The following is a 144,179-nucleotide window of genomic DNA, read 5'->3' as shown; positions in this document are numbered from 1 at the left end:
TTTTTTTTTTGGGTGGGTTGGGAATAAATTGATAAATGAGTGTTCTTTATTATGTTTCTCATTCAAGAATCAGGATTGTGTTTATGGGCTTTTGATCAAAATTTAATTTTTAACATTCTTTAGTGATAAAAATCTTAATGGGTATTGTAAATGCACTTCCAGTATAGTGTGTGTATCCTCTCTATGCAAGGTTCCCCTCAGTTTGACAGATTTTGGTATCTATTTATGTGTGCTGCTGGGGAGTTGAGGGTTAGATATGTCTATCTCTGTGTGCTTGTAGTGGGCATAGTTCTGATAACAAAATGGAAAGGAGCAAAAATACTATTTATTGAAACAAACAATTTGCTGTAATGGAGAAAATTTGGAATGATAAAGAATTTTACTTGTGGTCTTTACCAAGAAGTCTGCTATCGTGTCTGTCAGCTTTTATATGACCAGATATTGCATACATCTTTTACATGAACCACATATTTCAATACACGTATATGAACCATGTATTTTAGCTGAGTCAGTAGGGTTGCACTTGCCCTTGGAACCAATACATCTTTTCCAATATTTCAACTTTCATGGCTTTTAGGCAGAGGGATTATATTTGTTATATAGTGGTAGTATAATTATAGTTCTTGAAGCAAACAAACAGCTTTTTAAGCTATGCAACAGCTGCTGAATAACCAGGAAGCAATTTAGCATGCAACTGACTTGTAAAATTGGTCTCTAATAAACGCTTACTGGAGTACCAGTCACATTTTAGATCAATGTACTGAATGATCTCCATACCTAGTTTGGCAACCTCAGAAAAATAGCACACCAATTTCTTTGCCACTGCTACTACTTTATGTTTATACAAATGTCATGTTTTGTGTCTGTATGCCTACTGATACACACCAGTTAATGCATATGCTATAAAAGTTTAAAAGAAAGCTTAATCCTGGTCTAGAAGAGAGAAAAGAAGAAGAAAGAAAACAAGTCAAGCTAGTTTGAATTTCTTGTAAAACAACAGTAGTTTACTAGTATAAATCAAAGCTAAAGGTCGTTTAGTATTAGAGAGTTAGTTGAATTATATATACTTGCCATGTACACATTGTTCAATATGGCAATATATATTCAGTTTTCATACCCCTAGGAGTATAATAGTTATTGGGCCTCTGCTGAGACGTTGTCCAGGAGTAGGATGGGCAATAGAATCTTAGCTACTGCTCCTTTTGATTTTTTCCAGAAATTTATTTTCAAAGATGAAGTAATCTCGATTCCCCTCTCTACCACCTTTATTGATACACTGCGCTGTGCTGAGCATCATCCTCATCTGAGCGTGTAAATTCAGATATGCAGAGAGAGTTTGGGCAGGAGGTCTTTATTATGAGGTGTGTTGAACTCAAATCAAAACAAAATAGTTAAGTCATTTTTCGGAATTTACAATCAAAACAACCATTTTTAAAACAGCTTATTCAAATGCTTAATAATGTATCTTTAAAAATAAAAAACGCATATTTTCACATTTTTTTCAAACGTTTATTTGTGGTTTTTAAAATGATGTTTTCAAAACGCATGTTTTAAAAACACTCATTTTTAAAATGGACCTTACTCACTTTCAATTCCACAAATTGCTTTACTGCTTTACCTGTAGCAAATCAAAATCAGATCTTAAAAAAGGAAAGAAGAGGGGAAGGTATACAGGAAACTATTGCTGAGAAAAAAAACTGTTAGAAAAACCGTATTGAGAACAAGTAACAATGTAGAATATTGCTTAGCAAATCTATGTATAATATTAAAAACAAATATCCAAACAAATTAGGTCGGCATCTCATACCGGCACAATGGACACAGGTTACACTTTCTAAGCCACTCCACAATACAACCTTCATGGTAGACATGCAAGCATGGCATGCGCATTGCCTCCAACCCCATTGAAAGCCCTTCCAAACACACTGGACACGCCTCCTTCAAATACAACCCTTCAACTCTCACCTCCTCCAATCCTTGAATTGATTCTTCACTCATATGCCTCGCCCTCAAAGCTTCATAATCATCATCTTCTTCCCTTACAATATCATCATAATAATCGTGCAATGTTGGTTCCATGACAGGCTGCACCATTAGTGATGAAACCACTTCTTGTCCCTGTGAGTTTAGAGCGTAAAGTGGAATATTGTAGAACTCTCCTGAGGGCGGTAAGTCATGGCTGAGTATTGGGCTAACTTGATCCCATGTGTGGCCTTTTTGATTGAAGGGTAATTCAGTAGACATCTTTTTGAAAATTTGCTAATAGCGGTAGTGTTAAGGAATTGAAATATGGGTGTTAGTTTTGTTGGGATAAAAACTAGAAAGTGTGCTATAAGAGAAGAAATATGAAAGGAATAGAAAGTTGCTAATAAGGCTGAAGGCGTATGCAAACTCAAGCAGGAATGACAAAACGAGCTTTCCTTAAATACAGACTTTTTTTCATCTTTTCTAGATTGCTTGGGCTCCAAGAAATTTTTTTTGGAATTGGGAAGAATCAGAATTTGAATTGATATCTCTTTTTCTTTTTCTGTTTTCTTTCTCCTTTTTTACCTTGACCAAAGGGCCACAACATATTCTAGTTTTAAACCCTCATTTAATTTGTATAATAAATCTGTAACAAGAAATAATTAATCGTAAGCCACTTTGGTAGCTAGCAACAATGCAATAGCCTGTTCCAGTACTACTAGTCTACTTCTGCAATGGCTTTTTAACTATAATCCATACCAATAGCATAACATGCCCCGATTTTATTAGTGACTGTTAATATGATGGATTCCATTTTTTCCACAAATTATGATGTCTCATTTATAATTCTTCTAAATAAAAAAAAAAAAGTTATAATGTTGGTAGCAGATTTTGCATTGTGCTGTTGAAATTTGAAAAGCATAGTAGGGCTCAATACTAGATACTGAAGATTTTCATTTGCACTTAATAGTCTTATAGGGAAATTAATTGGGTCTTCTAGCAAAATAAAGTCATCATAAATTGGTTATTATTTGACACCTCTACGGGAATATGGTATGTCATACAAAGAATAAATACAATGCAAATTCCGTTTAATGTTTTAGATATGTAATAAAATTGTTTTGCTTCTATTCGAATTCGAAAAAGTGTTGATCATGAATTCCAATTCCAACTGAAATCTCCACCAATAAAGAGAAGAAATTCTCATAAAAAAAAGAAAAAAAAGAAGAGAAGAAATAATTTTAAAAGAAGGTTCAAAATGAATAGAAATCCTTTAACCTATGTTGAATATTCCACTTTATACTTCATCAATTATGGTATGATATGAGGAATTTTTATTGGCTCATTACTATATTAAGAAAACCATTTTCCTCAAAAAAAAAAAAAAAAAAAAAAAAAAAAAAAAAAAAAAAAAAAGAAAACCATGGTTCAAATCTCTCTCTCTTTTCTATTGTTGTACTATCAAATTATTAAAAGAAGATCATATGAATAATGTTATATATATATATATATATATATATTTTTTTTTTTCTTTTTTTTTTCTTTTGCTAATTGGGTATTTAGAATAGACATGATAATATCTTACCTAAATAGTCTATGTCCACTAAGAAATAAGCCCGTGGGATCCAATTAGGAGTTGGCACAACGATAAGTATGCATGAGTCACACAATGTGATATGACTCACGTTTCAGTTTATTTGGTTATGTAAAATATGTTTAAAAAAAAAAAAAAAAAAAAAAAAAAAAAAAAAAAAAAAAAAAAAAAAAAAAAAAAACAAAACGGTTATATTTAACTTTTAAAGTATTTTTATTGCACATAATTTCACTAAGCCAAATAAGTTAAAAATTATCAAACACAAGTATGTATTTTAATTAATTGATAATTAGATATTATTTGAATTTTGAATGTTTTCATTAAAAACACATTAGGCAATAATTGAATTACAAAATTTTTGATAACATGGTTTGTTTAATAATCACGTGATTATTAAAAATCTTATAACTCAATTAATTGATTCAAATTCCTATCCCAATTATCTGATTATCAAAAAAAGTGAAAAAAAAAAAAAGTGACTATTTTAAATGAATATTTAGATCTCAACACATGACACGGGCTTTAGCCCAAAGTGTGACTATAAAGTTAAGGCCCAAAGTAATGGATAGTTCCCTTTCAATCCGTTGGGAAAACAAAAATGGAGCTCGAACCACCACCACCACCACCACCGATCGAACCACCGTCCACGTGTCCTGATCAAAGCACGGCGTCGGATCCTACTGAGGATGACCGCACCGAATCAAAACCCTCTCTGAGCCAGACCGATATCTTGAGAGCCCTAGAGGTGGTGGAGAGAGACTCTTCGGCCATCGCAGAGAGCTACGGTTCTCTCTTCGCTTCTCTTCGTTTAGCTCTATCTGAGGTACCTCCACTTTTTTCCTTTTCTGTTTGGATGCCGAGAAAGTGTGGGAAAAATAGTGTAAAATCAACTTTCTGTTTAGTTGCCGAGAAAACGTGAGAAAAGAGAGGAAAATGAATTAAATTTTAGATTCTGGCTCTGTTTTGGAAGCGACAATTGGCCAATTTTAGTAGTTTTCCATTGGAGTTCTGTTTGAATTTGGATTAAAAGTTTTGTTCTTTAGTTTACTGTTTGTTTGTTGAGAAAATCGAAGGTTTGGGAAGAAAATTGGAGTTAATAAACCAAATAGGTAACTTTAGGCTCAGCTGAGTAAAAGGTCTTTTTTTTTTTTTTTTTCTTCTACATTTCTGGTGCCCAATAGATTACTAAATAATTTCATGTTATTAGTGTTTCTCAGCAATCCAAATGCATGAACCAATACATTTTTTTTTTTGTTAAAAGTGCCCATGGTTACTTTTCTCTTAGGTTCTTTATCTGATCGAACAATGTGGATGTTGTAGGTTACTAGTAGCTCAGTTGATCATATGCAATGTTTCAGTGATGCGGCGGGTCGCCTTCAAGAATCTGGTAAGAGATTATGTAATGCATGCAATGCTATCTTTCCTGATATGGTTTGATTTTGTCCCTGATATGTTACATGAAAAATCATTTACTTATTGTGTAGACCTCCTGATTTGATAATCTGTATTTTTTTGACTCTATCCTTTTACTGTGCAGTTCTTGATGCATCAACAAAGGGGAATCGGTATATAAATTCGTGTCTCAGGTATTATTTAATGCCCAACTAATCTACTTTTGGTTTAAAAAGTATTGGAAATGGCTTCGATATAACCATTCAGCAGGCTTATGCATATAATGTAAAGAAGTATTTTATGGTTTATGCCCATCCATGAACCTGATGTGGGGATGTCTCTTAGGTTGTTCCTTCTTATTGTCTATGTTTTCGCAGAATGATGACTTAGTTATTGTTTTAATGAGCTGGGAAAGTTCTTGATATGGGAAGTGGAACTAAAAGTGCTCTAAAAGTTAATTGCAGCTACTTTTTCAGTTTAACAAGATGTATCTTGGATACCATTAAGCAACAGTTTTTATTTTTATTCCTATTTACTATTATTTATTATAAATACATCTAAAAAAAGTATAAGAGTTGTCAATACTGCTAAGTTTGTAAAATTATTGGCTGTAGCTGGTGGTAGGATATACTTGGAGGATATGGACGTTTCATGTCGGCCTTAGAACTTGAAATTTGGCCTTTGTGGTAGCAACTGTTTTAAAGTAAGAAACTTTAATTTTCATTTTTACTTAAATCGTAACTTCACATAATTTCACTACCCTCAATATTCCCTGAATTGGTCAATCTTAGCCCTCATTGCCCCTCAAATTTTCAATGTATGGCTGTTATCAGGATCTTGCTCTCATGAAGATTTTAACAATTTCGGAATACACTATCTAATGCACTATAATTTTTGGAAAATTTCACTTATCAGAAAAAAGTTTTGGAAAATTTTGTTTGTATTAATGGTGTGGCAACACTCCCTTTTGATAATTAGCCAGGCTTTGTGGCAGCAACTGTTTTAAAGTAAGAAACTTTAATTTTCATTTTTACTTAAATCATAACTTCACATAATTCCACTACCCTCAATATTCCCTGGATCGGTCAATCTTAGCCTTCATTGCTCCTCAAATTTTCAATGTATGGCTGTTAGGATCTTGCTCTCATGAAGATTTTAACAATTTCGGAATACACTATAATGCGCTATAATTTTTGGAAAATTTCACTTATCAGAATAAAGTTTTGGAAAATTTTGTTTGTATTAATGGCGTGGCAACACTCCCTTTTGATAACTAGCCAGGCACAACTGTCTCGAAGAAGTTTTTACCTTTTGGAGTACATGTACTGACTTGCATGCTGATAATGGGATTGCCTCCTCTTGTATCTCAATACCAATGTGCAACAGGAACGAAATATTTTAGATCAATGCTTTTAATCTTTCATGGTAAATATGGCCTTTCTAAGCTGATTTGGATTTTTTTTTTCTTTTCCTTTTGTAACAGATTAAATGAGGAGATGAAGGGCGTAGACAGTCTAGCTACACAGCTGTATCCTTTACATTCATTTAATTACCGTTTATATTACACACATTAGGCTCCTACCCTACCCCTTGGTGGTGCTTATGAAGCATCCCCCCAACTCCCCCACTTTTTCCTTCCTAACAGGGAAGAAATCAAATAGTGATTTATCTAAGCTTCATGGCAATTCTTTTACTTAGACAGCAAATATTTTGAATTGATCACATTTAGGACCCTTTTGTGCTGTATTTAAATTTTTCACATGTTTGTATTCTCTTTGAGACCTTAATGCCTGTGAAGAAAACTCCTGAGGAGAAATGTAGATGCTTTAGACTCTGCTGTGAACAAGCTCCTCCGTCTTCCATGAAGTTTTAGCTGCTTGGATCAGTCTTTACATCAATTTCATAATCATGATCCTTTACCTCCTCTCTATAAATGTATGGTTATTTTGTTTGGGAATTAGAAATTGATTTTATGATAATACAGAAACAATTTTCTTTGAACATTTTGAGTTCTGATATGCTTAACAAGCTGCCCAGTCATTGCAAAACCAACCAGGAGATTTTCACCTTTTGGCTGATTAGTTTAGGATTTTGAACGCTTTGTTAACTTCTGCCTATTTTGGTCAATATTTGAATCGGCTCATTCCAAATTTTCATTTACCTTAGGAGGGCGTATTTTTCTAATTACACCTGACACCCATAAACTCATATTGATGTTTCCTAAATCATGTTGTGTAGTATCTAATTATTAGCTTGTGATTAATTTTGTCTATGAATTTAATGTGAAGTGGATGGAGGTAGTTGATCAAAACAATTAGATACCTCAGAAAGTGATTTGAATAATCAAAACTCAGAGAGTGTGAATAGGACTCCTTGAACCATAAGGGGTGTTGGTAACTTGATCTAATAAACCGCCAGAATTCCATCCTAAAAAAAAAAAAAAAAAAAAAAAAAAAAGCGGTCAGAAATGACCCGTATAGACAAATGTGGAGGCATAACTCAACTTTCATATGTAAGAAGCAAGGGTGTTAGATTAGGGTGTAATATTTACCCCAAAAAAAAATTAGGGTGTAATTGTCACTTTGGAATAATATAAGTTTCCGGACTCCCAAATCACCTTTTTAATTGGAAATCCACATTTCCATAAAAATGAAATTTGAGGAAAATTCAGATGTTGTGGTCCTCAGTTTAGGCACACTGTTAACCTATATATATATATATCGAATCTAATTATATTTTAGGGTAAATCCACATTACAAATTGAATCTAATTGTTCTATATTTTACAAGAATAAATATCTCAAAACTACACACTTAATAAATTTTTATATATAGGTCATTATATATCATTTATATACACTATATTTTGATTTTTTTTTAGATGTAAACAAATATTATAAAATGGATATATATATATTTTTTCAAATAACATTTCATATATTCAATAATTTATAAGCTACATGAATATTATATGAAATACTTTCTTTTCAAGTTTACTAATAGTATATTGGAACAAAATTAAGATAAAATTAAATTGATCATAAACATATTATCAAACTAAACAATTGAAAACTACATGACATAATAAGAATGAAATCAAGGTTAGAGAGTCATTTATTATAGAGATAAAACCCTTTTTCGTCTCTACATTTTCACACGATTCTCACTTTGGTCCCTAATTTTTTTTTTCACCGCTTTTAGTCTATATCCTGAAAAACACGTCTCGTTTTAGTCCCTGATGTTACATTAGAGACGGAAATTGCACAGCTGGCAAACGGAAAAAATAAAAAATATTAAAATAATGCACCCTGTGTCCACGTGGCTTTCCACGTCAGCCTCTAAATTAAAAAAATTAATTTATTAATTTTAACTAAATAAAAAAAATTAAAAATAGAAATAAAAACCAAACCGCAAGAACAACAAATTTCAAACCCAGCAAATTTAAAACCCAGCAAGAACAAGATCAACAAAACACAAATCCAGCAAATTTAAAACCCTAAAAATTAAATTCAAACCCACATTCCGAAAATCATACCGCACTTTAATTCTTTCTCTTCCTCGTTGGCTCAGCCAAGTTCGAGCCTCTTAAGAGTGAAAGAAAAGCTTTTATTACCACCACGTAAAAGTAGTTATTACTTAATTTCCTCTATTATCAATGGCCTCTCTAGCCGTACTTCCAATCTCAAATCCACAATCAACCGGCGAATCGCAACCGTCCACTACGACAACATCATCATCATCATCGCCATCGCCGTACCTCAAAGTCAGAACCTTCCTCACGCGCCTCCTTGGCTACACGCGCCAGGCGCTCTCGAACCACCAGCCTTGGATCGAGCTCGTGGACCGCACCGCCTTTTCAAGTCCGAAGTCACTTACCAAAGCCACATCGTGAGTACACAAGAACTTCTCCTACTTCCGTGTGAACTACCTGACTCCACTCGCGCTCGTAGTCGTGGTCTCACTCCTCTCCCACCCTTTCACCCTCATAATCCTCCTCTCCCTCCTCGCCGCTTGGCTCTTCCTTTACTCTTTCCGGTCGTTCGATCTGACAGTGGTATGAATTTTTTGGGTTTGTTCTTGTTCTCCTTCTCCTTCTGGGTTTTGAATTTTCTAGGGTTTTGAATTTTCTTACTTTTCTGGGTTTTTATTTTTGTTTTAGTTTTTTCCTTTTTTTTTCATTTAGTTAAAATTTACACAAAACATCAAACACAAAAATCAAATCCAGATTTTTGGAATATGGGTTTGAATTTAATTTTTTGGGTTTTAAGGGTGTGTTTGGATAGAACTTATTTTGCTGAAACTGAAAACTAAAAACACTGTAGCAAAATAATTTTTAAATGTGTGAATAGTGATATGGGACCCATTTTTAATGAAAAAATTGATAAAAAATGAAATTTGTGGGTCCATGAACAGTGCACGGACCCACTGATTGACAGAAAAGTAAAAAAAAAAGGGCCAAACAGTACTGAACAGTACTCTACTGTTGCGCTTGTCCCCTGAAACGCGTGTAGAAAAGAAAAAAAAAAAAAAGCAAAATGCAAAACGCAAAAGTAAAACTCAGACGTGGATCCAAACTTACACTAAATTTGCTGGGTTTGTGTTTTGTTGATCTTGTTCTTGTTGGGTTTGAAATTTGTTGTTCTTACTGGTTTTGGTTTTTATTTTTGTTTTTAATTTTTTTATTTAGTTAAAATTAATAAATTAATTTTTTTTTTTTAAATTTAGAGGTTGATGTGGAAAGCCACGTGGACACAGGGTGCATTATTTTAATATTTTTAATTTTTTCCGTTTGTCAGCTATGTAATTTTTGTCTTTGATGTAATGTCAGAGACTAAAACGAAACGCATTTTTCAAGATAGGGACTAAAAGCGGTGAAAAAAAAAGGTAGAGACCAAAATGAGAATCGTGTAAAAATGTAGGGACGAAAAATGGTTTTATCCCTTTATTATATTTTACGCAAAAAGCATTTATGCTACTTTTATAACTTATTATATACATATGTGTATCATTCGTTGACTTTTATTTTTTGGAAGAATTATAACTAAATTTGTCTAGGTATTATCTATATACAAATATATGCTTTTTTTTTACAAGATTATAACATTAATACTTTTTTAAGGGGAACCTAGCGATATTTTTCCTAGTAATATAAATAAAAATAGAAGAAAGAAGCCCAAATTATTTTGAGTCTTTTCAATATCAACGATATGTAACTTTTAGCCCAATACAAAAGAACAAAGAAGCCCAAAAAACAGAAAGAGAAAGGAATTCAGCTTTGGTTAGGTTCATTAACAACCATTCTCGTGCCACGTGGAGTTCGCAAAATCCATGCAACCGAAGCTTTAATAGAGAGCTCTGTACATGTGGTACATGAATAAAAGTAAAAATTAGTTAAAATAGTATAATGTGGTCCATAAATAGTATAAAAAAGTACAATAAAATCATGAATAAAAACAAAAAAAATTAAATAATAAAATAATTTTAATTTTTAAGTGCAACCCAAACGCATAGCATAGAAAACCTGTACTCGACGTGTTTGTACTAGTTTTTTTTGGCCGTTTAATTCAAACACATGCTTAGTGAGTAGTTGAAGTCAAGTCACATTCAAAGCCTGCTAGTTTTCATTACAGTCCCACGTACAATAATCACAAAATACGACTAGGGAAAAACAAAGAAATTAAGGATATTATAAGAGGATCTAAATTGATTGAAAGCTCATGGTTGGATAATAACAAGTGTCTATAAATTTCCAGAATAATCTTTAGTTGAAATTAAATGAGAAAAATAGTGATACATGCATGCATTGTTGATTATTCTTATATTTCACAATGTCCCATTCAAATGGTCATTTCAATTTACTATATTTTTTTCAAAGTTAGGCAGCTTCCATTGAATCTTAATTCCATATTGTATATGTCAACCTGATATTAATTAGCATAACCCAAAAACAAGGAAGAAAAACTGAAAGAGTTATAAATAAGTTTTTAGTTGGGTCAGTTGGCCTCGTTGGAATCAACACATGTGTTTTAACTCTAGTTAAATGTAATGTGATGTGCATTCTGTTCATCTCCATATATAAACTAATAGTCAAATAAATAAAGCAAACTTTTGTTAGAGAATAGTATTATTTAACAAACAAATTGCACTGCTGACTATTTTCAATTGATTAATGTGCTAGTTAAATGCCTTGTCGTGACCCTAATAAAGTGCATACCTAATCAAACCAATAATTATACCATGAACAATTCAATGACTCTAGAGTCTATAGTCTGTATATAGTTGGTGTTGGTCTCCTGCATGCTCTATTTAATCAATGCACACTCAATTATAAAATATAGCATAGGAAATGCTGCTACGAAGACAATTGAAGGTTGAAATTTAGTGTATGGTTTTATTTTTGAGAAAAAAAAAATTATATGAAGTTTTAATCTAACAAATTAAAGTGCCCCCATATGCTTACAATGAGCTCAAAGCTAAACACAGGTCAATAATTTCATTTTGGAAGTTAGTCTTGTCTAGTCTTTTCTTTGAAATTGTGAGCCAGCTAGGTGGTTAATGAGCATCTATAGCCTTCTCCATTTATGATGAACTTATAGTGTTTAGGAAATAGGAATACTATTATATATCTTTGGTATATGTGGATATTTTCTCTTACTCATTATTTTACATGGTTCTTAAAATTCAATATTCTGAACACAAAATCTGCTGAATGGGTGCAATAGTACTAAAAAAATCTAGCTTCACTCCTTTACCAAGATGCATGTAATGTAATTGAAAAAGTTCACACTTGCATAAGAGCATGTAAAAAAATGATTTTTTTTTTCTTCTTAATTTGTCTAGGATATTTTTTGATGAATCTTTGTATAGGATATATTCATGAAGATTATCTAACAAAAATAGTCATCAAACAATGGCCTAAATGAACGGCTTATTTCCTTGGCAAAATCTTTATTTATTGAGTGAGTGCAGCTTACTAAGAGGCACAAGAGGAAGGCCCCTTGGAGTCTTTTCATTCATTTTCAGCATGATGTATCATGTATACAATACACCTTACAAGTCACAACAATTACCTATCCTTTGATAAAGCCAAAGGGCATGTAATAATTATCAGTGATGCTAGGATGAGATTGATACCGAAATAAATTTACCAGATTTGATAATTAATGTCGATGTCATAGTGCTGATCATTGATTTGGCAGCAAAAAATAAGTGATTTTTTATATATTATATTTTAGTGTTATAATATTGATTAAGTGATAACATTCACTATCATCTATCAATTTACAATAAGGAAACACACACCTACCTATCAAGAAAAAAATGGAAACACACACCTATTTAAAAACCCACCAAATCCAATCCACCCATGTTAACTGGGACCTAGCGGTAAGTTAATTACAATTGAAGATTTTAAGTGTGTGTGTTTTTATTATTATTATTATTATTTATTTATTTATTTTTTAATTTTTAAAGTTTGGCTGCCCTGTGCATGCAATATGTGAAAAAAGAATCCAAGGAGAAGGATCAACTGCCCCTTCATTAGAAAGCTAAGACCCAATAGGTCTTTCTTTATTTTGCTGCAAATGCATGCAATAGGCAAGACCCAATAGGTCATTAGTATGAATGGGGCGCAGTGAGTGTTTTCACATTTGGGTGTATCTAAACAGAAATTGAAGTCATTAAAAATTAAATTTTTTGCTTGTTGCTAGCTGCTAGAGTGCTGTAATGAAAGAAAGGTTCTTTGGTGAAATGAGTTCGATCATTTCAAATCCTGAGTAGAACATGAAGGAATTTACTGCTCTATGCTGTAGTGGCAGTGAATAATCCTCCAAAATCAGTGGGTTTGGACTTTGAACCAGTAAGAAAATAATTACTTTGGAGGGAAGGAAGCATAACATGTTCATTTGAGATCCCGTGTAAGCCATGTAACACACAATCAATATTCCTGCTGCAATTAATTTATTCTCAAGCTAGCTAGGTTACTCTATAAACTATACTATAGTGATAATAATTCTATGATGGACCCCCAATTGTATACAATCTCTAGCCAGAAAGTCTGTGAAAATCAAATTGGCATTTTGCGTACGGGAAAATGACCCCATTAATTACCATTGCCGGGAGGTTTTTGTTTTTATAGGTATTGCATGTGTGGCAGTGTTGGGGTCACAAATCAGAATTCAGAATAGACAAAACTTTGATTGAATTGCATATATGTCAGACCTTCCTGTAAAAATAATGAAGTCACGTTGGTTAATTTGGTATAACCTAATGAGTTTCAAAATAAAAAAAAAAAAAAATTAAAAACTAGGGTCTGAATCAAACACCTCAATTCTTGATAAAACTACAACACATGTTTTGGGAAAAAAAAGAAACAGAATATTTCGGGCATTATATTGTTCTTGCTTGTTTGAGAGACTCTCATTTATTTCCCATGTACGTACATTTCGTTTCTTTACCTCTTATTGTTGAATGAAACTGAGAGCAAGTTATTACGTACCAGAAAGAGATGATGATAGTGACATCATTTAAAATTGGTGGACACACACAGGTGACATGGGGCATAGGGTGTTAGCCTTTATTTATTTATTTTTATTTATCCTCGGTAAAAAGTACATATTTCAATTAAGTTTGAACCATGATGAACTTTGAGGCATAGAGTCCTCCAAACTGAAAAAAAAAAAAAAAAAAAAAAAAAAAAAAAATCTTATGTCAATTTTTTTGGGACATGTGAAAATGAGAAAACTTATTTTCGTGGGTCAACCATGCAGATATGAAATACCATCTTTATAATATATTTGTTTCTCAAAAAAAAAAAAAAAACTTTATAATATATTATATATATGCCATTAACTTTTCGTAGTGTGCAAAAAATGAATAGAATTTTTATAATAAAACTTTTAATGCAACTTGCATTTTAAATAACATTGATTATAAGTACCGTTGAAAAGAACATTATTCATAAAGGAAACAACAAGAATATTATGTTAATGTCGACAACTTTCTATTTTAGTAAGTTTCAACACTAGGGAAACTCACAACTATTGTTTATGTAATTTTCAACGGCAGTGATTCAGCAATACATATTTTATTTTCAAATAAATCAGATAGGATGATGCATGCATTGGTGTGGATAATTTAAAAAAGAATACATGACCCGAATATATACACCATGAAATAGATTTATTGTTCAAAACAATACATGCATGCTTTGCTTTGTTACTGACATTATTCCCTTTTGAGTTTTTGTATTTTTAGATCTTACATTAGTGTAATTTTTTTTTACTTGGCCAGATCTGCATCTATATAATTGAGGTTTGGTCAATTTGCTTATGGGGTCTCTCCTAGGCCCTGTACGTGATATCCTGCATGTCAAGGAAAGTGGAAGAGATAGACTGAATTCAATGTTGTCTTAGTTGACAACGAGCACAGAACCCCCTCATGTTGTCATGTTGCATTGCATTTAAATAGAAGGGGACAAACTCACAAAGTCACAAGCAGGCCGTGGACAAATTTCAAAGTCTTAAGACGATATATGTAAATGAGTTTATTTTTATTATTATTTAAATAATATTTGACTAGTGTTTAATATAATAATTTTTTTAATAAAAAAATTTTATTCTTTATTTTGTAATAAGATTTTTGGGGGGGGGGGGAATGCTAAAGTTACAATAAATTCTACTAAAAAAAACTTATAAATGATATAACAATTAATGTGATTAGTGACATTTCAACGTTATCCTGTACATGATAGCCTGCATGTCAAGGAAAGTGGAAGGGATAGACTGAATTCAGTGTTGTCTTTGTTGACAACGAGCACAGAACCCCCTCATGTTGTCATGTTGCATTGCATTTAAATAGAAGGGGACAAACTCACAAAGTCACAAGCACGTGGACAAATTTGAAGTCCTAAGACGATATATTTAAATAAGTTTTATTTTTTTTATTTTTTTTATCATTTAAATAATATTTGACTAGTGTTTAATATAATAATTTTTTTATAAAAAAATTCCATTCTTTTTATTTTGTAATATATTTTTTTTTTGGGAAAAAATGCTAAAGTTACAACAAATTCTACTACAAAAAAACTTATAAACGATGTAGCAATTAATGTGATTAGTGACATTTCAAGAAGATAATAAACAAGTATTTGAATAAATGATATTACAGATATTATAAATTTTATAACATGAGACTTACAAAAATGTATCACTAATCACAAAAAGTAATTCAAAAATGCATTTAATAGATTATTGACGTCTACAAATCATATTAATTGTCACATCAATTTTTAAAAGTTTTGAAGTGAAATTTATAGTATTTTTAGCATTTTCCTATATGAATTATTTCTTGCGATTAGTGACACATATATTTGTAACACTCATGTGCTTAAAGTTGTAATATCTTTAGTATTACTCAATTCTTTGAGACTTCTTAAAAGTGAAAAAAAAAAAATGTAATTATCTTCAAAAAAAAAAATTTATCAATTTTTTCCTCATAATTTAGAGGACTTTCTCAAGTAGGGGCCCTAGGCGAAGACCGTCCTAAGCCTAGGGCCGGCCTCACAAGGTTAATGAACACAGCATTTATCTTAATTCATGACAAAAAACAATTATTTCACAATCACTCAATCAATTGTGTGTGACATTTCCATCAAGATACATATGTGTCAAATAATTTCTGTTTTTGCAATCTAATACTGTCAAGGGTAAGGGGTCTCTTCGCCTAGGGCCGGCCTCACAAGGTTAATGAACACAGCATTTATCTTAATTCATGACAAAAAACAATTATTTCACAATCACTCAATCAATTGTGTGTGACATTTCCATCAAGATACATATGTGTCAAATAATTTCTGTTTTTGCAATCTAATACTGTCAAGGGTAAGGGGTCCCATCCCTCTTTGAAGATTCACATTTCTTTATCAATTTTTTCCTCAAAATTTTGAGGACTTTCTCAAGTAGGCCAGGGCCCTAGGCGATGACCGTCCTAAGCCTAGGGCCGGCCTCACAAGGTCAATGAGCACAGCATTTATCTTAATTCATGACAAAAAAAAAAAAAAAACTATTTCATAATCACTCAATCAATTGTGTGTGACATTTCCATCAAGATATATATGTGTCAAATAATTTCTGTTTTTGCAATCTAATACTGTCAAGGGTAAGGGGTCCCATCCCTCTTTGAAGATTCACATTTCCTGTTTTCTCAGCATTTAAAATTTTAGAGGTTGATGTTGACCTAGCTAGTTATAGAATTCATTTGCAAATGCCTTGAAACAGAAATCTATAGCATGGGAACTTGTTCGAAGTCCTACAAATTATCCAACGGATGAAATGTGTGCAATTGCATGTGACTGACAATTCCTGCTAGAAACTGAGTTCATATATAAATATTATGCATTATTAAATGCCACATACTCATTATTCATGGCTAGAAATGCAAATCATTATTTCAGAATCAAATATATTAAATTATCTGCATTTGTTTACCCATGACATTGTTTTGCAATGCATTGATTTTCAGCCCACCATTGTTCAGAATCTTCCAGATCCTCTTGAATCTTGATCTTCACTTTGTTATTGTGACCATACATCTCATTCAGACCCTTTTGTTTATCTCATTGTCTATACTACGGACAGTCGGACACTCAATACCATGCTACAGAGAGCTTTTAGTCTACTACTATATATAGAATGGTCATCTTGAATAGAACACAGAAGACATCGTGGGGGACAACAATGATGAAGACATATTGTATTACATATTCCCAAGTGAGCAATGCTTTATAAGGGTAGACATTACATGATACGAACTGGCTTCTTTAAATTTAATTAATTTTTGGTGAAAGTAATCCTACCATTGTTTCTTTAAATTTTGGGTTAGGTTCTATATTTTACTCTCTTAAATTTGTACCTTTTCTTTTAATCCAAATAAACTTTTAAATGTGTAGTCTTTCTATAATCTTGTCGTTATAACGAAACACTATATGATTTTATTGAATTTCTCCACTTAAACAAGAATTATAACAATAAGACTACCTAAAGATTAATACGTACGGTATGTTTACAATTTTTTTGAAAACTAAAAGAAAATTATCCAAATTTAAAAAACTAAAGTAAAACCTTTAAAAAAAGAAGAAGAAGTTAGGAACCAAACATATATATGCAACTATATTAGCTAGATCAGCTAAGCTGCCAAAGAAATTACAAGTCATGTTGATTAGCAAAGAATGAAAGAATTGTGGACAATTTTTTTTTTTTGAACTCTTAACTAAATGTAGAAAGCTTAAAGGGGGAGGGGGGGGGGGATACCTCTTGAATATATAAATCAAAGTATGATTTGAACCATAGATATGTCTCTATTAAAAATCCTAGAAAATACTAATTAAGTTACAAGACTCTAAACAGAAAGATTATATGATTTAAGATTAATTAGACAACTAATATTGGGTAGAACTAAACTTACATCCATTTTATATGTTAGGGACAGCCAAGCACAATATGCATGCCAGATTTGAGATATCCAAATCTAATAAATGCCCATTTGGCTTGGCTTGGCTTTATTTGGGGGTTATTTTACTCATTTGTACTTATCTACAGATTTAAAAAGTATCACTTATTCATACATGTTGAGATAGAATATTGTTATTAATTGGAGAAACATTATTTTTATATTGTCACAACTTTTACTAAGTGAGTTTTAGTTAGTTCAACCATTATAAAATTTACCAGTTGAAAAAGAAATTTGAGGTTCAATCACCGCTTACACAAAAAACTGATTGATATTGTGGTCTAATGATAAAAAACATAAATCAATTAGTGTCAAAAGCATAATAATCAGAAACGGAAGCTATAGGTTGTAAACTTTATCAATTTTTTTTTTATTAATATTAATCATAAATAAAAATAAATATAATTAAGAAAACTTTTGTGCCCACTAATTGTAAAAGACAAACAATGAAAATTTGTTCAAAGAAGTTAGCTCAACAAGAACGGTCCTTTTTCATGCATGCAATGCAAGACTTAAAGACTCTCACTTTCACACAAAGTGTAGGCTCCAAAAGCAAAGAAGAAAACGAAAAGCACTACCATTATTTGTGTTGTGGAGTGTCGACACCCAAATTTATAGTGCATTGGAAATTTTTCCCAAAATGTTTATGAACTAATAGAGTATGGACCATATCTAACATTGAGACACGTGAGCAGAATCTCACAAAACTCCAATGAGACCAGATTGCCGCCGTCGCTGAGTCGGTTGACTGGTTGGTACCTATAAATAATAACAAACAGCACCAAAAAAAAAAAAAAACTCATCAGTGAGCTGAGCCCTAATTAATTTTGTGTGTCCCCACATACTTTAGTCTTTTATTTATTCTAGCTATCAAGTTTTTTAATTTAAATAAATAAAAGAAGAAAGGAATGGTTGAAAATGAAATGATGAAATCGGCTTCATTATTTTAGGATGGCTTCTGAGCTTTGAGCTTACAGCTTTTGCAAAATTGGAATTTCAAATCAGATAATAATTAATACATTTTTCTTTTTCTTTTGAGAATAAATGAGATATAAATACTTATAAAATATAAGCATAATATCTCATGGGGAGGCCTACTAAAATTTTGGTGTAAATAATTTATTAGAAGTCAAGTGAAAAAAATACAAAATTTGTTGGAGTTAAGATGATCCAGTAGTAAGCCTAATTAGCTAGCAAGAAAAAAAATTGTAAAAATATGCATGTGTGTTGCCATTATCTTAATTCACTTACTTAAAAAAATAATAAAAATTGTAGCTATATTATTTATAATAAAAAAAATATATATATATATATATATATATGGTAGCTTATAATTGCCTTTAATGGGCTTATACTTATGAGTTATGAGAGAATGCAGGTGATATAAAATATATATGATTTATATAAGGGGTTAAGTGTAGTGTAATCAATTCAATATATAGTGTGACTTTTTTCTTGAAATATATTTGCTGTCATTTTTGATGAAGAATAATGATTGTAATTGCTGGTGTGACTTTAAGAATATGACTAAAGTAGGTTGATTGGTCTTTGTCTTCCCGAGTTGGGCTGTCCAGTGGTCAGACCGATGGTAAGTATTAGGGTGCCATGGTCTAGTTGAGCGGGGCGGATGACGTGGACCTGATGCTAATAAGTAATAACTACACCTATATCATGATTAATTCAAATTAGTTATTTGGATAGGATAATAAATTATGATTAATTTTAAGGAAATGTTAATGGATACCCTAAGACATTGGTTTATGAATTGTTTTAAGAAATTTTTTAAGGGAAAAGAAAAAAAAAATTGTTTTGATAGTTTTTTTTAGGGTAAATTGCAAATTATCTCTAAGGTTTGGAGGTGTTTGGATTTTATATCTTGAAGTTTCAAATTTTGGATTTTACCTCCTGAAGTTTGGAGTGTTTGGATTGTAAACCTTGACGTTTCAGAATTTGGATTTTACCTTTTAAAGTTAGGGAGTGATTGGATTTTACACCAAAATTCTGAAATTTTAAGGTGTAAAATCTAAATACTCCTAAACTTTAGGGGGTAAAATTCTATCATCCCAAAAATATAGAGAGTAAAATCCAAATTTTGAAACGTCATGGTGTAAAATTCAAGCACCCCTAAAGGTCAGGGGGTAAAATGCAAATTCTAAAACTTCAAGATGTAAAATCTAATTATCCCAAAACTTTAGGAATATAATTTGCAATTTACCATTTTTTTTTTTTATATTTCTTATAAAATTAGTGTCAAATTTTTCCTTAAATTATTTATTAACAATTACTGACCCCTGTTAGCAGTTATTTTATTGATAGATTGTAGAGAATTGATGTTTATCCCTATCTAGTTGAAAGTAAGTTTTGTATAGTTTCATATGGACAATAAATAATGATTTGTCGTGATTTTAAATTACAAATTGTTAGCTAGTTCGAGGGGGTATGCATTCAAATTTCAAACTACCAACTGGACGAACCCAACTCAATTAAATGTATGGATTGATTTTTTGTGGGTTGATATGTCGGTTGAGTTTTATATATAATATTTTTTGAAGCTTGGGACTTGGGTTGGGTTGACAAAATTTTTAACCCTTGTAACTTGACCCAACCTATGGTATTAATTATTGACAGTTTAACAAGTTTATGTATTTCAAATTTGTTAGTTTGTTTTATATGTGTTGGAGATCTCCACCAAATCTAATTGGAGATTTGAGAGATCTCCACTAATATGGGTGGGGATTCTATAGGTATGGGACTTTCATAAGATAAATTGGTATTGTCAGGTTATTCCCAAGTAAAAAAACCTGACACTTGACCCATTTGAGGAGGGCTTTAGACCAATCCAGATAGGTTGATACAGGTCAATCGAGTGGGTTGGTTAGGACACCTATTTGGACAACCTTAGTAATGAAATTGAAATATCACATTCAGTTGTGCATATTATAATCGTTGGGACAAAATGGGTTTTTGTCATTTTCGGGCAAATTAATTAGCTTTATACCCCATTTTCTAAACTAAGTAAGGAAATACCCCTCTTTTAAAATTCAATTTATGATAAATTGAGTTAGAAAAAAAAAAAAATTCTAAAACCCTATAATGGCGTTTTAAAGAGCCTATAGTAATGTTTTTAAGATATATAGTGACGTTTTTTAACTCGACTTCAATGAAATCGAGTTATAGGCAATTTTTTTTACCTATAACTCGATTTCATTGAAGTCGAGTTAAAAAACGTCACTATAGGCTCCTTAAAACACCACTATAGGACCTAACTCGATTTCTCATAAATCGAGTTTTAAAAGAGGGGCATTTCCCTACTTAGTTTGGGAAAGGGGATATAAAGCTAATTAATTTGCCCGAAAAGGGCAAAAGCCCATTTTGTCCTCGTTTATTTAACAATGAGCTTAAATAGTTAAATGAAAACCCAATTGTTCATTAGACTTGAAAATACCTTAAACTTGACCCAGACTTATACCCCCATACAACTTGAAGATCCAAGTCTCCCTCAACAAAGACTTACTCTTCTTATTTCTTTTAACTAATAAAGAAAAAATTAAGATGAGAATTGTCTAGATTATTTAAAAAAAAGAAGAAGATGAGAATTGTCTAGAAAATTAACTCATCACTAACATACCAACCAAATCCATCATTTAATTTAATTCGTTATGTAAGCAAGTAAGAAACTTGATCTAGAAATTATTTAATTTTTTAAAATAGTTTGAATAGAGCAGCTTTGACCTTTCGACAGGCAAAAGGAAAAAAACAAAGGGTCTGACGCAATTAATAAAAAAGAAAATCTCGACTGCTACATTCTAATGTTTGATTATCTTAATTACCCATATGTTCAAAACCCATGAAGTTAGAATATCACATGCCCAAGAACTATTATCCCCATTTGAAAACTCCACGAAATGTTTGGCAAATGTAGAGTTGTAGACACATTGATTGGGCTGTAGTAGAGGTAAATGCCAAATGATGTTTGAGAAGGGCTGAATTCGTATTGGTTCCTTTCAGTGGCAGAGCCAAGATTTTAGATTAGGGGGGTCAAGATCAAAAGAGAGTAAAATTAATTTGAAAAAATATTAATTGATATAAATAAATAAACAATTATATGCAAATGTAATTGTCATATACAATTAAAATTTGGGTTTGTAAAAAATATTTGGGTCTAAGACTGAAAAATGCTAGTGAGGAAAGAAAAAATTGCTATATGTAACAAAGGTGTTATGAGTAGTTCTAGACCATAAATTATTTCACAATATTTTTGTCAAAACTTTGATATGACAAACTGTGAGTGATTAACAAATACTAACACATAAACTCACAATTTTTTTTTTAACAATCATACTCTGCCATGCAACAATTATGATAAAAAGTTGTGAAAAATTTTGTGGTCCTCAATTTTTTTGAGGTGCTATAATGACCGGTGAGTGAGAGTAGTTTTTTTTTTTCATAATTCTGTTCAACAAAATGGTGGTGGAGAAGTAGGAAATTGTTTTCCTACAGTGAACTAATACATAGTACAAGTACAATATGTACTTAAAAAAGTTGATTGTTCTTGTGTATGCAAATAAGACCTTATACAATATATTACTTGAGAATTTTTGGGGCATCGGGGGGGGGGGGATTTGACCCCCCTCGCCCCCTTCATTTCCTCTCATTGTACGTATATAAGTTTTTGTCTTTTCTGCTGAAATTTTTAGGTCTAAGATTATGAGCCATGTGTTTACGAAGATTATTTTAGAATATTAGTTGTTCTTTATTTCAAGGAAATGTTTCACGGAAAAGTTGTTCGATTCACAAAGGAAAGGTCAAAGAAACAATAATATAATTCTCCAAGATCATATACTTGGTGTAGGAGTGTCTTGTTGTGATTTGAATTCGTAGCCAAAGTCTTATTAGGGTCCACATATTCGAATGATTTATGGTGAATATCTCTCGTATCACTATGATCAATCATACACTGATACACTATAATATTTTCTGACTGTGATTTGAGTTCGTAGCAAAAAATCATATGTTCCACATTTTGAAGGATTTATGGTGGATTTCATAGTTAAAATATGCCACTGACATTCATGTTCGGAATAATTATATGTTGTTCAAGTTTTTGGAACTTTTCTTTTTTAATCTGTTTTGGTGAGAAAGTTTTTGCTACACGATATCTACATAAGGGGTATTAGAAACCTCTCCATAGCTAACTTTAAGCTTAAGATTACGCAGAAAAATGTAAGGAAAGAAAAAAAAAAAAAGAATATTTCAAACCTTATATTGTAATTAAGGGCTATTTCAAGTTACATACTATTTTGGTTTTAAAGTTTTGAATTAAAACCCTAAATTTTAGAAAGTTATAAATTAAATCTTATAATTTTATTAGTTTCAAATTAAACTCTATAATATTAAAATCATATCAATTTAAACCTTGGACATTTCATGTCTGACTGGGTTATACGATTTTTAAAAAGTTAATTGTTCAATTTAAAACTAACGAAATTATACAGAATATATTTAATTTAAAATGATCTTAAACTTAGGGTTTAATTTAGTAACCACTCCTAAAGTAAAGGGATTAAAACGTAATTTACCCACATATATATTAGAGTATTAAGAAATAAACAGGTAGGAAACATACTTACATACATAGTTTTGTGGTTACTAACAACACCAAGTCACCAAGTATTGTAGTCTTCTTACTTGCTAACACACTAATCCAAGAGTCAAGCTACATGCCCCATGACATTGTCTAAATTGTTCTATATAAGTAATAGAAAAATGGGGCTACCTAATCCTAGAGTGCCAAATAGTTTTCCTATTCATCAGAAAGTAGACTTCGATCTCGAGAAATACATGCCATTGATTCTAAAAAAAAATGGAGTATTAGTTCATTTGTAATTTACTTCTAGACACATTAATTACCCTGCATTTTATATTAGGAAATGTGCTTTGGAACACTAAAGGCATTTACTATCACAATGAAGGACAAAAGTAATAGTTATAAAGTTATAAGGTTTCATACTGTTAAAAGTTCAATTTGTAAAAGAGATTTCAAATCAATTTCGTTTTTCACAGAGCTTGAAAAGTTTTATGAGTGGAAACTAGAAAGAGATTTACCTCCATTATATCACCAAAAAGAACCATAAAAAAAAAAAAAAAAAAAAAAGGGATCCCATAAAAGAGAGGCATACTTATTTGTGATGTGAAATAAAAATTGCAGAATATACTTTCAAACCTGTCACTATATTTGCTCATGTTAAATTTCATTAATCTAGAAGTGGGAGTTAGATTTCGTGTATGATTTATGGTCCACTAGCCTACCTAAGCATTTGTTTGCGAGTCCATTAACCTGAAAGTGACTCTTTTAGTCTTTTTGTGTGCAGTAGTCCTTCAAATTTCAAACCCCAATAAGACCAGTAAACTTGACTTTAATAGTATCTTATGAATACGAAGGTTCACACGTTTGAAATTGAAAAACTTAGGCATTGGATTTGGATGCAGGTGGCTAGAAAAGAAAGGTGTCTGCTGGCTTCATTTACACGTGATATATCATACAATCATAGGAGCACAGCCATTAATGTGTAAAGTCAGAGAACTCATTCAGCAAAAAAAGAAGAAGTCAGAGAATGCAGATCTACGGAAGTTTTAAAGGACTCATTCACGAGCTGCATAGTTATACTTGTTTCACATTCACATTATTATGCTGTTGAAAATTCTTTCTAATTTATAGAGTGGCGTCCAACTGCCTAAAACCTTTATTATTGAATAAATCATCTGAATGCTAGGACTACAACCCACTAATTTTAATTTATACTATATAAAAAAAAATCAAAACTTTTCAAAATTGATGTGCTATATAAAGCTAACATTCTTTCTTTTTTTTTCTTTTTTTATATTATTTTTTTAATTTATATATATATATATATATAATGCAAAAGTTAGAAATTTGAACTCTGAATATCTTTGTTGGAAATATTTAAAAAAAAAAAAAAAACTACCAACTAATTGAGCTACATGAATCCTAACTTTAGAGCTAACAATTTAATTTCTCATATTTTGCATCTTATTCAATATGCTGAACTATATTATTAGTGTACATATAGGCACTAGATTTTTTTTTGGGGAGAGAGTTTCAACTTATGACGTCCGTTTCTAATGATAGTTTTTTATCATCAGATCAAGACACTAATCAGTTTTTTGGTGTAAATAGAGATTGAACCCTAGATCTCTTATACAACTATCATAGACTTTACTAGTTGAGCTAACTAGAACCCACACACTAGATTTAATTTTAGAATAACGTTAAAACATGACATCCTCTTTATAATTAATAGTCATTTTGAAATATACTTTGTAATTGATTAATTTATAAGTTTTTTTTTTTTTTTTTGGTAACTTCATATTTGGGATAGGGGTATTTAAAAAATATCAAGAGGTTTCATTTGAATTATAAGATTTTAACAATTCTTAATTAAGTGTTATTAAGGCAACAAATATCTAAAATTCTTAGTCAATTTATAAAACTTTCTTAAAATTATATTAAACATATTTTTTATTTAAAAAAAAATAGTGGATTAGACCTTTTCATATCAACACTTAAACAATGACAATTACCATTTTAATATATATATATATATATATATATAGAGAGAGAGAGAGAGAGAGGTGGATTCAAGTTACACATTTTTTAAACCATTGAATTTAAGTAGATCCAACGGTTAAAAAAAGACCCTCATTAATGCTAATATTCTGATTAGGATCTCATTAATTATCCCTCATTTATTATATTTTATATCTATCTCTAAACCCAAAAAAAGTGTTATATTTGACTCTCTCTCTCTCTCTCTCTCTCTCCTCCACCGTTGTTCCACTTCCATGGATAGATTGCCGGCAGAAGAAGAAAAAAAATAAAAATAACTGTAGAACACTGACATTAGAGATTTGTGAGAAGGAAAACAAAAATGAAAACAAAGAGAAAGAGATAGAGAAGGAAAACAAGTAAATGCAAACAGAACGCAAGAACTTGCATTAATCAATAGAAAAGTTTCAACATTTGATGAGGCTGTAACTACTAGGCTTGTTCTTTCTTTTGTTGATTCCAAATGTGTCACCTGGTTTGTTGAGTCGTAATTATGAATAATCTTTCTTGCATTGTATAGATTTGCATTGGATTTAAGACTGTACAGTATACTAGCATACATACTCTCTTTTGCACAATGAAAATTTGTTTATTTTGATCGTGTAATATAACTTAATTACAAGTTACAACCCACCTCTCACTTGGGTGTTTGATTCAAATATAAGTTACAACAGCCTTTACTAAGATTAAGTAAATAGTGTTACAAATGATTGGTACATAAAAATGAGGACAGATGCTTTTTGTATCGGTGTCAAGTTGCTACCAACCCTTGGTCTTGGAAGTACGTCTTGATTATTGATTAATGCAAGTTCTTGCTTTTTGTTTGCATTTACTTGTTTTCCTTCTCTATCTCTTTCTCTTTGTTTTCATTTTTGTTTTGCTTCTCACAAACCTCTATAATGTCAGTGTTCCGCAGTTGTTTTTATTTTTTTCCTTCTTTTGCTTGCAATCTATCCATGGAGGTGGAACAACGGTGGAGGAGAAAGAGATAGAGAGAGAAACTTAGAGAGAGAGAGAGAGAGAGAGAGAGAGAGTCAAATATAACACTTTTTGTGGGTTTAAAGATAGATATAAAATATAATAAATGAGGGATAATTAATGAGATCAGAATATTAGCATTAATGAGAGTTTTTTTTTTTTTTTTTAAATCGTTGGATCTACTTAAATCCAATGGTTTAAAAAATATGTAACTTGAACCCATTTCATATATATATATGGTTGGGTTCAAGTTACACCTGATGTAACTTTAAGTAATGTTACACCACTCAATATTTTTTAATTGGATTCGAATATTGACAAATTCATCGTTAGATTACATTATTTTCATGTATTCTCTATACTTGCAAAATTTTAAGGTGATCAAAGATTAATAGCTATGTCATCAATCAATTGTTAAAATTCAAGTTTTTGTAGTTTAAAATAATGCATAAAAGATGAGTTTATGGATCAAATGGTAAATAACATTCGATTGATATGAAAATTGACATGCATGTTAAGAACATATAATTCAACGGTTAGATTTTCAAAATATTAATTCAATAACAAATTATTGGGTGGTATAACATTTCTTAGAGTTACACTAGGTATAATTTGAACCCATCTCATATATATATATATATATATATATTTGTCTTTCTCCTTATACATTAAAAATTTAGTTGAGGATCCAGTATATGAGAAATATACATTGCTTCATATAAACTTGCCTAAAAATTAAAAATCCTCATCGATATACAGAAAAATGTTAAACTTTGGATCTCCTACTTTCTCAACATGCATGTTGGTGAAGGTCAATATTAGACCTATCGTCCAAAATTTTGTGAGGATTGCAATGCACGAGTGGCGGCGGCCGGGTGTTGGATAAAATTAGAAAATGTGTAAGCACTTCGTAAAAGTCACTTAATACTTAGTGATACACTAGTACTAATACAAAACGTGTTGTTGGACTTGGTAAAATTTAAAAGAACAAGAAAAACAGTGGTCTAAAATATGTCTCTCTCTTTTTATTGGAATTAAGAAATAACTAAGTATTGAAGAATCTTCTTGTGCCTAAGTGGGACTATCTACCCGGTCTATTCCATAGGGAATAATCCAAGTTTGAACCATTGCTACCAGTCATTCAATAAAAAAAGGCAAAGCAAAGACTTTTTATAGATGAATTAATTTGCATTAGATCAATTACAAAATATCCTTGAAATACTATGCTATTGTAAAATGATATATGATACATTTAAAAGGACTATAAGATATAACAAATGTTAATAAATAAGCTCAGAAACAAGACCTGCATTTTTATCGAGTCACGTGTAACATATATATAATTTTTTTTTTTGCATGACACATGCAGATTCCTCCTACTACGCATGTCTTGTACAGAATACAAAGTAGAAACCTAAAAGGTGAGTGCACATTTAAAATACATAAACAAAACATTATACGCAGACAAATCAAAACAAAACAATCGCCACCGTTTTACGCAATTATCTTGCAATTGTTGTTCTTGTTGTTATTGTAACTATTCCCTCTTTTATGTTGTAAAAGTTCTGTCATGATCAAATCGAAGTATATATATTCCTGTATAGATGGGGTACGTACGTGATCATCATGATTATGAGTTCGGAAATCTGAGACATGAAATATAAACGTTTCTGCACGATTTCATTAGTATACACAATTTTCTATTCATCTGAAAAGAACAAAGAATCTTGCAGAGGGTAAAGTCACAGAGACACATCATCTCAAAAATTCTGCTGGGTAGAGATGGGTGGGTGATATTATTGATTTATTTCATGTGGTTCTTCGTAGGCTCGAGTACTCATAGGCACAATAAATTAAGGCAGAAATCACATTTTCGTTCCTATATTTTCAGGTGATTCCTATTTTGGTCTTTAGATTTTATTTTTATCGATTTTAGTCTTTATTCTGAAAAACGCTTCCTATTTTGGTCCCTAATTACCATTACATCAAAGACGGAAAATACACATGTGAAGAATGGCAGAATTAAAAAATATTAAAAATGTTTTATTTTATTTTAAAATAAAATAAAATTTAGTTTGGCCGGGCATAACCCTTTACAACAAGTGCACACATATCCAGTTTGGCCAGGCATCCAACCAAACAGAAACACATGGGAGTTTACAATACAAATATTAGTCCTAAACCCATATGAAAAGAAGAAAGAGACACGGCTGAAGCAGAACCTCCTTCGACGACGGGTTTATTTGTCCTGCTGTTGATCTCTCCCCCACATTCAACCACATATTATTTGGATCTGCAATTTATACTTTATATATTGATTTTCATTTTGGATTGAGAAATAAAACACTATATTATTTTGTCTCCCTCAGCTCACCCAACAAACACAGATCTTTCAAAACCACTACAAACAAAACCAAAAAATCCAATTTAAAAAAAAAAAAAAAAAAATATATATATATATATATATATATATAAAACCAAACCCAAAAGCAAAGCAAGGTAAGCTCATGAAATTGCATAATCCTGATCGTCATCAGCTACGCAAACAAAAGGGTACAAAAATTATTCATAGTGGTTTGTTTTTGGTCATAGATGCTAGAATATGAGTCAGATCTGGATGGTGGAACAGCGTGGTGGGACCAACTTGGTAACCAAGGACGGCAAGATCGACAGTGGGACAAAGAGCTACAACGCCGAAGAGAACAATTATTAAATAAAACAAAAATTAAATAATTAAAATCTTGAATTTCTTATTTTCTGGCAACCATGTTCTTGGGGAAGAACACCAAGAACAATTATTATTTAAATAATTAAATGATAACTAAAATTTTATTTTATTTTAAAATAAAATAAAATAAAATATTTTTAATATTTTTTAATTTTGGAGTTTGTTATGCATTTTCTGTCTCTAATGTAATGGCAGAGACTAAAATGAGAAGCATTTTTCAGGATAGAGATTAAAAGCGGCAAAAATAAAATTTAAGGACTAAAGTGGGAATTACCTAAAAATGTAGGGACAAAAATGTGATTTCTGCCATAAATTAATAACTAAAAAATTATTTTATGCAGTTGATATATAGGGTCTATTTGGATACAAGGCCGGCTGAATGGTGGAGTAAGAAATGTAGTCGCCTAAGGCCCCAAGTAAAAAAAAGGCCCCCAAATTTTAACTAATAGGGTTATTTATAATCAATAAATAAAATAATTTTTTTTTCACTAGATGAAAAACAAATAAAAAAATAGAGAAAAATGTAACGTCCACAATATTTTTCACAACACTTTTACAACTAATGCTAAATAGCAGGTTGTTACAGCCTATTGTTGATGGAAAAAAAATAATTATAGTGATATTTTCAAATAGAAAACAAAAAGCAATTTAAAATTTAGGATTTGTTGTAAAAAATATTGTGAATGTTGCACTTCTAAAAAAGAAAAAGAATAATAATAAGATTTTAGTTAGCAAACTTTTACTAGTTTTCATCTAAGTCTACCACTAACACCACTGTTTTACTTACCACTATTAATCTACAACATCAACAAGTATGAAAAAATTTGTCAAATTTTTTCTGTCAATAAAATTTCTAAAAAAAGAAAAATTCTACGTAGTTCATGTTAATTAGTAGTAATTTTACATCTAAAACAAGATGATCAATTTTCGCTTTAGGCCCCCAAATGCATCAAGCCGCCTCTATTTGAATACCGTTTATTGCTGAAAACTGAAAATACTATAACAAAATAATTTTTAAATGTGTGAATAGTATTGTGGGACCCAGTTTTGAAGTTGTTTTTATGAAGAAAAAAAGTATTTGTAGGTCTCGTGAATAGTGCACGGGACCCACCATTGTTTTAGCTAAACGCTGGAACGCACCATACGCACACATAATATTAGGACAATCTATTCCTTACAATTTGTGGGTCTCATAGGGGTGTTATAACTTATAATTATTGTATGAGATAATGAGAGCTTTCCCTCTTTTATCCTTTTTTTTTTTTTTTTGAACCATCCACTCTTATCATGTCACTCCGAATGTTGAATTAAAAGAGTGAACAGAGGAATAACACTAATTTTGAAAAAAATATGTGTGTCAAGATGTTAATAGAAGCTGAAAATATATAGGAACCAAAGTTGACTTATGAATCTATACTTTAAAAAAATAAAAAATAAAAATAAATAAATAAAAATGATAAGATGATTAGCATTCTCATCAGGTGTGCCAAATGCCAAATATTTGGCATTTGGCACACCAGACACTACTGTTCAAGTTTCATAAGGTGTTCTAAATGTTCTAAAATTTTGCAACATACTACAGTATCGTCTCAAATATGAGATGAGACGGTACGAACACAAATGCCAAATCAAAATACTAATTTTTTATTCAACCTTTTCTCTCTCCTCTCAATATTTAATTCAACATTTTCTCTCCATTCTCACTGATTTGTCTCTCTCCAACCCATGTTCTCTCTCTCTCTTTCTTCTTCAGATCACCCTCCCTCATCCTTAAATCAAAGGTATAGCGGCTTCACCGATCAAGCCGCCGATCACCGATCAAGTCACCGCCCTCATCGATCAAGCCGCCGCCATTGCTTCTCATTTGAAGACTCCATCATTGCCGATCTGAAGACGCCATCGTTCTACGTCTCTGTTTGGCATTCTCATCGCCCTCTCGCCACACCGATCTCGGGTTTGTGGGTTTGTGCCGGTGGTGGATGTGGATGTGGGTTGGTGCCAGTGGTGGATATGTGGGTTTGTGCCGGTGGTGGGTTTATTTGGTTTGGTGGATGTGGGTTTATGCCGATCTCTCTGGTTGTGTAATTTTTTTTTTTTTTTTTGAGGTGGTGTTAGTGGATGTGGGTTTGGTTGTGTTATTTTTTTTTTTTTTTTTGAGGTGGTGTTAGTGGATGTGGGTTTGTGCCAGTGGTGGCTGTCGGTGTTGTTGCGGCAGTGGTTGTTGGTGGCCGTTGTTGCGGTAGTAGTGGTTGTGCCGTTGTTGTTGTTGATGATGATGAGGATGATAGGGAGTAATTAATATATTATTTTAATGTATAGTAAATATTATTTTAATGTATAAAATTGAAGGATAAAATATCTGATAAATGAGATATTGTAAAATGATGTGCTAAAATGATAAAGTATGTTTTTGGTATGTCAAAATGACATTTTTTATGAGAGAGCTGATAAGAATGCTCTTAATGTTCTTTGATTTTAGACATCAAGGATACGGTAAGGTGGGCCCTTGGCCCCACCCAAAACTCCCTCCCCCTTCTTGTAATCTTTAAATAAATAAAAAAAAAAGAAGATTTTGAAATTTATTTATATAAAAATATTTTCTAATTCTCCCATATAGACATATGGTCAATTTTTTTTTCTCCCTAACTATGTGGAGCTCAGAATTATTAAATGATATACAACATCCCATTACATATCAATCTACAAATTTTATTTGTTTCTGTTTTTTTTCTTTCGAAATAACCCACCTTCTAAGTTAATTTAAAAATTAAAATCATCATTCAATCTCTTTAAAAAATCAATGCATATATATATAGAGCATTTTAAAATTTTCAAGGGTATTATCATATTTCTAATTTAATTTATTTTTCATTTTACTGTAATCAAATGACTTGTTTGATTGTCTTATAATTAGGTCAACTTTTTTTAAATTCATCTAATAATTAATATATTGATTATTTTTATTTATGCACTTTACTTATTTAAAATATATACTTATAGTGACCTTAGAACTTGAAGTATATTAAAGACAACAATAATTATACTAAGCTTCAACTCTAATAACACTAAGTACACAAAAATAAATTGAAACTAGACAAAAAAAAATATAATTTACATATATATTATATGTTAATTAACTTTTTCGGTTTGAGTAATTAATTTTTTACTAATTTTAATGAAGTATTTTAGAATTACTTTGTCCTCAACCTTTTTATTTTAATTTTGTCTCACCAAAAAAAAAATCTTGGCTCCACCAATGTTAGTAATAAACAAAAGCCAATCAAGATATGTAACATATGTACGTGTTGTATGTGCGTAGTATACAAAATGTAATAAATATAAATTAAAATCTCGACTCAGTCAATGTTAGTAATAATCAAGGGCCAACCAGGACATGTAATGTATGTGTTAAATGTGTGTAGTATAAAAAATGTGCTAAATATGAGAGAGAGAGAGAGAGAGAGAGAGAGAGAGAGAGAGAGAGAGAGAGAGAGAGAGAGAGAGAGAGAGAGAGTGGAGAAAGTCCATACCATCATGGGCCACAAATTAAAGATGTTATCCCTTTTTTTTTTTTTAATATATACTGTAAGGACACGATTCCTTTGCGGCCCACTAACATTTTTGGGCTCACGCAATAAAGGTCCCTCACAATATGATTTGTAGAGAGTGGGCTTGAAAAGCTAGCCGCTGGCCAAGTGGCGATGCCCGGTCATGGCTTTAGAGGAAGCTCTAAGGCGTCGTACCCCGTGGGATGGAGCTCCTCGGAGCTGATCCGAGGACCTTTTGAGATCTTATCCCGGTTACCCAACGGCGGGATTTTTTCCGTGAAGTCCAGTTTGGTTGAGATGTTTCCCAATGTAGTCTTTCTTTTTTCTTTGGGGCTGGGCTCCCCCCTCGTGATTTACTTACTTCCTTATTTTATACTAGCTTGCATTCGCTCTCCTTCGTCCACGTGTAGGGTCAGTCTTTACAAACACTGACATTTGTCCCATCAGTCCAATCCCGAAATTGTTGGGGATGGTTCGATAAAGCTGCAGAGTACGGCTCTGTCAGGCGCTGGGTCTTATCTGGAAGGGTAGTAAGGATAACCTCCCCAAGGTATCTTCGATCTCCTTACGAATTCGTCCCTATACCAGTTTCACCCCTTTGTTCTGGTGGGACTATGGATCTGCCGAGGACTACACTGTCCTCGGCTGCCTCCCAAAATTCTTTTGTGCTCTGCGTTGTAGAGTTTGGGCCACAGCTCTCCTCGGATTGGGCCTTCGGACTCTCCAAGGGCAAATGGGTCTGGTCCACGAATTGTTGGGCCCCACAATAGCCCCTCAAAACCCTTCTGTCCGACTTCCGGGTTGGAAAGGAGGGTTTTGGCAAACCCGGGCCCTTAATATGACCCATTTAGTTTGACCCCGCATTCATGTGAGCGGTTTCCTAGGAAGTCAGCCGGTTTTCAAGGGATTCCGTTTAATTCGCTCGTGATCTACTCCTGCCGCTTGGATGTCCCAGACGCGCCCTTAAATGAATTCCCTTTACGAGGCACATTTATGTCCGGCGGCTCATCTGATAAGGTGGGGAAACGAAACGGGCGCCTCTTTCCTCTTCAGATTCTTTTGGAAACTTTGAACGCATTTAATTCCATCCGTTTTGCCCTTCCTATAAGAAGGCAAGCAGGTGGCAGTGACTTTCGTACAGACTCCTCTCCTTCCTTCTGAAATCTGAAATCCGCATCCCCCTTTAGCGTCCACTTAGCCCGTTTGTTATACATCATATCCGCATACGCCCTCCATAACGAATGATGAAGGAAACACGCTCCTCCTCAAAACACCATATTCTGACAAAACTTGAAATGGCTTGGTCAGGGCAAGGGTGGCGCAGACTTAAGATCTGTCTCGCCTCTCTTTTAGCCAAAATCCAAAGCAGGGGCTCGTCATGTCGATTTCTCGGCGTGACTGAGTCGAGAACAACCAAGACCAGCACCACCCGGCTCCTCACGAGCGTACCTAATATGGCACCAGCGTGTTAGGAGTCAGGGCTGAGGCAGGGGTTAAGTGCTTTTGCTTCTCCCTCTTTTGCTCCCTGGTGCCCTCCCCCGCCTTCTTCTTATAGTCTTCCCAGCACCAATTCCGTTCTGGTGCTTTCTCTTTTCCCTCTTTTACTCCTTTTCTTTCTTTTTATCTCTTCTCTCTTCTTCTCCTCCTTCCTTACTCATGTCCTCCATCTTCTTCATTCATCTCCTCCATCTTCTTCATTGATTTCTTCCTTACTATTTCCTTCTTCTTCGTTTTTTTTTAAAGTGAGTTCTTCTCTTAGCATGAGCAACAATGTGGCAGAGATTGGAGAGACTTCGAAAACAAGTTTAAAAGGCGCTTGACCGTTTGCTTATCTGTACTGTGGATGTTAGTGCTGCTTCGGCAGCCCCTCTTTTGTATAGGCTTATTGAAGCCCCTTTTTGTACGTTGTAATAATTTTTCATATTAATAAAAGTTGTTTCTATTTCACTCTGCATGTTCTGTCTCTTTACTTTTATAAATTTGCAAATGCTGTTCGGCTCAATAATATCGCATTTAAATCAATGACGACTAAGACCAAAATACTTAATAATAAAAAGGTGTTGTCATAATTTCAATAGAAGTGCTCGGCATAATAAAGCAGACCAGTAAAAAGTAATACTTACCCCCTGCTAGCCGAGGAGAGAAACGAAGGCTTGATGCCGTGTGAGGAATAACCGTTTCAAAACATACCACCCACTAAATGAACAGACCTCTTAGGTCATTGTATACTGGGGCGTTCCACCATCTTCCTTGCTCCTTCGTTGGGCCTAACCCTTTAGGGTGTTTAAGCCGTGAATGAAATGACCTGACCTTTTTATCCAGTAGCCCATATTGCGAAGTCCAAACCTTTTTTCTTTTTTTTTATCCGAGCAGTCGGTTTCCCCGTAGGCTTGGGTCCGAGGAAAGTACAACGCCCTGGTTCTGTCTAGAACTTGTAATAATTAAAAATTTTGTACTTGGTTTCCCCATAGGCTTGAGTCCGAGGACCATACAAGGCCTTGGTTCTGTCCAGAACTTGTAATAATTAAAATTTTCGTACTTGGTTTCCCCATAGGCTTGAGTCCGAGGACCATACAAGGCCTTGGTTCTGTCCAGAACATGTAATAATTAAAATTTTCGTACTTGGTTTCCCCATAGGCTTGAGTCCGAGGACCATACAAGGCCTTGGTTCTGTCCAGAACATGTAATAATTAAAATTTTCGTACTTGGTTTCCCCATAGGCTTGAGTCCGAGGACCATACAAGGCCTTGGTTCTGTCCAGAACTTGTAATAATTAAAATTTTTGTACATGGTTTCCCCATAGGCTTGAGTCCGAGAACCATACAAGGCCTTGGTTCTGTCCAAAACTTTATGCTCTTTCCTCAGGTGTCTCATAAGCTGCCGAGCAGGAAGTTGTCCTCGGCAAAGGTTATTCCTTGGTGTGGGCCATAGTCCGTGGGCTTCCATACAGAACGGGCCTGGGCCGCGAATTTATTAGGCCCACGGATTTTAGAGGCATTTCCGTAGTCTTTGGTCACGCGGTACTTTTTGGCGTCCCAGTGTTCGAGGTGCGCCTTCACGAGGCTCCTTTAATCTCAGGGTTGCAAACGGCATTGGAAATCGAGCCGGAGACATTTTGTCTGTAGCGTTCCTTGGGACGCTGCGTGAATTAAATGCCATCACCTCATCTTTTAAATAAATAGGAGAGAAAGTTGCTTTGCCTTCGCACAAATTCTTCAGTCTCCTCTCCTAGTACATCATGTTTGAGGCGAGGATTGGGGCAAAGGAGCTCTCTCCACCACAAAAGCGCCGTGTCTTCCTGAGACTCCAGATAGTGAGGTACGGGCCAAGGAGGCGTAGACTCAAGAGAATATTTCAGTTCGAGAGAGGGGAAAGGATGTTTCTCCCTCTTTTAGTCAAAATCCAAAGCAGGTTCTGGTCATGCCAGATTTTTGGTATGTCCGAAGAAGGAATTTCCGCCATCAGCACCGTCTGCCTTGTAGCAGGCAAATTTCTGCGGGGGCTTCCCAACTTCTGGCTCCCTGCATCTTTTCTGTAGATGGTGTTAGCCTGAGGTCAGGTTCTTTGGCTGCCTGAGTTATGGGCATGTAGAAGTGTCGAGGAATAGTTTCCTTAGACGACATCTCGGAACAGTAGCCAACCTCTCCTCTGAGATATCTCCTCGGCATCATCCTCACTCTTTTGTACTTTTCTTTTGCTTACGCAGTTAACTCTAATGTAAGCTTGTTTCAGCTTTTATTGTACACTGTACTGTTCTTTTGTCTTAATAAAAGATGTGTTTATTTCTTTATTCATACTTTTTTGCAACAACCACTTTGGGCCTGAATATTACGTCTAAGCCTGCCTTTAACAATATTCTGGGCAGAGGAATACCTTAACACAAATCCTTATTAGTTTAAACTCGCAAATATTATCAAGTATAACAATGGTAATCCTCAATAGATTAAATTCATGGAACTAACCGAGATAGCTGTTGAGTGCTGTGCGACGCACGCTAGACCCATTCCCGAGAACGATAAACTCTAAACAATTCGTCCGAGATGATAGTTGAGTAGCGAAGGACTTTGTGCTTTTTGGGTAATATGCTGTACCGTATCGCATCATTCCCTTTGGCACGGGGGATCCAAGGGTAGACCGGGGAACCCGTGCGACTAAGGGATTGACCCAACCGTTAACGAGAAGTTCTCTTCGGATGGATCTTGAGGTTTATGATCTTTTTATGTACTTGGTTTCCCCATAGGCTTGAGTCCGTGGACCATGCAAGGCCTTGGTTCTGTCCAAAACTTGGAAGATTTTTTTTATGTACTTGGTTTCCCCATAGGCTTGAGTCCATGGACCATGCAAGGCCTTGGTTCTGTCCAAGACTTAGGATCTTTTCATGTACTTGGTTTCCCCATAGACTTGAGTCCGAGGACCATGCAAGGCCTTGGTTCTGTCCAAAACTTATGATCTTTATAATGTACTTGGTTTCCCCATAGGCTTGAGTCCGTGGACCATGCAAGGCCTTGGTTCTGTCCAAAACTTGGAAGATTTTTTTTTATGTACTTGGTTTCCCCATAGGCTTGAGTCCGAGGACCATGCAAGGCCTTGGTTCTGTCCAAAACTTGGAAGATTTTTTTTATGTACTTGGTTTCCCCATAGGCTTGAGTCCGTGGACCATGCAAGGCCTTGGTTCTGTCCAAGACTTAGGATCTTTTCATGTACTTGGTTTCCCCATAGGCTTGAGTCCGAGGACCATGCAAGGCCTTGGTTCTGTCCAAAACTTACGATCTTTTTATGTACTTGGTTTCCCCATAGGCTTGAGTCCGTGGACCATGCAAGGCCTTGGTTCTGTCCAAAACTTATGATCTTTTTAATGTACTTGGTTTCCCCATAGGCTTGAGTCCGTGGACCATGCAAGGCCTTGGTTCTGTCCAAAACTTACGATCTTTTTAATGTACTTGGTTTCCCCATAGGCTTGAGTCCGAGGATCATGCAAGGCCTTGGTTCTGTCCAAGACTTAGGATCTTTTCATGTACTTGGTTTCCCCATAGGCTTGAGTCCGAGGACCATGCAAGGCCTTGATTCTATCCAAAACTTATGATCTTTTTAATGTACTTGGTTTCCCCATAGGCTTGAGTCCGAGGACCATGCAAGGCCTTGGTTCTGTCCAAAACTTACGATCTTTTTAATGTACTTGGTTTCCCCATAGGCTTGAGTCCGAGGACCATGCAAGGCCTTGGTTCTGTCCAAAACTTACGATCTTTTTAATGTACTTGGTTTCCCCATAGGCTTGAGTCCGAGGACCATGCAAGGCCTTGGTTCTGTCCAAAACTTATGATCTTTTTAATGTACTTGGTTTCCCCATAGGCTTGAGTCCGAGGACCATGCAAGGCCTTGGTTCTGTCCAAAACTTATGATCTTTTTAATGTACTTGGTTTCCCCATAGGCTTGAGTCCGAGGACCATGCAAGGCCTTGGTTCTGTCCAAAACTTATGATCTTTTTAATGTACTTGGTTTCCCCATAGGCTTGAGTCCGAGGACCATGCAAGGCCTTGGTTCTGTCCAAAACTTACGATCTTTTTAATGTACTTGGTTTCCCCATAGGCTTGAGTCCGAGGACCATGCAAGGCCTTGGTTCTGTCCAAAACTTACGATCTTTTTAATGTACTTGGTTTCCCCATAGGCTTGAGTCCGAGGACCATGCAAGGCCTTGGTTCTGTCCAAACTTACTTATGTACTTGGTTTCCCCATAGGCTTGAGTCCGAGGACCATGCAAGGCCTTGGTTACTTGGTACTTGGTTTCCCCATAGGCTTGAGTCCGTGGACCATGCAAGGCCTTGGTTCTGTCCAAAACTTATGATCTTTTTATGTACTTGGTTTCCCCATAGGCTTGAGTCCGAGGACCATGCAAGGCCTTGGTTCTGTCCAAAACTTATGATCTTTTTATGTACTTGGTTTCCCCATAGGCTTGAGTCCGAGGACCATGCAAGGCCTTGGTTCTGTCCAAAACTTATGATCTTTTTAATGTACTTGGTTTCCCCATAGGCTTGAGTCCGAGGACCATGCAAGGCCTTGGTTCTGTCCAAAACTTGGAAGATTTTTTTTTTTATGTACTTGGTTTCCCCATAGGCTTGAGTCCGTGGACCATGCAAGGCCTTGGTTCTGTCCAAGACTTAGGATCTTTTCATGTACTTGGTTTCCCCATAGGCTTGAGTCCGAGGACCATGCAAGGCCTTGGTTCTGTCCAAAACTTACGATCTTTTTAATGTACTTGGTTTCCCCATAGGCTTGAGTCCGAGGACCATGCAAGGCCTTGGTTCTGTCCAAAACTTGGAAGATTTTTTTTTTATGTACTTGGTTTCCCCATAGGCTTGAGTCCGTGGACCATGCAAGGCCTTGGTTCTGTCCAAGACTTAGGATCTTTTCATGTACTTGGTTTCCCCATCGGCTTGAGTCCGAGGACCATGCAAGGCCTTGGTTCTGTCCAAAACTTGGAAGATTTTTTTTTATGTTTCGACCACAAGCTCCTACACCAGGACGGGGAAAGTTGGTCTGAGGCTGGAAGCCCCTAGAGACGTCCGCGCCCTCAGCACTGCGAGACGTAGCCCCTAGCAGAAGCTTACGTCGGAGCAACAACTAGATGTCGTCGGAGACGGAGGAGGTCCCAGAAACTTCTGCTTGCCCATGAGTCGATTCCACCGCCACCTGTGCCAGCGCGCAAGCTTCCCACAGACGGCGCCAATTGTAAGGACACGATTCCTTTGCGGCCCACTAATATTTTTGGGCTTACGCAATAAAGGTCCCTCACAATATGATTTGTAGAGAGTGGGCTTGAAAAGCTAGGCGCTGGCCAAGTGGCGATGCCCAGTCATGGCTTTAGAGGAAGCTCTAAGGCGTCGTACCCCGTGGGATGGAGCTCCTCGGAGCTGATCCGAGGACCTTTTGAGATCTTATCCCGGTTACCCAACGGCGGGATTTCTTCCGTGAAGTCCAGTCTGGTTGAGATGTTTCCCCACGTAGTCTTTCTTTTTTCTTTGGGGCTGGGCTCCCCCCTCGTGATTTACTTACTTCCTTATTTTATACTAGCTTGCATTCGCTCTCCTTCGTCTACGTGTAGGGTCAGTCTTTACAAACACTGACATTTGTCCCATCAGTCCAATCCAGGAATTGTTGGGGATGGTTCGATAAAGTTGCAGAGTACGGCTCTGTCAGGCGCTGGGTCTTATCTGGAAGGGTAGTAAGGATAACCTCCCCAAGGTATCTTGGATCTCCTTACGAATTCGTCCCTATACCAGTTTCACCCCTTTGTTCTGGTGGGACTATGGATCTGCCGAGGACTACACTATCATCGGCTGCCTCCCAAAATTCTTTTGTGCTCTGCGTTGTAGAGCTTGGGCCACAGCTCTCCTCAGATTGGGCCTTCGAACTCTCCAAGGACAAATGGGCCTGGTCTACGAATTGTTGGGCCCCACATATACCATAAAATAAGAAAATCACAACCGTTTATTTATTTTATATATATATTTTTAGATACATTTCAGAAGAAGGAGGGGGATTGAACCTTACACGCACGCTTCCGTTAGAAATATCAAGTAATGTCAGTATATTAGATATTATTAGCATTTAGTCTTTTTATTTTAAACAAAGTTCTTCTCATCCTTAAAAAAAAAAAAGGTTCTTCTCATCCTCTTCTTCTTCTTAAAAAAAGGAAAAAAAAAGTGTTATCTAGGTATTTGGGTCTTAAATTTCACAACTGTATTGAACACGTTGCTGCATATATGTGATATCATTCATAATATAGCCAGACCCATTAGTTTGACAACGCATGATTTCGTCCAAAAAAAAAATACAACGCATTTAATGAAACGTGTCTGGAAATTTTTGGATTCTAGGAAAAAGCCCAGAAATTGTTCAACGCGTTCAGTTGGAGATTATCGTTGTTTAGTTTTTAGTATTGTGAAAATACGTCTTTAATTATTATAAAAATACGTGTCAGAAGTGTTATTGTTGTTTAAACGTTGAAAACTATTATTTAAACACTAGTACTAAACAGCCTCTCAATTTCTTAAAAATAAAATTTTTGGACAATTGTTGCCATTGATAAGTCGTTGTTGACGATCATGCTCAGTGAATCCCCCATCCATATATATTATTGTACATGTGCAGAGCTTCTCTGTTATATGAACATCTATGAATGGATCCAGAGTTCAAATGTAGCCAACTCCATTGACATTGTTAATTTAACACTAAAGATATATTGCCATAAATGTCTGAAAACAACCACACAACCTCACGGACCTTGCCAATCCGAACTAACCCTAATTCCTTGGATTGCCTTTTCTTTTCTTTTTTTTAAACTGACGAGTTGCATGGTTTCGTTTCAAAACTACTCCATTGGGATGGTTCGTTTTTGTTATATTTTATTATTTAAATAGCTTAATATAATTGGGAAGTTGAACACTGAATTTTTTGAATTGATAATATATAAAATTTATTTTGAAAATGATTGAAATATTAGTAAGGCTTTTAAATATATATTGGGGGTCTCAAATAGTACAAAACTACAAATTATCTAAATCATTTATTCAATCATGATAGGGTTAAATATATATTCTCAAAAAAGAAAAAGAAAGACAGGGTTAAATATATAATTAATTTGGATGGAATTCTAAATGATTAATATATCCAAACATTATTTAAATTTTACTAAAGATAAATCATCCAAATGGGCTTGGCAATGCAAACCCAAACTGATCTTTAATTTTCTTCCATTATTTTTTTAAAAAGTAAAATGATTTCCAGTTTAATAATGTGTCATTGCATCATTGTCCACTGGCTTCATTCTAGGACCACTCCCATTTAAAGCACTAGGATCGTTCTTTCGCTTTTTTTCTGGCCTATCCCTACGTTGTTCCTAATTCTTAATATCCCTATATGGGTCTCAAAAGTCTCAATGTTAAAATATTATGACAACATTAGTCATATTATCGTTGAGAGAGAGAGAGAGAGAGAGAGAGAGAGAATTATCTTACAAGGCGAAGATTGGAAGAGGATGCATATTATTGATGTAGAACACTAGAACTTGCATTGTATGAGGTTTAATTTATTTTTTTATCATTTATCATTTACTATTTTTTATATTTTATATTTTTATGTAATATTAATAATTTTATGATTTAGGATTTCATTTCCTTAATTTTAGGTGTTTTAAGGGTTTTCTAATCAAATTAGAGTCCTATTGTGTTACTGTGTCCATTAGGATTATCATTACTTGTAAATTAAGTTTTTTTTTTTAGAGTTGTATAGAAAATATAAAAAAAAAAAAAAAAAAAACTCAATATTATTCATTTGTCTTATATATAAGTTTTTTTGTCCATTTATGTATTGTTGCTTATTATTATAAATTAAAATGATTTATTTTTTATTTAAAATCTGATACACCATGCATACATATAAACATGTTGTATGAGAATAAGATCTAATTATTCAAATAATGAAAAAAAAATCATATGCTAAATTACAATAACTTCCCTCAACGTTCAGTGAAATTTCAGGAACTTCCTTTGGTTTTTAGAAATGATGACAATCCACCATTTTGGATTTTGATTTATATAACAAATAATCCCTATAACCATTTATATCCATTACAATTGAGTCAATATATATATATATATATATATTTATATAAATAATATTAATCTCTCATCCAAAATTATCTTAAATTAATGCTTATAAACAACAACAACCACAGGTAGCTAAGTGTTATCTCTAAAATAGGAAAGGTTTTTTGAAATTTTTAGGGATTAGTTTAATTTACATAACATCTAAAAAGATTTTAAAAAATCAAAATTATAATAAAAACATAAAAATGTTGATGTTTAATTAATATAAACAGTTAAACATGAAACGAAAAGTACTTATTTTGATCATTTCATTATTGATAATAAAAACATAAAAATGTTGATGTTTAATTAATATAAACAGTGGAACATGAAACTAAAAATACTATTTGTAAGAACAAGGTTTGGTTCCTAAGCCCAAACAGTCAAAGGATCTAGGCCCAAAGAGCCCAATACAATGAATTTGTAAAGAGTGAGTTAGAAAACTAGGTTCTAATGAGTTGAATAACAATTATAGTGGGTTCAGATGACAAGAAAACAAAGATAAACTGGGTTTAGCCAAAGAAAATTGTCCTCTGCACAATTCGAGGAGATTAGTTCTTGTTTATATTTCATTTGAATTTGATTACAAGTCCAGTTCTTGTTGCTACAGTGTTTTTCTATCAATTCCTTGATCCCCCTAACAATGGGATTTTCCTTCTTTATATTGCCCTTCTTTGCTCCATCTCAGCCATCCATGTGTTGATTAGATGGCTAACCCTTATCCTTGTCCCATCAGCACCCTCTTGAAATTTTTAAAGATAGCTGTAAAGCTGAATATCACTGTTCAGGTATCACCTCAGTACTAAGCTTACCGCATAGGAGGCCATAGCAACATAAGCAAACAGGACTTCCTCTTTCTCGGGCTGGGACATAATAGGTGGCCGAGAAAGGTACTCCTTCAACTATTGGAAGGTTAGGACACACTCCTCAGTCCACTCTAATCTCTCCCACTTATGTAACAACTGAAAGAAAGGCTGACATCTGTCTGCTGATCGGGAGATGAATCAATTTAGAGTAGTAGTCATCCCTGTTAACTTCTAGACTTCCTTGGGATTCCGAGGAGGTTGCAAATTGTTAATTGCTTTAATCTGATCAAGGTTGACTTCAATTCCACGACGAGTGACCATATAGCCCAAAAATTTACCCGAGCCAACACCAAAAGAACACTTGGAAGCATTATGGCGCAACCTGTGCCTTCTTAATATTTCAAAAATATTCCCGAGGTCGCCCACGTACTCGAACACCACCTTACTTTTCACCACCATATCATTTATATAAACCTCTATACTTTTGCCCAGTTGTGGCTCGAACATCTTGGTCATCATCCTTTGATAGGTAGACCCTGCATTCTTCAATCTAAAGGGCATCACCTTGTAGTGGTAATTTTCAGTAAGAGTAACAAAAACTGTTTTCTCCTAGTCATCTAAAGCCAATGGTATTTGATGATACCCTTGAAAAGCATCCAAAAAGCTCATCCGAGGATGGCTTACAGTTGCATCCACTAATTGATCTATCTGAAGCATAGGGAAAGGGTCCTTTGGGCAAGCTTTATTTAAATCTATGAAGTCTACGCATACTCGCCACTTTCCTTTTTCTTCTTCACCACCACTGTATTGGCTAACCACTCGAGGTAAAACACCTCTTTAATGGCTCAAGCCCGTTTAAGCTTGACCACCTCCTCCTTGGCGGAATCAGAATAATCATTAGATGAATGCCGAGGTAGTTGCTTTTTGGGGATGACAGATGGATTGACATTCAAATGATGATAGATGAAATTTGGGTCTACCCCAGGAGCTTCATAAGCATCCTACGCAAATACATCAATATTTTCCCTAAGAAAGACTATCAACTCTTCCTTCTTCCGAGAAGGCAGCTGAACTCTGACCTGAAAAAATTTCTCCTTATCATTGCCAACAATAACTATTTCTAATTCCTCACACTTTTCCCCTTCTATCACCATACCCCTAGGTAGCATTAGCATCGTTGATTGCTATAAGTCCTGTCTGGCAGGAGCCGAGGACTCACCTCCAACCTGATATCTAATTGCAGCTACCAAGCATTGCCTAGCCATAAACTAGCTTCCAACTAGCTATTCGACCCCATCCCATGATGATACTTCACTTTTAAGTGTAGGGTGGAGAAAACGGCCCCAAGGCATGAAGCCAGGGTCTTGTTACAATGGCAGTATAGGGAGAATAAGCATCCACCACAATGAAGTTCACCTCCACTACTTCTGAACCTGCTTGCACGAGTAGTCTAATTTGGCCCATTGGAATAACAATTTTCCCATCGAAATCCACCAAGGGTGATTCATAACATGACAAGTCTTCAGGTTTTAATCTTAGTCTTTCATACAAATCAGGGTACATGATCTCTGCATCGTTGGCCTGATCTACCAACAAACTCTTCACATCATACCCTTCTATCCTGAGGGTGACCACTAGGGTATCGTCATGTGGCTATAAGCTTCCAACTTTGTCTTCATTAGAAAAACTCAATGTTGGTTGAACCTCCATTCTACCCATTTTTGGCTTAGGGCTAATGTAACACCCCGACCTAACTTTATAGTTAAATTATGTGTTTGAATGGTTAACTATTATTTTAAGCCACTTTCTTTTTATAATTAATAGAAAAGTATTTAATAAATATATTATGTTATAATGCCATTAGATAAGAATTGTAAATATTATAAATAATTGAATGGCTAATGGTATTATAAATATATACTAAGTATGTACAAAATTATATTAAGTGGTTTAAGTTATTAGATACATAGTTGGTGTTTTAATTAGGTATGATGCATGAGATGTTATAGTAGAATTTCCACTTGTACATGCAACCAATTGAAATTCAATACAAGTAATGCCAATGCATCATGCATCTTGGCACATGTTATCTTCTTAAATCCCAAAGACCAACACTTGGATGGCCATGCAATGAACAAGCTCCACCAAAATTTTCAAAGTAACTAGAACATCTAAGAAGTTCTCTCCCTCTCTATTCCCACGGGTCCAAACAAATCAGAATTTCTCACCTCACTTTGCTCTCTTTTCTCTTAAGGAAAGAGCTAGAAGCTCTCTTGATTCTCTTTTCTCAAACCCACAAGTCCACACATTAAAAGAAAAATAAAGCTCCATCTCATTTCTTCTTCATACTGTCTCAAAGAAACTAGAAGACTCAAATACTCTCTCAAGCTCTCTACCTCTCATACTTTCGGGTTTAGCCACTAGGAAAGGGAAATTCTTTCATGCAAGAGTGATTCTACTTCTATTTCTTCTTCAGAACCAGAAACTTGGTAAGGGTTTTAGCTACTCTCATCTTAGAATCCATGATTTCTTCAAGGAATTTTTAGTAATGATATTTGTGGGTTGTAAAATTAGGAAATCATGAATTTGTAAGTTTATATGTATATGTTGTTTTAAGAAGCTTTGAAACTGTGATAATAGTTTGTTGAAGGTAGATTAGAGTTTTTACTAATTAATGATTGCATATGATTAAGGAAGAAAGAAAAAGTTAGGGTGAGTACATTTGATGTTACTGCTGAGATTTTTGTTGTATTTAATTTTGCTATAAATGGTTAAATGATTGTATAGAAGTGTTTTCTAACATGTCTAATGAGTGCAATCATTTTATAATTTACAAGAAAATGTTGCAAATCTGTCACTGTGACAGATTCTGTGTTTACGCATGATAAATTATGTATTAAACTGTATACAGTGAATTTAGATGCTAGGGATATTTTCTATGAAATCTAAGATAAATATGGTTGTAATGGAAGTGGTCTCACAGCATTTGGATTAATATAAAAATAATAGTTTAATTTCTAAGTTGCATGAAATTTTGTCTGGACAGATTTGAGCATGTTGTCTTGTATGATTTTTAATAAATCATGATTTTATACTTTGACTCTAAAATTGATATGGTATTTACTAGACATTCAAAGGAGTGGCTCTGTAAAATTTCATGACCATTGAATATGTTTAGATAGCCCATTTGTATTTTACAATTGAGGCATATGCAGCTGAAATGAGCAGTAAATAGTAAATGATAACTCTGAATTTGAGGATTTAATTCTGAAATTAGGGTGAATGTTTTGAGTTATAATTAAATATGATTATCAATTGTTATGTCTGGATCATAGATAAATTTTGTATAACTTGGTTTAAGATTTAGTACTCTAACCGAGGGGTTCTAAATCATTCAACTGTGTTTTTTATGAAGCTGTTTTGTTCATGCTCTATGTTGCCTTGTGTAAGTTTATGCATACACCATTGCTTCCAATCTCAAATACATTCTGAATTGATTTTAAAGCTGTTTGACATGATCTGAATATGAACATTAAAATAATGGTTTCTCTATGATTTGTTTCATCATGTTGTTTGATGAATGTATCTTGTGTTTGTGGAACCTCGTTGAGGTGGGATTAGGATTTCCTTGATTTTAAGATATAGGTTTTGAGATGAATATGAAAGTTTATGGTAATGAATAATTGATAATAATAAGTTTTAATATTTAGTTTAGGTGTTACCAGTACCCAAGTCTAAGCTTTTTCGACTATAGGATTTCGATTCCTCTGCTTTCAGGTAAGGGATAAGTTATATGAGCATTTGGTAAGTCATGAGGTTCTTTTAAATTGTATTATGCATTAAAAGGTTTTTATTAGAGATATGGCATATAATCATATTTCAAACAAAGATATGTTCATAAGTTCTCAAAACCTTATGTATATGATTTAAGCATATTGATGCTATTACTAATTCTACGAACATGATGTTTAAAAAAAACAATAAAAATGTTTTTATTATGAAATGATATGCAAACTATGAATTTCAATATGATGTATAAGTATGAAATGTTTTCGGGTTATGTCCTCTGATGATTTGAACTTAGTCAGTAGGGGTTTAATTACTAGTTTTCCATGGAAAATGTTATCTAATTGGCCATTAAAAATGAGATTAGCTCTGTTGTACCCACCTTTGTTGGCTACGGCTAACTTGTGAAGGATGCCAACTGACCCCCATGATTGAACATATGTATTATGATATGATCCTGAGAATCCCTAGTATTATGAGGAATGCTAGATGCCTAGCACAGTAGTGCTAGAAGCCTCCCAAATAAGTACAGACTTATCAAATATGGATTAACCAATATGTTATGAATAACTATATTATTTTATTGAAAATAAGAGAATGATGTTGTCTAAATGCATTATGAAAAGTTAAAAACTCTCATGAAAAGAAGTTTCTAATGAAAAGAAAAGTTGTTCTTTATAGATAAAAGTTTCTAAAGTTCTGTTATATTTTGAAAATAAAGAATTTGATAAAAAGGTTTTAGTGTTCCGTAAAGATGAAGTTTCTGATGAAAGTACAAGTTTATATTAAAAAGTTATCGGATACTTGTTCTTAATGAAAAGTTAAGTTTTATGACTATAAAAGTTATAATATTTTACGAAAAGATGTTTATGAAGAAAAGTTTTGTTATTCTTTAAGATGTTCATAGTTTAAGACAAAGTTACCAATAATCTTATTTAAGTTAAGTTGTATGTGATTTTAAATAATCAATATCATATTTGGTGATTTTGTAAGAAATGAAAGAAGTTCAATCCAAAAGGTTTTGGTAATATTATTCTGATTAAAAAAATGAGAACAATTATTTTCCTATGAAGAGCGTACAAGTTATTATTATGAATAGTATAAAATACTATGCATGAAAAGATGTTCTCCTATCTGAATATTTATAAAATGAAATGATTTGATTTACATGCATTCTTATTAAATTATTGTGTATCTTACCCTTACTGAGTTGTGTAGCTCACCCCTTCCACTCTTTTAGTTAGCAAGTTTTATTCTGGAGCAGAGGGAGCCTTAGTCGAGTTTAGGAAGGAGCTGGTTTTAGTATTAAAAGTATAAATCCAAAATTAGCATTTTGATGTTTAGCTTTATAGTTATTGTTTATTTTAGGATCTAATGAAAGTTGTGTACCTTAAAGTATTAAAAGATGTATTATGTGAAATTTAGAATTTGAATAATTGGTGGATTGTGTCATCCCTTGAAGTACAATGTAGATGCTTGGAATATCAAGTGAAAAGTTATATCAAGAAGTAAAGAAATAAGAATGAAATGAAAGAGGGAAGCTTTGCTAAAAGTTTAGTTGGTTCTTGTTAATATCAGGTTTAAGCTTGATATTAGCATACCGGTTATGGTCACAAATCCGGGTATCGGGTTTGGGACATGACAGTTAGAGTCCTAGGCAAAAGGCCAAACCATCTTGGAGGGATGAGAGCCGGTCCTTCTTGGAGCAGCGAGGATAACTTTAATTGTGCCTAATGGTGGCCTTAAAGAAGTATCTCTCCAAGATCCCGATCCTACCTGGCCCTTTTGCCCATGGGGCTGAAATAGAAATTGTTTTAATTTTCCATCTCTGACCTGCTGTTCTAGATGACTCCACAAAGTTCTGCAATCTTCTGTACTGTGTCCTTACTCCTGGTGGTATTGGCAATGAAGGTTTTGGTTGCGCTTCATAGGGTCTCCTTCCATCTTATTTGGTCATTTAAAGTATGGCTCATTCTTAATTTTTTCCAAAACTTGATGCACTAGTTCCCGGAACATTGTGCCAACCACCTGAGTAGTAGTAGACCCAGATTGTCCAGCAAAGTCTCTTCAAGGCCGATTATTGTTGTATCTGTCCGACTTGAAATCCCTCTTATCTTGAGGGATAACCTTAGCCTTCCCTTTCCCTCGTTGTTGGTCCTCTTTTACCTGTTTGTACTCATCAATACGGTCCATGAGCTAACGTATACTTCTAACAGGCTTCCTTGTTAAGGATTTTCTCAAATCATGTTCGGCAGGCAAGCTAACCTTAAAAGTCCTTATAGCTACGTCATCAAAATTCCCATCAATCCCATTGAATATCTCACAATATCTGTCAGAGTATGTTTTCAGGGTCTCCCCCTTTCGCATGGTCATTGACAACAAAAAGTCCAAAGGCCGAGGAACTCTGCTGCAAGTAACAAAACAAGATCCGAACACCCAAGTGAGTTCCTTAAAGGAACTAATAGAACCTGCTCCCAGGCCATCAAACCATTTCATTCCCACAAGCTCCAAACTGGATGGGAACACCTTGCACATCAAGGCCTCATTCTTGGAGTGAACAGTCATTCTCTAGTTGAAGTGGCTTACATGCTCCACAAGGTTTGTTCGACCATTGTACATGGTGAAAGTTGGCTGAGTAAATTGCCGAGAAAGTTTTCCTCCTTCAATTCTGCATGTGAAAGGTGATTTAGAAATTTGGTTTACCGCCCTGCTCATAGCATCATTCCCCAGGCCTTTGCAAGACGAGCTTTTATTCCTACGCTTATGATGGTAGTCCTCATCACATAAGAAAGACTCACTGGGGGGAGTCCTTGACCTAGGCCTATAACTGCCATCCCTATCATCATCAAAAGAAAAATCAGAATTGGAAGGAGTCCTTCTCTGTCGTTCACGGCGTAACCTCCTTCGCAAACGATTAATCTAAAAATTGCATGGTTCTAGTATTCTCTTCATGAGAGATGTGACTCTCATTTCGAGAATGGCTCCTACTAATGTGGGTGGTATGCACACTAACCTCTCGGTCCATTCTTTACTCAAGATTGAGAAAATGATCTTGAAGTTGGGACCCCATAGGCTCCTCTCGATTTGGCTCGGAGCCCACCATGACTGGTCGTTTATCCCACTAAAGCTCAAGTAATTTCCACAGATGTTGCCAATTGTAAGGACATGGTTTGGTTCCTAAGCCCAAACAGTCAAAGGATCTAGGCCCAAAGAGCTTAATACAATGAATTTGTAAAGAGCGGGTTAGAAAATTAGGCTCTAATGAGTTGAATAACAATATAGTGGGTCTAGATGACAAGAAAACAAAGATAAATTGGGTTTACCCAAAGAAAATTGCCCCCGCCACAATCTGAGGAGATTAGTTTTTGTTTATATTTCCTTTGAATTTGATTACAAGTTCAGTTCTTGTTGCTACAGTGTTTTTCTATCAATTCCCCGATCCCCCTAACAATGGGATTTTCCTTCTTTATATTGCCTTTCTTTGCTCCATCTCAGCCATTCACGTGTTGATCAGATGGCTAGCCCTTATCCTTGTCCCATCAGCATCCTCTTAAAGTTTTTAGAGATAGCTGTAAGGCTGAATATCACTGTTCAAATATCACCTCCATATTAATGCGATCAGAGAGTTAGTTAGAAAGCATTAAATGCGGTGGCAACAGCTTTCCCTTAGACATTTCTTACTTTCTCGTTGCCTTAACCCTTCCTGATGATTATCTTTACCAGTTGAACTGCCCAGAACGCTGCTCTTGATGGCAGGCCCGCCCTTCTAACCTCTGCTCTGACAAGTTGAGGTGTCATTTGTCCTCAGACTTCTTTCCTGAACTCTCATGACCAGACCCCTATCTTCATTCACTAATATGGACTTCCACGATGACACCTACCTGTCTTCGGACTATTAGATGTCCTTGGACAGGGCCTACAGCCCAATATATACTACTGGGCCTATCACCCCTACACTATTTTTGATCATTTCATTATCATATCCAATGGTGCTTTCATTTCTAATATTCATGGTGGACCTCATCATGAATTTAATGAGTAGATCCCATTATGAATGTGAGAGGAAGGAGCACCATTCTCCATGCTCGATGAGTAACTAAGGGTCTGTTTGAATACCGTTTATTTGCTGAAAACTGAAAATTTATTGCTGAAAACACTATAATAAAATAATTGTTAAATGTGTGAATAGTACTGTGAGACCCAAAAATGTATGGGTATGCGCATTTTGTTGAGTTTGGTGGTCCCATGAACAGTGTCGTGGGACCCCAAAAAAACGCTAAACACAATTGAGAACCACTTTCAGTGCTATCCATTCTCACACTAAGAATTACTTTCCAATGACATGCACACCTTAACAAAATAAAAATTTTATTATTGATAAATGTCTTGAAGATTTATAAAGTGGTCTCCATACACTCGTAGACTTACTTAGATACACACATGTTGTGCACGTACACAACACGCACATTATATATACACACACACACATTCAATATTCTTTAATTGAATGCGAATTTTAATAAATCAACCATTGGATTGTATTATTTTTGTACATTCTTCAAGCTTGCAAAATTTCAAGATGATTAAATATCAATAGTCATGTTATCAATTAATTGTTTAAATTCAAATTTTTGTAGTTTAAAATAATGCATAAAATATGAATATATGGTTTGAATAGTAAATAACAATTGATTGACATGAATATTAGTATGCATGCTAAGGAAATATAGAACATGTAATTCAACGGCTGAATTTTTAAAATATGAATTTAATGACAAGTTATTGGATGATGTAATATTGCCTAGAGTTATTCCAAGTGTAACTTGAACCCAACTCCATAAATAAATAAATAAATAAATAAATATGTGTATATATATATATATATATATTTAAGATGGATTTGAACGATAAAATGCTAGTCATATGACTACAACAAAAATTTTAATGTTTAACCCATAAAAAGGTAACATATCAGTTATTATTTTTAATGTGTTAAGAATTTTTTATAACATAAATAATTCATGTTATTACACTTTTGCCCCTACCCTTACAGGAAGTGTATATTTCATCTCTTTTTTTTAATTATGAAAAAGTGCAAACAAAAAAAAAAAAAAAAAACATTATTTTTCATTTTAGATTTTTAATCTTAGTCGACCACAATCAAGCTTAGCCGAGCCGGCAAATCACTTTCAATGTAATGCTAATTATTATTATTATATATTTTTTGGTTGAAAACAAATTCACTAGCTTCCAACATAATTGGTTCCCTTTCAAATTAAAAGAGGAAGCCTAGCATGGGCAACACAATTGGCTTGTTAAGAAAGTAAAAACAAGAGAAAAAGTCCAGGCAAGGAAAGAACAGACAAGAGCTCTGATGAGGGGAGCAGTCAGCAAATAAGGGGTATTAGTTGTGCTTTTGATTTGGATAGAACATAATTAATAACCCCATAAATATCAACTGCCCTGTTTTGTTGGCTGTTGCTTTAGCATTTTCCTTTATATTAACACATTCTGATTCTGAAGTACACATTTTCTTCTACTACACCGACAGTTACCAACTAAGGAGGAGTGCAAGAAGCAAAAACTGAAAGTGGAAATAAGAAAAATACTTCAAAGTTTTCATAATCAAACTAATAACTATTCTTGTTCTTTTCTTTATTATTTCTTACCACATCCCACCATTAAAGCATATAGGACGACCTTTGTCACTGTTATATATTCATGTGTATCTCACTGTTACTTTATCACTCTCTCTCTCTCTCTCTCTTATTCTCTTCCCATGTAAGTTGGATCAAAACAATATTAAGAATCTTTGTGATGCTGTTCCTTCCTGAAATTTATTTATTTATTTATATTTTCTTTTTGGGGTAGCTCTAAAACCCATGAAGGAAAATGTGATTAAAGAAGTTCCACATGTTTCTGCACGTATAATTTTCTTTTTTTTGGTTTACCCTTTTAAACCAATATTTTTGTTTTTTTTTTCTTAAAGCTACTTTACTATTTCTATCTGTTTCCCATTAAAGACTGGGTTTTTGGAGCTTGGTCTGTGATGCTTGTGGTGAAAAACAAACAACACTACTTCACATAAAGTGGTCTTAGAGGACTTGGTGTAGGACCAAGTGTTTTTATTTGATGGGGTCGGTGAAATCTAGATCTTTTTAATTGGTTCTTAACTTGGTTATTGTGTGCGTTAGCTCTAAAGCAAAGTGAAAATACAGTGTTAATGTGGAGTTGCTCCCCACCTCTTGCTACCATTAAAGGCACTGTCTTGGTTTTGGTTATCTGACTATAGCTTACAGCTTTTAGAGAAAACCCAAGTACCCTTCCCCCGTCTACAATATTGGAACTACGATACTATTTCTCCTTTATCATTGTTTTTCTCTTTTCATTAAAGTGAGTATTCTCTGATTCTGTACCAAATAAGAGAGTAATTACTACTGGTCCAGTGATAGCGGTTTGTCTCTAAGCCACTTCTTTGCACTTCTATTAATAGAAACACAATATCAGCTGTGTGTGTGTTTTCTTTTGGTGAATTTTTTAGCCTTGTCTAGCTAGACCACGATGGTTTAGAGTTATGGTTAATTGTTGGTGCAGAAACCAGGGGACACCAAGAATCTGAGCTGAACACGTGAGTTTTGTTGTTACTCAAGAGAATATTGCACAACCAAAGGAACTAGATTTGGTTCTGGTGTTGGTGGATGAAGAATCAGGAACTGTATCAAGAACCCATTTACATCTTTATCAGGTTCTTTAGAGGGGTACTTGACTTTTGAGCTTCAGAGTTATATGTTGGAACTGGTCTCCAAATGGAGGAAAGAGTGCCAGCAAACTTAAAGAGACAACTTGCTCTAGCTGTGAGAAGCATTCAGTGGAGCTACGCAATCTTCTGGTCCATTTCAGCTAGACAACCAGGGTACTATACATCTTCTTTTTTATCTGTCTGTCTTTATCTTTTCTTTTTTTTCTTTTTTTTCCCTTGCGCTTTAATAATTTTTTTAGACTTAAGGCTCATTTTCTGCTTAGAAAGAAGTCTATCTTAGCAGAGAATTCTGTTCATCTCTCTCTCTCTTTTTCTTTTTCTTTTTTTAGATCAAATATTTTTCTTGAATTCTGTATAATTTGGCATAATGTGGATACTGTGCTGATGACACGGGTGAAATTTAATTTGCTTTGTTAATTTAAGCAATTATAATTAAGATTCATTCTTTGGGTTACAATTTAGCATAAGTTAGATTATGATCTCTTTCTGTAACATTTTGTATGCAATTTCGTTGTCAAGAAGTAAATTTCATGTGATATGTCAATTGTACAAGTATTTCAATCTCTTAGATATTCTGCTTTTGTGCTTATTAAGTCCTTGGATGATTACTTTTCGCCTTGTCTGAAAGGGGAAGTGCTTGACCAAAGGCTCTAATAGTTTTCTGGAAAATGCACCCTCTCATTGTTACAGTTCTTAACATGCTGTTGTTAATATAATAGGGTCTTGAAGTGGGGTGATGGATACTACAACGGAGATATTAAGACAAGAAAAACAATTCAAGCCATGGAACTTAATGCTGACCAACTGGGTTTGCAGAGGAGTGAGCAATTGAGAGAACTTTATGAATCCCTCTCAGCTGGTGAAGCCAGTCCACAAGCTAGAAGGCCTTCAGTGGCATTATCCCCTGAAGATCTCAGTGATACAGAGTGGTATTACTTGGTTTGCATGTCATTTATGTTCGACATTGGACAAGGGTAATTCTTTTTCCCTTAGAATCACTTTGCACTGCAGATAACTATGTTGTATTCTGTCTATCTAGATCTAGTCATTAAGCCTTTACTATTATCAATTCTTGCTTCAAATGTTCTTAGGTTGCCTGGAAGAACATTAGCAAAAGGTCAATCAATATGGCTATGCAATGCCCATTTTGCAGATAGTAAGGTTTTCAGTCGCTCTCTGCTGGCAAAGGTAGAGGTTGCTGTTGCCTGTTGGGACTAATTTATTTCTAATATAGCATGCTCCAAATTGCTAAAGAAACTGAACCTATTTTTTTCTGTTTGGTTTTGATTCCATGATGGACTTGTAACAACTGTCTCCATCAGAGTGCATCTATTCAGGTACTAATGAGGTTTCCTCTGCCCTAAGTTATATGCCTTTATATTAACTTTATTACTCTAAACTCTAGAAATAAAATAATGTTCAAAAAATTCTTCCTAGTGTTAAGGAGGAAGATCATAAGAACTGTTTTGGAATTCAAAGATAAATTTTTATCAATGCTTGCTAACTGAAGAAGTATATTACTCATACTAAGTTATATGCCTTTAAATTGACTTTCTAACTGAAGAGCTATATATATTATTCATACTATCTTCTGATTTAACTTTCAGACTGTAGTATGCTTTCCATTTTTGGGAGGTGTGATCGAACTGGGCGTGACTGAGCTGGTAACATTTTGTCTCACATTCCCACTTTGACGTAATTATCTTTTAGAAATTTCTGTTTTGTACATTACATACTGATAGAAGTCCTTCTTCCTCTTTGTGATTTTTTTTGAAGGTTCTGGAGGACCCTGGTTTCATTCAGCACATTAAAACTTCTTTCTTGGAGACTCCATATCCCATAGTTTCCAAGAAATTTGTGGCTGCAGGAAACACAAGGAATCACAGGAATGTTGCTTGTGCTGTATTTGATCAGGATATTCTAGACAACAAATTAATTCATCTAGGATGTGAAGAATTAGATATTATTTCCCCCAATAACAGTTCAAACGGGTTTGAAACCAATCTACCAGCAGAGGATTCATTAATAGTTGAAGGGAAGAATGGGGGAACTTCTCAAGTACAAAGCTGGCAGTTCATGGATGATGAGTTCAGTAATTGTGTCCATCATTCCATGAATTCTAGTGACTGTATATCTCAAACTTTTGTAGATCATGAAAAGGCTGTCTCTGCTCCTAAGGGTGAACTGCTGAACAACCATAGTTTGCAAGACCTTCAAGAGTGCAATCACAAAAAAATGAATTCACTGGATCTTCTAAGTGATGATGTGCACTATCAGAGTGTTCTTTCATCCCTTTTGAAGACTTCCGACCAGTTGATACTTGGACCACAATTTCGAAATTGTCATCAGGAAACCAGTTTTGTCAGTTGGAATAAAGGAGGTTTAGCACATTGCCAGAACCCAGTAGGTGGAACCCCGCAAAAACTATTGAAGAAGGCTTTGTTTGAAGTTCCTCGGATGTATGTTGGCGACTTGCCTCAGTCTCCAGAAGATAATGGCTACAAAGATGGAGCTTGGAGACCGGAGGCAGATGAAATTGGCATGAACCATGCATTAGCTGAGAGGAGGCAAAGGGAAAAATTAAATGAAAGATTTTTAATTCTAAGATCAATGGTCCCTTCAATTCTCAAGGTAGTTGAAACTTAAAATTCCATCCCTGCTACTTAGCAGTTGACAATAATTACTAATTGGCATGTTCTTCTATCTTGTTTATGCAGGATGACAAAGTAACTATACTAGATACTGCAATAGAATATCTGAAAGAGCTTGAGAGAAGGGTTGGGGATTTGGAATCTTGCAAGGAGTTGACAGAGGTAGAAGCAAAAACAAAATTGAAACCCCAAGATACTGTAGAGAGAACATCTGATAACTATGGCAACAACAAAAGTAATAACAGCAAGAAGCCACCGATAAACAAGAGGAAGGCTTGTGACATTGATCAAATGGAGACTGAGATAAATTATGCTGTATCAAATGGTGGGTCAACTGATAATGTGATTGTCAGCATAACCAATAAGACGGTTCTAATTGAGATGAGATGTCCAGGGAGGGAGGGAGTGCTGTTAGAGATCATGGATGCAGTAAGCAAACTCCAATTAGATTGTCACTCGGTTCAATCATCCACCATTGAAGGGATTATTTCATTAACCATTAAATCAAGGGTATGAACTAAGATTCCATAAAATTTCAGTTTGTTTTGTTCTTGAAAAGAATAAACCTGTTTTACCATATAGTTTTCTTAACTATGACCATTTCTAATGAGCCTATTTTCTAGTATGACACTAAACTCTTCCGATGTTTAAATACAACTTTTATGGTTAGGTGCTATTAACAATTGACTCTTCTAACCAATGTATATTTGTTTTGTGCAGTTCAAGGGATCAGCTGTTGCATCAGCAGGGGCGATCAAACAAGCTCTTCAGAGATTCACTTTGAGGTGTTAAAGCTTGTTTTCTCCCTAGAAACTTAGGGCTGTCTTAGAATTCGCTTCAATTGTTGTATAATATGTATTGTCGAAAGGTTCTTTGCTGTCACAATCAAATCATAACTTCTAGGAATATTTCTGCAGGTAGAGAATAAACAGAAATAAACTTTCTAATATATAGTTTTTTTCATTAGTTTGTACTTAACAAAACTTGACCAACAATCTTAAATTTATGATAAGAGTAATCCATTCCCAAAGAGGTGTGTTTTTCTTTAAAGTGACATTAACCTGAGTCAAAAGCTAGAAGGAAACAAACCCAAGTAGGCAGGAAGTTAAACAAGTACCCAAACTGACAAGGGGTTAGAATCATAATGATATATATTTTGAGCATACATAGATTTTGCACATTCAACTTTAATGACCCATTTGGATTGAGGGGGAAAGAGGGGGAGTAGAGTTGGTCCAAAATTAGCTTATATTCAGCCCACCCTACTCTACTCCTCTCCACTCACCCTTCTTCCTCCTCAATCCAAACAGACCCTAATAAAGTACTTGGACAAAGCTCTCTGTTAGCCATTTCAAAATCCCCCTAGCAAGTAGCAATCAATGCCTGCATTCTTTTAGTGTATAATCTATATAAAATAATTACAAATGCATACAAATGTTTAGGACAAAAGCTCAACCATAGGAAAAGCATCACTCATAGTGAAACATATATATTATCATGAGAGATACCCCACCAAAGGATCTAATGGACAAAATGGGGTTGGCAGCGTGATTTGCACATGGTTACTATGCAAAGAGATAAGACATAAAAAACTTGGTTGGTAACAGTGTATAGCAGACACAAAAGAAAAAGAAAGAAACATATAATCTACAAAAGGTGTAAGGTTTGTTTGTTGAAGCCCTCAGCATGGAAAGTTGGGAACCAATACTTTATGACTTGTATAGAAATTTGAGATGTCCTCATTAGTCATTACCATGCCCGTTTAAAATTTCAGTATTTATGTAAAAAATTGGGAATCTGCATGTGCTTAAATAGTGAAATCGATAATGATAATCCCAAAACTAAGCAGAATATATAACTAGAAGTTGCTATGATTTGAAAAGGAAAAAAGAAAAAGAAAAAAGAACTCATTTTATAACTTCAAGGTTGCTTTAATCCCCCTACAAATATATTTAACTAGGACAAGATTAGCAACGTATAATACTGATTTCACTTTACCCGGAAAGTAAAAGTGGTCTCACTTTAAGCAAAGTAACAACTCATTTGGATAGTCAAAAAGGAATGAAATTTCAAAATAACCAATTAAATATAGTATAAATGAAGTATTTTGTGAGTTGTGTGATATTAAACCATGGTCCTCACTTCCTGTGTGTGTTAGTCTAAGTCTTTCTCAAATAAAAAGAAAAAAGTATTTTGTCTCTAACCTTTACATCTTATATTAATTTGATTTCTGACCTTTCAATTATGTTAAATTTGGTGTCTAACCTTTCGATGTTACGTCAAAATTTCAAAATAATTGATTAAATATTAGATGGAAAATGCTTACATAACTAATAGCTCAAATAAAAAATTATTTTTCTATCACGTCAATTGACATTTGTACTACCACGTCATATTACACTAAAATTAAATTTATTTAAAAAAAGAAAAAGAGCTTAGAGATCAAATTATATGCACATTGTTATAGCTTAGGGATTTGGATCAATTAATTCTATCTCTATTTTCCAATTAATTAAATATAATATTATGTGAAATTATTTTGTGCACTTGGTATCCGTTTCGAACAGTTTATTTAGCTGAAATTGAAATATTTTTACTGAAAGTGTAAAAAAAAAATGTTAAAAAAATAAGTTGAATAGTATCAAAAAATACAGTGAGACCTATGAATAGTAGCAAAAATAAACTGAAAGTGGAGAGGAGCTGAAAAATTCAGCTCATCCCAAATGCACACTTAGTGTGAGTTTGGATAGCAGTAGACCTAGCGTTTTGCGTGTCTACGTTTTTTTGGCTGGGTCCCTTACACTGTTTACGGGACCCACAAGTACAGATTTCAGCAAATATTAAGTTAAAACTAGGTCTCATGGCACTATTCATACATTTAAAAATTATTTTGCTACAATGTTTTTAGTTTTTAGTTTTCAATTTTCAGTAATAAGTACTGTAAGGACACAATTATTTAACGGCCCAAGAATGACGTTGGGCTCGTAAGTAAAGGACCCTAACAATATGATATGTAGAGAGTGGGCTTGAAAACCAGGACTTTAGTCACAGGTTAACGGTTTGACCGGGATTTCTGTGGGAGCTTCTCTATGGGTGGAGTTGGCTTGACTAGCTAAGCCTTCCATTAGTGCGAGTTGCAGGGTTTAAGTCCTCGGACAGTGTCCGAGGAACATTGTACCCCTCCCTTTTTCCCCTTTGCAGGATTTTTCCTCCTCCCGGGGGCCTCCTCCTTCTCCTTCGCTTTCTTTCCCTTTTATACTAGTGTCTGTTTCCCCTTTCAAGGTCCACGTGTAAGTTTTACTTTCTGGGGTGCAGACCTGTCCTGTCAACCCATACCTAAAGTGGTTAGGGGTCGTTGGAAAAGTTAAAGGGCATGGTTTAGAGTATGGGCTTGTCAGATACAGGGTTCTGTATCACGATGTTGGCAGCTTTCTCCCTTGTTCTGCCCCTATACTGAGTTTGCCCATTTCTTCAGGCATTTCATGAGATGTTGAGCATGAGGTCGTCCTCGGCAATATCCTCATGCTCCTTTTGGGATTTCATGATGCGTCCTCGGCAATAGCTCTCCTCGGCTTAGGCCTTGGGCCCTAATGTAGAGTGGGCCTGGGCCATGAATTCTTTGGCCCCACAAGTACTATCTAAATAGACCCTTAGTCTATTCATATTTATTCATTTCATGCAAAGGTGGATCATATTTGCGAATCTAACACATGAGATATACATTTATGTGAGAGTGAAGCATGATACATTAGATGTACAAATGATTTCTTCACACAAATGACTCAATGGGGATAGTATTTTCCTTTAGAATCCCTTACGTCCCTCATATTAAACTCATACTATTTCCTTCCTAAATAAGAATTAGTATAACTTTGCTACACGGATTGGAACTTAGGTGAGCCAATCTTAATTCTTAACTGTCCAAATTCAACAAATTCAAAATTTTGTTTTTGGTGGAGCTTGTGAGCCACATTGTATAAGTTTAATTTTAGATTAACAACAATCCATCTAAGTTTTTATTTACTTCAATGAGGATAACACAAAATGTCTCCTAAACATTTGTTTATTTATTCATTATATACTATACATAAAAGATGTTGTGCAACCACATTTTAAAAACAAAAAGATGATAATATTATGTGATAGATGCAATTAATTATGGTTTTCTGAACCCTAGATTGTTTTATTCCATAGGCTGATGCATGCGCATTTTTCTCATTCTCAAAAGCAGGACTAATCATAGGCCTGCTAAGTGCTTATTACAATTACAAGCAAAGCCATAAAGGTGAAATTATTTTTTCGGTGACATAGAGATTAGAGATAGAGCATCCTTTAACTTAATCACAAGGTCATACCCGTGTTAAAAGGGGCACTTAATTATAACCTATCAAAGTTTTTAAAAAGATGTGGAAAAGACCATTGAGAATATCAATGAATTTTTTACCTTTTCTTTTCCTATTTTTGGGGAAAAAAAATGATTTTCAAAGCAACCAAAGACGTGAAGAGGAGGGGAAAAAATTTAAAAATAATACTCCCTCCGTCCCACTTTGTTTGTCCTCTATTCTATTTTTAGATGTCCCAAAATATTGTCCTGTTTCTAAAAATAAAAGTTATTAATTTACTAATGTTCTTATTATACCCCTAAGGCTCATTAAGAATAACTATTTTTAAAAAAAGCTGATAAAATTATTTAAGGGTAGTTTTGTAAACTTATACATCTTTATAAGGCAGACAAGACAATAAATGATGTTCCCTTAAAATGTTTGACTTTTTAAACAGGACAAACAAAGTGGGACGGAGGGAGTAATAATAAGAGCAAAAGTCCAACATTAGAGTCTAGACCACCAAAGGGAGGTTTTTTGTTCTTCTTTGTGGTCTCAAAGGCAAATTCTTCTTGCCAGTCTTCTTTTTTCAAAGTTGAATCGATTGTCTTTTCACATGGATGGCCCGGAAATGAAGCCTTTTTGTTTTCTTGTAAATCATGAATTTGTCTCCATTACCTCTAATTTTCAGTCTAATCTCTATATTCATTAGAGTTAAGTGGCAATCACAGTAACAATCTTTATGCTATGTTTGGTTAGAGGAAAAAGAAGAGAGGATAAGAAAAAAGTATAAGGGAAGATAAATGAAAAATAAAGGGAAAAAATGTATTTGGATGTAAAGGAGAAGAGAAATAGAATGTATTTTACACTTTTATCCTTTTATAATTTATAAAGAAATGAGGATATAAATGTAATTTTACATAAAAAGTCAAAAAAAATTTAGGGCATAAGGGTAATTTTATAGATTCAAATGGAAAATAAAAAATAAAAAATTGGTGAAACTCAGAGAAATATTCTCTCCCCGTTTTATTTTTTCCCTCTCTTCTCTTCTAATCAAACAAATTACAATGAGTCATCTCTCTTCCCTTCTCTCCCTTTCCCTTAAACCAAATATAATCTTATGAATCATTGTGAATTTTAAGATCTTACCAAATTTTTTAATCTGTCTAACGGATACACTAATACATTTAATCTAGAAAAAGTTCATTTGCCCAATGATAAGCAAGATCCTCAAATTGGGGCCCCAATTAAGGTCCTTTCATACCATGATTTTGTGTTTTCTTCCAACAAAATGATGTAAGTTGCAATTTGTTTCTACAAAGTAGGCGTGAAAATGAGGAAAACATTTTCTCCAAATCTCCATAGTCAAAGCAATTATTCTAATGAAGTAGAGACAAGAAAACAATTGTAAAAAAGGGGATCCACTAAATAACACACAACACAAATAACACGACCGCCCACTCTTATAAACAAGAATTCATGGGTGATCCATTCACACTTTTAGCCCCACAACGTTCATGTCCTAATTGGAAATCAAAACAAGTTTAACATATATTTTATTTTTTGCTGAACATGTTGAACATAATTTCTCTCACTAAGAAATGCCATTTCTTACGACACAACCAGGTGAAATTCCAACAATTTCAATTGTTTTATATAGTTAAATCAACAAAAAGCCAAGACATTTAACATACATGCTACATAGTAAGGCTGGGTTGCACTAGAATTACAGCCTTAATCCAAGTAAAAGATTGGTAAATTTTCTGGGTTTACTACTCTCACAACTTCATCTGGGGCCAAGATCACCTTCTCATTATTAACGAACGGAACAAAGCCAGAGAGAGATGGCCTACAAAGTGCTTCAGAATAACTTAGTGCTCAGATGATCTCAATTGCCATTGCTCTGCGCATACATCGGATATCAAATGTCAATAGTCAACTATTAGATAACTCTCACATGGGTTGATCATTTGGAGACCACCCTAACTCATCCTCATGGACCATTGCTCTACTACTCAAGTCAGTGTGCTGTGCACTTTAAGCCCTTTCAGACTCCTTTTATTGCATTCTTCAGTGGCCAAAAACTTACCATCCTCAAATACAAATGATGACAATTATAGACTATTGCTATACAACTCAGAAAAGTTTAACTTAATAACCATTAACCAAGTCCATGACTCATTGATGTAACTTCCATATTTCTCTTTTATAATTCCATCACTTTGCCTCGATATTCTATACAGAAATCTGGAATCTGTACGTTATTATATGCCAAAATGCAATAGCCTGTTCGTTAGAATGTTGGCAGAGAGTGTTGAGTTTATATAAAAAGAAATAGATGGTAAATATTTGTAACAGATTATGTCGTTGCAAAATAATGCCTTAATTAGAATTGATAGAAGTAGTTTCAACTCTTACATATTAACACCAAAATATATACATTTTTTGAAAAGATGGAATCCAAAGACCAACTTGACTATATGTCAGGCAAAGAGAGAAAGTGATGGGGAAGAGACTTACGGTTGCCCAAATTTATATATATATATATATATATATATATATATATAAAAGGCATGAAAAATACCATGTTAATAATTTCTAACGGTTGTCCAAATCTAACACATTTTGTGTATGATTATAAGCTATATAATAATCAACATGCTGGTGAAACCACAGCCATAAAGGGAAGACTCAATTTATCTTACACATGTGCTTATTGGGAACTTGAGAAGCACTATTCCACATTCAGCAACAGAGAAATGAAGGTGGCAACGGGTACACAGCTCAGCCCTAGCCAACACAGTTCTTAATGTTATATATCACAACTCTAGAAAAATATCAAATAGAACCGTGCCTACGTTGTGTATAAAACCAAAATTTGCGCTCACATATGCAAATTAAGCACAAGAATGACATACTTCTAAAAGCCAACAAGATTTCAAAAACCAACACTGACTGCCAAAATGTAGAACCATAACTTATAATCATTAAGTTCCACAAAAATATTTATGTTGTCCATTACCAGGTAATATTTTCTATGAGCACAGACCTCAGACCAAATCACTTGCACCATAAATCCAGCTTGACAGATCCCTTCCAGCCAACCTTAATAATTTTGGAGGAAATAATTAAGCCTTTCTAAATGGTCAACACCTAGATCCATGTACAAACATGGGGATTATAACTCACTTCTCATTAAGCCGTAAGCATTTGACATGGCATCATTCCCACTCAATTGTTGATGGAGGCTTTGATGTAATGTCTTGAACAACTCTGTTTACCCCCCGAACACTGTTGCAGATCTTTCGCGACACATCATCAAGGAACTTGTGCTCAAAATAGTACCTGGAATTTCAAATTTTCAAAGGCGGGAGGGAAAAAATAGTGTAAAATACAACAGAGAGGAGCACTTAAAATTGCACAGATGAAAAAAAGATTACAACCTTAAATTAATTTTCTGGGAAGATTGCACAGCAACAGTGAATACAATAGTGTAAATATTTTCTTAGAAAGTAAGCATGCAAGAATATTCTTAAATTCAACATGAGGTACTTAATTGTCCACTACCATGGATGATGGTATACATTATGGCAAGAATGGAGCATAGAAGGGTAAGATAGTTGTGGGAAGAGATGGGTAGGCTACATGAGATGAGGTGACACATCTAATGTCCCGTTCATCACCTGCACCATCTCACTCTCACTTGTTGCAAATTGCAATTACCAGTCTTGAGGCAGAAGGCAAAAAAAAAAAAAATATATATATATATATATATACACACACGCCAGACCTCAGTTTCACATTTCTAGAATATATGCCAATGTGCATATATGAATACAAATCTAACAACAGTCAAGCTGCTCAATCTTGAGCTGTCTAAATGGTTGAAGACCAGACCAAAGTCTTCGTATTCTGCTAGCATTTCCAACCTATGGATTAGAAAAAAATAACAAAACCTGAGGAAAAATAGCAACCTACAATTACAATGGAGACTCCATGTATAAGCCATATATGTATATGTAAGAAATTCTCAAAAGCTTAAGTGCTTGACAGAAATGGGGCCACTCTTGGCCACTCTCAAAAGCTTAAGCTCTTTCATAATTTACAAACCTCTAGGGTACTTTCCTACACACATGCATAACTAAAGGGTGGTAGCTATGAATCCTAGAATATTCATCTATCCAACAATTGACATGAAAATATTTTCAAGCAGCCACATTCCCAACTTATACAGAAAGGGTTGCTAGAAGGTATAAAAAAAAATGCATAGCAGCAGAACATAAAAAGAACAAAAAAAGGTTTACCAATCCGCTGTCATTCCATCTTGACTGGTAACAGCTCTCAGAGCTACAACATGAGAATGTGTTCTTTGATCACCTTGAACTCCAACTGATCTTACTGGCAAAAAGACAGCAAAAGCTTGCCATATTGAATCATAAAGCCCAGCATCCTTGATTGATTGAATGAAAATCTCATCGACCTGGAGAGGAGGGACATTCGTAAGAGATGAATATCAAAAGGTAAACCAAGATAGCCAATAAGTCCATGAATGGATAAAAACCATATATACCTGGCGGAGGATATCTAAGGCATTGCCTTGAGTTACATCACCTAACACTCGTACTGCAAGGCCAGGCCCAGGGAATGGATGGCGCTTTAAAAATGGCTCAGGAACATTCAAAATCCTTCCTAGTTGGCGGACCTTTAAACATTAAAAAGTAACAGCCAAATAACATCAGATTATGACAAAAATCATGCAGATAAGTACATACAAGCAACTTGGAAGGCTGAAATGGACACCTCATCCTTAAATAGAAGTTTAAGTGGTTCAATGAGCTTCAATTTCATGTCCTTAGGAAGACCTCCAACATTATGGTGGCTCTTGATCGTATGGGAGTGGGTTCTTCCAGATCCAGGTGGTGGGCAAGATTCAATTACATCCGGATACAAAGTCCCCTGGACCAAGTAAGACGGCCTTTTTCCTAGTTTTTGCTCCAACTCTTGGGCAAAGTCATCAAATATGGAAATAAATTCCTTCCCAATAATTTTCCTTTTTGTCTCAGGATCTACCACACCTTTCAGCTTGCTAAGAAATTGATCCGTCGCATCAACACAAGTAACTGGTAAATGAAGATCACTTTCAAATGTTTCCATCACACGTTCTCTCTCCTTATACCTATAGGAAACAGAAACCATAGTCTTAAAAAAAATAAAAATAAACCTTGTGACGAAGAGACACAAGAGATATATTAAGGTCTATAACATATACATAAATGTTTGACCAGTAGTATTGTGTCCTCTATTATATAAATCTTTGAAAAGACATGGAACTATTTATCTTTTTGGTACTATAGGAAAAAGCTGCTTGCTCTGTTACCTCAATAAACCATTGTCAACAAAAATACAATGAAGCCTATCTCCAATTGCCTTATGGACAAGAGTAGCAGCAACGGTGGAATCCACACCACCTGATAAGGCACATATTACATGATCTTCAGGCCCCACTGTACCTTTGATCACTTTTATTTCTTCATCCATAACATTTTCCATCTTCCATCCAGCATTGATTCCACAAACCTCAAACAGAAAGTACCGCAGTGTCTCCATTCCTTCGGGTGAATGTGTCACCTACACAAGATTCAATAATCTCACTTTCTGATAGGAACTAGAATTATGCCAGTGCAATGCATGAGTTAGTTAAAATTTAGATGTAAAATAAAGAAAAGATCACAAATATTAGTGAAACCCATCATTTAGATAATTAGGTCAAATAAAGTAAGATCACAAATATTAGTGAAACCCATCATTTAAATAATTAGGTAGAATAAAGAAAGATCACAAACATTAGTGAAATCCATCATTTAAATAATTAATAAAAAATGAACTTAAATTATATGACAGAAGCTTATCATGTGAGAATGATTTTTTTTTTTTATCAAAACTAAAAATTATGGTAGATGAATAAAATAATAAGAATAATTTCTTTTAAAAATTTTCAAACTTCAAATGATGGAATTTTAATCAAAATATTAATTCAAACTTAATAGAGCTTCATCAAGAGTAGAATTCACTCTATACTTTTGATGTATTTATAATATCATAAGGACTCTTTTATTATGCACATAGCAAAAGAGGAGGGTAACCACTTGTCATAACCACGATTTTTAAGATCCACCTTATATATATATATATATATATAATGCCAGAAATTGTGAGGAATTCTCCACATACTAGCTCATCAGTAACAAACGTTATTTAACATATGACAGATAAAATCAATTTTCAATACATCCAGCAATTATCCTGCCAAAGTTCCTTTACTTTCATCAAGTTTTAATTGGTTGATAACAAGCAGAAAAGGCGGCAAATATTTTTTTGTCCTCACATCCATCAAGCTTTCTTGCCTAAAGCAAATCATGCCAGCTGCGTAGCTCAATTTTCAACCCAATTAAATTATATTATGGCAAGCCTTCCACTAAGAGATTTACACAAACACTATAAAATCCAAAATCCATTCTGCCACATTAAACCATGAAAGCTAGAGAAACCTACAACTCCATCCATTCCAACTAAAGTACTTACCATACATCTAAAACCCCAAAAAACCTTTTTTATTTATTTATTTATAGATATTATAAAATTTCAACCTATAGTGTCTACTCCATAATAATTGCTCTTTATCATCATTGCCAAGACAACAATTAGTTTGTGGTGTAGGCGAGGGTTCAAACCCCATATTTCTTATTCAACGACTAGAGACTTTACTAATTGAGTTAACTTGAAAAGACCCCACGACATCAAATATACTTCTTAGAAATGACAATATCCCTTTCTCAATCCATTAAAAATTAAAAATTAGTCAATACAAACAAACCAAAAATAATTTCAATAATAACTAGTAACTAATCTGAAAAAAACAAACACAACCCATGTAAGTATAAGTACTCGCAAAATTAACATGCCAAAACCCTTTTCAATCACGAAATCAAAGCAAACCCAATTACTTCCATCTTGGTATTATAGGAACTGAAAGTACTCACTACACATCTAAAACCCTCAACCCTCCACAAAACCAAACATACTTCTGTAAAAATGACAATATTCCATAGCACATTTCTTAACCCAGAAACTCAAATCTTATGAGCCACTTTTTTTCCCTAAAAAAAAAATCAAATAAGCAAATAAAACACACCGAAAACAATTTCTTCAATAACTACTTCTATGCACAGAACAAACAGAGCCCATGTATGTAAAGTAACGTGCCAAAGACTTTCAATTACCATAGCAGAGCAAACCCAACACTTAAACCTGTTCCTCCACAAACAGAAAATAACCCAAAAACACATTCAATCACAAAAGCAGAGCAAACCCAGTTACTCAAACAATGCATGCATATATCTCACAAATTCAACAAGCAAAACCCAATTACCATTTGAAATTCAATCACACAAAACCAAATTATACCTCCGGATGGTACTGAAGGCCATAAAACCTCTTAACCCGGTTCTCAACCGCAGCCACCGCACCCTGCTGGCTCCGCGCAACGACTTCGAACCCATCAGGCAACCTAGCCACCTCATCCCCATGGCTCATCCACACAAGCTGCCTATCCCCAACCCGCTTCGACCCGTAAAGCGCGGCGCTCTTCTCCACCCCAATCTCCATCCTCCCATACTCCTGCTTCTCTCCGGCCCTGACCTCGCCGCCGAGCCTCTGAACAATGAGCTGCAGCCCATAACAAATCCCCAAAACCACGACGCCGTTGGCCTCCGCCCATTCGGGGAACCCAGGCGGAAACGAAGGGGAATCGGGGGTGTGGACGGAGTGGGGTCCACCGGAGAGGATGACGACGCGTGGGTTGAGAGAGGTGATGGCTTCGAGCGGGGAAGTGCCGGAAATGCAGAGGGAGAAGATGGAGAGGGATCGGATTCTGCGCGTGATGAGGTGGGTGTATTGGGATCCGAAGTCTAGGATCAAAACGAGGTCGGATTTCACTGCATTGGCATCCATTGTTTTTTTTTGGGTGGCTAGGGTTTTAGAGGTAGGGTTATGGTTTAAGGAAGAGAGGCAAGGCAATGAGAATAATATTTAAAGGGATATTTTTATTTTAGTGATGGTGCATTGGCGGGAAGTGGGGCTAACAGATTCGATACTATCATCAGCCGATTTTGCTTTTTCTTATTTCTGCCAAATATGTCGAATAGCATAATTTAAGCAAAATTTTAAGGAAAAAAAGAAAAAAAAAATAAGCACCATGGCAAAAATTATGTAACATATTTTTAGAACTCGAGTTTTCAAGTAATATGGGCTTTTTCGCTTGCGAGTTGCTTGGAACCTGAATTCCAAAAATGTATTATATAATTAAATAACTTTGTTATGATGCATTTTTGCTAAAATTGTGTTATTTGGAAAATTTAGCTTCTTATTTGAGTTTATTATTGGCATCACATTTTTATCTATTACTACAAACTCAAATTTCAATTCAAACTCGAGTTTTCAAGCAATATGAGCTTTCCTACTTGCTAGTTGCTTGGAACTCGAATCTAAAAAATATGCTACATAACTAAATAACTTTGTCATGATGCGTTTTTGCTAAAATTATGCTATTTGGAAAATTTAGCTTTTTATTTGAGTTCATTACTAACATCACTATTTTACCTATCATTAACAATTTATCAAATCAACAAAACTCTTCTTTTTTTTTTTTTTTTTTTTGGTCAAGTTTGCTGTATAGGTAGACTTCTCGATTTATTATTGGTAAGTTTTTATTATTACTATTATTATTGTTAAGTGAAAGTTCATCTTTGTTCATTAACAAAATTGTGATTATATATCAATCACAATTTACCAACTCAACAAAGATTATAAATTGACTAATTGGGGTGAACTAGGATCGTTCTAGCCCTAATTCATATCATGAGTGAACCACATTCGTGCACTTGATGGTTTGAACTCAAAACGTTAGTTCACATTATTAAATCAAGATTTGTGTCAAGAGTTTTGTAACTCGATCGATTGGCATCTTTTAGAATTTGCAATGGAAACATTCAAAATTTAAATTCCTCGTCTTCCAACTATTGAATTAACAAATTTAAAAATATATATTTCAAACCGAGCCATATTATATGGGTTTAAGCATTCAAGAATTTGACCATTCTATTTGAATAATTTTTTTTTTATTATTGTTTGTGATATAACTTTTTAAAGTTTGTACCATTTTCGTAAATGTAATTTGTGACGTATTTTTAAGCAAAATAAATAAATAAAAATAATTTCATCCAAATACTTTTTTAACAAGTAATAGAAATTTTATTGATTAAAGAAAAAGTAATTCATATTTACAATGATGAAAATAAATTACTTGAATCAAATACAAGAAAATCAATAAAAAAAAAATTATAAGAGAATGTTGAAAGAAAAAAAAAAAAAAAAAAAAGGTAGTACACAGTAAAAAAACCCAAATCTAAGACCTCTCAAACAAAATCTTGATTACCAGTGACTTCAAATTGTCCAAAGTTTTCCCAAGAAGAATGTTTTCCCAACTAATTCCTCCAAGCAAAAATAAGAGATGCAACCATCTTTGGCATCACTCACTAAATCCCAAACAATAGGAAAACTTCACTCCACAACCCATGAGCAAATTCACAGTGGATCAAAGGATGACAGGCATATTAAAAGACATGTGGATTGAATGAGCAATTTTATTTTTTATGGATTTAATTATTATTAGGGTAAAGTACAAACTACTCCTTTAAAATTTAAGGTTATTTGAATTTTATACCCCAAAATTTCAAAATTTAGATTTTACTCCTTAAAATTCTATTCTATTTGCATTAGCAATCCCTCAATCTATATTTTTCATTAAGTGCTACATAAATTTGCTACTGAGTGTTCAATTTGTCAAATAAAATGATGCTACACATTTATGTAGCCTAAAAAAATTTAAATAATTAAAAATGAAATGGAATAATAAAAATGACATGGCTATTAGATCAAATAAATAAGTGCAACATGCTTATGTGGCATTTAACAAAAAATATGGATGAAGAAACTGCAAACATAAACATAATAAAACTTATGAAGTAAAATTCAAAATTTTAAATTTTAAATTTTAGAATGTAAAATTTAAATACCCACAATTTAAAGCTATAATTTACAATTTAGCCATATTATGATTTGTGGTTCGGTGGTGCAATTTACGCTGTCAAGTGTCAATGACTCATAAAAGACCCTTTTATACTTTTCCTTGGGAATGAGAATATGCTGGGGGATTTTTATTTGATTCGTTTTGCATACTTGCCAAATTGGAGGTAGTTTGTACCTTTTACTTTTTTCTATGGCTTTTTTTAACTTTTAAAGTTGGTTTTCAGGAATCACCAATTTATAAACACAAAAAATTTCACATTAGACTAATATGACAAATTATTATTAATAAATAAAAAAAGTAATGTAAATGTTGATAAAAACTAGTAAAAACTTATTGATTTAATTATTGTGAAAATTTTTATGGACATAGCATCGTTTGTTCTAGGAATGAAAATAGTTGAGGTGATGGAATTAGCTGCTTTTGAATTTGAAATTGATGGACTAGATCCAAATGGGTGACTCTGCCACTGATTTAAGGTGGTTGTCGTATCAAAGATTTTTCTAACAATAAGTCTTGTGACATAATAAATTTCATAATTATTCAAATGACAAGTTTGAATTGAAAATTGATATTAAAATCATAATCACACATGAAATGCACTCAGAGAATCTGTGAAATTTATTGCAACTATGGTATGGCATTGTTGTTTCTCTAATCTCAATAAACAAAATTGTTTATTTATTTATTATGTATTTCTATTATTTAGAAGAAAGATATAGCTATTTATTTCTTTAGGTTAAACAAGATAATGTCAATAAACAAGTTAATTGGTGAGATTTTTTTTAATGGTAAATTTGAATGCATTAAAACAGGATCAAACAATTATTATTATTTTTCATATTATTTATCAATCTTTGACAGGAGCTTGTGAATTATAGATCGGTTTTTGAGACGATATATGAGAAGCTAAATTTAATGTGAAAATGCACTATTTGATTTATATATATATATATATATATATTTATTTATTTATTTATGGGTAAGGAAATATGTGAATGGTGGGGGATTTGATAGATTTGCCTACTTCTGCCAAAAGGAATTAAAAGTTATACCTTTTGCTTTTTGAAAGTTTGTACAGCTGGGGTTCTGTTCTTCTGCGAGTGGAATGGGCTGAGAGGGCTGGCATTAGTTGTTTCTAGACTTGAATTACTTGGTTTTTCATAAATTGGAATTCCTATGTGTTGCTTATTTGAGAGTACCATGAAAAAATGGCAGTAGTTTTGTAGCTTAATTAGCGTCTCTCGATATACAAAATATACAAAATGCTTAGAGGTCTAGGATAAAAGGGTTCAAGCGCACCAAAATAAACTCAAAAGCCCAAAATCTGTGTTTTTTTCTTTTTCAGAGTTGTGGCAGAAAAATTCTGTCCTTATTATACCCATCAAAAAAAATAAATAAATAAATTTGTGTCCCTATATTTTCTCTAAAAAATTTTCAGAAATATAACTAGAAATCTTACATTTAGTAACATATCCTTATATTTTATTAGCAGATTTTTTCAGTACATTATTATCATGACTAAAAAGGCATGAAAGTTCCTCCTTCAAATCCGTGGTTCAAGAATCTCGGCACAGTGGGCATTGGTACAGTGATTCGGGACCATGCAGGAACGGTGATCGCAGCCCTCAGTCAGCATCTGCACTTGCCGGTTGGGTCCCTTGGTTGGAGGCTGAAGCAAAGGCGATGGACGTAGCGGTTTCGTTTGCATGGGATGGGATGTTGGTGTACAAGAAGTTATTTTTGAAACTGACTCCCACGTGATTTTCACTGCTCTGTCGGGCTCCACCATTCCACCAGCTATGGTGATTGACGTCCTTGAGGAGCATCCAGCAGAAGTTGCATGATTTTAGTCTTTAGACGCGTCAAAGTCCAACATGTGAGGTGACAGGGAAATAAATCCGCACATGCCTTGGCACAACATGCAAAGGGTATCCATGGTTTTGTAACTTGGTTGGAGGAAAGTCTACCAATAATTGAATCTCTATATGTACTTACCCTTTACGTAATAAAAGTTTCAGTCTTCCTATCAAAAAAAAAAAAAAAAGGCATGAAACCCAGCCCTCTCTAGAATTTACTCTACAATTCCCAGCCCTGCTTGATAAACATAATGTCCCCATTAATTATCACACATTATGGATCGCATCGTAACAATAAGGTTTGTCAACATACATTCTAAGAGCATAAACATAGGATTAACAAATAAATCTGTGTATTACTTACAACTTGAATCTGATTGATATAGGCAGACTTTCCCATGATCTTCTTGTGGAAAATGGCCATTCCTCATTGCAAGGCTCTCTTCTGTTATTGGGCTGTAAAACTCTCCCCCCCGCCCCCACCCATGACATGACCCTCAGAAAAATTTGTGAAAATTGACTATGGCTAGTAACCTACATGTTTATAATGAAATATGAACCACCAATTCCCCGTAGCAACATCCTAAGACAAAAATTACAATATATAATCAGAAAATATTTAAAAATAGTAATTCAAATGTTCTACAACATATATGAGTAAAAAGAACGGGCAATTTTTTTCACCTGGTGTAAATTGATTAGCATGTCATTTTGAGGACCATTGTAAGTAGATGGTTGAAGAGTGAGGCCAAGGGTAATGTCAGAGGTAAGTTGTATAAATCCTGGGCAAAGAACATTGAAGCAGCCAGTTTACAAAGATATCGAAAGGGACAACAACAATGGTAAGAACACATACTAGCAAAAAGAATTATTGTAAGACATATGGATCAACATGGAAAGTAACCCAAAAGAAGTCAGGAAATACTTGGTTAAAAACTTACATCCAGTAGGTATATCGCCTGCTGTTGTGCTTATCTTTAACCTGCATAAGTGTAAAGGCAATAAAAGATGATAAGCATTAAGATATTAATATCATGACATAAAATTTAAAGCAAAAGGAATGAAGAGTTGTGTCTTAAATCCAACTAGGTTTATACATGGATTACAAGCTAGTTTATAAAAATGGAGAGATTGTCAAGGATTCTCAGGAATATCTTAGGATTGTAACTCAAATTTTGAACTGAGCATTTACTCAGAAAGAGGGGGAAAAAGTATGCAGTGATTATTTACTCCTCACCCAGCCAGTGTACTGTTGATTTGCTTTTTAGGACCATTCATAATTTTCGTACTAACTATGCTAAATTGATCAGCTGTTTTTCGTATACGAGTGATGCAAACTAATTTAAGCAATGAAAGAAATAGAGAAATCAAGTCACCAATGACTCGGAAATTTTGGCGGGGGACAAGAAGTAGATCACAAGAAAATCTATTGGCTTTAGTGGAGTTGGCTTTGTCAACGAAAAGCTCAAGGTGGATTGGGCTTTCATGAATTGAGAAAGTTCAATAAAGAACTTCTTGGCAAGCAAGTATGACAACTTCTACATAACCACGAATCGTTGCTCTATAGAGTTTTAAAGGCAAAATTCTTTCCTAATCGGATTATCATGAATGCAAGTGATAAGCAAAGGGGATCTTTTGCATGGAAGAGCATTCTCCAAGCCCGTAGAGTTATTAATCATGGTGTGGTTTGGCGGGTGGGTAATGGTAGACTAATAAAGCCATGGAATCACAGCTGGCTGCCTGAGAAGTCCCATCGGCGTTTAATCTCATCTAGAAATCCTTCTTTGGAGGATATAACAAAACTCTCTTAAACCATCCGCACATAAGTTTCAAGGACCTAACAGCCAAGGTAATGGACTTTTAACAGGAATTTTAACAAGCTCATGGCTACTCAAGACCAATACCATCCATGCCAACACACTGTCAAATGGCAACCACCAGCTGTAGGCACCGACAAAGAAAATTTTGATGGAGCAATTTTTAAGGAGGAGCAGCGGGCTGGTTTAGGAGTGGTTATTTGAAACTGTAAGGGTGAAGTATTGGTGGCACTGAGTCAAAAAGTCCCTTTTCCACACAATGGGATGTCCCTTTTCCAGTGTCAAAGCAATAGAAATTCCAAGAGCCTTGTAGTTCAACTAGTTGGCACCTACTAATGTTTCTAACAGAGACACCCATGGTTCAAATCCTCCACCCCTAGTTATTGAATTATAAAAAAAAACTGTTGAAGCAGTTGAAACTTTAGCTGCAGGATGATCTCTGAGATTAGTGAAAGAACTGGGGTTGGGTGCTGTTACCATTGAAGGAGACTCTGAGATAGTAGTTTGTGCTATTCAATCATCTTTACTGAACTGGACTGCCTATGGACTTATCATTGCAAATCACAAGCTCTTGCGACCGCCGAGTTCATGTCTTTTTTCTCATGTAAAACGCCAGGAAAATGTTGTGGCTCATGCTTTGGCTAAGAAAGCTCTAGATGCTCATGACTTAACTGTCTGGATGGGTGAATTACCACCAGATTTGATCTCTGTTTCTCTTCAAGACTTTAATCAACAAAATCAGCTTACCTTTCATCTCAATTTAAAAAAAAAAAAAAAATCTATGTAAATTGAATTTATATGGTTATTTTTCTAAAATTTAAATTAGAATTATTAGATTTAGAATATGACATTCTTGCTTAAGTTTAGTTGTTTTAACAATAATTGAAACAAAAACAGCTAAAGCTAAGAAGAAAATATAATAACACATGCAATCAAGAATATAAAACATAATTTTATACATGATTTAATCAAAATAATTAAATATTTCTGAATTAATTCAAATACATTTATATCCTTTTCTTTTTATAAATTAAAAAAAAAAAATGTTACAACAAGAAAAGGGAGATTCAAACCAATAAGCTACACAAGGCTCTTGGCACGTACATATTCTTTTTTTTTTTTTTTGCTAAAAGGCATGTTCATAATCTTAATTATACAAATCTTAATAATTTACATTTCTTTTCTTTTTAATAATATGCAATATAATTGAAATTGGTTCCTAAATATTAGACCACATAATAAGTATTGTAGAATTTGCCACAAAGATAATTTCTTATAAAATATTTCAAAATGAACTCATAGTGTATTTGCACATTGTGTGGAACATTGGCTAGTGAATAACAATTAACAAGAAAAATTGACGCAAGTACAAAAGAAATAGCTGCTTCAAAGAATTAAAATAAGGATGGCACAAATTAAAAAATCCTATCCTTACCTGGAAAGTCTTGATTGCAGGTTTATTTATAAGTTTGAGCTGTCTATCCAGTTCCATATCTTCTTCCTTAGATAATCTTCCCCATCCTTGGACCGCATCTGAATCTAAAAGCAAAGCAAATTTAACTAGCAGTGGAAAGATTGTGTTCTTGAAATATTTAGCAGCCACTGTCCTGAATCCAGCATCCATTTTTCCTTATTTTACAAAACTCAGCTAGTATTTGATAAGTATACAACCTACCAAAATAACCTACGAAAAAGTAATATATTATGTTTTCATTTTTATTTTTCTGAAGAAGCAAATTAAATTCATAGAAAAGAAAATGGCACATAGCTAGTATATGATAAGCATACAAGAGAAAACCCTTTAAAAAAGTACACAAGAGAAACCAAAAAAAAAAAAAAAAAGTTTCAGCTTCTAAAGCTTGAACTTTCCAAAAGAGATCCCAAAAAGGAAAGAAAGAAAATAAAACAACTAGACTAGCATCCAAGTGAACAAATAAGAGCATGAGACCATGCACTAGATGTTTCACTTAAAATTTTCCACATAAAGCAGTCCACCTACTCCTTGCTATGACCTATATTGGCTTGCAGGAAAGTCTCTGAGCAGAATTTGAAATAAAAGTGCTACCAAGTAATGAAACATCATGTTTAGAAAAAAAAATCAAAATACAAATCAATTTGAATCATTACAGAGGATTAATCCTGGTACAAAAAAAATCAAATATTAAAATAATAGACGGTTGATATTTTGAATGCTTAACTTAAAGTAGCATATGCCATCAAGACTAGCTTACTTATTGTACAGCTACACAACAGCTCTATCAAGAATTACCAGGAAATGTACTATTGCTATACAACTAATACACAGCAAAAGAAGTCCCTACGCATTTCTGCATTACACCTACTGTATGTATGAATGAAAAGTAAATATGTGGCAGATTTAGCATATCTACTGCAACTTCAATGATGAATTGTGAAAGCAAAATAAAGAATTGAAAGCAGATTGTTAAGAGTCCATAAAGAAAATACCATAATCACTTATAAGCAACCTCACTCAAAAGCTTAGAACACTTTTTTAACAATTAATGCATAAGTTTCTTTCCATACAAACAACAGTAAATTAAGACTTAAAAACTGATCATATCATAGCAATGTTTAGAACAGGTCAGAAGTCAGAACTTCTATGATCAGTATTAAAAAAATGGAAAAATTTTACATACTAGTATATTGATGAAAAGTATTACATCTCGTAACAATGCTTTTAGAGTACGAAAAAGGAAACGGTTGATGAAATCCCATCAGAACCCTATAATTGATAGATTTTGGAGATTGAGTGTAAACTATACAGTATACACAAAGCTTGAGCATACTCTCACCAAGCTGTGTAATCTCACTGATGTAATATGGACAAATATATGATGCTTCAAAGAACCAATTCAAATACAATTTCCACTAGTAATTCTTCTAAAACACCTTCTGCCGTTTCAATAGCAGTATCTTCATTTTCATTTCGGATATCCAACCATGTTCTAGACCTTGTGAGGTCTTGCTCAAAAATCTGATTCAATGTCTGCAGTGGTGATTGTGAGAGAAGATACCAATCAACACGTTTTATCACTTCATGAATAATAGTTTTACCTACTGGAACTGGTCCAATTATTGGTTTGATACATGACACCCAAGGGGAGCATCCAGAATTATACTGACAAATCTCTGCTAGGACTTCATTAATAAAGTCAAATAGGAGCATCCAATCACCACAAAATTGACTATCTGGCATCTTCAATTTGTCAAATAAGGATCGATCAAGCAGTTGATCTGATGAATGGCACTTCATTGACAATTCATCCCAATTCAAGCCAGAAGTTCCAAACAGTGCACTTATGTACTCAGAGAAGGATACATGCCCATCCTTAGCAGTATTTATATTGATTTTGGGGCCCAAAAGGGGACTATCTAGTGTAGCAGAATAGTGGTCTTCAGCATTAACTAGTAGTGCTTCAATGGGCAACTGAGCTGCAGAAGTTTAACTCAGTTATCTCAGATGCAGAATTAAGGAAGTAGAGAACTAATAACAATTCTTGATATGAAAGCCTACCAGGTTGACTTATGTTGCTTTCTATGAAATTCTGCTCAAGAACAGATACTGGACTAGGCTGCTCCACTTGATCTTTCAGGTTTTCAGAATCTTCCACTCTCTGCAGGCTTGAAGGACTAGACAAAGAAAATTCTCCTGGTACAAATTTTGGTGGTTGATTCTCAGAAGGTGAATGCTGAAAAAGGCCAAAGTTAATTAAGCACATTAATGAGGACTGAGAAGTGTAAAACAAAAGGCAACAAACTATAGGTGACAGATAGAAGCACTAGTAAGAAATTTAATGAGAAGGAAAATTACTAAGAGCAAATTACCTCTCTTGGGGACTCCAAAGATCCAATTTTCTCACAATCATTGGCTCTGTCAGTGCTTTGATTTGGGCCAGCCTGGTGTGTGCTTAGTGATTCAAAGGGCATCTCCAAAGCATTAGTTTCACCTGGTTATGGAGTATCATTAGCAGGTAAGAAGAGAGAATATATGACCAAATTCAAGGTAAAAAGTTAGCAGTATCATACCTGTAGGGCTCAAATCATCTTTAATTTTCATGCCAGAAAAATTATTCTCTGAGATATTTGGCTTTGTGTCAAAAATTTGCAATGGATCATTGGGCTTCTCAGTATCAGCAAATGATAGAGGTTCTATGTTTTGCTTTAATGAACTTAAGCATCTTTTGTTCTTTTCTTTTTGAAACTTGTACTTGTTCTTGTAGACCATTTGATGATTGCTATAGGGGGAAAAGCTCATATGTCTAGTAGCAAAACTGAGTTCCCAGTCCCTTCCAGGATTGAGTGTAGGCAGAAGACCATGCTCAGGGAAAGATGACATCCTCCCACAGGCTTTTGGCACCTGCTTTCTTAAAAGATCCACATCCTCATTTCCATTGTTTAATATCCCAGAGAGATGTTCCCACTCCATGGCAGATATGTCAGATTCATGTTGCATTGGATGGCCAACAATTGAAAAGTTTGAGTTTCTACAACCACTTCCACTGGTTGCAGCGGCTTCATGTCCACTACATTCACAGTCTTTAGCCTTTCCTATCTTGTTTGTTGTCTTGACGCCCAGAGAAGATTTCACCTTATGGCCAATATCAAGGTCAGTTCTTGGTGAATTACTTCCATCTATCTCTACACTTATCCCCCTATCACCAGCATCTGAGCCCTGGCAATCATAGGGATATTTTTCTAATTTACTATTGCTTGACATCCAGTGCTGCTCTTTTCTGTTAACACCCATAGCATCTTTCAACTTCCTCTTTATATGATCAAAGGAAAAAGGTGTAGGCCTATCACTCTGTTCTTTAACCCTCAAGTAATAAGAAGATTGCAAAGAAGAGTAGGGGGGGCTGAGTCTGTCTGAAGAATTTTGCAAGCTTCTTAGGCCAGACTTTAAGACTACTATTCTGTCTGAAGATTGAGGATCACCATTGCCTTTAGAAAGGTATTGATCGGAAGATTCCAACCTTTTGGGACAGGTAGGCTGTTCATGTTGTCTTGCAACACTTGTCTGGTATTCTGACAATTTGGCTCCAGAGAAAGATTTAGTCTGCTGTCCTTTTGCCTGAGAATTCCTTAAGTCTTGGATATGTTTTACTAACAGGGAATTTGGGTCTTGCAGAAGTTCTATGAATAATTCCTTATTCGAATTTAAAATCTCCAATGCACCCAACAATTGTTTAGACTGGTGGCCCACCCCATTTCTGCTGAGACATTTTCCATCTGTGAACTTCTGATTTCCAGTTTCCTCTGCCTCATTCATCTGCACTAGCTGGAGATTAATCTCCTTTAGCTGGTCATGCTCCACACAATTGATATTTTTACAACCACAAGATCTTCTATCTCTGGGGTGCACTTCTTTGAAGAAAACCTTTTTTGATGCTGATGGGTTATGCTTGTTTAAAGATCTATCCACAACATTCTGATGTGATGGTTGATGATGCTCATTATTCTCTGTATCTTTCCAGCCATGAACAGGCATTTGACATTGCCTGTGACAACTTTTGCTTGCCTTTCCATGATTTATTGTTAATTCATCAACAAGTTTAGGATTAGATTGTGAATGGTTCACTTTATCAGTGGCAATTTTCTTATTTGAATGCTGCTCGGAGGGTATCTCTTCTTCCATAAGTCTCTTTAAACTTGCCTTATCAGTATTAATAGTCTGAGTTTCGCTGTCTTTACTATCCTGGATAAATTAAAAGTTGCTAATCAGCATCTATACTTTCTTGCACTCAATCATAAGAAAATCTGATTTTACAAAATCAAAATGTAAGAAGAGGAAAAAACAGGACTAGTAAGTTTATTTTAACAGAAGCCTAATTAAATACTCACTCCAACATTCTTTAATAAATAAAAACTAACAATATCGAAATTTTCTTAACTCTTTACTTCTTGTTGCCTTGAGAAAATTGGAACAAATGGTTAAACAGAAATATTTGAAAGGTTTGATAAAAAAATAGTAGGTTGCTGGAACTTACATCAACGGCTTGGCACTTCTCATTAAATTTGGTATGCGTGTCAAGCTTGCTCCTTAAATTCACATCGCCTGCAGATAAATATTAAAATTTGATGATTTGATGATTTCAAAAGGAAATGTAACACCAAAATGATAGAGTTACTTAAAAGATGCACAGAAAATTCAACGAATACTTCTCCTATACATTTCAGCATTTTTTTTTTCTCTCACTAGCAGCATGTTGCAAAATGACCAATTAAAAAGAGAAATGTCCTCCAGTAATTATTCCATCTATTCCTCAATACTGGAAAATATTAATACAGTTCTTCCTGATTATTGAACGCAGTATGTAAGTGACTAGAAAACAATTCATATATGCTTGCTTGGGTTGTTGTGAAGAAGTTAGATATGATATGCTACTTGTAGGAAAAAATAACACATATATAATTTTCATATGATGCCCCATGGTAAAACACAAAAACTTATACATCAAATTATTCTTTGTACAATTTGATGAAAGAATTCTTACCGATTTGATGACGGCTCAAATGCCTCCTATTTGATAGCAGCTTCCTCTTGGAATGACCTTGGCGAAATTCAAAGAGTCTATATAAACCCCATTTATACATGCATCCTGAATGATTTTTTTCACATACCACTGGCACAGGGCTCTTTGGTGATTTCCTTGCCATATGATTGGGAGTGAATGACATGCTTAGCTGTGATGCGTTTTTTCGTCCAATTACATACCAAAGTGTTATGATGGCATCAAATCTCTAGAATGAAAAGCAATAATGAGAAACTAGAGGATCGCCTAAAGAGCATACCAATTGTCTCTACAAAATAGTTTATCCAAAATAGATAGGCACAAAGAGGTATGCGAGCTCTTAAACAAACACAAACACACACACACACACTCTTGTATGTATACCTAATTCTTTAACAACAAAAAAATATAAAGGAGACTTACAATGTGATAATATTAAAGAATAGGTTGGCCTCTGCAAACGACAAACATTTCTGTTGAGCAAATTTTGAAAGTGGTACCAAACACATGAAAACAAGGGAGAGTAGTGGACATGATATTCAAAATCTTAAATTGTAAGCTACTTCAATACCCAATAAGATTTCTTCAACTTATAAATTACAAGAAACCCAAAAAACAAAGACAAAGACAAAACAAAACAAAAAACAACAATAATTAATAAATGTGTTTGCCTGTCTCTTATCCGAACACATCATGATTTCTTTTTTATTGAAGTGAGCCTAAAGTTTCCAAAAAAGAAGAAAAAAGAAAAAGAAAAATTAGAATATCTTTCTATGAAATATTCCAACCTTAAAATTAAACATCTTGAACAATTTCTTTGGTTTTTAACAAAATTTTAGTGTTTTGTCATTTGTGTAAGCCATGCCAAGTATCCCAGGTACCACTATCATTATATTGTACCTAAAAGTAAAAAAGATACAAGCTTGAGTGCTGTGAAAACAAGACCACTATAGTGAGAGAGAGAGTGTGAGTGAGTTACCTCGTGTAATAAAAAACCTCTATTTTGATTTTTGAGGTTGAGCAAAGGTTAATGCTTGGGACTGAAAACACAGAAAATGAAGAAAAATAAAGTGACCCTTTTAGTCAGAGTAAAAATCCCAAGAGTTTAATCTTCTGTACGTCCATAATCTTCAGGAACCAAGTGACAAAAGCAGAGTATATAAAACGCTCAACCAAGAAAGAACAAGAATATGAAGAGGCCTAGGAGTTAAAAATGGAAGAGATATAGAGAGAGAGAGAGTGAGAAAGGAAGAAAACTTAGAAAAGTAAGGCAAGAGAAGCCCAACAAATGAAAAACAAAAAGAGAGAGAGAGAATACGAGTGTGATGTGATAAGGAGTTATTGTGACATTGACCAGTGAATTACAAAGCAATGACTACTATTGGAAAAGCTTTCAACACAAAGGAAAGTCTCTTTGATTCCCCATTTCTCTCTATCTCTCTCTCTCTCAGACACACACACAGACTCTCTCTCTCTCTTACAGCAATTCTCACCTTCCTTTCCTGCATGTCCAAGTCCAACTCTTATCATCTGTGTTCGTTTTGGTGTTTGACAGTTGGAACCGTGTCGTTTAGTTGCTTACACTTTTTTTTGATAAAAGAAACATGATAGGCCTATGTCCATTTTGTTTTCATTTCACCAATGTCGTTTTTAAGTGTGATATAAGATTTTTCCTTTTCTAGGATTTTGCAGAAACGTTGTCGTCTTAGGTAATCCAAATTCCAAAACGGGTTAGAATGAATTAACACCTTAAAGCCTGTATCGTTTTGAAAAGAACATTTGTCCTTACACTAGATTTTTGACAAACTTCAAATTTGCCTTTTTTTGAATTTTCAATTTTCAATGTGAGTTAAAAACCAAAAAAAAAAAAAATAGGTGCAGTGGTAATTTACCATATTTATGACTCTACTGGTTTCTAGTCTGTAATTTGGACCCATGTTTGAACCTAATAATTAATGCTCAATTCAAAAATGGGCCATTGACAATGCTAGTCACCGTCACAATTTTGGGTAATAAATTCATTCACAATTCTGTGTTTATGGGACAATGATGATTTCTCATCATTTTTCAGAAGATGGATGGTATTGCTTTCAGGTTAAGTTGTAATCAAAATTAATGATGAATTCCCATCAAAAAAAAAAAAAATTAATGATGAATTAATGACTTCTAGTACCATATACAAATATTGAGCTGTTTCAGTGGGGAAATCCAAGGATATATAGTTAAGGAAAATAATTGGGTTCAGCCAGAACTGATGGCTATAATGAATACAACAATGATGATGACCTCTTATAGAACGAGTGATTTGATAGGTGAGAACAATTAACACGATTAGTTTGAAAAGATTAGTTAGAAAATTTTGAAAATCATAAATCCATGCCTTTTATGTGTTATAATAGTTAAACTGTTAAAACGATCTTCTTTCAATCACAATCTTGCACTGTAGGGTCTAAAGTTTTGGAAAATGGCCGACTGCAAATATGAAAAAATATAACTAATACAATATTTTTTTTCTTAGGACCAGGGAGGTGGGGCCTTCTTGGGTCAATCCTTGTGCACGCCAAAGTGTAATGATCACTCTACAATAATCAATAACAATTTACCATTTAAAATTTGTTATAAATATATTATAAAAATATTCTAAACATAATATTTCTCGTCAAGGACGGAGGGAGACTTGGACTAGGCCATTGCCCCCCTAATTTTTTTTTTAATTAATATATACATAGTCACTAATTTTAGTAATTTTGTTCTATAAAATTACACTTTGCCCCCCTTAATATTATCATTGATTCTTTTAGGAGTACTAGAGAGCCACAAAATTTTCTATAACATTTTTACAAACTGTTTTGGTAGTAAACTTTTATTGGTTTGCATATGAGCTCATCACTTACATCGCATTTTTACTTACTAATAACCACTTACTACATTAATAATTTGTAAAAAAAAAGTTTGTAATTCTAGCATTTTTCTCCTTTTAAATGCCAAATCTAAAATCTAAAGCAAAATAAACAAGCCCAAAAAAATTATTCAACAACAAAAATTACCAATATTAAAGCTAATTTTATCTAAAACAAACAACTTGACCCTTTAAAAAATTTTAAACAAAATAATTTTGTCCATATCTGGATGCACACATAAAAAACACACAAAAAAATACTCATTAGCTGTTAAGCAATTGACCTAAAAGCTAGAGCTATCACACACAACTAACAATAAAATTGTCCCATAACTTTGAGTTCTGGCTCCATCCGTATTTCTTGTTATTAAAGTTAATGGTATCATGGTAAGCAGTTTATTGTGTCGTGTTGGGAAATGAAGCAATTTGTAAACAGTAGATCTAAAAGCTGAACTGGGCTCTTTTTTGCATCTAGACTCGACTGCTCCCTTCCCTCTACTTCGATCTTTTTGCAGGTCTCTTGGTTTTTGTAGTTCTTTCCTTCAATAAAGAGGCATTATTCAGAAATAAATCAAACAATGCATCTAAATTCTAATTGTTTTGGAAATTCCACTTGCTTTTGTGCGAGCACCGAATTAACAAAATATGCGATGATGAACTGTGATTTTAATTAGGAAATTTCTCTTAAATCTCCATCATATGAAGTCGTGAATAAATATATTTATGATTCATATAAGAACATCATTTCTGCTTGAATAAAAAAATTTCTAGCATTTTTTTTCTCTAAACTCCAAGCAATTTCTATATGAGGAGGAGCCAAAGGTACTAAGGCTCTTATCTATTCTGTCTATTAATGCACTCTAGTACTTAGTACATTACTGGTCTTTAATTTGAGGCTTAGATGAGACCATGTAAGAGAATTGAGGTTGTGAATGGTATTGTATTGTATGTCGCTATTTTTCAACAAAAATTTATCAATATGACGATTACGTTGATGATGGACATGGACAGTCGCAAAACACAGTACTCACACAGCGCATATTGTACAAATTGAAAACAATGTAACAGAGGAACAGGAATATTGACCGACATGTTCTATTAGGATGGACTTAAATGAAATATTTATTTCTCCTTTTAAGTGGAGGCTTATTTATTTGCATTAGAACATATTTAGTGCCTGTTTAGATTAGGATTAAAAATAAAAATTATTTTACTATTCAGCTTACTTTTACTTATATTTATGGTCTTACTGCACTTTTTTGCACTATTTATGGGCTCCACTGTACTATTTCAACTAACTTTTACCTTTATTTACGGTACTTTCAGCAATAATTTTTCAGTTTCAGCAAAATAAGCGGTATTCAAACATATCCTTAATAAATTCATAAGTCCTTCCGCGAAATAGACTAATGATTTGATACTTTTAGATCAAATTTGTGTGCGTGTGGATAGTTGGGGTGGAGAGTTGAATTATGGATATCTCGTTTGAAACATTATAAAGTGCCGGTTAAGTGACAAGGTTCTGTTAAATCAATTTAATTAAAAAACTAGATTGTTTAAGCATATAATCAGGTCAAATTTACTCAAATCCAGTGGGTTCTTTATGCCTTGTTCAACCCAAATTGATTCTTTAAAACAATTCAAGTTTTTTAATGTACTCCAAATCATTTACCTATATAATTTTAAGAGTGTTTATATATATATATATATATATAGTTTGTTAATTTGGTCTTTTGAAAAAACGAAAAATGTCGTGTGAAGGAAAGAACTCAATGAATACATTAAAACATCTTCCATGATTAATTTGCAAATATTTTCATAATTTTATCTCTTAGTTTGTATAGATTTTTTTTTTTGTCTTCATAATATTCTTCTTTAACTGGATTATTCTTACTTCCATTTGTATTTACTTTCTACAAAATTACCCTCCCTAAAAGTGCGGTTAGCAAACTACTCATCAAAATAATTTTTCTTACTTCCATTTGTATTTACTTTCTACAAAATTTTTTTTCTTTAGAGAGTTTCAACCTATGATGTCCACTCCTAATAATAACTCTTTATTATTAGACCAAGAAACTAATCAATTTTTAGTGTAGGCAGGGGGATTGAACCCTAGATTTCTTATATAACCATAAAAAAATTTACCAGTTGAGCTAACTGTAAATCCATTACTTTCTACAAAATTAACCTCCCTAAAAGTGTGGCTAGCAAACTACTCATCAAAATAATTCAATACTGACAAAGTTCCATCTATATTATAATATGCTGAATAGCGCAATGACGAGCGGAAGTAAATTTTTGTAGCAGAAAAATCATGTGTGAAAGATTCTCCTCCACATATCACATGGTCGAACCCCATTTCCGTTGCTTTTTTGCTTCAAGTTTGGCTTATACTTTTGGATGGTTTTGGTATTGAATCATCTTGGTACAAGCAAAGATAAGTGTTTTTTTTTTTTTTGGGGGGGGGGGGGGGGGGTTGGGGTTGTGATTTTGTCCACTGCTACTATGCAAAACTCTATCCTCACTAATGGCTGCATCAAAACTCACTTTGACAAAAGGGGGTGCGAGGGTCTTTGCTAGGAACTACTTTTTTTTGTTCCTAAGAACAATAATTAACAAATAAATAATCTTCAAAATATCAACTAAATAATCACATATCGTATAAATTATAATTTACCATAAAATTAGAGAACAATGAGAGATATTACTTTGATGATGCTTCAAAGTAGTCTCATAACATTAGAAGCAAATTACTGTAAATTCATATATATTTTTAGATGGCAAGATTGAGGAGTGGACCAAGTCACTATCTTGAGATGATACACGCATCTACGGGGTTTTCAGTGTAGTAGACTAAACATTTGCGTGCCACTACCAAGATACAATAGTCTAGCCACCTTCGTTGATTATCCTTACAAGCTTATACTGCTTGTAAGATATGAAACTCTTAATAGTACTTTCTTTACCCATAAATATAGCATAGTAGGGATATATATTTTCCATTAAAACAAGAGGAAAAACTCCATGCAAGTGTTTTAGAAATATGTTGTTGCATGTAAAAATGACAAAACAAAATTAGAGGTGTATATGAAATCAATAATTTCCCTTATTAAAAGGTCAAAACTTTTGAGAGTAAACGTTTTATTAGGAAATGTATTTGGTGAAATCATATAATATATAATAAAAGTTGGGCTTAGACGCCGTGGTTGCGCCAAGTGGCTTTACCAAATTGCAGATTTTTTTTTTTAGATTTTTAGATTTAAAAAATATATATAATTTTTCTTCTCCTATAATCCCTAAGTTGATAAAAATCTTAATTTGATTACAATCCAAATTCTTCATCTTATCCATGTAATCCTTATTTTTTTACCTGTAGAATGTATTACTAATAAAAGTCTAATCAATATTGTAGAATTTTTTTCATATTTAAATGATAAGACACGTATTAAAAATAAAATAAATAAATAAATAAATAAAATAAAAAACCTTAGAAACATGGATAAGATAACTAATTTACTTAGAATTTACTTAGATTAGGATAGTATAACCATTAGTATTTTATTTAAAATTTAAAATTATAGATAAAAAATAATTTTAGAAAAAATTACATACTTTTTTTTTTTTTTTGATAAACACATTTTTTAACAATATATAATTGAAGTTATATGAACAAAAAGCCTCCACGTTGAAGAAATTGATATGAACAAAAATTTGTGTCGTGTGATGAGAGGAAATAGCAAAATCTAAACTAACATCTGTTGAGGACCATTTTTGAGGCCCATGTGGCATTACTTCATTAGCAACCCATGTCACATCAACATATTATTGATTTTTTGGGTAAATATATTTAAAACCCAAAATAAGCTCATATCTCATTCAACTACATGGATTGGGCTCATATGGCCCACGAGATCCTTACTTCAAGAGGCAGATTCATGGTCCACATTTCCTCTTCGTCAATTGGGATCATAACCCCACGACATCATCAACATCAACATATGGATTGGGTTTAAGCAATGAATTAAAACTCATGGCCCATATTACCTCTTTTACACTCATGGCAAGCGGCTTCTTCAATAAGAGCCCATATTTACACAAAATAACAACAAAACTCGAGGTATGTCATCTCATCTTCAGCTTATGACCCAAGCTCATAAGTCTCTTTGGGGAAACTTTGGGAGTCGTGGTTTGGAGGGCCAAGAGATATGTTCAGTAAAGCTCCAACAATTTAAAGTTGATAAAAGAAACATGTTGCTTGGTGTGTCTTCTCCAACTCCCTAAACTCTGACGAGTTCGTGTATAACGAGTAACATATGGTAAACATCTCTTATCACATAGCACTTTAAATGATAAAATTCTCCATTGCACTTTTCCTAAAACTTAATATTCATCATGTGACAAATACTCAATATCTCCAGCCATCTAACTGCTGGGTAACTATTCATTCAATCCTCAGTTGTTGCTATACAAATTTAGAAATTCCATTATATTATTCTACATAAATCTCATTACTTCTTTCAGCTAAAATCCAACTTAAACACATGACCTAATCTAATTGGCTATCTTTAATCTCCAACTATATACAAAATATTCATGATATCTCTAATACCCAGCTGCTGTCTGCCACAATCAGACCATATATGTCTTTGCCAGCTGCTAAAGCAGAGCATTAAATATTCTTCTTGCTCACCAAGATTATGTCACAACACAATGAGACCTTGACTAAATCTCTAAAGCTTCCTTAGCCTTCAACCAATCCTTCTATTACTTGTTAGAAATGTGCTGTAATGGAACCTTGGACCAAAAACACAAACACCTGAAAGGAAACATTTCCAGCTGAACCCCACCAGTGCATTCAACACTTGACACCTAACTGGAAGTGATATCATCAGTCATTTAATGCTGAAATCCCAGCAACCAACTACTATACCCAAAATAGCAAGATACCCTTAAAAGAGATTGTTGAGGATCATTTGTGAGAATCCAAGTAGAAAGAAGAAAGCCCAACGACAAGGGTAGCAAAGAATTGGCAAACAAATGGCAAAATCATTAGGCCCAAGCAACAGGAATAATGGATCATAGGCCAATGAAATAAACAAATGGGCCTTGAAGAGGCAAGTAGGCTTAAAGAAGCCCCGAAAGAGAGAAATAGCATACCCATAGGCAGTATATGATGTAAAAAAGTGAGAAAGGGTCACCGCAAGCCCAAAGTGATGCAAACAAAGAAAGTAAGGGGTTAATGGCAGGCCCATGAACCCCAAGGATGAGAATAAGGTAATTAGGCCAGAGAAGTCTAATAAAGTTAGTAAAAATCCATGGGAATGTAGAGTTAGTAAAAGGACCAAGGAAGCCCAAAAAAAGCAAGTGGGCCAAGGATGCCCAAGAGGAAGACAAAAGGGACACAAGAGCCCATAAGTAAGAAAACCAATGGTCATACCAAACCAATGGCCATACCAAGCCACTAGGGGAAAAAGTAAACGGCTGGCCTAAAGAGGCCCAGCAGGATCGAGTCATTACAACATGAGTGACAGAGTAATATGGCAGGAAATGAGGGTAATCAAGAAATAGGTCGAAAGAAATGTAAGACCTAGTATCAAATAAAGCCTAGCTCCTCAGGGGAGCGGGAAATCAAAAAGTAGCTCACATAAAAGGTCAAAAGGAACAGACGACAAGCTATGCAGACAAGCCTCCAGGCCATGGCAAGCGAATGACCAGCAAGCAGATTTTGGACACACATGGAAGGGAGACACGCGCAAGGTCTAGGCACCACCAGCCTGTACTCAGCCAATACAGGGCATGGTGAGGTCGTGGGTTAGAGATTCAAAGGGCATGGTTTGGTGGTGGGGAGAGGGAAAAATCTATTTTTAAGGTTTCGGCTCAAGTTCTTTCGGGGAAGTGTCTTGTTGGGATGACTTACTACTCAAAAGAAGTAAGCTGAGTTGGAACCACTGGGTGCATGCCATGAAGGATAGGGAGAGAGAATGAACTCAGACCGTAGCAAGAAAGGGTGCTACAGTAAACAAACAAACAAAATACCCTTTTTTTTTTTTTTTGGGTGATGAGGGGTGGCACACAGACGAACCAGTGGTGGTCGGCTAGTACACCTAGACCAAACAAAGGAGGTTAAGGGCTAAAACAATAAAATTCGGTCACGGCAGGCACTATAAAGAGCAAATCTTGCCATGAACAGAAAACGGAGTAACAACGGGAACCATAACTAAGAAATAGGAATTCGAAAAGAGATCCCAGAAAATAGAAAAGAAACGAGTGGGAGGAAAAGAGAGAAAACAACTAGAAAGAAAATAGAGGGAGAATTAGAATGGTAGGCATGCACCGGTAGATTGATTCCCCCTCTCCCTCACGAAATCCTGCTCTCTGTTAAAAAACCAAAAGGAACCCTTGTGTATCAACCATTCAGGTCCGTTTCCCTCAGGGTAGTTAATCTCCACGGCAGGATTTTCTTGAGAGATTAATTGCGTTGAGAAGGAACGTTCTTTCCTCTCTGGTTTTGCTTCTGCAGACTAGATTTAAGTTGATTTCTTCATCTTCTGATTAACCCATACATATTACTATTTGCTCCCTTTTATTCTTTTCTTTTTTGTAAAAGTGATTATTATTACTGTGATTGTATTTGGGGATCATTTGGTCATTTCCTACTAAGTAGTCAGATATTTTATTTTTTGTTATTATGTCTGTCTGCCACAATTTATCTGAAACAGTTCTGCCTGCCGCAAGCATGTTCCTGACAAACCAGACATAGTTTTGCGCACAAGCCGAACCAAATTGAGTTGCAGTTGGACCGGTCCCAACTCCCTTATCCAGAAAACTTGGGCCTAAGTGCAGCAGGAAGCAGCCCAACACTACTAGCACAGCCCACCACTTTACAGAGATCTTACATTGTTTCAGCTAAATCCAGGAAATGACCTCCCCAGCGGTCAGAAATCACCCATCTGACCTCATTGGCTTCTACCCAAAGCAAACAGCTATCTTATGACAGCTGTCTCATGATAGTTGTCACAGCTTTTCCTGACAGCTGGGACAGTTTTTTCATCATAGTTATCACAGCTTTTCCTGACAGCTGGGACAGCCTTTTTCAGAACAGCTGTGACAGCTGACCCAACAGCCTGAACATTACTGATTTTTTCACATTTGGCTAAAACCAAAACCAACTATTGAAACTATCTTTCTCTTGCTAAAATACCTTCCTTTTTTGTTGCTCTTTCCCCAGCAGCTCTTACCCGAAACAACAAGAATGCCTTAAAGCTAAACATACATTTTTTGGCCAAATCTTAAGATGGATTCTCTAAAGATTTATTACTATTTGAGACAGATTTTGGCTGATATTATTTGCTAAAATACATCTTTAAACTCAGTTAAATGGAACCCTTCATCAACACCTAAAAGGGGACACCAATGGAGGAGAACTCTCGAAAAAACTTCTCTATTCTCTCTCCCTCTAAGGATCTTCTTAAGCTCTTAATGAAGTTCTAAGCTTCTGAGTTTTTTAGTTTCTAAATTAGGAAGTAAACTCTTCAGCTCTTAGCTCATAAATGCCATTCATAAGCCTTCATACAATCCCAATAGAAAATCCCAGCAACATTGCTAAACACACTACAATACTATTACTCTCTTACACTCATTATCCCACTCTCCATATTCTGAAAATATATATATCTTATTGCCCATATTTCTAAACATCTCTTTCTTCACCTCTCTTACACAATCTTATACACACTTACTACACCATTACGTATAACACACCACAACTCTTCTAAACTCCACTCTCATTCTCTCTCACTCTGAAATTTTATTGTTTTGCTACCCATAAACACATCTCAATACTCTTCTACATCTATCTTACTGCTCCTATCTCCAAATACCTAAACACATCTCCATACTCTTCTCTTACAAAATCTTTCCTCTTGGAAAGCAATCTCTACAACTTTTCCAGCGGTTATAATCTCATATTTTTACTGTCTTTAACCTCCACATCTCTCATACTTCCATATATCATACATATCACAAATACTACATCCCACAAAATATCTATATCTTTTACCATTTCTACACTTCTCAAGAGATATCAAACACTCATACTAAAAGCCCTTCTTGTGGAAGGCATGAACTTCTACTACTAAAGCCCTTCTCCTAGAAGGTATCAAGATCTCATATCAAAACCCTTCTCTTAGAAGGCATAACTGCTTCTTACAAAAGCCCTTCTCTTAGAAGGCACAAATTACATCTTACAAAAGTCCTTCTCACGAAAAGTAACACTATTCATAACTTCACAACAACTAAAAGAGCATTGTTAAAGGGGAAAACTCATTTAAGTGCATGATAAGAGGGGCAAGCTCAGCCGGCCCCTACACACAGCTGGACATACTCTCTCTCTCTCCAGTTGCACCCATTTTTCCCCCTCAATCTTGAAGTTATCATGGCAAACTGCCTCTCTACCACCGGGGTCACTCTGCTGGGATATTATCAACTCACTGATGCTATACAGCTGGACTGCAAACCATCAGAGATAAGTGACTTTGCTTCCATATCTTTAAATTTACATCATTAAGTATATAATTATTTCACATTTAAATACATATTACTTTACTCCAACTACTATTACAACTATTAACTAAGGCTTAAACTCATTTAAATGCATGATAAGAGGGGCAAACTTAACTAGCTTCTGCCGCTAGCATTCTGCTGGAATCCCATCAGCTCACTGATGCTACACAGCTAGGCTGCAAACCATCAGAGATAAGTAACTTTGCTTCCATATCTTTAAATTTACATCATTAAGTACATGATTACTTTACTTCTGAATAAATACTATATTTCAACTACTGTTACAACTACTAATCAAAGCTATTATATCAAATACATATTATATATTTATTCGACCATTATCATGATTCTTAGACTTTGGCTTTAATGGTCTTGTAGGCTTAAAAGTACGTCGGTAGCCATTGGACCATGTGGCCCAATGTTGAGTTCCGGAGGCAACTCCCCAAAATGAACCCGGGCTTAGTAAGGTCATCCCTCTAACGGACCACACGTGGCCGAGGAACCGAAAAAGGCCCCCGAACAACGTCTAACATAAAATTTATAGATAAAAAAAATATATATATATATATATATATATTTTAGACACCTAATCCGAAAAGTTTTAGTTGAAATGCCCTATATCAATTAAGGCAAACCTCATGTATATCAATTGAGAAATACTACGTCCACAACATTTTCACAACAAATCATATGTGGTTAGTTATTATTGATTCGAATTGAACCTAACATCAACAATAACAACCACTAACAACTTGCCACTTAAGATTTGTTGTGAAATTGTTGTGGACATATCATTTCTCATATCAATTAATCAGAACTCTTTTGTAGATAAAAACAAAATAATTGTATTTTAGGCACTTAATCCGAAAAATCTTAGATTAAAAAGCCTCATGTTTATCAATTAACTTATGCCTCATGTATTTAGAAATCTATATCTATATTAACATTAATCATAATTCTATATTAAATTTTGAAGTTTATCCAAAGAATAAAAAAGTAGAGAAAAAAAAAATAGTTTGATATGACCAAAAAAAAAATTGCTTTTTTTGTTAAAACACCAAGGAGAAAATGATAAGTTTGAAGGAACTTATCAACTACCAATATGTAAAATTTGAGATAGGAAAATTACCCTATAAACATGCAATGCAAAAAGCACCTTCTTTTTGGGATTAGCAGACACATCCCAAGTACAAATCTTGCAGTCATTGGAGCCATTCAAAAGGTATCCCTCCTTAGTTGGACTCCAAGACAACCCGTATCCTTCCTTTTCTAGACCCTTTTAAAAAAAAATCCATGAGACGTTAAATTAAAAAAGATATAGATAAATAGTTTTAGTTTTTGTTATTCAAACTAGTTTGGTCTCTCTTAGATATAGTAGTTGTATGCCACCAACTAACTAAATTTAGGAAAAAAAAAATACACGTTTATATATGTATATTATATAATTTTTTTTTTTTTTGGATAGAAACATTTTTAACAATATATAATTGATTAGAATTTCATATAGGATGGGTGTTTCTTTAATTCCAAACCATCTAATAATTTCTCTTATAATTTAACTTCAATATAATTTGAATTCTATGTCTATTAGAACTCTCCCAAATCCTAACTTCCAAGTATTTTGGATAAACATGCATCCTGAGTGATGAATTTAGTGTTTACGTTTTGTGTTTTGTTTTGTTTTTTGTTTTGTTTTTTTTTTTTTTTTTTTTTAACGTTAATTGTGATAATTTTTTTAATACATATATATTTTTCCTAATAATTCTATTTCTCTTATAATTCCTAAATTGATTAGAAATCTAATATCTTCACAATTGAAAATTCTCTATATATACGGTTTTTTTAGTGTATTCTTATGTATTTACATGCACAACTTCTTCATTAACGGCTTCTTTCTTTCTTTTTTTTATTTTTTTATTTTTTTAATTTGATTTTTTTGGAGGTAGAAACACTACTTATTGTTCTCATCAATTTTTTTCTCTCCCCATTATTAATAATAAGTTTGTATGTCTCTTTTTGTTTGCAGCAGACTGTAGAATACTTTATTAAAACCACAATATTACAAGTATGTTTTTATTCTTTGTTTTTGTTTCTATGGTTTTGCTTATGAGTCATAAGTGCAATTTTAAATTTATGAAATCAATTATATGAACCTCTATAATATTTCACCTTTATGATTTGTCAGGCATCAATTATTATTTGAGTTTGTTTTGTTTGTAGTAGAATATTTTATCAAAGCCACCATCCACACTATTAAAGGTATGTTTCTTATCTTTGTTTTTGTTATCTATGGTTTTGTTTGAGTCATAAAGTCAATTTTAAATCCATGAAATTCATATATAAGCCTATATACAGATTTCACATTCATGATCTGTCCGTCATTAGTTATTATTTGAGTTGGTTTTGTTTGTAGTAGAATGTTTTATCAAGGCCACCATCCATATTATTACAGGTATGCTTCTCTTCTTCTTTGTTATTTTTGAGTGTGTGTGTGTGTGTGTGTGTGTGTTTTTTTTTTTTATTATGGTTTTGCTTATGAGTCATTAAAAGGTAATTTAAATCCATGAAATCTACTATATAAATCTCTATAAATATTTCACCTTCTTTTATAAATATTTCAGTTTCATGATTTGTCCGCATCAATTATTATTTGAGTTAAACTTAAAGATATGGAGATTTATCCTTCTATCTCTATAATATTCTTCATTTTTATCCTACAAAAATATATTTAGTTTTTTTCTTCTTCTTTTGTTTGGTTTTGCATTTATGAATTATTTGTACTCATCTTTTATATATATATATATAGGCTTTATCTATTTATTATTTAAGAATTATCAAATTTTGTATTTCCTCCTACAACAAGGGTTTCATCTTCTTTTTTTTAATTATTATTTCTAGGTTGTATTTGAGTTATGCTTATATGTACATTATTAGATTAAATTAATTTTCTTGAATAGTAAAATTTTTATGTTACTATATCTCATTTTTATTTTCGTTGTTAGTAATATTAAATGTGTGCGCTACAAAAATATCATTATAAGACAACTGATAAGTTAGAAGAGAATTATGTTAATTTTTTTTGGAAATGAAATACCTTTGGTTAAGTTTCCATGGGTTTTTAATTATTAAATTTAGGAATTTTTTCATATAAATATGTTGTGTCATTGCTTGATACTTTTAAGAACAATAATTTTTATGCAATTTATATAATCTAGATTTAAGTGATTATTGATTTATTATTTCTCAGTAAAATTATACTAAAAGTTTATAACTAAAACCGTGCAACACACGGGCATAATATTATATAATAAAAGTTGGGTTTAGACGTGGTGGTTGCGCCAAGTGGCTTCACCAAATTGCATAATTTTTTGTTAGATTTTTTTATTTTATTTTAAAAATATATATAATTATTTTCCCTATAATTCTTGTAAAGACGTGTTTTGGACACTAGACCCAAAGTATGATTGGATCCAAGCCTAATAAGCCTAATACAATGAATTTGTAGAGAGTGAGTTGAAAAATTAGGTTCTAATAAATGGGATAACAGTTAGAATAAATTTTAAAAGATAATCAAACAGAAATGGACTGGAGTTATCTAAGTAAATTTGTCCTCGGCACAATCCGAGGAGGTCTATTCTAGTATATATTGATTGAAAATGGTTATAGATATAGTTCAAGCTGCTACAGTGCTTTCTCTTACAAATTTCCGATCTCTTCTCTCATTACTTCCTTCTTCTTTTATACCCTTTTCTCTTTTCATCTCCACCCTCCACGTGTTGGCTAAATGATTAGTTTTGATACTTGTCCCATCAGCACCTTCCTAAAATCTTTAGGTAGTAGCTGTAAGGTAGAAAGTCATTGTTCAGGTATCACCTCCACATTAATGTGGCTAGAGAGTTAGCTACAAAACAATTAATGCGGTGGTAGTAGCTTTCTCCTTATATATTTTAAGACTCCCCTTTGTACTTTGTTTTTGTAATACTTATCCGTGCCAGCAGAACTTCTTGGAACATCCCCCTGGATGGCAAACCACCTATTCGGACTTTGGCTTTGGTTATCCAAGGTGACATTTGTCCTCGGCCTACTCTCTTGTGCCATTGTAACCAAAACTGACCTCGTCATCTACTAACACAGACTCCCTCGATAATGTTTACTCATTCTCAGACGATCTCTAGTCTTTGGCTTGGACTTTAGGCCCAATCCATACATGGATAATGAGCTCCTGAGCCCAATACCCCTATAATTCTAAATTGATAAAAATCTTAATTTGATTACAATTCAAATTCTTCATATAATCCATCTAATCCTTATTTAATCTTAATTTGATTACAATCTAAATTCTTTATCTAATCTTTATTTTTTTACATGTAGTGTATTATAAAAAAAAAGCAACAACTTTCTTCTTTTTTTTTAATTACTACACTACATGCTTTAATGCATCTTTAATTATAGAATTTTTTTTAGATTTTTAGATTAAAATATATATATATAATTTTTCTTCTCCTATAATTTCCAAGTTGATAAAATTTTAATTTGATTATTGATGGGAATGACGAGATTACGTCTCCTAGACGAAGCCAACAATCATGACGAAATCATCTTGAATGACGAAGAAACTGACCACCACTGACGAGGATAGGGAAATCATTCAATATAGTCAATCAATGACTTGGGCAATTACAAAACCAGCCATGTAGATCGTTGGGAGCCTATTAAAAGCCCCATTATTAGGCAGGAGGCGTTACTGAGAAAGGCATTAACGACCACAACGGCTAGTAGCCAAAGCCACATATATAAAGCCCTCACATTATCAACAGAAGGTACATATACACACTCTAAGTAACACTCATTATTATCCTGCTAATCTGTTTCATTTCACAAAGTGCTTTCCTACTCTAACTTTGGCATCGGAAACATTGTGGCAGGCACCACACCGGTGACCATCTTTGAGGATACATTCATGCAGACTGGAGGTTGGTTCCATCTGCCTATTTTGACTGGCGAACTCACGCTTCATCAGTTTGGCGCTGTCTGTGGGAACGACATTTTTAGATTTATATTTGAAAACGTAGTTTCCATCAACTTCTATATTCAGATGGAACCCAATCCAGATTCTGCAGCCTTGGCTCAACAAGTTTAAGCTCTTGCGGCCACCATTGAAGAACTCATCAAACAAAATTAGGAAATGAAGCTACAGCTTCAACAGGTTCAACAGGCTCCACAAGAGGAGAATCGGTCCAAGGATAACATGGAGGGAGAAGGGGATAGCCATAGGAGGAGTATTCATCAAAGACCAACTACTTCAGACGAGCAGAATTCAGATCTCCTTTGAGAGATGAGGAAGGAGATGGATGAACTGAGGAACGCCATTAAGGAGAAGACAGATCGAAGCGTAGACAGAATGATAAGGGCCACGGATTCGCCCTTCACCGTGGTGATACTTGAATGCCCCGTGCCGTTAAAGTTTCATTTACCTCAACTTGAGCCATTCGACGGACTCAGAGACCCTCAGGATCACCTTAATACCTTCAAGACGATGCTAGGTCTTCAACAGCCACCTGACCAGATACTGTGTCATTCCTTTCCCACCACTCTCAAAGGAGCTGCAAGTGAATGGTTCACAAAGTTGCCGACATCGTCCGTTGACAACTTCGAGCAGTTGAGCAATGCCTTCCTGCGTCACTTCATAGGGGGGCAACATCCAAAGAGGCTGGCGGACCACTTACTCACCATTAGACAGGGAAAGAAGGAAACCTTGAGGTCGTACGTGAAACGCTTTACTCCGGAGACTCTGGAGGTGGACGAAGCTAATGACAAGGTATAGTTAACGACCTTCAAAGCGGGACTGAGATCCAGAGATCTTGTGGCTTTACTTGCGAAGAATCCTCCAAAGACGATGGCAGAGATGCTCCTGAAAGTACAAAAGTATATGAATGCTGAAGATGCCTTGGCAGCCATAAAGGATGTAGAGAAGCCAGGAGACAAAGGAAAGAAGGAAGACGAGCGTAGGGGTCAAAAGAGGGAGTGCCCAAATCGTCGGAACAATGACGAGAATAGAAGAAAGGATGATAAAGGTCCTCGGACGGTAAGATTTACTCCTCTAGTTATGTCTGTTGACAAAATTTTAACGCAAATTAAGGACGAGCACTATCTCAAATGGCTGAGACCATTACACTCATCCCCTAACGTCCGTGATAAGAACAAGTATTGCCGATTCCATAAGGATCATGGCCACAACACAGAAGATTGTAGGGACTTAAAGGAGCAAATAGAGGAGTTGATACGGAAAGGAAAATTACAGAAATATGTGAAGAAGGGGGAATATAGTAAGTTCAGAGACGGCAATAAGAGCCAGCATGAGTCCTCTTCCAGGAGTGACAATCGCCCGTCCCAACCTCCACAGGATGTGATCGGGGAGATAAAGACGATTACAGGAGGGCCCTTCTTAGGAAGGTCATTTAAATCCCTCAAGAAAGCATACCAGAGGCAGGTGAATAGCGTCCACATGATACCTTCGTTCAAGCAGTAACGAACGGACCAGGACATGTCCTTCAGTGAAGTGGACGCCAGGGGAATGAAGCAGCCCCACAATGACCCTTTGGTTATAATGCTGAATATAGAGGGATTCAATGCCAAAAGGATCCTCGTGGACAACGGTAGCTCCGCAGGCATCATCTACCTCCCTGCTTTCCAGCAGCTGAAGCTAGATCCAAGGAGACTGCGCTCATTTAACTCTCCCCTCGTCAGCTTCAGCAGAGACAGGGTATATCCCAGGGGCATAGTGACGTTGACAGTAACAGTGGGGACCTACTCGATGCAGTTGACCCGTCAATTAGACTTCTTAGTGGTAGACTGCCCCTCATCTTACAATGTCATCATTGAGAGGCCCACGCTCAACAAATGGAAAGCAGCCACGTCCACCTACTGTTTGAAGGTGAAATTCCCAACAGATAACGGTGTCGGTGAAGTAAAAGGAGATCAAGTCTTAGCCAGAGAGTGTTATCAGGCCGTCCTAGCTGCAAAGGAGAACCATACATGGATTATTGAAGAGTAGGAAGAAGGCAAAATGGAAGCTCTGGAAACAGTGGAACTGGTTGAAGGAGAAGCAAACAAGACGATGAAGATAGGGACGACGCTAAGCCCTGAGATGAGAACAAGACTCATCCAGTTCCTCAAAGAAAATCTAGATGTCTTTGCATGGAGCCACGAGGACATGCCGGGCATAGCTCCAGAAGTTATCTAGCATAAGTTGAATGTGAACCCAGAAAGGAAACCCGTCCAGCAAAGACGAAGAGTCTTCGCCCCAGAACGAGACCAAGCAGTCACAGATGAAGTTACCAAGCTGTAAACGGCAGGCTTCATCCGGGAAGTGTACTATCCTGAATGGCTCGCAAACGTTGTCCTAGTGAAGAAAGCAAATGGAAAATAGAGATGTGCGTAGACTTCACAGACCTGAACAAGGCATGCCTGAAGGACAGTTTCCCTCTACCAAGAATAGACCAGCTTGTGGACTCTACAGCCGGATACAAGTTACTGACGTTCATGGACGCTTTCTCGGGATATAACCAGATAAGGATGGCTGAAGAAGATCAGGAGAAGACTGCTTTCATCACGAGTCAAGGACTCTATTATTACAAGGTAATGCCTTTTGGATTAAAGAATGCCGGAGCTACGTATCAGAGACTAGTGAACAAAATGTTCAGCCAACAGATTGGCAGAAATATGGAAGTATACGTGGATGATATGCTCGTCAAGAGTAAGGAAGAACTCACACATCTGGATGACCTAAAGGAGACGTTTGCCACCCTCAAAAAATACCAGATGAGGTTGAATCCTAGTAAGTGTGTTTTTGGTGTAGCTTTAAGGAAATTCTTGGGATTCATGGTGTCCCAAAGAGGAATAGAAGTAAACCCGGAGAAAGTGCAAGCCATAATCAACATGACATCGCCCAGGACCGTCAAGGAAGTCCAGAAGCTCACAGGAAGGATTGCAGCTTTAAACAGGTTCGTCTCTAAAGCTATGGACAAGTACCTACCCTTCTTCAAGACCTTGAAACAGGCTTTCGCCTGGACCGACAAATGTGAAGCAGCATTCCAAGAACTCAAACGTTACCTGAGTAGTCCACCCCTCTTAAGCCCGTCCAAGGAAGGGGAAGACCTATATTTGTACCTGGCAGTATCAGCTTTAGCAGTGAGTGCAGCCCTAATTAGAGAAGAAGGCAAGAAACAGCTCCCAGTTTACTACGTCAGTTAAGCTTTCCAAGGGACTGAGTCCAGGTATCCAAGGATTGAAAAGATCGCGTTTGCATTAATAGTAGCCTTACGCAAGTTAAGGCAATACTTTCAGGCGAATCCCATCCTGGTGATGACGGACCAACCAATCAAAAAATCCATGAACAAACCTGAGGCAGCCGGAAGAATGATCCAGTGGACAATTGAACTCAGTCAATTCGACATTGAGTACCATCCCAGAATAGCCATCAAGGCGCAAGCTTTGGCAGACTTCATCACAGAGTTCACCTTTCCGGATGAGGACAGTCTCACCGACGAAGTAGAGCGATGGACGATATAGACTGATGGTTCGTCAGCCCAAAGGAGGGGGGGGGGGGAGTAGGGGTCGTCATAACCACCCCTGACAGAGAGATACTCAAGTATGGAGTTCAACTAAAATTTCCGGCTACCAACAACAAAGCTGAATACGAATGGATACTGACGGGATTGAGGCTCGGAAAGGCACTTGGAGCTAAGAACCTATTAGTCCAAAATGATTCAAAACTAGTGATCGGGCAGATCAGGGGGGAGTACGAAGTAAAGGAAGAGAGAATGCAGAAATACCTCAAGCTAACGAAACATCTGACTCAGGAGTTTGATAAGGTGAAATTCGTACAGATCCCAAGAAGTCAGAATATGGGGGCAGACGAAGTCTCGAAGCTAGTATCGTCAGAAGAAGGGGAGATTGGCATGGGTTTGGCGATGGAAGTCCAGAAACACCCCATCATTGAAGAAGTTCCAACATTCACAATTCAGAGCGCAAACAGCTGGATGACACCAATAATATCTTTCCTTCAGGATGGGCACCTCCCTCAGAATATAGAAGAAGCTAAAAAGAACAAGAAGAGGACGACCAGATTTACGATCCTCAATGACACCTTATACAAGAGAGGCTTCTCTATGCCTTAATTGAAGTGTGTCGACGAAAAAGAAGCCAGGTACATACTAGAAGAAATCCACGAAGGGATTTGTGGTGACCATGTCGGCCCTAGGTCCCTGGTAAACAAAGTCATTCAAACAGGCTATTTCTGGCCTACTACGTAGGTGGATGCAGTGGAGCTCGTAAAGAAGTGTGACAAGTGCCAACGATATGGGAATGTCCAGCGACTTCTGGCAGAGAGACTGACGACGATAGCCTCCTCGTGGCCATTTGCACAATGGGGAATTGATATCGTCGATCCACTACCCCAAGGTAAAGGTCAGGTAAAATTTTTACTAGTTGCTATTGACTACTTCACAAAATAGGTCGAAGTAGAGGCTCTAGCAACAATCATTGAAGCAAAAATTCGGAGCTTTGTGTGGAAGAATATAATTTACAGGTTCGGGATTCCCTTGACGATCATATCAGATAACGGGCGGCAGTTTGACAGCTAAGACTTTAGGGACTTCTATTCGAGCCTGGGCATCAGGAACTAATTTTCATCCCTCGGGCATCCCCAGGCGAATGGACAGACGGAAGTAACGAATCAAACACTGCTCAAAATTATCAAAGCCAAGTTGGATGACACAAAAGGCGCCTGGCCAGAAGAGTTGCCCAATGTCCTATGGGCTTACAGGACTATAGCAAGAACGCCGACTGGAGAAACCCCCTTCAGGCTCACCAATGGCACTGAGGCAGTGATCCCGATCGAAGTAGGAGTAACTAGCATCAGGCGAGAGGTATTCAACGAAGAAGGTAATGACGATCAACTGCGACTCAACCTGGATTGTCTGGACGAAATAAGAGACAAGGCTTCTAGCAGAATGACGAGGTACCAACAGAAGATGGCCGAATACTACAATAGGAGGGTGAAACTCAGACGACTTGATATAGGTGACCTCGTCCTGCACAAGGTTACCACAGCAACAAAAGATCCTGCCCAAGGAAAGCTTGGCCCCAATTAGGAAGGACCTTATTGAGTCGTCCACTACTCTAGGCAAGCCAGTTATCACTTGGAAACCATAGACGAATAGAGGTTCCCCCGGCCATGGAACATTGAGCACTTGAAGAAGTACCATCAATAGATGTATCAAATGAATATATTCATTCCTGAAATTAATAAAAGAATCATTCACCCACTGTCTTCGTGCAAACAGATTTAGCCAGCAGTAAAACTAAGAAGGGTTAAGTAACAAGATTCCGCCTTGACGGATGTAAGTTACTGACGATATCCCTTAAATGGGTTTAAGACAAATGGCCAAGTAACAAGATTCCGCCTTAACGGATGTAAGTTACTGATGATATCCCATAAATGGGTTAAGTTAAACGGCCAAGTAACAAGATTCCGCTTTGACGGATGTAAGTTACTGACGATATCCCTTAAATGGGTTTAAGACAAACAGTCAAATAACAAGATTCCGCCTTGAGGGATGTAAGTTACTGACAATATCCCATAAATGGGTTTAAGTTAAACGGCCAAGTAACAAGATTCCGCTTTGACGGATGTAAGTTACCGACGATATCCCTTAAATGGGTTTAAGTCAAACGGCCAAGTAACAAGATTCCGTTTTGACAGATGTAAGTTACTGACGAGGCCAAAACAAGATAGAATCCCTTAATGGGTGTAAGTCAAGCAACGAAATGACTAAGTAACAAGATTCTGCTTTGACGAATGTAAGTTACTGATGAGGCCAAAACAAGACAGAATCCCTTAATGGGTGTAAGTCAAGCAACGAAAGGACTAAGTAGCAAGGTTTCGCCCGACGGATGTGGGTTACTGACGAGGTCATTTAAAAAAAAAAAAAAGGACAAGAACCTCGCAACAAATCAAAACAAAGCTCAGGCAGTATCAAAAGGCTGTCAATTGCAGATCGGGTAATGGAATAGTGATGAAGGAAGAGGAAAACATACAACTAAAGTTTTGCTAAGTGCAAGGTATGGACGAGCGCAAAACACCACAAGCATATCAAGTGCCAACAAAGTGTACAATCACATAAACAAGTAAGTACGTAATCATAAAATTAATTAAAGCCCAAAAACAACGGGCAATTACCATTGTTCTTTCTAAAGACCTATAAATGCTGGGTCGAAAAACATGGTTCTCAAAACAGATTAAAAAGAAACTACTGTGAAATCAGATGTACAAAAAGCCCAAAACATAATGGGCACACACACAACATAAATTTTTTTATAAGTGTCAGGTCCGGGCATCAGTAGGGGTGTCATCGACAGGGTCGTTAACGGCAGGGGCGTCACTAGAAGGGGCATCATTACCAGGAGTCTTTTTAGGGGCATCACCCTCAGGAGCCGAAGACTAGGCAGCCTCATCCATCGTCATCTCCTGATCCACCACTTCGAGATCCAGGTTCGGCAGGTCAACTCCAGTGGGATGCTTGACGAGGTACCTCCGCAGAAGCTCGAAGCCCTTGAAATACCAACTAAAGAGCACTGTGACGTACTCCTCAATTTGCTGGAAAGCCTTAACGGACCTGGTAGTGATAGTTTTGAGCTTTTCCTTGGCCGCTTGAAGTTGGTCGTCCTTCTCCAAGTTTAGCTAACGCTCAACTCTAAGATCAGCATTCAAGGCCTTGACGTTTTCCTTTAAAGTGGCTGCTTAGTCCATAGAATCGATGAGCTTCTTCTTCAGCGTGGAGTTCTCCTTCTCCAAAGCCTCCATCTTGGATGCCAGAGACACCACCTTGGCCTCTTGGGTAAGGCATTCAGAAGCAATGTGGAGACTCTCTCCCAACACCTAGGGAAGGAAACTGAGCTCGTTAGTCAAAAAAAAAAAAAAAAGGACATTGAAAGTGCAGAAGTATTTTACTTGGACGATCTTGTGTATGTGTTGACTCGCAACCATGTTAAGTGGCACCCCGGAAAAGACCTTGAGATCCTCAGCATTCACAACCCCATGTGCCCGTTCCACGGCCATACCCTCGTCATCCCAGACTGTGGGTGGGCAAGAACCAACTTTTTCCTTTTCCTTTTCCTTACCTGAAAATCGCTGCCTTTTCGAGGAAGGGGTAGGGATCTCTTAAACCGACATAGCCAGAGAAGCTGTCCTTACATTCTCAACCCCAGAGACGATGGGAGTGGCGTCTGTAACTGGAGTAACGAACAGACCCTTCCTCGTGACACGAACCCCCTTCTTCTCCATATTCGACAAAGGTTCGTCCTTCTTGGACCTCATCTTTGCATACATATCCTTATTGAATCTGGATGTCATTTCTACAAGAAGAAAACACTTAAAAAAAGGGGGGGGGAGAAAAAAGAAGGATCCAAGCACACACGAGAAAATTAATATTGACGAAGTCAATACTTACTCTTTTTTCCCTCGATGTCGATGTTGCGCAAGACATAGGGAGATGGGTTTGGGCCTAGGCAATAGAATGCAAGCGTCCACGGATCTACAAGGTCCTCCCAACTTTCAATCGTCCTGGCATACTCTATCGCCGTTTCAACACAATCCTGGTATTTACTTTTTAACTTGGATCGTCTCTTAACTGCCAAAGAAACAACTAAAAGAGTTAGAGACGGCCACATAAGTAGAATGAAAATTAATAGACAAGGAGAAACATTGACGCACCTAAGTTCGAGGTTCTCCATCGACGGAGCAAACTTGGGATATCACCCCAAGCCTCGCTAGAGGGGGTCTCAAAATCGTCCCCGGACACGAAAAAGAAACGAGATTTCCAATACCTGAATGATGAAGGTAAACCCTTGACGATCCTAGTCCTCCTCGCCCAAGGTACTAACTCATAATATCCTTACTCTTTTGACTCCTTTAAACGATAAAGATAGACGAGCTCACTCACCTTGATCATATCCCTGTTAGCGGCCAACCATATTTCCATACAGTTGATCACTATCCTCCATGAATTGGGCATAAGTTGCCCGGGAGCAATACCAAAGTAACCTAAAAGCTCCATCACAAACGGATGGACAGGAAGCCTAAGCCCACAAGTGAAAGCAGCCTCGTAGAAGCATACCTCACCAGGGAAGAAGTGGCCCGGTCCTCATTACTAGGCCAACGAACACGAACCCGTTCAGGAAATTGAAATCTATCTTTGAACCTAGCCACAGTATCAGCGTCCAGCCCGCACACTTCCTCGAGGGCATAAAAAGCCCTAACTGAATGAGGGGCAGAGACGGCCGTATCGCCCTCCACTGGGCCATCGCTAGACGATAACCCAGTTTTGAGTTCACTAGATCTCACCTCTGACATCCTCTTCGTTTCACCCTCAAACCAAGCAAGCGATTGCCCTAATATTGGAGATAGCTCCCTTAAAACCACACTTAACCCACAACCTTCAAAAATAAAATCCCTAACTAAGGGAAAAAAGTCACCAGAAACACCTAAAGCTGCCCCTAAGCGAGCGAAAAAGAAAGAGACCGAAGCGCAAGCTACCCTAACTTCAGAGGAACTAACCATGAAAAGGGAATAAAATCCTAAAAACCCGAAAATCAAAAACAACCACAACAAAGCAAAGGGCAAAGAAAAAATCAGGAACTCGTAATAGATTATGAAGGAAAGGGGAATAGAAGAAGAAGAAAAGAGGAACGTACCTTGAAGAATGAACGATTGAATCAAGAAAAATCTGAAGGATATCGCTGGAGCAGAGTCGGAACGGTCGTAAGAATGAACGGAAAAAATAAACTCAGAGCAAATGATTAAAGTGAAGGAGAGGAAAGTTTGAAACCAAGGCCCAAGAAAACTAAAAAATAGCGGGAAACCCAAGGGTCATGCCATTAACTCCATTGATCAGCACGCGCCACGTGGCCACATTGCGTGTAGCGCTGCCACTATGCATTAAATTCGGAGCAAAACCCCAAGAGTCATGGACAGCTCAGGAAAACTTTTCATTTTCTATGGTCCTCATGACACGTCATAATGACCACAGAACCTGGGGGGGCAACTAATGAGAATGACGAGATTACGTCTCCTAGACAAAGCCAACAATCATGACGAAGTCATCTTGAATGACGAAGAAACCGATCACCATTGACGAAGATAGGAAAATCATTCAATATAGTCAATCAATGACTTGGGCAGTTACAAAACCAGCCATGCAGACCGTTGGGAGCCTATTAAAAGCCCCATTATTAGGCAGGAGGCGTTACTGAGAAAGGCATTAACGACCACAACGGCTAACAGTCAAAGCCACATATATAAAGCCCTCACATTATCAACAGAAGGTACATATACACACTCTAAGAAACACTCATTATTATCCTGCTAATCTGTTTCATTTCACAAAGTGCTTTCCTACTCTAACTTTGGTATCGGAGACGTTGTGGCAGGCACCACACCGGTGACCATCTTTGAGGATACATTCACGCAGACTGGAGGTTGGTTCCATCTGCCTATTTCGACTGACGAACTCACGCTTCATCAATTACAATCCAAATTCTTCGTCTAATCCATCTAATTCTTTTTCAATTTTAATTTGATTACAATCCAAATTCTTCATCTAATCCATTTAATAAACAAGTTTAAATTTAAGTAAGACTCTTATTTTATTTGTTCTTATCGACTTATTTGGATAAAGTAACAATAAGTATTGTATCAATTTTTCATAAAGTAACAATTTTACTTTTAGCCTATTTTAAATGTTAATTGTTGTTTTTTGTGTTTGTGGATAAAGTATCAAATGATAGCTAATATGTATTAACATAACAAGTTTAAGTAAGACCTTTATTTTATGAGATGAGTTTAAGTTACACCTGGTATAACTCTTTAGAGTTACATCTTTTTTAAATCATTGGATTTAAATAGATCCAACGGTTAAAAAAAAAATACTCATTAATGCTAATATTCTTATTGATCTCATTTATTATCCCTTATTTATGTCATTCTATACTTATCTCTAAACCCAAAAAAGGTATACGTATTCTCCTTCACTACAATACATTTCTCTCTCTCTCTCTCTCTCTCTCTCTCTCTCTCTCTCTCTCTCTAGGGTTCCACCTCTATGGATAGGTCGCCAGCTACAAAAAAAGCCACAGCCGCCAGTTGCATTTCATTCTTATTAGATCATTTTGCACTTGTTTTTTTTTTTTTTTTTTTTTTTTTTTTTTTTTTTGACATGTGTATTTTATCTTTGGATGAAAATACAATTTTGTTGATCGATTTCTATAAGCAAAAGGGTCCTGAATCAAGATAATAGGTAGTCTGCGAATGCATTATAAAACAACATGTTGACAATGTTTAATTGAAAGCCATCCTTGGAGACATTAACACGTTTTGGCAAAATTGTTAATAGACTTCCTCCAAAACATTTTCATCATTCTTCTAACAGACCGCTTCTCCAATATAAAATTTTATCCAATTTCCATGCCATTTAAATACTGCAATTTGAATCACAAAATTTATATAAATAAATAAAAGCACTTTAAAAATTGGATTCTAAAATGAGAATAATTATTATTTTGAATGGCAATAAGTATGAGAGTATCGGACATCTTGCGTTTTACATGGTGGGATGCGTGTGTGTATTTAAATTGTATAAGTCTAAGCATTTGAGTACAAGTAATAGGTACTTTATCACATGATGTTTTACTAGTGAAAACCTCAATAAAGTTGAAGGAAAACCATTCATGATTGGATATGATGTCCTTGTTATAGGAACGAAAAAAAAAAAAAAAAAACTATATACTTAAACCATATTTTGAGAGAGTATGCTTACTATCAAACCTTACGAGCATCGATTTCTTATGACTTAAGAGGTTATTTTGAGAGAGTGTGTTTACTGCTAAAGCTTTCAAGGCATTCATACTTCTTGGATCAGTTAGGACTTAGGAGAGGTTATTTTGAGAGCAGGGCCGGCTCAATAAATTTAAGGGCCTTAGGCGAAATCTTTAAATGGGGCCTTTTATTATATTTAATTATAAATTCATATATATTTTTCAATTAAAATTTATTTTTCTTGCTTTTTGAGAGGCAAAATTACTAATTAAATTTTTGCATTCAAGTTTCGCTAACATTTCCTTTTTAATTGGTAATATGGTTAATCCACTTAATCTTTCTTGTGACATAGTTGATCTTAAATAGGATTTTATTAATTTTAATTTTGAAAAACTTATTTATGCGGAAGCAACTGTAACAGGTGTAGTTAGTAATATTCTGAAAGCAATACATGCATTTGGAAAAGATTCTAGCCTCTTTATATAATTTAGTACATAAATTAGAGAGTTTTCATTTATTTGCAAAACTTCTTTTAAAACTTTTAGTTCTGAAAATAAATCTAAGCCATCAATATCGGAATAAGTTTAATGTGTGAGAAAATATTCAAGATTAAGAATTTTTTTTTTCAAATTATACAATTTTTTGATGGGATATTATATAATATTATATAATATATTATTACTATTTGGGGCCTATTTATTAGTGGGGGCCTTAGGCCACTGCCTAAGTGGCCTATAGCTTCAGCCGGCCCTGTTTGAGAGAATATGTTTACGGCTGAATCTTATGAGCCATTCACACTTATTGGATTTGTTAGGACTTCTTGGCTAATCGGTAAAAGAATTGTTTTTTTTTTTTTTTTTTTTTTTTGCATTTTTTTAATAAAAAAGTTACCACCAGACTTAGCATCTATTGTGTATCTCTGTTTCCGTTTATTTTTAATAAAAAAAAATTGCAGATTATCATTTAAATTTATCCATGATTGTCTCCAATTTGGATTGATTGGTAGAGTAGTGTTGTCTCTACTCATCTTTCAATTGATGGAATATAAAATCATCACATCAGCATATCACTTGGTAGAGTATACATATTTTGCTATTGACAATTTGGCCATGGAGGTGGAACCCTAGAGAAAAGGAGGAGAGAGAGAGAGAGACGTATTGCAGTGGAGAGAGAGAGAGAGAGAGAGAGAGAGAAGGAAATACATACACCTTTTTTTGGGTTTAGAGATAAGTATGGAATGACATAAATAAGGGATAATAAATGAGATCAATAAGAATATTAGCATTAATGAGTATCTTTTTTTAACCGTTGGATCTACTTAAATCTAATGGTTTAGAAAATGTGTAACTCTTTAGAGTTACACCAGGTGTAACTTGAACCCATCTCTACTTTTATATATATATATATATATATATGCATTTCATAATACCTTAGTTTTACACAATATGAATTTATTATATAACTTAAAAGTAAAATATTTAATTATTTTTTATTATCTATTCTATAATCTAATTTTAAGTAAATTAATAAATAAAAAACTATTTACATATGAATTTTGATTAAGCCGTGCATCACACAGGCATAATACTAGTATTACTATATACATTTAGCCAGTAAATGTTTATATATTAAAATCAAATAATTATGATGACATTATACATCAACGGTCATCTAATAGACTAATAAGCATATAGTTTTTTTTTTTTTTTTGAAAAACAAACACACACACACACAAAAGAAGAGGGAAAAATGTTCTAACACAAAGACACACCACAACTCTACTCAAAAGCCTATAACTGTATATGAAATCAATGAATTAAAATTACAGCTATTAACCCATGACATTTGCTAAGTTTCTGAAATAGGTTAGTAAAATAAAATCGAAACATTGAAAGATATTATATTTTGACTTGAAATATATAATTTTTATGAAAATATCCAACACTCTTGCTAGTCTCATTACCTGTAAAATACCTGTGGGGACACGTTTTGGAGCATAAATCCAAAATGTAAAGGGATATTGGCCCAGTGAGCCCAGTACTATAAATTTATAGAGAGTGGGTTAGAGAACTAGGTCCTAATGAGTTGGACAACGGATAAAATGGGTTTGAAAGATAATCAAACAAAAACAAGAATGATTGATCCAAATAAATTCACTCTCGACATAGTCTGAGGAGGTAAGTTCTAATATAAATCAATTGAACAGATTACTAATACAATTTTGATTGCTACAATCCTTTCTCTCCTTATTTTTCGATCCCTTTCCTTTGGGGTCTCCACTCTCATTTATACTACGTCTTTTCTTTCATCTTTACCCTACACGTGGACAGCTGATGGCTTATGCTGATCCTTGTCCCATCAGCCTCCTCTAGAAGTCTTTGGGGATGGTTGTAAGGTTGAAAAAGTATTGTTCAGAGATCACTTCCTCATTAATACGACCAGGGAGTTAGTTATAGAGCATTCAATGTGGTGGTAGCAGCTTTCCCTTAGATATTTTTGAGTTCCCATCCTTCTTGTACGATTATGAGGCAGGTCCCTATCACTGGAGCTTCTTGGAAGGTCACCTTGATTATTAGGATACACATTTGAGCTATGCTTAGCTTATACGAGGAGATATTCCTCTTCGGACCACCTTCCCATTCGTACCTCACTCATGAGATTCTAAACTTGACCCAGCCACTACCATTTATTTGTCCTCGAATCACCATGCTTTCGGCCAGAGCCTAAGGCCCAATATATGAGTTAGGCCTTTAACCCTACAATACCAATACATCATATGTTTAGTACATATTTTATTAATTTTTCTACTTTGGAGTAAAGGATCAAGCACTTTCCTTTAAGTTTGTCTTATAAGTAAGGGTGACCACGGGTCGGGTTTATGCCCAACCCATGACCGACCTGACCAAGTTGGGTTAAAAATTTTCAAATTCACCGCTGACCAGTCAGAGAATAGGGTCGGATCGGACAGTTCTTTACTGGAAGGTGGTTGAGTCTTGGTTGGGGTCAGATCTGGTCGAAACTCGTCGGATCTGGTTGAAAATGGGGCCGATCTGGCAAATTTAGCTCAAAATTGGACTTTTATGGTAACATCTCGCCGGATCTAAGTGAATCTTGAAGAGATATCGTGGGATCTCGATGATATCACGTCGGATCTCAACGAGATCTTGCCAGATCTAGCAAGAATCGACTGAGAAAATGTATAGGCGGTGGAGTTCGATGGCCTTTTTGGTGGTAGAATCGGTTGTGTCGGTTGAAATCGGGTTTAAATGCAAGGACCCACCAACCGACCTGCCAGAATCGGGTTGGGTATCTCAGAAACCGTCACCGACCCGTCACCAGAGTCGGATCGGGCGGTTTCCGGATTAGGTTGGTCGGAATTTTGGGTGGGTTGGGTTACTAGGTTGTCTTGGATAGGCCTACTTATAAGGTAGTTTCTCGTCATCCATATTATATTATTGCAACATATGGCTGCAAATTAATGAAATTATATGAAGCTTTTGTTGCCTTTTCTTAACACTTGTAGGTTAGATTATGATAATAACACAATTTTGCCCCAATAAGTTATAGATGTTTAAAATGCATTAAAAAAATAAACTAATGAGCTAGCCTAAGGAAATTAGTTCACACTTTTTTTGGCTACTGGACGATCTATATATGAATAGATGAATTGGGGATGCTTCCTCATCCTCACATAACATGCAACCATTATCATCTATATTCATCATTTTTTAAATCACTTCTCCACTTGTTATTTTCCATATGCTCTCTGCCAATTAAAGAGTTTTAAGTCTCTCTCAGATTTTTAATTCCATAAGTTTTTTCCATTCCTTACTTTCAATTGGGATGTTCTCTAAATCTCTTGATGGTTGTGAATTGTGATTACTAATAGACCAACTTTGTTGGGACATAGATCCATTTAACGATCAAGAATTAAATTTCACCACATAGAAAATCTAAAACTATATAATATGACATCATTTATAAATTTTTTTTTAAAATTTCTAAAAACTAAGCATTGCCCATAAAATATTCAAAGATGGGCTTTTTTTCATTTTGGATGAAAAGGTTAGAATCAAGGATGGGCTTTTAGCCCTTTAGGCTTTATTAGATGGTAGCTGTTGTGTTTACTTTCTATCAAGAAGAGGAGGTAGCCATCACGGTGTCGTGGTGTAGTTGGTTATCACGTCAGTCTAACACACTGAAGGTCTCCGGTTCGAACCCGGGCGACGCCATTTTTTTTTTTTTTTGAATTTTAAGCATAAACCAAAAGCATATTAATAAACTCTGTGTTTTAAAGTTTTTAACTGTAATAACTGAAAAACCCAATCCCTATTTTTCTCACAAAACCCCTATCCATTTCTCCCTCCAATGTTCCTAAAACCCTGTCTGTCTCTCACTTTCTCTTTCACACACTCTCTCTCAAATGGCTTTCACTTTCCTCTCTATCCCACACTTTCTCTCTCCTCCTCCACCCCACTTTCTCTCTCTAAAACCCCATCAAGTTTCTCCTTCTAAATCTTCTATGCCTTTGCTTACTCTTCGAGTCCCAAATGCTATCGGACCCGACGGCAAGTACTACCCGAACCCATCAGACGACGACCCACCCGAAGCTCCGGAGGACTCAGCCCATGGAGTCTCCAAATTCCAGCAAATCCACCGCCAAGCCTCCAGAGCCCGCAAGCTCCAAGAGGAAGACTTCCTCAACAACCGCTCTACCTACCTCTCCGCCATTGCTGACGTCGAAGACGCCGACGAAAACGATGACCCGTCTCAGATTTCCGACTCCGGTGACGATATGTTCGGTGATATCGACAAGGCCATCGCTATGCAGCGCAAGGAGTTCGTGAAGCAAGGTCTCTTGAAGCCCAACCCCAAGAAGAAAAAGAAGGAAGAGAGCGAGGACGAGGTTGAAGGTGAAGGGCTTGATGAGTTGGAGCCAGAGGAGGTTGTGGATTTGGAAGAGATTGATGAGCTTCAAGGGCTTCGAGTGGTTTCTGAGGACTCGGACACTGATGGGTCCGAGAGGTTTGACGATGATGAGGTTAGTAAATTCGCGAATAGCAATCGTGGGTCGATGTCAAATTCAAATTCAAATTTAAATTTTGATTTGGACTTTGATAGTTATGGCAAAGTTAAGAGTAGGATAGTGGAACCCAAGTTTAAGATGAGCTTAGCTGAGCTTTTGGACGAGAGTAAGGTCGTGCCCGTGTCGGTTTACGGTGATTTGGAGGTTGAGATTACTGGGATTCAACATGATTCTAGGTTGGTTTGCTCAGGGGAGTTGTTTGTGTGCTGTGTTGGGAGGAAAACCGATGGGCATTTGTATTTGAGTGAGGCTGATAAGAGAGGTGCAGTGGCAGTTGTGGCCAGTAAGGAGATTGATATAGAGGAGACCTTGGCGTGTAAGGCTTTGGTGATTGTAGAGGACACCAATGCCGTTCTTCCTGTGTTGGCTGCGTCTTTTTATAGGTACCCGTCGAAGAATATGGCAGTGATAGCCGTTACTGGGACGAATGGGAAGACGACCACTACGTATTTGATAAAAGGTTTGTATGAAGCGATGGGATTGAGAACCGGGATGTTGAGCACAGTTGCTTATTATGTGCATGGGGATAACAAGTTGGAGTCGCCTAACACGACCCCAGATGCTGTTTTGGTTCAGAATTTGATGGCGAAGATGCTCCATAATGGGACTGAAGCGGTTGTCATGGAGGCTTCTTCTCATGGACTAGCACTAGGGAGGTGTGATGAAGTGGATTTTGATATTGCAGTTTTCACAAATTTGACCAGGGAACATTTGGATTTTCATGGGACTGAGGAGGAGTATAGGGACGCCAAGGCTAAGCTATTTGCTAGGATGGTGGACCCAGAAAGACATAGGAAAGTTGTCAACATTGACGACCCAAATGCACCTCATTTTATAGCACAAGGGAACCCAGACGTGCCTGTTGTGACGTTTGCAATGGAGAATAAAAATGCGGATGTTCACCCGCTGAAGTTTGAGCTCTCCCTGTTTGAGACACAGGTTTTGGTCAATACGCCTCATGGTATACTGGAGATTTCATCAGGGTTACTTGGAAGGCATAATATTTATAATATTCTTGCAGCTGTGGCAGTTGGGATTGCGGTTGGGGCACCTCTAGAGGACATTGTTAGAGGGATTGAAGAGGTTGATGCAGTTCCAGGGCGCTGTGAGTTGATAGACGAGGAACAGGCATTTGGAGTGATTGTGGACTATGCTCATACTCCTGATGCCCTGTCTAGACTACTGGATTTTGTAAGGGAGCTTGGACCGAGGAGGATCATCACCGGTATATTTGTATTTCCTTTTAATTCGTACAGGCAAAGAAACCCAGGTGCAGATGCATACACACACACACACACAAATCTACTTCCACGCTGATTCATCTACTAAGCATGTTGTAGCAAGGGGCATCTACATTGTGCATTAAGATTCACAAGATAGGAAGGTGATTAATCTTGTTGCATTTGTCATGCAAAATGCCTAACCAAATCTTTTGTACTTAAATGGTTGGAAGGGTCTTAAGTTTCTAGTCTAGCATTGATAGTTCTTGATTTGCAGTAAATGTTGTATATAATGGAATCATCTTGCCTTTTCTGATTAACTTTCATACTTTATGTGAAGTTGTTGGTTGTGGTGGTGAGCGTGATAGGGGGAATCGACCCATGATGGCAAAGATTGCAACAGATAAAAGTGATGTGACAATTCTGACATCTGACAATCCAAGGAATGAAGATCCATGTATGTACAATGAGTCATACTTTGTAAAGGATGTATGCTGTCAATAGCCATGAACCAGACAATGTTTTGTTACATGTCTTTTCTAGATTTTAATGTTTTCTAAATATATGGAAGGTTTTTCAGTTTTCCTCACTGAAAACTGTTTCATATTTGAGAAACGATTAGTTGTGGCATTGTGTGTGTGTGTGTGTGTGTGTGGTCATTCTTCCTTGTGACTGTTTTCTCTGTGTGTAGTGTGTGTGCTTCTTCATGTATAGCACTGGATGCTAAGGAAAGTTAAGTTGTAGGATCAAATTCCTGAAGCCTAATGCTAATGCATGTGTGTTTCACTTCATCAGTGGACATTTTGGATGATATGCTGGCCGGTGTAGGATGGACAATGCAAGATTATCTGAAATATGGAGAGAATGATTACTATCCACCTCTTCCAAATGGTCATAGGCTTTTCCTGCATGATATTAGAAGGGTGGCTGTACGTTGTGCTGTTGCCATGGGTGAGGAGGGTGATATGGTTGTAAGTACTTGAAGCTCCATTTTTTTTTCTTTCTTTAATACTCTAAGATATAAGCAGAAACGTTTCAAAATGGGAAGTAAAAAGGTAGCTCACTTCAATCTAAAGGAATGTTTGGAAGTCTTAAAAGATTAGTGTGTGTGTGTCTTTTTTTTTTTTTTTTTTTTTTCACATCATTCCTGTGAACAAATCATCATGTAAAGCAAACTAAAGATTTTGGGAAAGAACTAAATTTAAAAATCCATTTGAAGGCTATGAAAGCCATCCAAAGAAAAAGATGAAATAGAAATCATTTGAAAACAAATAATTTATACAAAATTTTAATAATGAAAAGGTATGGTAATTATTTTCACAATTGAAATATTTTAGTAATTCAATGTGGCTTTCAAATTACCCTTATGGTTTGAAAACTAGATGTAAAGAAAAGATCTTTATTCTCTCGGGAGATTAGTCTTATCTATACCATCCCTAACACACTCCAGTTATCTAATAGTTTGCAGCTGAACTCTTTTTTTTTTTTTTTTCTTGAGACCCAAAAAAAAAAGTAGTTGTTATATGCTACTTTTTGGCTGCAGGTGGTTGCTGGCAAAGGTCATGAAACGTATCAGATAGAAGGTGATAAGAATGAATTTTTTGATGACCGGGAAGAGTGCCGTGAGGCATTGCAGTATGTTGATGAGCTTCACCGAGCTGGAATAGATACTAGTGAATTCCCATGGCGGTAATTTAATTGGCTACCATTACCTTCCTAGAATATATTCTTAAACTTCTTTTCAAGTATCTTGTTAAGAATCACTATCTCCTAGGAAGCAACGTATAGAGTAAATTGAAGGGGGAAAGAGAGTGATTACCGATTACTTGTTTTGATCATATAAGGATGCCACTTCCATTAATGTCGGGATCTATTTATTCGCTCGGTTTAGTGTCCTTTCACTTATTAATAATCATTGGCTTATCTGAAAAACATCCTCAACGGTATCTGTTCATCATTTAAACATCACGCCACAAGAGAGTTAGGCAACAACAGAAAGTATATATGCAGTTATTAACAACATCATCAACAACAAAAATAATTGAGTATATGCACCTTTCTTTATCATTAATTGCTGCCAGTGACTGGAGAGTGATTGATTTACTGTGAAAAAGTGTAAAGATGTAGTTTGTTGATCATGATTAGATAATTATGCGTTTCTCTGGCCTATGCTGCTGCAGGTTGCCTGAGAGTCATTGATGTAGTTAAAAGGAGTACAGAGATCTTCAGATTAGTCTAAGACAGATCACTTGCTGCTGATTTGGCTGATTGTACGTGTAAGAACTGAGTAGCATATCACCTTCTCTTCCTTCAAAGAATTCAGACAGTGGAGGGCTATTTGGGTATTTGCTTGATGGACACATTACCCTATAATTATAGGCAGTTGACTGGCTCCTTGCTTGAAAACAGCAGTGACAATATTGCAACATGATACGTTAATCTTGGTTTACTTTCTGAAGTGATGTTGGATACTTAAAAAGGCAAGTGCTTCTTTTGATATGTAAAGTTTACGAATTTAACTCAATGTACCCTTGGCTAAGACTGCAACCTGGTGATTTTATTTTTTAGGTCTTTGGCATGTAAGCTCGACAATCTTGATTAAAAAAAAAAAAAAAAAAAAAAACAATATGGGAACTAAAATTTCATTGAAAAAATTTTACTATATGAAGCCCAAAAAAGAAAAAAAGAAAAAAAGAAAATATGGTGATAAATTGTTCCAGTATTCAAGAACCAGTGTTCATTATATATGTTAATTTCTGTAGTATAAAAATTTATTAGAGAACTTATGTGGCTGATTGAAAATTTTCTTGGTTAAGGTAGCACAATTTAGTTAAAAAGTATTCCTCCCACTAAAAATAGTGTTGTCTTTTGGCATCTATAACGCAATACAATAAAAGCTCTAGTGGACACAATGATAAGAATTTTAATGGAGTGGCAAAATCAACAGCAATGGTTAGTATGTCTAGATATAAGTATGTAGTTTGGTAATAATTTTAGTGATAGTATCCTGTTACCTGGCCCAGTAGGTTATTTTGGCACTTTGTTCTCTGAGGATATGGGACAAAAATTCATTTCCTTTTTGAAGGTGGATTGATTGGAGAAGATGGAGGGGGAGGATGATTATTCCTGCTGCTTGAATGTGACCCTAACAAAGGATTTGTTTGAATATTTTCTGTATATTTAGCCCTGTAAATGGTTTGTTTTATTGCTTGGTTCTGATTTAATGTGAGCAGCTACTGCTTAGAGACAGACATGATTCGTGCATGACTGACTTTAGCTATATCTCCTAGTTTTATCTAATTTTTCAATACTAAAGAATTATTTTTGGAGGGAGATACACATTTTTTTTAACTTTTGATTCTCTGCAGGTTGCTGGACCTTTGTGATTCTTAAATTCCAGCATGTTCAAAAGGTTTGGCCCCAAGAAGGAATTGAAGGTAAAATTTTGTAAGCAATATGTATGTAACATGTAGCTGTATTGCTATGTAAATTGATTGTTCGGACCATGAACATTTGGAACATTTTAATGATCTCACTTAGTTCGGCAAATTACTGAATCAGCCTATTTATGGGTCTTTGAAGTGCGGCCCGATATCAAAATGACACAGTTTGTCATTTGGTCTATATTCTCTTCTTGGTGCTATTGACAAGAAACTCCATTAGAGTTTCCTAAAGATTTAAGTTGGCCTCTTTTATGCCTCTCTAGGTGATTCCATATTCCCACAAGATCTCCAAAAGCCTTGTAACTCAATTGGTTAGCATCTCTTAGTGTATCGATGACATTCAGGATCCCCCTTCCCCATTGTAATTATCAAATTATCAACCAAAAAAAAAAAAAAAAATGAAGAAGAAGAAGAAGAATTTTACCAAAACTGAAACAAAACACTCCCCTCCCCTCCTTTCCCTCCCACTCAAGTGCAAAAGCAGGTGGGCCTAGATGTAAAAGTGTGGATGAGGTGGGCTTAGGGCTTACATCTTTTTTTATTTGGGCTGAATTATATCTATCGTCTTTAATCTTTATCATGCGCAAACGAAAGCATCTTAAATCTTAGGAGGATAAAAATATCAAGAGTTGTAATTTGGTGAAATCCTTTATTCTTTTCATGAGGAAAATTTTAGAGAACATCTCATTTCCTCACTTCTTGTAAGGGGAAAAAAATGCTAAATTACAAAGTACAAATTACACGCTCTAACTTTGTCTAAAATTCAATTTAATCATGTAACTTATGATTTATTTATATCAAATCCTATGACTTCAATTCAGCACAATGTGAGAGAATTAAACAAAAGGAATATATTTTGAGGTAGTTTCAACCTATGGTATTCGCTCTTGATAATAGCTCTTTATCATCAGATCAAGGCATCAATTGGTTTTTGTTGTAGGCAATGATTAAACCCTAGATCTCTTATTCAACTATCAGAAATTTTACCAGTTGAGCTAATTAGAACTCACAACAAAAGGAATATATTGAATAAAAGTAAAAGGTACAGGACTAATGAACAAAAAAAAATTTATGTGACTGAATTAAATTTTAGGTAAAATTAGATGGTATTTTTTGTAATATAAAAAAAAATACAAAGGGAAGTGTCTTGTGGAATGCAGATTATTATTATTATTATGATGCTAGAGATACAAACATTTTTTCAATTTTTTTTTTTGCAAATTACTGATGTGGTGAGTGATTATTGGTAAATGAAAAAGTGATGTTAATGGTAAGTTTAGATGAAAACTAATAAAAAGTTGGTCACATTGACAGTTTGTAAAAATATTATAAAATAATTTGTATCTGTAGCATTATTCTATTTATTTTAGCAAAGTCTTGTGGATTATTTATGCATGGCGCAATTAAGTCAATAGGATATTTTAGGAAAACGAAGAAGATTAATTGGAATAAAGTGGTTGCCTTAAGTTTTAAAGCCCTGTTCCCTTTTCTTACCTTCTCAATTCGTATGTAACGCATTATATTGAATACAACTATGGATGGAAAAACCACCTGTAAACAGTGATGACAGGGATATTCTAATCTATATCTATATATTACTAAAAGTTGAAGCGTGATATTTATTGCTGCTGAGCTCCTGTTGCACCACTTCATCGCCACGTCATTAACCACATAATTATTATTTATTCCTATTTTTTTTACAAATAAATAAATAAATAAATATATAAATAAATGATTAACTTTACATATTCATTTTTGTTGGTTTTAACATCTATATATATTTCTTTTTTATTTCCAATTTTCCTATAATTTTTTTTACATTCACTTATTTTTTAAATATTTACACTTTCTTCAACCTTTTTTCTTCTCTTACATTTTCATCTCTCCACTACCCTTTACTTTAATATTGCTATTCATCTTTTCCTTCATCTTCTTTTATTTGTCTCTTTTTATCCCTTCTCTCTTACTATAAATTTGTCACTCTTTTCCATTTTTTACATAGTTTTCTCTCACAAAAAGTCTCTCTCTCTCTCTCTCTCTCTCTCTCTCTCTCTCTCTCTCTCTCTCTCTCTTAATGTTTTGGTGGATTTTTATTTTTTTATTGCATCTCCACTTTGGATTGATAAATTTTTGTGTTTTTAAGAACTCTAATTTAGGTTGATACGATTTAGTTTTGTGTTTTAAGTTATTATTATTATTATTATTTTGCTATTTGATTGTTAAATTTTATCCGATTACATTATAAAAAATTAAAGATAGTAGATAAAAATAAAATAATATTCCATTACATACTATAATTTGGATAATTTAGTGTTTGTTGTTATATCTTTTAATTTTTCTTATTTTTTTTCTTCTCTTTTATTTTACTCAATATTGAAATTAAATCACATCCTCCTTATCATTAAATTATTTATATTTTCTCTCTCTTTTTGTTTTAAAAAATAAAAAATGTAATTTTTTATTGTGCTCATCAAATTGTACTAATTTTTTTTAACATTTATACTTTCTCCATCCTTTCTCCTTCTATTTACCTTTTCATCTCTCCAAACATTCTACCTTGATATCACTTTTCCTCTTTTCTTTTATCTTCCTTTATTTTGTTTTTTTTTATTATCATCCTCTTAGTATAAATTTGTTATTCACTCTTCCATTCTTTACATAATTTTCTCTCACAAAAAGGTGGTTATTTCCTACTCTTTCTCCCTCAATTTTTGGTGGATTTTTATTTTTATTTTCCTTGCATCTCTATTTTAGCTTGATAAAGTTTTGTATTCTTTAGAACTCTATTTTGGTTGATGAGATTTAGTTTTGTGTTATAAGTTTTTTTTATTTTTATTTTTATTTTATGACTTTGTTTGTAATATATTATCATATTGTATTATAAATAATTAAAAATAGTATATAAGAATGTACTATTATTATATTACATAGAATTATTTGGATAAGTTAGTGTTTATTGTTATGTATTTTATTTTTATTTTTTTTTCTCATATCATTTTATTTAACATTTAAATTCAACCACATCCCCCATTTAAAAAAAAAAAAAAAAAAACCTTTGACATACCACTAACATAACTACATTTATAACTATTTAAGCCATCCATGATATCTATTTCTTATTAATAACCATAAAATTTACAACTAGCAAGGGAACACACAAAGTAATAAAGAATAAATGAAGGAAGAAAAAAAGAAATGAAATCAAATGTCAATTAATAACTGTTATTTGGAAAATAAAATGGTGGTAAAGAGGAGTAAGAAATAAAATAGAAATGGCTATACAGAGGACATTAAAAACTTTATAGTGCAATTAGATCAACAATTAAATATAATAATACAAAAAAAAAAAAACTCTTTATAAAGTCTAGGGACTAAAATAGTATTTTATTTAAAAAATTATCACGTGCAACGCGCGGGTTTGTGACTAGTTTAATAACAAAAAATGAAGAGAGGTCCTTTTGTGGTATATCATATATTTCAGGAGATTTTTTTGTTTTTTTATTTTATTTTAGGTTGCTGTAATAGAAAATATAACATCTGAATAGTATGCATGTTCATTACCAAGAAATTATCCAGTTATTGTTAAAGAAAAATGATTGTTACAACAAATGGAGAGAAAGATTTGAATTTGAATTTTACTTATAAAGAAGATTAGGCATTGTCACTAAACTAATTTGAAATTAGTTACATGTAGCTATCAATACAACGGATGTGTACATGATCTAAGTTCAAATCATTATAGTGTAAAATCTGAGTATTATATATATAAATCTATTCACTTAAAATTTTAGGTTACGTTTGGTAACAATTTTTGTTTTCTATTTTCAAAAATTTGTTTTTGGAAATATTAAAAAAAAAAAATTCTTGTATTTTGGAAATAAAAAACATGTTTGGTTAGTTGAAATTGAAAGATAGTTTTTTGAAGAAAAAAAATAGAAAATAGTAAAATATGTTGTTATTAAGATTTGAACTCTAATTCTAACTTATTAAATGAGACAAGTTCATTAAATTAAATTCTTGTTTTCATTGACTTTTGAAAATTAGAAACTAAAAACAGCATTTTGCATGTTTTCAGTTTCTTTCATGTACTTAGTTTTGAGAACAGTTTTTGTTTTCTGTTCATTTTGAGTGGCTAAAAAAGTTTTTTATTCTCAAAAATAGAAAATTGTTTTTGGAAACAAAAAAAAAAAAAAAAAAAAAAAAAAAGTTACCAAACATACCCTTAAATCTCAAGAGTATAAATTTTCAGAGTTAAATTCACAATAACTAAAATTTTTAAGAATTGACATTTATTTTGGTTGGATATTATGACTCAAAGGGGTTTGACTTACTTCCAGTACTTTTTTAAAAGAATCTAATTTTGTTTTAATAAGAGATTGTCACATCACACACTAACTAAATAAAATGTTGAGATTAAAACTTATTACCATTTGCTATTGTATATTTAAAACAAAAAGACATGTCCAGTTAAAAAAGTACCGGAGGTAAGCTAAACCTATGAAAAAATTACCTTTAACATTAATAAACATCTTATTTGGATAAATAATAAAAAAAAAAAATTCTAAAACTAACTCTATTTATTTAATTTTAACTTTTTAAGAAAGAAAAAAAGAAGAAGATGAATTTAAGTATCACATTAATAACTTTCTCATATATAAGATATTTGAGAATTAATTATTTTTACCTAAAAGATGTGAGTTAAAATTCAAATATTTCATTAGAATTGAGATATAACTAAATACCTATATTAAATTTTAAGGCAACGAACACACTCCCATTTTAAATACAAGTTTTAATCGTTTAGTTGAACTTCAAAAAAATTGAAAAAGAAAAAAAAAGTTTATTTGAACATTATTTCTTTATATGTATATAATTTGATATTTAGGGAGGTGTAATTGAATCCTCTATGTTCTAAAATATACCATGAAACAGGATGAGTTACAAAACTCTGCGCTTTCTTTATCTAACTTCTATACCATGATTTTTTTTAAAATTATATATTTACACACACTCTTGGGCATGGGATGCATCAACATGGGTTTTGGATCAGCTAAAAATTCATACTTATTAGGGAACCAATATCATACTTGGTGATTTTAACCCAGGGGGTTGGCCGAGTTGGTTGGGTACTCGGTCTCAGGGTGCTTGTACTAGGTTCAATTGGATGTGCTTCCTAGTTTGAGTTCGGCTACTTGTACTTTGAAAAAATTTCTTGAGCGAGCGATTTACCCCACTATGGGCCCATCCATCATGAACAGTGATTAGTCTTTGTTTGAAAGTTTTGAGGATATACTGTGTGAAAGAAAAAAAAAATACTCGGTGATTTTGACCATTTTTTTGGTCAAATACCTGAAAAGAGAACCAAAAATGGAAGTAAAAGATTCCAACAGGGATTGTTCAAAACAAGAAAAGCAAGAACATAAAAGACGAGAGAGAAGAGGGATCCTAATAAGGCAAGGCAGGAAGAGAACTATATGGCAAGGCAAACTTTGTTTCCCAACATGGACAGCAGGCTTTGGTTGGTACAGATAAGAAACGTTGGGGTTGTGAATCTGAGTGGAAAAAAAGAGAAACATACTAAATAAAACTGCTTTTTTTCCCAAACAATAATTAAAAGGAAACCATTGATGATTATCTTAGCAATCATCCATCCACCAGACCAACTTATTGGAAAGAGAGAAATCCCCATAACTCTCTCTGCCACTCTCTACCCAACTCACTGTCTCACCAAATACAGCAAAACTGCACACATGGAAATAACAATTACACAGACAGCAAAAAAGCTTTAAAAAAAAAAAAACACTTATTTCCATTAGTGAAGAGGGCCAGTGTAAGACATAAGTGCAAAGGAAAATAAGGGGGAGTTCCAGTGAGACATGGAGGTTTTGATCATGGGGATGGGAATTTCTTGCTTTGCACCAATATTCATCTGCTGACAAAATGGTTAGGAATATATCTATCTCCAAATAAAACCCCATTAATTTTGTTCTTATTTGGTTCACTTTGTAATGGTATCTTTTTTTCTTAATATGTTGTTCATTGTTTGATGTGTATTTTGATCATGTTTCTGGGTATGTGAGATAATATTCGGAATTTCATTGTTTGGTGTCTTTTGTTCCAGTGCCTGTTTGTTACTTTTTGTTATATTCTTGTGGAGTTGTACAAGGTTCTTCTTATATATATTTTTGGGTTTATGAAGTTTTGATTTTAAATGAAAAGGTAGTCTTTTTATGCAAGCTTAGGTCTTTATTGGGATTTGAATTTGCTTCATGAGAAGCTTTGACTTTTGAGAATTCATAATTTGGAAAAAAAAAAAAAATTTACTTGATTGTTTGCATTGTTAGGTAAAAAATTGGGTTTTTGAACTTGTAAAAGTAGGCATTCTTTTTTTCCCAATTGGGCTTTTGTTTTTACATTTGGATTTTCAATGTATGCTGTTAATTTCTGGTTGTTGATGGTCTGCCTGTTGATTTTCTATCGTATAGTATGTTTGTAAAACCACTTGCTTTATTTTCTTATTTTTTTTGGTGGCTCTAAGATCAAAATGTGAAAACTTTGAAAAGAAGTCTTATCTTGCTTTAAGTACTTTTCCCCTTCTGGGTTCATTTACATGTTTTGTATTTTTTTTATGAGAAACTTTTGATATCTGCTATATCTCTGTCCCCTTGAATCATTCTGATTAGTTTTGATTGTTCTTTCTTTGCAAGATAGAAGAACGGAGAAGCCAGATTTGATATTCTTTCAGGCACTTCGCTGAACTTTGTTCATTGGAAGGTGTTGTGCCAGCATAACTCATATGATCTTGACATGAGTTCAAGCTTCAATTTGGGTGGAAGACTGAAGTACTTGTATCCAACAGCTTTCATTCTTCAAAAAACTCATTGTAGCATTCTTAAGTGGGAGCTTCTCTTGCAGTAGATATTCGATTATTTCACTTTTTGCATAGTCCCAACACTGTAAAGCTCTGATTTTGATAATGCCCCCCACCTCAAATATGGGAGAGGAACCGAAATTTCAGCAGCGGTGGGAGTTTAGGAGGGGAGACACTGAGTTTGATTCTTCAAGTGAAGAGTCCAAATCAAGTTCAAGTAGCCAGCCAGTTCTTAAGAAGCATAAACTAGTTTCCAGCTTTATTTCTGATGAACATAATGAGGCCATGGACACCAATAGAGTTCAGCAAAAGGGCAAGCGCACTCCTGGCAATGGGGGTCAAATTAAAATTGGGAAGGCTAAGAAAAAGGATGCCAGAAGGAGTAGAAAGGAAAATTTAGCTAATAATGCAATGGGGAGGAATTCTCCCGAAGAGCTTAATAGAAATAAGAATGGAGCTAGTGCTTATGACCCTGCGGCCCTGGATGATGTTAAAATCTTCATGGATTCTCTATTACAGGATCTTAAAGATACGAGAGAAAATTTGTTTAGATGGATGAAGGAGGAAATGCAAAAATTGGTGGCAGATGATACTGCTCAGAAATCAAAAAATAGAAAAGGCAGTTGTGGAAGGGAGAATATCCAAGTGCAGCACGAGAACTTTGAGAAGAACAACGTGCAGAATCAAAACAACTTTGAGGAGAATGCTCAAGTGCACCCTCAATACAATTTTGAGGATTATGTCCTAGTGCAGCGTCAAAACAACTTCAAGGACATTGTCCAACTGGAGCACCAAAAAAAAATTGAGGACACCCTCCATGTGCAGCATCAAAACCACTTCAAGGAGTCGATTCAAGTGCAGTGTCAAAACAACTTTAAAGAGAACATCCAAGAACAGCATCAAAACAACCATGACACAAACATTGTGCAGCATCATGACAATTTGAAGTCTGGCATGGGAGCTCAAAATTGCAATGATGGATCTTTAAAGAGGCCTTTTAATAGCAATAAGGCCACTGGTCATCATAATCGCTATCGAGCGGTTGAAAATCAAGTTGATTATGGCCAATCTACTGGACCTAGTGCATCTACAAGAAAGGAGAAAGGCAAAACAAGGTTGGTCTCATCTGTTATGCGAAATCTTCAATCTAGTCCTTCCATCCAAGTGCAACATCAGAAGAACTTTGTATTAGGCTTGAGGGCTCAAAACTGCAATAACGGCACTTCAGAAAGATCTGTAAAAGGCAAAAGGATAGCTGATTCCAGTAAATGCTCAAAAGTACTTGAAGATCAAGTTGATCACAGGCAAGCCATTGGATCCATGCCATCAACTGAAAATGACAAAAGAGAAAGGTTGGCAACAACTGCTAATCCAAAATTTCCATCCAATTCCTCAGGTCAGGTTGCTTCTTCCATGTATTTGACATTACCTACTATTCTAACAGAAGCCGGTATTGAGAATTACAGGCTTGAGACATCTCCATGCAATTATGCCAGCCCAAGATCTTCTGGGAATAAAAGGGATGTGAATTTATCAAATGCAAATGTGATGCTCAATTCAAGTTCTTATTGCGGGTACTTTCATGACATGCGGCAAGAAGAAAGACTTGGAAGCTTTACTCAAACAAGTTCCAATATTGTAGGTTGCCTCAACCAAAACAGCACTCCAACCACAAGCATTGGAACTGGTTTCCCAGTCCCACTTCATCAGGGTATGGGTGAAGCCTATTGCATTCCAAGCCAGCGTGGTTTGAAAAATCTACCCCAAGACAATTACAACATAATGGGTCTAAGGATGAATGGAGGAGCCATAACATTTTCTGGTGGAAGCTATGCATTATCAGAACAATATGTTGCCAACAACTTCCACAGGAATTCCAATTAAATAGTTGATGGTGGACTCACGGGGTTTCAAATCCCAGAACTTAAATATGATCGTTTATTTCCAAAGTAATCGGTGGGGATGAACACTAAACAAAAGCTTTTCTAAAATTTTCCATGCATGAACCTAGCTATGACGTCTAGTCTAGTCATTCTTTTCAATATCTTGTTGACTCAAAACTTCCCAGGCAAAATATGTTATTCCTTAATTTGCTTCAATTTAGATTGACTATCTCTATCATTGTTTTTTACTGTGATTTTTATTTAACCATTGTAGAGAGAGAGGTTTGGGGTCTTCCACCAGCTCTTTTATTAGGAGGGAATGTTAAAAGAGGTTTTATTTGCCTAGGAAACTGGCTTTGCAATTGGATTTCTCTCTTTCCATCATGATATGATTGTACACAGAATAGTGTGGGGTTAAAATGTTCACTCCATTATCTAGTATCCGCTTTAATCCATAGTGGGAGTATTTGAATCTAAATTTTACTGGTATGCTTTTCAGGCCTAGTTCATGTATGTGCCTAGATACCTTCCCATTAAAGCTCGCATGGGAATGTAATAAAATCTTTTTTCGCACGTCTAGAGCAGCCCTTTTCCCCCCTATCTTGATCATAAATGAGAAAGCTTTTTCAGCTGGATATATGCTTCAGCTTTGTTACAGAAATTGGTTTAGTGGGAATATTTGTTTCTTGTTGATCTGTTGTTGACTCATGGTTGACAGTAACTTTGAATGCTAATAATTCATGTGGTCGAATGTGAAAGGAATAAGTCTTGGATCTTAGTGTTCTCCTTTGAAGCTTTTGAAACTATATGATGCCTATGGTCGGAAAAAAACAAAAAGTAAGAGAACCTAGAAAGAACAAGAAATAATCCACCTTATTCTTCTCTGCAAAGCAAATTTTTACTTGCCTGCCACTAATGGAGATGTGACAAATGAAAGATTAGCTTGAACCTTTGCCAAATTGCCCTTTTAAGATCGAATTCAAGGCTTTCATGACCACTCAACCTAGGCGAGCTTTCATGATACATTGCTTAAGAAATTATATTTAAATTTTATCCATAAACATTAATAAAACTAGATGATGTTTCGCGCTATGCGCGGAGTACTTTACAATTTAATTTGAAATCATTTTTATATATATTAAGACCTACATATAATAGTAAATTTGTTATATAATATTTATGTTTGCCCACAATATTGTTGAATACTTTGAAACTTGATTTTTTTTTTAATTCATATTTTATTAAAAAATATTATACAACACTATAAGACTATAACATATTATAATATTTACCATTAAAAATAGATTTAATTTTTTATACTGATTAAATGATTTTGAAATATATAAATAAGAATTTAAAGCATAAAATACTTGTACATCCTAAAATTACATAAATTTAAGCAATCTTTCAAACATTTCCTCAACCACTCTATTCTCACAACCAAATATGGGGACCTCAAACGCAAACACCCAATTCATTATCTCAATGAAATTAAAGTAATTATTTGTAAGTATTAATATAAAGGGAACATGATTAAATAAAGAGAAATTGGTTAAAAACACATCCATTTATCATTGATTTTTATTTTTATTACTATGGCTGTAAGAACCAAGTATAAGACCTATGGGCCTTGGATTACTTTGGGCTCACAATCTATTTGTAGTGGGTTTGAAGATTTCCTACTATGGGTCGTTCTCGGCAGAGAGACTCAAAGCAACGCCCAGTTGATATTCACTCCTTCACTCTTTTCCCTTAAATTTTCTGAACCCTTTCTTCTCCCAACTTTCTTCTATTTATAGCCAAGGTTAGTGGGAAGATTATGATTACAGCCACCGTTTGTGCTTTTGAAGGTCCAATATTATTTGATTTAAGTGGATGTTTAGGTGAGGGGGCGGTGCTGCATTTATGATCTTGGAACTTGATTTCAGCTGGATCGATTATGCTCGGCAACTCAGTCTCCCGTGCATACCACATTTTCCCGGGAAAGATTCATATACTTGTCCGGGAACGTTTGACCGATCACCTCTTGGAACTTAATGCCCAACACTTGTCTGTGTATTTATGGAAACACCAGGGAGGGCGCAGGATGACTGGACCTTTCTACTGGGCCTGCGCCCAAAGCCGGTATGGGACTAGGCCCAGGGCCTGTATGGGCCTGGGATCCCCGCGCTGTACGATTGGGACTGGGCCTTTTGACCTCGAGAGTCTTTTAGCCTGGGACCTATGACTGTTACTTCTTATTAATGTTCATCTCAAAAGACGCGCCGTTTCACGGCGCCAGACGCAGTCGTCATTATTGTCTGACGGCTCGTGAACCGAAGCGGCACGCGGATTGGTTACGCTTGGCATTCGCTGGGTCGCTCGTAAACTGTGCCCATTTACTGCTTGATTAAGCGCTTCTTCTTCCCCCATTTCTTTTTGGCTCTATAAATAGTCTCCCTTTGAACACCATTCTATTTTTCCTTCGCCTCTGATCTTTAGAGCTTTTTCTCTGCCGATCACATTTCTGTGCGCTTGCTTACCCAGTGTTCTTTTCCTCCTTAGAACCCAAAGTAAGTTTTTCTTCCCCTTCCTGTTCCTTCAGCTTTTATTTCTTTGAGTTTACTTCTGTAGTTCTAGGCGTTATAGATGGGTTACTCTTACCTTCTAGAATCCCCGGCTGCTTTGGCCACCTTTAGGAATAAATTTAACATTCCCGATGACGTGGATGTGGCTTACTGCCACGAGAGTGATATTGAACTCCACCGAGGGCAGGGTACAGCCTTCTTTCCTTTGATGTCCATTTTAGAAGGTGGGGTCAGGTTCCCCGTAGATCCCCTCTTGATAAACACACTCACTTACTATGGGCTGTGCCCCGACCAGCTTCCCCCCAACTTTTACCGGGTAGTTAGTTGTGTCAGTAAGTTGAACCGCACCTTTAACTTACAGCTAGATCACCATGACATTAACCAAATGTATAGGCTCTGTGGGAGCAAAGCCACCGGTTATTACCTAAAGACAAGAGATGCACGGGTACGACTGATATCATGCCTACCCGATTCAAACAGGAACTCCGCCGGGGAGTTCGTTAGGGTGCGCGGCAAATGGTTTGCTGGGGAGATCCCTTGCCCCCTTACGCAGCGTGAAGTGGGTTCGTACCATCCCCTTCATATAACTGCTTCCCTCCACCTCTCCTTTTCTTCTTATTGGAGTAAAAAGAACTTTATTATTGTAGACTAATGTGTCACCTGATCTTTTGCAGACGGCAAAGTGTTTGGGCAGGACCTCAGAGCCGTCCATGCCAAAGACTTAAACTTCGTCCTCCGTTCTGAGATATACGTGCATTGGGACGGACAACTCTGGGCCTCGCACTTGATCCTCGGAGTGGATCCGGTTTATTCTACTTGGCAGCCTTTCAAGCAGGCGCTGATAGTTGACAGCCCCCTGCTATCGTATATAGACGTCCGGTACGTAAATTTTTTGCCGCCGAATCTTACAACCGGGGAAGTAAGGGAATTTGGTCGGCGGTTTACTTGCGCGGACGAGCTAGCTCCTTTGCGAGACGAATCCGCGGAGCAAGCATCCCGGCGCCTCAGGGAGATAGCCCACGAAGCCATACAGCAAGAAGGCCAAGCGCAAGAGCAGCCCATTCCCGAGAATCCAGCCGCCGTGCCTCAACAACAAGTGATAGAAGCGGCTGCCCTGCTAGCTGAAGCTATCCAGCCTAGGGGAAGGATGGTATCCAGGAAGGTGATGTCAATAGAACGGTTCGTGCCCAGTACCCGGCAATCCAATCAGCCACCGCCTTCCCAGAGCCGGGGTCAAGCGCCTCAGCCTTCACCCTCCACGCAGGCCGGACGTGCCCGAAAGAAGCAAAAAGTTACCGATCAACCTTCCACGGGCCCGGGAGATGCTGCTGCCCAGACTCCTCCCCGTCCAACAGGTGGCATTGTTATCCGCGAGCCGCCAACCGAAGCTGGCACGGGGGGCGCGTCCTCCTCCCAAGTGGCTCCAGCGTGGGAGCCAAAGATCCTTCTGGACGGCAAGCCATTGCCCTCAACCGCCTGCATTCGGATGTGGGATAAAGGCGAGGGCGGCCGTATTGCCCAATCTTTGGCCGAAGCTCTCCAGCTTCCCGAGGACGTGCATGCTTTCGAGGAAGGATCCGAGGAGTCCGTAGGGCGCCGGTTAGAGTGGCACGCCATTGCGGTAATTCTTTTGTCTATCTAGTCCTTCATACAGATTTCCTTTTGCTTCTTTTCTAACCTTTGTGCTTGCTAGGCTGCTCAAATGGCCCACATTGTGGCTACTCGGGCACGAGAGCTTGCCGAGGAGAACGAGCGCGAGAAGGATGCGCGGGAGGCGGCGGTGAAAACGGCTAAGGAAAAGCTGAAGGCCGCTGAGTCTGCTGAGAAAAAGGCTGCAACTGCAGAGAAGAATCGGTCCCTGGCCGAGAAAAGGTGCGCGGAGCTCCTAACTCAGCAGAATGAGACGGAGGTTAAGCTAGCCCAAGCCATCAGCCTTAACACCTCCAACGCCGAACGAGATTACCGACCTCAGGGCAGGCTTGGCTGCCGCGGAGCAGAAATGGTACGATGTCGTCTTTGCTGATGCCGAAAACTCCGTAGAGCCGGTGGTTGCTCGGGCTCGGAATATGGGTTTTGAGGCCGGGTGGTTTGCCGCTCTCCAAGCAATGGGAGTTCCTGAGGATTCGCATCTAAGAGACCCCGGCCAAATTCCATTCCCGAGCCCCGCTCCTGCTGCTCAGGATGCCCCGGTGGCTATTGACGAGGAGGAGACGGCCAGTATGAGGGAGCTGGTTGAGCAAATCGATGCCCACGCCGAGCCCGAGGAAATGGAAGCCACCAGTATCCCGACTGTGCAGGAGCTTCTCGGTGAGGATCCGCCTTTTCCCTTGACCGTCCAGCAGGGAGCGACACCGCCGACCCAACCTCCCAGCTAATTTTACTTTTATTTGCTTGCTTATTTTTATTTTATTAGTTTTATTTGCTTATGTCACCGGGATGTGGTGACCGAACAATTGCTTTATTTTGTTGGTTTTATTTGCCCACGTCACCGGGATGTGGTGATTGCACAATTGCTTTATTTAATTAGTACTCCGTTTTCTTTTTCCGTTTCAATTTGTCGAGTGAGTTTATATCTATTTATGTGTTTTGCTTGAATCACGCCAGTGCTATGGCTGCTTAATAGAATGGTACCCCCGAGAACCTGTTGTGCGGCGCTTTGTGTAATTTGAGAGCGCTATTTGACTTAGTATTTGTAAAAGGGTTAGGTTTTCATCAGGCTTTGGTGAACCGGGAATCGTGCTTTCGTCTTAAGAGTATTCGCTTGTTAGGTTTACGCCTGTTCGGAAATTTGAGTTTAACCGAGAACCAGGTTTCTGTCCTAAGGGATTTGTTTGTAGGTTTCCACCTGCTCGGCGATATTGACCGAGCCGAGGGTCAGGTTTCTGTCCTTAGAGATTTATTTGTAAGGTTTCCACCTGCTCGGCAATATTGATTGAACCGAGGGTCAGGTTTCTGTCCTTAGAGATTTATTTGTAAGGTTTCCACCTGCTCGGCAATATTGATCGAGCCGAGGGTCAGGTTTCTGTCCTTAGAGATTTATTTGTAGGTTTCCACCTGCTCGGCGATATTGATTGAGCCGAGGGTCAGGTTTCTGTCCTTAGAGATTTATTTGTAAGGTTTCCACCTGCTCGGCAATATTGATTGAACCCGAGGGTCAGGTTTCTGTCCTTAGAGATTTATTTGTAAGGTTTCCACCTGCTCGGCGATATTGATCGAGCCGAGGGTCAGGTTTCTGTCCTTATAGATTTGATGGTGATTCTCTCGGCGTGCGGTCAAGGAGTAAAAAACAGCATATACAAAAGGATTCATCATGCTTTTAATTTCAATGGAATACAAGTTCTGGCTTACACCGATGATTATGCGTAGAATTTCTTCAAGTTGTTGGCGTTCCATGGTCGGGGGAGCGGCCTCTCGTCAAGGTCTTCCAAGTAATAAGCCCCTGCACCCGCAATGGCTGTGACTCTGTATGGTCCTTCCCAACTCTGAGCGAGCTTCCCTGCAGCCATGTCCCGCATGTTCCCTACTACCCGTCTTAAAACTAGTTCCCCGGCACTGAATTCCCTGCTTTTCACGTTTCGGTTGTACCTTTGGGCCAGCTTCTGCTGATACTCGGCAAGACGTACGGTCGCGGCCTCCCTGCATTCTTCTAGCCAATCCAAGTGTTCCATTATCAGGTCGGCGTTCTGTACGGGGTCAAACCCGGCAACCCGTGCACTGCATAAGCTCACCTCGGTTGGTATTACTGCTTCTGAGCCGTATGTCAGGGAAAATGGGGTTTCACCCGTGGATCTCCTGGGGGTCATACGGTAGGCCCACAATACACTGGGTAGCTCTTCCGCCCATCTTCCCTTCGCTCCGTCCAACCTTTTCTTGAGCCCGTTCAAAATAGTCTTGTTTACCGCTTCAACTTGGCCGTTGCTTTGTGGGTACGCCGGAGTTGAATACTTGTTCTTGATGCCAAGCTTACTACAAAAGCTCCGGAAAGCATTGCTGTCGAACTGCAGCCCATTGTCCGTCACTAGCGAATTCGGCACCCCAAACCGTGTAACTATGTTTTTCCATACAAACTTTTTCACGTCAGAATCCCGGATATTAGCCAAGGCTTCAGCTTCAGCCCACTTTGTGAAGTAATCTACAGCCACCAATACAAAACGGCGGTTCCCCGTTGCCCGGGGGAAAGGCCCAAGGATGTCAAGCCCCCATTGTGCAAATGGCCACGGGCTGCTGACAGGATTTAGCTGTCCTGCAGGCTGATGGATCATTGGGGCGTGCTTTTGACACTGTTCGCAACTCCGAACGTATTCGGCGGCATCCTTCTGCATCTGTGGCCACCAAAATCCCTGTGTCATTGCCCTGTGTGCTAAAGATCGTCCCCCGGCATGCCCGCCGCACACTCCCTCATGCAGCTCGGTTAGAAGTTCTTTGACTCTTTCTGGATGTAGGCACAAAAGGTAAGGGCCTGCGAAGGATCTTCGGTACAGTTTTCGGTCTGAAGACAGCCAGTATCTGGGAGCCATTCGTCGAATCTTGTTGGCCTCGGCCTCATTCTCCGGAACCGTATCTTCGGCAAGGAAGTCTATGATCGGGCTCATCCAACTTGGACCAGCCACTGCCACTTGCGCAATCTCTACTCCGGCTTGGTCGGGAACATTCTTCACATGGATGCTTGGCTCCCTTACAAGTTCTACCGTGATGAGCCTCGGCGTATCCTCGGTAGCCGATGAGGCTAACGTGGCAAGAGAGTCAGCGTGCTTGTTTTGTGACCGGGCTACCTGGGATATCTTTACCGTTCCAAACCGACTGATAATTTGCTTTGCCGTACTGAGATAAGCTTTCATTCTGGGGTCCCGAGCTTCGAAGTCCCCAGTGATCTGATAAACAACCAGTCGAGAGTCAGAGTAGATCTCTACGTCCTTCGCGCCCAGATGTAATACTGCCCTTAACCCGGCCAGCATGGCTTCGTATTCGGCTTCATTGTTCGAGGCTTTGAACCCCAATCTGAGGGAGTGTTCCAGTCGTATACCCTCAGGCGTGACTATGACTATACCAGCCCCGGCCCCCATAGCATTCGATGCGCCATCTACAAATAACCTCTACGGGCGAATCTCCGTACTACAGATTATCTTGCCTTCATCCTTGGGTGTAAACTCTGCGATGAAGTCAGCCAGAACCTGTCCCTTCACTGAGCTTCTAGGTCGGTATCTTATGTCAAACGATCCCAACCGAGTCCCCCATTTGGCAATCCGCCCTGTGAAGTCTGATCTCTTCAATAGTGACTGCAACGGATACTCGGTGAGGACGAACACTGTGTGTGCCTGGAAGTAATGTGGCAACTTTCTCGTGGCGTGCACCAGGGCCAAAACTAACTTCTCGAGAGGTAGGTACCTTGTCTCGGCATCGACCAAGGTTTTTCTCACGTAATACACCGGCATCTGCACTCCCCGGTCTCTTAGCAACACATCACTTACTGCATGGTCGGTGACAGCGAGATACATAAACAGATCCTCCCCGGGCTCCGGGGCCGTCAACCTCGGCGCCTTTGCCAAATACTCCTTTAGCTCTCGAAAGGCTTCATCGCAGCTCTCGTCCCATCGAAACCCCTTCCACTTTTTCAAAAGCTGATAAAAAGGCCGGCAACGGTCGGCAGACTTGGAGATGAATCTGTTCAGGGCCGCTAACATTCCAGTGAGCACTTGCACCTCTTTGGGATTGCTTGGTGGTTTGAGGCGGTTCACGGCTTCTATCTGGTCGGGGTTAGCTTCTATTCCCCGAGTAGAGATCAGATATCCCAGGAACTTACCAGCCCCCACTCCGAAAGTGCACTTCTCGGCATTCAAGCGCAATTTGTGCCGACGTAGTATCTCAAACACTTCCCAGAGATCTTCGGTATGCTGCGACTCAATTCTGCTTTTCACCACCATATCATCAATATAAACTTCAACCGTGCATCCAATTTTCTCTCGGAACATTCTCGTCATCATTCGCTGATACGTAGCCCCGGCGTTCTTTAATCCGAACGTCATGACCTCGTAGTGATAATTTGCATTCGGGAAGATAAATGCTGTCTTTTCTCGGTCTTCGGGCGCTAAGGCAATCTGGTGGTAGCCCTGGAAGGCATCTAGGAAGCTCATCCTCGGATGCCCGTACGTCGCATCTACTAGCTGGTCAATCTTGGGCATCGGGAATGGGTCCTTGGGACATGCCTTGTTCAAGTCTGTGAAATCCACACAAACTCTCCATTTCCCGTTCTTCTTCTTCACCACGACAGTGTTTGCCAACCACTTCGGGAAGAATATCTCCTTTATGGCTCTGGCATCCTTCAGCCGCTGTACCTCCAGGTTTACTGCATCGACGTGTTCCTTCGACGCTCTTCTCGGTTTCTGCTTCTTTGGGGGGAATAACGGATCCACGTTGAGTCTGTGGACAATGAACTCGGGATCTACGCCGGGCACTTCGTACGGGCTCCATGCGAAAACATCCACGTTCTGCAATAGGAACAGCAACATATCTACCCTTTCCCGGTCGTTCATGCTTGTACCTATCTGGAAATACTTGTCAGCATCTGGGAGAATTCTTACCTTCAGCACCTCCTCGGCAACGTCCGCCCCAGCTTCCCCCTGGGGTTTCTGTAATTGCTATGAATTTTCTTTCTCGTTCTCCTCAGTTCGACCGAGCTGTTCCTTCTCCCACCGGACCACGGTGACAAGGCACTGCCTCGCCACCTGTTGATTCCCCCTTACCACGGCAACTCCATTCTCAGTAGGAAATTTCACTTTTACGTGAAGGGTGGACGGGACAGCCCCCATGGCGTGAATCCACGGCCTTCCCAGGATTGCGGTGTACGGTGCGAATGATCGGATTACTATAAATGTAACTATAACTGCCTTGCCTTCCATGTCCATTGGGAGAGAGATTTGCCCCTCGGGAATTACAACCCTCCCATCAAACGAGACCAACGGCGTGTCGTACTTTGCCAAATCCTGGGTCTTTAACCCTAGCCCTTCAAAGAGATCCGGGTACATGACATCAGCTCCGCTTCCTTGATCAATCATTACCCTCTTCACCAGGAATCCGCCTATCCGGGCTGTCACCACCAAAGCATCGTCGTGGGGTTGGACCGTCCCCTCGAAATCGTCTTCTCCGAACGAGATGGTCAGCCGTCCAACTTTCTTTTTCTTCTTGGATGATTCTCCTTCCGCGCAGGCCACTGTCAGTATCCTTTTTGCCGCTGCTGCCCTTCTTGGTGCGGCATGGATGACTTCGATTACCCCCAGGGGTGGTGGAAGGGGATTCCTTTTCTGTTGGGCGCCCTGCCCGGTTTCTCGGTCAATGGACTCTGCTACAAACTCTTTCAGGTACCCGGCCCTTGCTAGCTGTCCGAGATGATCTTTTAATACCCGGCACTGTTCGGTTGTGTGCCCCCTGTCTCTGTGATAGGTGCAGTATAGGTTTTGGTTCCTCCGAGATGGGTCGCCCCCCATTTTGTTCGGCCACCTGAAGAATGGCTCGTTTTTGATCCGTTCCAGGATCTTGTGCACTGGCTCTTTAAACACCACATTGACCCCGTCGATCTGCACCTCTAGTCCCTGCATTCTGAAGTCTCGTTTTGGTTTTGCCGGCAAAACGCTTTGCAGAGATCTCCCCACTAAAGGAGCTTTCCCCCTGCTTTGCAGCCGGTCATCTTCCAGGCGTTTGTACTCCTCTATGCGTCTCATCAGTTGCCTCATATCCTCGGGGGGTCTTCTCGTCAGTGACTCCCGTAATTCAGAATCCTCAGGGAGCCCCATTCTGAAGGTGCTTGTCGCAATTTTCTCGTTTCCTCCACCAATCTCGTTGTAGAGTTCCCAGTATCGGCTGGCATAACTCCGAAGGGTTTCCCCGACCCTCATCTTCATGGAAAGTAGTGCGTCGACCGGCTGTTGCACCCGGCTACATGTCACGAACCTGCTGCCGAATTCTTGAATCAGCTCGGCAAAGCTGTGTATGGAACCCTTCCGCAACCCATTGAACCATCTCAGTGCAGTGGAACCGAGACTAGAGGGGAAAACTTTACACATCAATGCATCGTTGTGCGCGTGCAGAGACATCATGTGGATGTAATGGCTAACATGCTCCACGGGGTCTGTCCTTCCCTCATACGAATTGAATGGTGGCCGTGTGAATCTGCTCGGCATCGGGGCCCGTTCAATTTCATCGGAGAATGGTGACCGGGCCGCCATCCGTAAAGCCCGGCTCATTGCGTCCATGGAGGCATTGTAGAGCAGTCGTTTCTCCGGTGATTCTGATCCTTGGTGATCATAACCGTGCGACCGCGAACGGTTTCGCCGATGGCGTGGTTCACGTGATTTCCGGTGCGACTCTTGGGAGCGCGACCGGTCTTGGGATCGATGCGTATTAGACCGGCTGGAGGCCTCGCCCTGGTTTCTCCTTTGCTGAGAGTTGCGATTCCTTTCATCTCGCCGACCCCTTGCTTCCAGTTCTAAGTCCATTACCAGTCTGCGTAACCGTTCCAACTCTCGGTCCCTCTCGTCATGCTGCCGATGCGCCGAGACGTCCGAAACCGTCCAGTGTGTCTGAGTCGACCCTTCTCCTTGTCCGGACCCTTCCTCCCTTCTTGAGTGCTCCCTATCTTCCCGCCGTTTTTGCCTTCTCTCCCTCCATGTTGACCCCCGAGAAGATCCCATGGAGCCGCTTGGTGCATGCTCTCCTGAACGCTCCTCAGACATTCTTGTCGTTTGAGTCTTAGTCGAACCACAGCTTTGTAGGAGGGCCCCACGGTGGGCGCCAATTGTAAGAACCAAGTATAAGACCTATGGGCCTTGGATTACTTTGGGCTCACAATCTATTTGTAGTGGGTTTGAAGATTTCCTACTATGGGTCGTTCTCGGCAGAGAGACTCAAAGCAACGCCCAGTTGATATTCACTCCTTTACTCTTTTCCCTCAAATTTTCTGAACCCTTTCTTCTCCTAACTTTCTTCTATTTATAACCAAGGTTAGTGGGAAGATTATGATTACAGCCACCGTTTGTGCTTTTGAAGGTCCAATATTATTTGATTTAAGTGGATGTTTAGGTGAGGGGGCGGTGCTGCATTTATGATCTTGGAACTTGATTTCAGCTGGATCGATTATGCTTGGCAACTCAGTCTCCCGTGCATACCACATTTTCCCGGGAAAGATTCATATACTTGTCCGGGAACGTTTGACCGATCACCTCTTGGAACTTAATGCCCAACACTTGTCTGTGTATTTATGGAAACACCAGGGAGGGCGCAGGATGACTGGACCTTTCTACTGGGCCTGCGCCCAAAGCCGGTATGGGACTAGGCCCAGGGCCTGTATGGGCCTGGGATCCTCGTGCTGTACGATTGGGACTGGGCCCGGGGCCTGTATGGGCCTGAGATCTTGGTGCCGTACAATGGCTTATATCGAACAAAATAGGAGTAAAAAAACTTACAAAGAAACCTACGAATTATGAGTTCTAACACAAAATAAATATAAAAAAAAAAAAAAAAAAAAAAAAAAAAAAACTAACTTCATCAATAATCAATCAGAATGTTTCCTTTTCTTTTTCTTTAATTCTAAAACAAAATACATTTATGACATTCCCAAACCAAAATCCTAAATACCTAAAGACTAAAAGCGAATTAGAACCTTCACAAAATCCACAACGTTCAACTTCAACATCAAAACCGTAAGGTACCGTCATTGAATAAAAAATGCAAGTCCCCTTCCTTGGTCATAATCTACTCATACGGGTTAGGATCAAATAGTATTACAATGTTGAGTTATGTAGGTGTCATTGAAAGGTTGAAGGTAATTGACATTTTTTTTTTTTTTTTTTTTTTTTTTTTTTTTTTTTTTTTTTTTTTTTTTTTTTTTTTTTCCTGATGATTGTATTTAAGATGGAATGTCAAGAAGGGCTGTAGGCATATGTATATAAAAGAGTAAAAGTGAAAATGGTAGATGGAAATGCAAAGAGTTTTTTGTGTGTGGGGGAGAGAAGAAGTTCTGAAACATTGAACCAAATTAAATAAATAATAGTCTTAAAATATTGAATAACAAATTTAAACAAAAGTAGTTTTGAAACATTGAACCAAAGGAAATAAAGAGCCCATATTTTTGAATTTGTTCTTATCTTTAATGTAACTTAAGAGTATTTCAATTCTCTTCATAGAATGCACCACATGACAGAACCTTATGCTCTCCCACGTGAGTTCTTTGCTTTTTTATATATATATATATATATATTGAAGTCAAGGTTGATAGGAATTACATCACGGAGAGAGAGAGAGAGAGAGAGAGAGAGAGAGAGAGAGAGAGAGAGAGAGAGTTGCAATTGTTATTGTTATTGCTAATGCCAATGTTGTGATGATTTGCTGGGCTCAAATAACAATATGAGATTGAATGCCATAACTGTTATTTATATTTTACTATGTTAGAACATATTCTTTTCATGTCGAAGACACTGGTTCTTAATTGTAATCTGACTGACAAAACTCATTCAAGCCAATGGTTAATTTTGATGGACAGACTTAAAGATGCAACATTGAAATTTAATTAAATTTAAATTCAACTATATGATCTTGAAAGCTCTAACTACACACAAGAAAATTCATTGATGAATAAACCAATTTTTTTTTTTTTTAGATCGATAAATAAACCAATAAATCACATGGTTGTGTTGCATCGACCAATAAGTCATTGAATTTAATTGGAAAATATAAGGTATAATACATAAAGAACTGTATTTAAGTTTAGACAGATTTCCTGGTCCATTCCAACTCACAATATAATTTTTCTGCAATTTGAGCACGTGTCCTAACTCCTAATGCAACTGGAGATTTATTTGGACTCAAGTCTGTTTTACATTTTAATTGCTGCTTCAATACTAACCTATGGACCTTAACCTGAATTAAACTAAGATAAGCTTTTGGAAGTTCCTAGAGACAAGCACTATCAAAAGTCAACATAAAATAAAATATCATAACCCTTATCTGCTTAAGGCTAACTGCTAATGCCTGATGGTGATGGATACTCATAAACCAGTTTTCAATAATGTGTCTGGATGGTTTTTTGAATTGTTTAAACTTTATCCCAATGCATTATTGGCCATTATGAGTTTAGACATAGTACCATGTACAGAGGGTCATGATTGTACAAATATTTTCAATCATTTAAAGTCACCAAGTGGTTTGACATTTGGTACTGGGTAGGATTATATCATATGTCCCAGGAAAAGGATTAATTATTAGAAAATGAGTTTTTATTTTATTTTATTTAGAATACTAAGTATTTTTAAAGTTTGTATCATATATTTAAGAGTTAAATTCTTTTGATTATATACCACTGTCAATTACTATTATAAAATGAACTAGATGTGATTATGTGAGTCATTTGAGTATTCATCATTGTAGATAAAATTCTCTTCAGAGACAAGTGGTGCTATTCGAACTTTCTGCTTTCTTTTTTCTCCTATTGGCATAACTCAAAAGAAAACCTGATGTATTATTGGAGTCTATTAGCTTTATTTCCTGCCACCCAAATTGGTAATTCAAAGATAATTTTCTTTTCAGAAATGGAGGTATGTATTAGGGCCTTTTGTATTCTTAAAAAAAAAAAAAAAAAAAAAGTATAGAACAACTTTAGGAAAAAGAATAAACAAGGTTAATATAATGGAATAAAAAAAAAATCCAAGTGCAACCTTCACGCTAAATTACTAATAAACTATAGCTCAGTTTTTTTTTTTAATAAAACAAAACTTCATTAGACGGAACAGAATGGCATCATTTTTCCAAAAATCCCAGAATTGTGGAAAGATGCAAATTAAGCCATAATAAATTTATACGGAGTTAAACTATAATTACAGTTTGATTGGCAACTGTATCATATGAAAACTATGTGAATTTTGGTGTGTTCTTACTTCTTAATGCTTTTTTTTTTTCGGAGAAGCAGTGTGATTAATGAATTTGTTTGTACTCACGGAGTCATAGTCACATGCTTTGGTCTAACAACAACAACACAACGTTCCGTCTCGAACGTTCTATGTCGAGGACTCCAATCATGGCCAAAAAAAACAAAAACAAAAACAAAATAACATTTACAAACATTTAATTTTATTTTTGTTTGAAAATTGAAATACACATTATCTTTTGCTATATCTTGTACCATATCTTTCGATATGTAGTGAAACATTGTCAGTGAGAGGTTGCATTTATAGAAAACATATGTACTTTTTTTTTGGGTAAGTGGGGTTCGAGACTAGCACAATTCAAGACAAGACTAGTAGGTTTTGAGATAGGAGGCATGCTCATGTACATTCCTTTAGCTTTTAATTCATCCATCATATTCATCCTTTATAGCTAGTCTTTCTGTATCTACATGTGATTATTGTTATTGAAAAATAACAAGGAAAATCAAAACCCACCCTTCCTACTTTTGGGAGGTGAATTTTCTGACCAGGATGATTTTTGTCTTTAAGTTGAAAGGTATGTGTTGAAAGTAGGATAAGACATTTCACCGGTTCTTTGCCTTTCTATGAGTTGTCTTCTATGAACTAAATTTCACTCAACACATTGTGTGTCTATATATATATATATATATATATATATGATAATTTGATAGTTAGGAAGTTGGGGATTTGAACCTTAAACATTATGAGATGCTAGTTAAGTTACAAGATTCTTGGTTAACATATTGTATATTTATATTCATACATATTTTATTTTTATATTCATACATATTTGGAGAATAAATTTACTTATGGATGAGTGTTAAAAATATTGTTATTGTCTACAAATATAAGCAATAAATAAATAGAAAGAAAATTAAAACCATCTTTAGCGACAAAGTACTTCATTATTTTCCATTTCATCACTCAATAAGATGGATGATAATGTAACCATCTTTAGCCCTCTTTTTTTGTAGTGCTTCCCTACTTAGAATTGACCTTAATTTCAGCCACTTAGGCCATCACTTAAGGTGCCTACTATGTAAAGGCCTCTAAATGTGAGGGGAATAAGTTTTTATTTTATTTTATTTAAAAATATGTGAATTGTATGTTTTCCCCTCCACTCATAAGAAGTTCTAAAAAGTTATTGATCGATTGATAGAAATCCAATCTATTCGCCAGTAAGTGAACTAGCTTATAGCCTTATGCATACGTATAGATACATTTAAAAATAAACATAATTAGATGCATATTTAAATCCTTACAAAAGTTAAATACTATTAATGAACATTTTTAAAAAATATTTTGTTGAACTCTTAAAAAAAACCTTGTAAGAAAATTATTTGATAAAACATGCAAATTGCTCATTTTTGTTTATTTTTTAATTTTTTTTTGGTTACTTCTTAACTTAATTTATTTCATGTGTGCATTTTGCAACAAAATATAAACAACCAATTTTTAGAATAAGGTATACTTTTACAAATAAAGTCATTTGACACAAAATGAGAGAGGGAATGACACTTGGCACCAATTGAAGCCCATTTGAAATATAAAGACACTTGGCATCACATTAGGACAATTAAAAAGGCACTTAGCACAAAATTGAAGATTAATTCCAATCTAAATTGGATTATTGATTTAATTTTTTTTCTCAATTTTCACTTAAATATATATATATATATATGATATATGAATAGTCATATTAAAAATTATGAATAATAGATTTTGAATAAAAATTTGTAATGTAGAACATTAATTAAAACCATTTAAGTGATATTTAAATATTAAAAAAAAAATCCATTTAAGGTTGTTGCCTTAGGCCTCAAATTGTAGTAGACCAACTTTATCTCTCCCTACTTAATCATAACCATAGCAATATCCTACTAGCAAAGCATTGGGCCATAGCTAATGCAACCCCACCAAGGTATCAATGATTCATTTCTAAAAGATATGGTCATCATATTTTCTAAATTGGATATTAGATTTTGAATGTCATTATTTTTTCTGTGCCATATATACGAAGTATTAGATACTGAATTTTGTTACTATTATCTTTTAACATAAACTTTAATATAAGTGAGTAGTGACTTTTCAAAAAGGGTAGTAGTAAAGTTATTATAAATTTTATTATAAAAGGTTTATAATCTTACAAAAAAAGGTTTTTTTTTTTTTTTTTTTTTTTTTTTTTGAGAAAGTACAAAAAAGGTTAAATTGATATTACAACGTGAAACTAATTAAGCAAGTGACAAATAATTTTTTTATTCATATATATTATAATTGTTGACGTAATCGTGATTAGTGTGCTATAGAAATAGAAGTATCATAAAAAAAAAAAAAAAAGTGCTATAAAAGTGACACCAATGATACCTCAAAGGAAAAATGGTATTGTTTTAATCATACGTTAACAACTTACCATCTTATCAAGTCTTGAGAAAAGACTGGAAAAAAAAAAAAAAAAACTTGTATTTCTCAAGTTGAAAATGTCAAAAACTAGAGGTGAGATTAGAAAAAAAATAAAGAAACGTAAAAATAAAGAAAGAGAAAAAAAAAAAAAAATTTTGAGACTTTAAAAGGTATTATACTTTAAAAGGTATTATAAAGTCACAAGTTACGATGACATTAACCATAATTTTCCCGCGGTATTCAACTATCCGGAAGTACGGAGAGTCAAAAATCAATACTTAACATATACTAATAAATCAATATAAAAAATGAAAAAAAATATTACTATTAAAAAAAACAATCTGAACCCTTCAAAACGATGGCCCTTTAAGTTAATCTCGTTTTTTGTTTTTTATGTTTTGAGAAATATTTAATTTCGTATTCGGTGACCGTAATTACCGGCAACAGTACTAAATTACTATACAAATCCCAGTAGATCCAAGAAAGCGTTTTCTTTGAAACATACCAAGTTTTTTTTGTTGTCACTACCAATAAAATATATAAAAGGAAAAACCAAACCCACAAGACCTTTCTCTTTCTCTCTATCCCTGTGTTTTTGTTTGTCTGTTGTGCTATTGAGCTTGTGATGCAGAGGTAGAGGACCTAAAAGCAAAAGGGCTGCTAAATCTGGTGGAGGAGGTAGAGAATCCATGGATTCACGGAGGCTAAGCTGGGTTTTAGCTGTGATTTCATTGGTCTGTCATGTTTGTACTGTCAGAGCTGG

General features: G+C 35.7%; 9 protein-coding genes and 1 non-coding gene across 22 annotated transcripts in view; 7 read left to right on the top strand and 3 right to left on the bottom strand.

Annotated features, from left to right (window-relative positions):
• Positions 1-1,788: 1,788 nt before the first annotated feature.
• On the bottom strand, positions 1,789-2,244 carry LOC115970551 (E3 ubiquitin-protein ligase SGR9, amyloplastic-like). The gene has a single exon (XM_031090169.1). The coding sequence runs from the start codon at positions 2,242-2,244 to the stop codon at positions 1,789-1,791; it is 456 nt and encodes a 151-aa protein (XP_030946029.1).
• Positions 2,245-4,116: 1,872 nt separating this feature from the next.
• Positions 4,117-7,104, top strand: LOC115970759 (BLOC-1-related complex subunit 6). 2 transcript variants are annotated; one of them, XR_004087139.1, is made up of 6 exons: positions 4,120-4,382; positions 4,880-4,946; positions 5,097-5,145; positions 5,566-5,654; positions 6,435-6,479; positions 6,750-6,774. XR_004087139.1 is itself a non-coding variant. In XM_031090363.1 (5 exons), exons 1-5 carry the CDS (start codon positions 4,158-4,160, stop codon positions 6,814-6,816), a joined length of 453 nt encoding a protein of 150 aa, XP_030946223.1. In that variant the 5' UTR covers positions 4,117-4,157; the 3' UTR covers positions 6,817-7,104. The 2 variants fall into 2 exon arrangements, 1 of the variants encoding a protein (XP_030946223.1); XM_031090363.1 differs by lacking the exon at positions 5,566-5,654 and having other exon boundaries at positions 4,117-4,382; positions 6,750-7,104.
• Positions 7,105-52,146: 45,042 nt separating this feature from the next.
• Positions 52,147-56,951, top strand: LOC115971937 (transcription factor EGL1). Of its 4 annotated transcripts, none has more exons than XM_031092047.1 (9): positions 52,147-52,355; positions 53,169-53,487; positions 54,054-54,308; positions 54,426-54,522; positions 54,657-54,671; positions 54,942-54,998; positions 55,111-55,965; positions 56,052-56,495; positions 56,706-56,951. In XM_031092047.1, the coding sequence occupies exons 2-9, from the start codon at positions 53,381-53,383 to the stop codon at positions 56,775-56,777; spliced, it is 1,902 nt and encodes a 633-aa protein (XP_030947907.1). In that variant the 5' UTR covers positions 52,147-52,355; positions 53,169-53,380; the 3' UTR covers positions 56,778-56,951. The 4 variants fall into 4 exon arrangements, with proteins under 4 accessions (XP_030947907.1, XP_030947906.1, XP_030947905.1 ...); XM_031092046.1 differs by lacking the exon at positions 52,147-52,355 and adding an exon at positions 52,385-52,468; XM_031092045.1 differs by lacking the exon at positions 52,147-52,355 and adding an exon at positions 52,507-53,028.
• Positions 56,952-62,988: 6,037 nt separating this feature from the next.
• LOC115971476 (GMP synthase [glutamine-hydrolyzing]) lies at positions 62,989-68,415 on the bottom strand. 2 transcript variants are annotated; one of them, XM_031091422.1, is made up of 7 exons: positions 67,772-68,408; positions 65,685-65,935; positions 65,108-65,483; positions 64,878-65,009; positions 64,612-64,787; positions 63,497-63,652; positions 62,989-63,412 (listed from the first exon to the last, which is right to left on the bottom strand). In XM_031091422.1, exons 1-6 carry the CDS (start codon positions 68,315-68,317, stop codon positions 63,529-63,531), a joined length of 1,605 nt encoding a protein of 534 aa, XP_030947282.1. In that variant the 5' UTR covers positions 68,318-68,408; the 3' UTR covers positions 62,989-63,412; positions 63,497-63,528. The 2 variants fall into 2 exon arrangements, with proteins under 2 accessions (XP_030947282.1, XP_030947281.1); XM_031091421.1 differs by having other exon boundaries at positions 62,989-63,652; positions 67,772-68,415.
• Positions 68,416-76,838: 8,423 nt separating this feature from the next.
• On the bottom strand, positions 76,839-82,183 carry LOC115971157. Of its 7 annotated transcripts, none has more exons than XM_031090888.1 (8): positions 81,640-82,145; positions 81,084-81,133; positions 80,643-80,832; positions 80,136-80,203; positions 78,175-79,843; positions 77,974-78,095; positions 77,663-77,837; positions 76,839-77,580 (listed from the first exon to the last, which is right to left on the bottom strand). In XM_031090888.1, exons 3-8 carry the CDS (start codon positions 80,824-80,826, stop codon positions 76,988-76,990), a joined length of 2,811 nt encoding a protein of 936 aa, XP_030946748.1. In that variant the 5' UTR covers positions 80,827-80,832; positions 81,084-81,133; positions 81,640-82,145; the 3' UTR covers positions 76,839-76,987. The 7 variants fall into 7 exon arrangements, with proteins under 7 accessions (XP_030946748.1, XP_030946745.1, XP_030946747.1 ...); XM_031090885.1 differs by having other exon boundaries at positions 80,643-80,889; positions 81,084-81,114; XM_031090887.1 differs by having other exon boundaries at positions 81,084-81,114.
• An 18,329-nt stretch (positions 82,184-100,512) lies between these two features.
• On the top strand, positions 100,513-102,275 carry LOC115970549. The gene is made up of 3 exons (XM_031090168.1): positions 100,513-100,671; positions 101,436-101,594; positions 101,832-102,275. The coding sequence occupies exons 1-3, from the start codon at positions 100,513-100,515 to the stop codon at positions 102,273-102,275; spliced, it is 762 nt and encodes a 253-aa protein (XP_030946028.1).
• Positions 102,276-112,153: 9,878 nt separating this feature from the next.
• Positions 112,154-112,227, top strand: TRNAV-AAC. The gene has a single exon. It is a non-coding gene; the product is annotated as a tRNA-Val (tRNA).
• An 82-nt stretch (positions 112,228-112,309) lies between these two features.
• Positions 112,310-118,006, top strand: LOC115971280 (UDP-N-acetylmuramoyl-L-alanyl-D-glutamate--2,6-diaminopimelate ligase MurE homolog, chloroplastic). The gene is made up of 6 exons (XM_031091099.1): positions 112,310-114,306; positions 114,642-114,758; positions 115,097-115,272; positions 115,845-115,990; positions 116,482-116,781; positions 117,670-118,006. The coding sequence occupies exons 1-5, from the start codon at positions 112,419-112,421 to the stop codon at positions 116,498-116,500; spliced, it is 2,346 nt and encodes a 781-aa protein (XP_030946959.1). The 5' UTR covers positions 112,310-112,418; the 3' UTR covers positions 116,501-116,781; positions 117,670-118,006.
• A 5,396-nt stretch (positions 118,007-123,402) lies between these two features.
• On the top strand, positions 123,403-126,782 carry LOC115972432. 2 transcript variants are annotated; one of them, XM_031092721.1, is made up of 2 exons: positions 123,403-123,687; positions 124,456-126,782. In XM_031092721.1, exon 2 carries the CDS (start codon positions 124,721-124,723, stop codon positions 126,497-126,499), a length of 1,779 nt encoding a protein of 592 aa, XP_030948581.1. In that variant the 5' UTR covers positions 123,403-123,687; positions 124,456-124,720; the 3' UTR covers positions 126,500-126,782. The 2 variants fall into 2 exon arrangements, with proteins under 2 accessions (XP_030948581.1, XP_030948580.1); XM_031092720.1 differs by having other exon boundaries at positions 124,452-126,782.
• Positions 126,783-143,855: 17,073 nt separating this feature from the next.
• The window catches only part of LOC115971279 (signal peptide peptidase-like 2), a 9,551-nt gene continuing 9,227 nt past the window's right edge, over positions 143,856-144,179 (top strand). The window contains exon 1 of the mRNA XM_031091098.1: positions 143,856-144,179. This exon is cut by the window's right edge and continues 64 nt beyond it. Coding sequence (XP_030946958.1) covers positions 144,106-144,179 — 74 coding nt within the window. The 5' untranslated portion in view covers positions 143,856-144,105.

This window comes from Quercus lobata, chromosome 12 (assembly GCF_001633185.2).
Source record: "Quercus lobata isolate SW786 chromosome 12, ValleyOak3.0 Primary Assembly, whole genome shotgun sequence".
In the NCBI taxonomy this organism is placed as follows: Eukaryota; Viridiplantae; Streptophyta; class Magnoliopsida; order Fagales; family Fagaceae; genus Quercus; species Quercus lobata.
The sequence above is the reverse complement of the archived record's forward strand: the minus strand, read 5'-3'. Positions and strand labels throughout refer to the sequence as shown.

Excerpts from the sequence above, each read along its gene's own strand:
- LOC115970549 (XM_031090168.1), top strand. The coding sequence starts at position 100,513 with ATGAACAAACCTGAGGCAGCCGGAAGAATGATCCAGTGGACAATTGAA. Across the intron at positions 100,672-101,435 it reads AGGACAGTCTCACCGACGAA|GTGGATGCAGTGGAGCTCGT; the intron begins GTAGAGCGATGG and ends CCTACTACGTAG. Across the intron at positions 101,595-101,831 it reads TACCCCAAGGTAAAGGTCAG|GCGAATGGACAGACGGAAGT; the intron begins GTAAAATTTTTA and ends GGGCATCCCCAG.
- LOC115971280 (XM_031091099.1), top strand. The coding sequence starts at position 112,419 with ATGGCTTTCACTTTCCTCTCTATCCCACACTTTCTCTCTCCTCCTCCA. Across the intron at positions 114,307-114,641 it reads ACCGAGGAGGATCATCACCG|TTGTTGGTTGTGGTGGTGAG; the intron begins GTATATTTGTAT and ends CTTTATGTGAAG. Across the intron at positions 115,273-115,844 it reads GTGAGGAGGGTGATATGGTT|GTGGTTGCTGGCAAAGGTCA; the intron begins GTAAGTACTTGA and ends TTTTGGCTGCAG.
- LOC115971476 (XM_031091421.1), bottom strand. The coding sequence starts at position 68,317 with ATGGATGCCAATGCAGTGAAATCCGACCTCGTTTTGATCCTAGACTTC. Across the intron at positions 64,788-64,877 it reads CCTTAGATATCCTCCGCCAG|GTCGATGAGATTTTCATTCA; the intron begins GTATATATGGTT and ends CCTCCTCTCCAG. Across the intron at positions 63,653-64,611 it reads GATGGAATGACAGCGGATTG|GTACTATTTTGAGCACAAGT; the intron begins GTAAACCTTTTT and ends TTGAAATTCCAG.
- LOC115970759 (XM_031090363.1), top strand. The coding sequence starts at position 4,158 with ATGGAGCTCGAACCACCACCACCACCACCACCGATCGAACCACCGTCC. Across the intron at positions 5,146-6,434 it reads TATATAAATTCGTGTCTCAG|ATTAAATGAGGAGATGAAGG; the intron begins GTATTATTTAAT and ends CTTTTGTAACAG. Across the intron at positions 6,480-6,749 it reads GACAGTCTAGCTACACAGCT|AAAACTCCTGAGGAGAAATG; the intron begins GTATCCTTTACA and ends ATGCCTGTGAAG.
- LOC115970551 (XM_031090169.1), bottom strand. The coding sequence starts at position 2,244 with ATGTCTACTGAATTACCCTTCAATCAAAAAGGCCACACATGGGATCAA.
- LOC115971157 (XM_031090883.1), bottom strand. Across the intron at positions 79,844-80,135 it reads AGAAGTGCCAAGCCGTTGAT|GATAGTAAAGACAGCGAAAC; the intron begins GTAAGTTCCAGC and ends TAATTTATCCAG. Across the intron at positions 77,581-77,662 it reads AAGCAACATAAGTCAACCTG|CTCAGTTGCCCATTGAAGCA; the intron begins GTAGGCTTTCAT and ends AAACTTCTGCAG.
- LOC115971937 (XM_031092047.1), top strand. The coding sequence starts at position 53,381 with ATGGAGGAAAGAGTGCCAGCAAACTTAAAGAGACAACTTGCTCTAGCT. Across the intron at positions 53,488-54,053 it reads ATTTCAGCTAGACAACCAGG|GGTCTTGAAGTGGGGTGATG; the intron begins GTACTATACATC and ends TTAATATAATAG. Across the intron at positions 55,966-56,051 it reads TGGTCCCTTCAATTCTCAAG|GATGACAAAGTAACTATACT; the intron begins GTAGTTGAAACT and ends TTGTTTATGCAG.
- LOC115972432 (XM_031092721.1), top strand. The coding sequence starts at position 124,721 with ATGCCCCCCACCTCAAATATGGGAGAGGAACCGAAATTTCAGCAGCGG.